The sequence below is a fragment of the Rhinolophus hipposideros genome (assembly GCF_964194185.1).
Source record: "Rhinolophus hipposideros genome assembly, chromosome: 19".
In the NCBI taxonomy this organism is placed as follows: Eukaryota; Metazoa; Chordata; class Mammalia; order Chiroptera; family Rhinolophidae; genus Rhinolophus; species Rhinolophus hipposideros.
The window spans coordinates 12,721,104-12,865,282 of record NC_138065.1 but is presented as its reverse complement, the minus strand read 5'-3'; the positions used below and the strand labels follow the sequence as shown (position 1 = coordinate 12,865,282).

At 40.0% G+C, this 144,179-nt stretch overlaps 3 protein-coding genes across 20 annotated transcripts; 1 reads left to right on the top strand and 2 right to left on the bottom strand.

Moving 5' to 3' along the window:
* Positions 1 to 66,284: 66,284 nt before the first annotated feature.
* On the bottom strand, positions 66,285 to 86,211 carry DRAM2 (DNA damage regulated autophagy modulator 2). 9 transcript variants are annotated; one of them, XM_081080541.1, is made up of 10 exons: positions 86,081 to 86,168; positions 83,300 to 83,395; positions 82,120 to 82,264; positions 78,724 to 78,824; positions 78,350 to 78,417; positions 76,918 to 77,057; positions 71,251 to 71,428; positions 70,700 to 70,782; positions 69,409 to 69,501; positions 66,285 to 68,880 (listed from the first exon to the last, which is right to left on the bottom strand). In XM_081080541.1, exons 5-10 carry the CDS (start codon positions 78,372 to 78,374, stop codon positions 68,773 to 68,775), a joined length of 627 nt encoding a protein of 208 aa, XP_080936667.1. In that variant the 5' UTR covers positions 78,375 to 78,417; positions 78,724 to 78,824; positions 82,120 to 82,264; positions 83,300 to 83,395; positions 86,081 to 86,168; the 3' UTR covers positions 66,285 to 68,772. The 9 variants fall into 9 exon arrangements, with proteins under 9 accessions (XP_080936667.1, XP_080936660.1, XP_080936664.1 ...); XM_081080534.1 differs by lacking the exon at positions 78,724 to 78,824 and having other exon boundaries at positions 86,081 to 86,211; XM_081080538.1 differs by lacking the exon at positions 78,724 to 78,824 and having other exon boundaries at positions 66,285 to 68,540; positions 86,081 to 86,209.
* A 22-nt stretch (positions 86,212 to 86,233) lies between these two features.
* CEPT1 (choline/ethanolamine phosphotransferase 1) lies at positions 86,234 to 120,496 on the top strand. Of its 4 annotated transcripts, none has more exons than XM_081080531.1 (10): positions 86,234 to 86,331; positions 87,051 to 87,134; positions 92,396 to 92,805; positions 99,008 to 99,155; positions 100,291 to 100,432; positions 111,904 to 111,988; positions 117,724 to 117,855; positions 118,310 to 118,468; positions 118,991 to 119,116; positions 119,730 to 120,496. In XM_081080531.1, exons 3-10 carry the CDS (start codon positions 92,467 to 92,469, stop codon positions 119,847 to 119,849), a joined length of 1,251 nt encoding a protein of 416 aa, XP_080936657.1. In that variant the 5' UTR covers positions 86,234 to 86,331; positions 87,051 to 87,134; positions 92,396 to 92,466; the 3' UTR covers positions 119,850 to 120,496. The 4 variants fall into 4 exon arrangements, with proteins under 4 accessions (XP_080936657.1, XP_080936659.1, XP_080936656.1 ...); XM_081080533.1 differs by lacking the exon at positions 111,904 to 111,988 and adding an exon at positions 106,655 to 106,739; XM_081080530.1 differs by lacking the exon at positions 87,051 to 87,134.
* A 10-nt stretch (positions 120,497 to 120,506) lies between these two features.
* On the bottom strand, positions 120,507 to 140,793 carry DENND2D (DENN domain containing 2D). 7 transcript variants are annotated; one of them, XM_081080523.1, is made up of 12 exons: positions 140,623 to 140,793; positions 135,584 to 135,759; positions 134,634 to 134,746; positions 133,879 to 133,948; positions 133,100 to 133,177; positions 131,887 to 132,027; positions 130,548 to 130,696; positions 127,987 to 128,164; positions 124,921 to 124,962; positions 124,423 to 124,507; positions 123,842 to 124,081; positions 121,499 to 123,428 (listed from the first exon to the last, which is right to left on the bottom strand). In XM_081080523.1, exons 1-12 carry the CDS (start codon positions 140,738 to 140,740, stop codon positions 123,352 to 123,354), a joined length of 1,467 nt encoding a protein of 488 aa, XP_080936649.1. In that variant the 5' UTR covers positions 140,741 to 140,793; the 3' UTR covers positions 121,499 to 123,351. The 7 variants fall into 7 exon arrangements, with proteins under 7 accessions (XP_080936651.1, XP_080936652.1, XP_080936649.1 ...); XM_081080524.1 differs by lacking the exon at positions 140,623 to 140,793 and adding an exon at positions 140,219 to 140,542; XM_081080529.1 differs by lacking the exon at positions 140,623 to 140,793 and adding an exon at positions 136,358 to 136,461.
* Positions 140,794 to 144,179: the final 3,386 nt, after the last annotated feature.

Sequence of the window (144,179 nt, the reverse complement as noted above, 5' to 3'; positions counted from 1 at the left end):
CAGCTTTATTTACAGTGGCCAAGACATGGAAACAACAAGTGTCCTTCAGTAGATGAATGGATAAAGAAATTGTGGTATATATACACAATGGAATACTACTCTGCCATAAGAAAAGATGAAACGGTACCATTTGCGTCAACACGGATGGATCATGAGATTATTATGCTGAGTGAAATAAGTCAGACAGAAAAAGTTGAGAACCATATGATTTCACTGATATGTGGTATATCAAACTGAAAATAAGATTGCCACGACAATGCGAAAGACAGTTTGGAGAATATAATCAATAATGTTGTAAAGATTTTGTAGGGTATCCGATGGACACTTGTCTTATTAGGGAGACCACCTCAGGGACGATGTAGACACCTGATCACTGTGCTGTATACCTGAAGCTGAAGACGAATATTAATGAATGTCAACTATAATTATACATATATATAACTATATATATATGGTCACTAGAAGTGGAGTACAGCATGAGCAATAGAGACAGTAGAACTATAACTGCTATGTGCAATGACAGAGGGGTAGTAGATTGCGGAAGGGGGGTTATCACTTTGTGAAGGGTGTAAATGTCTAAATATTACATTGTTTTGTACACCTGAAACTAATAATAAAAAAACTGAAAACAACAAAAGAACAAGACAAACAAATGAAGAAACAAAAACTCATAGACACAGACAATAGTTTAGTGGTTACCAGGGGATAAGCGGGGAGAAGTGTGGTAGATGAGGGTAAGGGGGATCAAATATATGGTGATGGAAGGAGAACTGACTCTGGGTGGTGAACACACAATGGGATTTATAGATGATGTCATACAGAATTGTACACCTGAAATCTATGTAACTTTACTAACAATTCCGACCCCAATAAACTTTAATTACAATAAAATAAAATAATTATAAAAAAAGGATGAATAAAGTGGACAGCGAAGGAGTTGAAACAAAGGTGCTGATGCAGCACTACCAGAAACTGGATGAACCAATGGGATCCCCTATTTGTCCCCCAACATTAAAGGCCCCAAGCAAGTCTGCTCTACTTACCCCAGTTTGGAGGAATTTAAAGAGCTGTAAGGCAAAGATTACAATGAGGAATATACGAAGTCTGACAATTAAATTCACAAACTTGTTGCAACAATGTTGCTAACCTTTTTTGATATCAGAGGGATTATTCATTGTGAATTTGTACCAACTGAACAAACATTTAACCAAGTTTACTATTTGGAATGCTGAAAAGGCTGCGTGAAAAAGTTAGATGACCTGAACTTTTCACCAACAATTCATGGCTCTTGCATCACGACAATGCACCAGCTCACATGACACTGTCTGTGAGGGAGTTTTTTGTTTTTGTTTTTTTTTAGTTTTTTTTTTTTTATTAGTTTCAGGTGTACAAGACAAGGTAATACTTAGACGTTCATCATTTATATCCCTCACACTGTGAACCCCCCTCCTCTGTGAGGGAGTTTTTAACCAGTAACAACTAAGTGTACTGAAACAGCCTCCCTACTCACCTGATCTGGCCCCCAGTGACTTCTTTCTTTACCCAAAGACAAAGGAAATATTGAAAGGAAGATATTTTGATGACATTCAGGACTCCAAGGGTAATACGACGACAGCTCTGATGGCCATTCCAGAAAAAGAGTTCCAAAACTGCTTTAAAGGGGGGACTAGATGCTGGCATCAGTACACAGCTTCCCAAAGGGAATACTTCGAAGATGACCATAGTGATATTCAGCAATGAGGTATGCAGTTCTTTTTCTAGGATGAGTTCGCGAACTTCATTGTCTGACTTCGTAAGTAGGAATCCTCTGGGCTGATGGTTAGAAAGATTAATCAAGGTAAACATTGACATGGAGGCCAGGGTCTTGTGGCTCCAGCCCCTGGCTGAGGACTCAAGGCCATATGCACTAGCTGGGTGAAATATCCAGGGGGAGAAGAAACTTTTCTGGGACTCCTTGATACAGGATCCCAATGCACTGTGTTTTGAAAACCTTTTGGTGAAGTCTTAAGAGGGCCTAAGGTTAGATTTGGAGGACATGCAGATGCAAAAGTTGATGGGATTAAGGTGAAATTTTGGATGATTGGAGTTTTTAAACAGATTCTGTGTGAAGTGGTCACATCTCCTTTACCAGAATGTATTACTAGGATGGATACTATGGGGATTGCGTCCCCTAACTAATATTGTGAAACAGAAGGCATGTAAGCCTGCCCTCTGGCCAGTTTTAACTAAGCATGCTAAACTGGAACCACTAGAACTGCCTGAGCCCACATAGGTGGTTAACGTAAAGCAATATAGAATACCTGGTGGACAAAAAGAGATTACCTCTTTAATTAAAGACGGGCTAGAAGCTGGAATGCTGGTACCAACAAATTTGCTGTACAATAGCCCATTGTGGCCTGTGAGAAAGGCAGGTGGCTCATGGAGACTAACAGTAGACTATCAAGGCTTAAATAAAGTTGTGGTGCTCATAGCCTCAGCAGTTCCAAACATGGTCTCAACCACATAGAAATTACAGCAGGTAAAGAAGGCTGGTACTCAATTACTGAACTTACACATGCTTTCCTCTCTATCTGTATTTCAGAAAAGAGCCAACTGCAGTGTGTCTTCATGTGAGAAGGATCCCAATTTACTTTTACTGTCCTGCCACAGGGTTATCTGTACTCACCAGCTTATTGTCATAATTTGTTCAGAAGGGATTTGGACTTGATGCAGGTCTGAAGTGTAATAACACACTATACTAATGCCATTATGAGAATATCAGAAACCGAAGTGTGAGCTAGGACTGATTTGAATGCAGTGGTGACGCACATGACCAACCGGGGCTGGTTAATAAATCCAGCAAAGAACCAATGTGTGGTTCAGACCATGTTTGGAACTGCTGAAGCTTTGAGCACCACAACTTCATACTGTTAGACTCCCTGAGCCATCTGCTTTTTTCACAGGCCACACTGGCTATTGTACAGCAAATTTGTTGGTACCAGCATTCCAAACAGTAAAATTCTTGGGAATACCTGGGTAGGAACCACCCAAGATATTTCACAAGCAACTAAAAATAAACAACTGTCACTACCCATCCCTAGGAACAAACAAGAGGCCTAGTGTTTGGTTGGATTTTGGAATATGCATATTCCACATTTGGGAATACTGCTAGCTCCCATCTTTAAGACTACCTGAAAGGAAGCTGTATTTGAGTGGGGACCTGAACAAAAGCAGGCCCTATCTGAATTACAAAAGGCAGTAGCTCTTTCTTTTTTCTTTCTTTTTTTTAAGATTTTTAATTGGGGAAGGGGAAAAGGACTTTATTGGGAAACAGTGTGTACTTCCAGGACTTTTTTCCAACTCAAGTTGTTGTCCTTTCATTCTTAGTTGTGGAGTGCACAGCTCAGCTCCGCTGACCAGTTGCCATTGCTAGTTGCAAGGGGCACAGCCCACCATCCCTTGTGGGAGTCGAGGAATCGAACTAGCAACTTTGTGGTTGAGAGCCCAAGCTCCAGCCAGCTGAGCCATCCGGGAGATCAGTTGCAGCTCAGCTCAAGGTGCCGTGTTCAATCTTAGTTGCAGGAGGCGGAGGCCACCATCTCTTGCGGGACATGACAAGTTGAACTGGCAACCTTGTGGTTAAGAGCCCACTGGCCCATGTGGGAATCGAACCAGCAGCCTTCGGAGTTAGGAGCACGGAGCTCCAATGCCTGAGCCACTGGGCCGGCCCTTGTTTTTTTTTTAATTAAAGTCTATTGGGGTGACAATTGTTAGTAAAGTTACATAGATTTCACATGTACAATTCTGTATTACATCATCTATATATCACATTGTGTGTTCACCACCCAGAGTCAGTTCTTCTTCCATCACCATATATTTGATCCCCTTTACCATCATCTACCACCTCCTTCCCCCTTACCCTCTGGTAACCACTAAACTATTGTCTGTGTCTATGAGTTTTTGTTTCTCATTTGTTTGTCTTATTCTTTTGTTGTTTTGGTTTATGTACCACATATCAGTGAAATCATATGGTTCTCTGCTTTTTCTGTTTGACTTATTTCGCTTAGCATTATATTCTCAAGATCCATCCATGTTGTCACAAATGGTCCTATTTCATCTTTTCTTACCGCTGAATAGTATTCTATTGTGTATATATACCACAAATTTTTTTTTATTAGTTTCAGGTACACAAGACAAAGTAATACTTAGACGTTTATCATTTATATCCTTCACACTGTGTGAACACCCTTCCCCCATCCACTATCCCTCTGACATCGCACACAGCCATTACATTTCCACTGTCTCCATTCCTAATGCTGTACTCCGCTTCTTGTAAGTATATATATATATATATATATATATATATATATATATATATATATATACACATATATATATATACAATTATAGTTGGCATTCATTATTGTTCAGCTTCAGGTGTGCAGTACAGTGATCAGGCATCTACATCATCCCTGAGGTGGTCTCTCTAATGGGACAAGTGTCCATCGGATACCCTACAAAATATTTACAACATTATTGATTACATTCCCCAAATTAATTTTTAAATCCCCGTGGCCATCTTGTGGTTACCGACTGTTTTCTAATCCCCTCACTTTCCTCCTTATTCCCAACCCCCCGCTAATCTAGCAACCCTCAGTTTTTCCTCTATGTCTTCAAAACTGTTTCTGATTAGTTCATTCACTTATTCTTTTCTTTAGATTCCGCATATAAGTGAGATCATATGGTATTTGGCTTTCTCTTTCTGACTTATTTCACTTAACATAATGTTCTCTAGGTCCATCCATGTTGTTGCAAATGGTAAGATTTCTTCTTTATGGCTGTGTAATGCTCCATTGTATAAATGTACCACAGCTTCTTAATCCAGTCATCTACTGATGGGCATTTCGGTTGTTTCCATGTCTTGGCTATTGTGTGTAGTGCAATAAACATAGGAGTGCATAAAGATTTTTGAATTGGAGTTTTGGATTTCTCTGGATAGATACCTAGGAGTGGAATTACTGGATCATAAGGTAGTTCCATTTTCAGTTTTTTGAGATACCTCCATACTGTTTTCCATAGAGGCTGCACCAATCTGCAATCCCACCAACAGTGCACAAGCGTTCCCTTTTCTCCACATCCGTGGCAGCACTTGTTTGTTGAATTATTGATGATAGCCATTTTGACTGGGGTGAGGTGGTATCTCATTGTGGTTTTTATTTGCATTTCTCTGATGGCTAGTGAGGTTGAGCATTTCTTCATATGTCTTCTTGCCTTCTGTATGTCCTTTTTAGAAAAATATCTCTTCATGTCCTCTGCCCACTTTTTAATTGGGTTGTTTGTTTTTTTGGAGTTGAGTTGACTGAGTGTTTTATAAATTTGTGATATTAACCCCTTATCAGATATATCATTGGCAAATATCTTTTCCCATTCAGTAGGATCCCTTTTTGTTTTATTGATGGTTTCCTTCTCTGTGAAAAACCTTTTTAATTTCATGTAATCCCACACGTTTATTTTTTCTCTTATGTCCCTCATGCGAGGAGATATATCAGTGAAAATCTTACTCTGGGTAATGTCTGTGAAGTTTCTTCCTATATTTTCTTCTAGGTATTTTATGCTTTCAGATCTTACATTTAAGACTTTAAGCCATTTTGAATTTATTTTTGTATATGGTGTAAGGTAGTGGTCCAGCTTCATTTTTTTGCATGTGTCTGTCCAGGTTTCCCAGCACCATATATTGAATAGACTGTCTTTACCCCACCGTATATTCTTGCTTCCATTGTCATAGATTAAATAGCCATATAGGCATGGATTTATTTCTGGACTCTCTATTCTTTTCCATTGATCTATGTGTCTGTTTTTACGCCAGTACCATGGTGTTTTGATTACTGTAGCCTTCTAGTATAATTTGATGTCATGTATTGTTATACCTCCCACATTCTTCTTATTTCTCAGGATTGCTGAGGCTATCCAAAGTCTTTTATGGTCCCATACAAATTTTAGGATTATATGTTCTATTTCTGTGAAAATTGTCGTTGGTAGTTTGATAGGAATTGCGTTGAATATGTATATTGCCTTAGGCAGTATGGACATTTTAACTATATTAATTCTTCCTATCCGTGAACATGGTATGTGTTTCCATCTATTTGTATCTTCTTTCATTTCTTTCTTCAGTATCTTATAATTTTCTGAGTACAGATTTTTTACTTCTTTGGTTAAATTTATTCCCAGGTATTTTATAGTCTTTGGAGCAATTGTAAATGGAATTGCTTTTTAAATTTCTCCTTCTGATGTTTTCTTATTGGTATATACAAATGCAACTGATTTCTGAATATTAATTTTGTATCCTGCTACTTTACTAAATTCATCTATCAGCTTTAATAGTATCGTGGTGGAGTCTTTAGGGTTCTCTATATATAGTATCATCATCTGCATATAATGACAATTTTACTTCCTCCTTAATGATTTGGATGCCTTTTATTTATTTTTCTTGTCTGATTGCTGTGGCTAAAACTTCCAGCACTATGTTGAATAGAAGTGGAGAAAGTGGGCAACCTTGCCTTTTTCCTGATCTTAGGGGGAGTGGTTTTAGCTTTTCTCCATTGAGTCTGATGTTAGCTGTGGGTTTATCATATATGGCCTTTATTATGTTAAGATATGATCCTTCTATTTCCACTTTCTTAAGGATTTTTATCATAAATGGCTGCTGGATTTTATCAAATGCTTTTTCTGCATCTATTGATATGATCATGTGATTTTTATTTTTCATTTTGTTAATGTGGTGTATCACATTAATTGATTTGCGGATGTTGAACCACCCTTGCATACCAGGGATGAATCCCACTTGATCATGGTGTATGATCTTTTTAATGTATAGCTGAATTCTGTTCGCTAATGTGTTGTTGAGAATTTTTGCATCTATGTTCATTAGAGATATCGGCCTGTAGTTTTCTTTTTTTGTGGTGTCTTTGTCTGCTTTTGGGATCAGGGTGATAGTGGCTTCATAAAAAGTGTTTGGAAGTCTTCCCTCCTTCTGGATTTTTTAGGGGAGCTTGAGGAGAATAGGTGATAATTCTTTTTTGAACATTTTGTAAAATTCACCTGTAAAGCCATCTGGTCCAGGGCTTTTCTTTGTTGGGAGATTGTTGATTACTGACTCAATTTCCCTGGTGGTAATCAGTCTATTCAGGTTTTCCGTTTCTTCTTGAGTTAGCCTTGGAAGGTTGTGCGCCTCTAGAAAATTGTCCATTTCTTCCAGATTGTCAAATTTGTTGGCATATAGTTGCTCATAGTAATTTCTTAAAATTTTTTGTATTTCTGTGGTGTGTGTTGTCACTTCTCCTCTTTCATTTCTGATTTTATTAATTTGGGTCCTCTCTCTCCTTTTTTTAATGAGTCTGGCTAAAGGTTTGTCAATTTTGTTTATCTTCTCTAAGAACCAACTCTTGGATTCATTGATCTTTTGTATTGTTTTTCTGGTTTCTATTTCATTTATTTCTGCTCTGATCTTTATTATCTCCTTCCTTGAATCCCTTTGGGCTTATTTTGCTGTTCTTTTTCCAGATCCCTTAAGTGTGAAGATAAATTGTTGATTAGTGATGTTTCTTCAGATAGGCCCGCAATGCTATGAATTTTCTCTTAGGACTGCTTTCACAGCATCCCATAGATTTTGTGTCGTCATGTTTTCATTTTCATTTCTCTGGAGATATCTTTTGGTTTCTTCCTTGATCTCCTGCTTGACCCATTCATTATTTAGTAACATGTTATTCAGCCTTCATGAATTGGTGTGTCTTCCAGTTTTTTTCCTGCAGTTCATTTCTAATTTCATAACCCTGTGGTCAGAGAAGACAATTGGTAAGATTTCAATTTTCTTAAATTTATCAAGACTTGTTTTGTGGCCTAATATATGGTCTATCTTGGAAAATGTTACATGTGTGCTTCAGAAGAATTGTATTCTGCAGCATTGGGGTGAAATGCTCTGAAAATATTGATTAAGTCCAAGTGGTCCAATGTGTCATTTAAGGCCGTTGTTTCCATATTGATTTTCTGTCTGGAAGACCTGTCCCTTGTTGTCAGAGGTGTGTTGAAGTCCCCTACTATGATAGTGTTGCTGTTGATCTCTGTCTTTATGTCCATCAGTACCTGTTTTATATATTTAGGTGCTCCTATGTTAGGTGCATAGATGTTTACTAGGGTTATGTCCTCTTGTCGGATCTATCCCTTTATTATTATATAGTGCCCATCTTTGTCTTTTAATATGTTCTTCATTTTAAAGTCTATTTTGTCAGATATAAGTATTGCAACTCCAGGTTTTTTCTCATTTCCATTTGCATGAAATGTCTTACTCCAACCCTTCACTTTCAGCCTGTGTGTGTCTTTTGATCTGAGGTCTCTTGTACACAGTATATACAAGGGTCTTGCTTTCTTATCCACTCAGCCACCCTATGTCTCTTGATTGGAGCATTTAATCCGTTTACATTTAAAGTGATTATTGAGGCTTTGGGGTGCGCTAGTTGGTCAAGCGGGGAAGGAGAGAGGGGCGCGAAGTGGAAACGCGCCCCCCCCACGGCGGAGCCCAGGCCGGACTGCGACCGCTGCGCGGCTCACAGGACTGAGCGGAGACTCGTGGAAGGTTTGCTTTGTGGTGCGCTAGTTGGGCGAGCAGGGGAGGAGCGAGGAGAACAAGAGGAAATGCGCCGTGCTCTCCCCACCCCCCACGGTAGAGCTTCGGCCCTGCAGCATGCCCACAGCAGCAGCGGCAGGCAGCACCCGGGGCTCTAGAGTCCCACGGGACCCCAGGGTGCAGGGGAGAGCGCAGGGTCCAGGAGGTGGGCTCTTTCCCTGCGTCCCACAGCTGATCACTCCCGCCGGGGCAGGCAGCTCGTGGGCCCTAGGGCAGACAAAGAACTCAGACGCCACACCTGGGCCCCTCACCCCATTTTTCGAATCCTCCCCCCGCCCTTCCAGAGACTTAAACTGACCCCTGAACTGAGGAGTAGTGTCAGGTTACAGAGGGGCGTCTGTGCTCAGACTCTGGGAAGATTGGCAGCCAGTTCTGACCTTTGGAAGAGGCTGGGAGGAGGGGATTTTCGCTGGACGAGGAGAGAGGAGACTCCCATACCCCCAGCCACCACCTGTTCGGGCCTGCAGGAAAAGTGTGACGTGGCTGGCCTGGGAGAGAGAAGACCCCTCCATCCCCAGCCCCCACCCTTTCTGGCTGGCCTGGGGCGAGGCAAGGGCAACCGCAGAAGCACTCCCTGAATTCAGCAGTAAGCGGCAGAGGCAGTTCCCGGCTTTCAGCAGCTTAGAAATCTCCCGCCCGCCCCCTCCCACACACCCATGGAAGGAGGGCCCTAAGATTCAGGAGTACTGGGCACAGGGCTGGTGGAGCTACTCTCAGCGTGCATTTGTGCAGGAAAGCACAGAAACTGCACGGTCTCTCTAAAACCTGTCATCCAGACCCCTCAGCCCCTTGCATTTAAATCTACACTTCCAAATTCACTCTGGGCACCAGGTGACCAGCGCTGCCTGCGCAATAGGCAGGGAACTCTTTGGCACAGCGGAGGACAACCTGGAGATTACTTGGTGGGCTTAAGCCAAGACTGGTGCTGCTTCCTGTTTTGCTTTGCTTGGTGTTTTTTTTTTTTCTGCTTGTTGTGATTTGCTTTGTTCTGTCTTTATTTCTTTGATATCTTTGCCTGTGTTGAGTGGGGATTGTCGGTTGTATTTTACATGTGAATGTACTTGATTTGTTTTCTTTGTTGTTGTTGTTGTTGTTGTTGTACTTAGTAACTTGATTTGTGCTGAAACTGCCCTAACAGGGCCCGGCTTAAGAGGCGCAAGATTCAACATATCCAGAGGCCAACTCTAGACCAAACCAGAGTACTACCAGGTTTGACCTACAAGTCACACACCCAGAGGGAATTCTCTGAAGGCACAAGAGCCCATAGAGGCAAAACCTCATTTAAGTGGCCAACCCTCACCCAGCAGAACACCCTGCGACGGGCAGAGCCAAGTTTCACAACTAGACTGCCTAGGAGTTAAACCCACCTACTCACAAGCAAAAAGCAATTAAAGTTCTTCTTGAACAGGACAATATACTAAACACACGAGCCACCTGTGGAGCACATGCAGAGGAGAAGAACGAAGTAGTCCAAGTCAAATATAAAGGACACACACTACATAAGATAACCCAGCAAGAACTAAGAGCTCTAGGGGATCTTCCTAATACATCAAAGCAAACACAGAGAGTCAGTCAGAATGGGGAGACAAAGAAAGATGTCCCAAATAAAAGAACAGAAGACACCTCCACAACTGGAACCAAATGAAGCAGAGGTAACCAACCTGTCAGAGACAGAGTTCAGAACACTGGTGATAAGAATGTTTAAGGAGCTTAGAGAAGACATAAAGAAGGATATAGAAATCATAAAGAACAACCAGTTAGAACTAAAAAAGGATGTAGAAATCTTAACGAACAACCAGCTAGAACTAAAGAACACAATTACCAAAATTAAGAACTCACTTGAAGGAATGACCAGCAGGTTAGATGAAGCAGAGGATCGAATCAGCGACTTAGAACACGAGTTAACAGAGATCACTCAAACTGAACAACAGAAAGAAAAAAGAATAAAAAACAATGAAGATGGGTTAAGAGACCTCTGGGATAACATCAAGAGCAACAACATGCACATCATAGGAATACCAGAAGGTGAAGAGAGGATGCAAGGGATTGAGAACATATTTGAGGTAATAATGTCCGAAAACTTCCCTAACCTGATGAAGGAAACCAACATACAAGCCCAGGAAGTGCAGAGAGTTCCAAGCAGGATAAACCCAAACAGGCCCACACCAAGACACATGATAGTTAAAATGGCAAAGCTTAAAGACAAAGAGAGAATCTTAAAAGCAGCAAGAGAAAGGCAGAAGGTTACGTACAAGGGAACTCCCATAAAGCTATCAAATGACTTTTCTACAGAAACATTGAAGGCCAGGAGGGAGTGGCAGGAGATACTCAAAGTGATGGAACACAAAGGCCTACAACCTAGATTGCTTTATCCAGCAAGGCTATCATTTAAAGTTGATGGAGAGATAAAGAGCTTCCCAGAAAAGAACAAACTGAAAGAATTTATTACAACCAAGCCAGCATTGCAAGAAATACTAAAAGGACTTCTGTAAATAGAAGAAAGATGAAAACAATTTACTACAAATTTAAAAATGGCAATAACTATGTACCTATCAATAATCACTTTAAGTGTAAATGGATTAAATGCTCCAATCAAGAGACATATGGTGGCTGAGCGGATAAGGAAGCAACACCCTTGTATATGCTGGATACAAGAGACTCATCTCAGATCAAAAGACACACACAGGCTGAAAGTGAAGGGTTGGAGTAACATACTTCATGCAAATGGAAGCGAAAAAAAAGCTGGAGTTGCAATACTTATATCTGACAAAATAGACTTTAAAATGAAGAACATATTAAAAGACAAAGATGGGCACTATATAATAATAAAGAGATCAATCCGACAAGAGGACATAACCTTAGTAAACATCTATGCACCTAACATAGGAGCACCTAAATATATAAAACAGGTACTGATGGAGATAAAGACAGAGATCAACAGCAACACTATCATAGTAGGGGACTTCAACACACCTCTGACAACAAGGGACAGGTCCTCCAGACAGAAAATCAATATGGAAACAACAGCCTTAAATGATACTTTGGACCACTTGGACTTAATCAATATTTTCAGAGCATTTCACCCCAATGCTGCAGAATACACGTTCTTCTCAAGTGCACATGGAACATTTTCCAAGATAGATCATATGTTATGACACAAAACAAGCCTTGATAAATTTAAGAAAATTGAAATCATACCAATTGTCTTCTCTGACCACAGTGCTATGAAATTAGAAATGAACTACAGGAAAAAAAAACCAGGAAGACACACCAATTCATGGAGGCTGATTAACATGTTACTACATAATGAGTGGGTCAAGCAGGAGATCAAAGAAGAAATCAAAAGATATCTTGAGACAAATGAGAATGAGAACACGATGACACAAAATCTATGGGATGCTGCGAAGGCAGTCCTAAGAGGGAAGTTCATAGCACTGCAGGCCTACCTAAAGAAACAAGAAACATCACTAATTGACAGTTTATCTTCACACTTAAGGGATCTGGAAAAAGAACAGCAAAATAAGCCCAAAGGGAGCACAAGAAAGGAGATAATAAGGATCAGAGCAGAAATAAATGAAATAGAAACCAGAAAAACAATACAAAAGATCAATGAATCCAAGAGTTGGTTCTTAGAGAAGATAAACAAAATTGACAAACCTTCAGCCAGACTCATTAAAAAAAGGAGAGAGAGGACCCAAATTAATAAAATCAGAAATGAAAGAGGAGAAGTGACAACACACACCACAGAAATACAAAAAATTTTAAGAAATTACTATGAGCAACTATATGCCAACAAATTTGACAATCTGGAAGAAATGGACAATTTTCTAGAGGCGCACAACCTTCCAAGGCTAACTCAAGAAGAAACGGAAAGCCTGAACAGTCTGATTACTACCAGGGAAATTGAGTCAGTAATCAACAATCTCCCAACAAACAAAAGCCCTGGACCAGATGGCTTTACAGGTGAATTTTTCAAAATGTTCAAAAAAGAATTATCACCTATTCTCCTCAAGCTCTTCCAAAAAATCCAGAAGGAAGGAAGAGTCCCAAACACTTTTTATGAAGCCACTATCACCCTGATCCCAAAAGCAGACAAAGACACCACAAAAAAAGAAAATTACAGGCCGATATCTCTAATGAACATAGATGCAAAAATTCTCAACAACATATTAGCGAACAGAATTCAGCAATACATTAAAAAGATCATACACCATGATCAAGTGGGATTCATCCCTGGTGTGCAGGTGTGGTTCAACATCCGCAAATCAATTAATGTGATACACCACATTAACAAAATGAAAAATAAAAATCACATGATCATATCAATAGATGCAGAAAAAGCATTTGATAAAATACAGCAAACTTTTATGATAAAAACCCTTAAGAAAGTGGGAATAGAGGGATCATATCTTAACATAATAAAGGCCATATATGACAAACCCACAGCTAACATCATACTCAATGGGGAAAAGTTAAAACCATTTCCCCTAAGATCAGGAACAAGGCAAGGTTGCCACTTTCTCCACTTCTATTCAACATAGTGCTGGAAGTTCTAGCCACAGCAATCAGACAAGAGAAAGAAATAAAAGGCATCCAAATTGGTAAGGAGGAAGTAAAATTATCATTATATGCAGATGATATGATACTATATATAGAGAACCCTAAAGACTCCACCAAGAAACTATTAGAACTGATACATGAATTTAGTAAAGTAGCAGGATATAAAATTAATATTTGGAAATCAGTTGCATTTGTATATACCAATGATAAAATATCAGAAGGAGAAATTAAAAAAATAATTCCATTTACAATTGCTCCATAGACTATAAAATATCTGGGAATAAATCTAACCAAAGATGTAAAAGATCTGTACTCAGAAAATTATACGACACTGAAGAAAGAAATGAAAGAAGATACAAATAGATGGAAACACATACCATGTTCATGGATAGGAAGAATTAATATAGTTAAAATGTCCATACTGCCTAAGGCAATGTACATATTCAATGTAATTCCTATCAAACTACCAACGACGTTTTTCACAGAAATAGAACATATAATCCTAAAATTTATATGGGACCATAAAAGACCCCGGATAGCCTCAGCAATCTTGAGAAATAAGAACAAAGTGGGAGGTATAACGATACCTGACTTCAAACTATACTGCAAGGCTACAGTAATCAAAACAGCATGGTACTGGCATAAAAATAGACACATAGATCAATGGAACAGAATAGAGAGTCCAGAAGTAAATCCATGCCTATATGCCCATCTAATCTACGACAATGGAAGCAAGAATGTACAATGGGGTAAAGACAGTCTGTTCAATAAGTGGTGTTGGGAAACCTGGACAGACACATGCAAGAAAATGAAGCTGGACCACCACCTCACACCATATACAAAAATAAATTCAAAATGGCTTGAAGACTTAAATGTAAGATCTGAAAGCATAAAATATCTAGAAGAAAATATAGGAAGAAACTTCATAGACATTACCCAGAGTAAGATTTTCACTGATATATCTTCTCGCGCGAGGGAAGTAAGAGAAAAAATAAACATGTGGGATTACATCAAACTAAAAAGTTTTTTCACAGCAAAGGAAACCATCAATAAAACAAAAAGGGATCCTACTGAATGGGAAAAGATATTTGCCAATGATATATCTGATAAGGGATTAATATCACAAATCTATAAAAAACTTACTCAACTCAACTCCAAAAAAACAAACAACCCAATTAAAAAATGGGCAGACGACTTGAGGAGACATTTTTCTAAAAAGGACATACAGAAGGCAAGAAGACATATGAAGAAATGCTCAACCTCACTAGCCATCAGAGAAATGCAAGTAAAAACCACAATGAGATACCACCTCACTCCAGTCAAAATGGCTATCATCAATAAATCAACAAACAACAAGTGCTGGCGCGGATGTGGAGAAAAGGGAACGCTAGTGCACTGTTGGTGGGATTGCAGATTAGTGCAGCCACTATGGAAAACAGTGTGGAGGTATCTCAGGAATCTGAAAACGGAACTACCCTATGATCCAGTAATTCCACTCCTAGGCATCTACCCGGAGAAATCCAAAACTCCAATTCAAAAATCTGTATGCACTCCTATGTTTATTGCACTACACACAATAGCCAAGACATGGAAACAACCGAAATGCCCATCAGTAGATGACTGGATTAAGAAGCTGTGGTACATTTATACAATGGAGTATTACGCAGCCATAAAGAAGAAAGAAATCTTATCATTTGCAACAACATGGATGGATCTAGAGAACATTATGTTAAGTGAAATAAGTCAGAAAGAGAAAGACAAGTACCATATGATCTCACTTATATGCGGAATGTAAAGAAAAGAATATGTGAATGAACTAATCAGAAACAGTTTTGGAGACACAAGGAAAAAAACCGAGAGTTGTTAGATGGGCGGGGGGGGGGGGGATAAGGGGAAAGGTGAAGGGATTAGGAAGCAGCTGGTAACCACAAGATGGCCTCAGGGTTTTTTGAAAATTAATTTGGGGAACGTATTCAATAATGTTGTAAAGATTTTGTTGGGTATCCGATGGACATGCGTCCTACTTCGGAGTCCACCTCAGGGATACTGTGGATGCCTGATCATGGCATTGTACACCAGAAGCTAAACATTAATGAATGCCAACTATAATTTTATATATATAATGTGATGGCTCGGTGTGAGCTCGGAGGGATAGTGGATGGGGGCAGGGGGTTCACAGTGTGAGGGATATAAATGATGAACTTCTAAGTATTACCTTGTCTTGTACACCTGAAACTAATAAATTTTAAAAAAAAGAAAGAAAAGAAATATGGGTGTTAATCAAAGTTGTATGGTGAATTACATGTGTACAGTTGAAACATGATACAACATATGATAAATTTAGCTAGTTATACAGCCATGATTGATAGAGACAATTTACTATGATTTGAATTTATAAAATTGTTAAAAATTTTCATCAGCCTTTTTTTTTAATGTGTAATATTATTGACTACATTAGAAAAGTAAAGCTTGTATTATTCATTTTAACCTTATTTTCATGTAGTGGAACAAGCTTGAGTTTGTGAACACAGCAGCAGGAATAAACCAAATTATAACAATAGAAATGATGCAGAAGAAATGGAGATTAAATAAGTGTATACCAGTTTGACTTAAATGTATGGCCTCGCATATATTTAACATAATTGATGGCAAATTGCTAAAACAACAGTATATTATTTGCAGATATATAATAGCTAATGTGGTGATTAAACTTTCAAATCTTAAAAGGCATTAACAGAAAAAGCCAAAAGACTTAAGTTCAAATCCAAAGAACTATTTGAAAGAAATTATTCAAAAGTCTACAGAAGCAGATGTTCAATATTTTACATAAGCAAATTATGGGCTTCTTATAAAGTAGCACTTTGGGTTGGGAAGACTGAGAAAACATAAACCCTTGAAAAGACATTAATAAAATACTGCATCAAACATGAAAAAAAAATAAAAATAATAAAGTGATTATTGATAGGTACATAGTTATTGCCATTTTTAAATTTGTAGTTAGACTGTTTTCATCTTTCTTTTATTTACAGAAGTGCTTTTAGTATTTCTTGCAATGCTGGCTTGGTGGCAATAAATTCCTTTAGCTTATTCTTTTGTGGGAAGCTCTTTGTCTCTCCATCAACTTTAAATGATAGCCTTGCTGGATAAAGCAATCTAGGTTGTAGGCCTTTGTTTTCCATCACTTTGAGTATCTCCTGCCACTCCTTCCTGGCCTTCAATGTTTCTGTAGAAAAGTCATTTGATAGTCTTATCCTGGTTGGTACTCTCTGCACTTCCTGGGCTTGTATGTTGGTTTCCTTCATCAGGTTAGGGAAGTTTTCAGACATTATTACTTCAAATATGTTCTCAATCCCTTGTTTCCTCTCTTCACCTTCTGGTATTCCTATGATGCGCATGTTGTTGCGCTTGATGTTGTCCCAGAGGTCTCTTAACCCATCTTCATTGTTTTTTATTCTTTTTTCTTTCTGTTGTTCTGTTTGGGTGATCTCTGCTAAGTTGTCTTCTAAGTCGCTGATTCGATCCTCTGCTTCATCTAACCTGCTGGTCATTCCTTCAGTGAGTTCTTAATTTCGGTAATTGTGTTCTTTAGTTCTAACTGGTTGTTCGTTATGATTTCTCCATCCTTCTTTATATCGTCTCTAAGCTCCTTAAATATCCTTATCATCAGTGTTCTGAACTCTGTCTCTGATAGGTTGGTTACCTGTTTCATTTGGTTCCACTTCTGGAGGTTTCTTCTGTTCTTTTATTTGGGACATGTTTCTTTGTTTCCCCATTCTGGCTGACTCCCTGTGTTTGCTTTGATGTATTAGGTAGGTCCCCTAGAGTTCTTAGTTCTTGCTGGGTTATCTTATGTAGTGTGTGTCCTTTATATTTGACTTGTACTACTTCGTTCTTCTCCTCTGCGTGTGCTCCAAAGGTGACTGTTGTGTTGTGTATATTGTCCTGTTAAAGATCTTTAATTGCTTTTCGCTTGTGAGTAGGTGGGTTTAACTCCTAGGCTGACTAGTTGTGAGACTTGGCTCTGCCCACCGCAGGGTGTTCTGCTCTGTCAGGATTGACCACTTACATGTGGTTTGGCCTCTATGTGCTCTTGTGCCTGCAGAGAATTCCCTCTGGGTGTGTGACTTGTAGGTCAAACACGGTAGTACTCTGGTTTGGTCTGGAGTTGGCCTCTGGATATGTTGAATCTTGTGCCTCTTAAGCTGGACCCTGCAAGTAATCCTTGCGCGAGTCACTCAGCTGTTCTGCGTAATGAGCAGAGAGTCCTTTGATGGGTTATATGTCCCATTTGTGATAAGAACCAGAGGAGAACTCAAAAAGTGCACCCCGCTGCCGCCATTTTTATGACGTCACTACCCTATGTCTTTTGATTGGACCATTTACTCCATTTACATGTAAAGTACGGGGTCAGACAATTAAGTTTGCCAACTCATCTCAGAAAAAGTGCTGCACACCTCATTGCTGAATATCACTGTGGTCACCTTCGAAGTACTCCCTTTGAGAAGCTATGTACTGATGCCAGCATCTAGTCCCCCCTTTAAAGCAGTTTTGGAACTCTTTTTCTGGAATGGCCATCAGAGCTGTCATCGTATTACCCTTGGAATCTTGAATGTCATCAAAATGTCTTCCTCTCAATGTTTCCTTTATCTTTAGGTAAAGAAAGAAGTCATTGGGGGCCAGATCATGTGAGTAGGGAGGGTGTTTCAATAGTTATTTGTTTACTGGCTAAAAGCTCCCTCACAGACAGTGCTGTGTGAACTAGTGTATTGTCGTGATGCAAGAGCCATTAATTGTTGGCGAAAAGTTCAAGTCGTCTCTTTTTCATGCAGCCTTTTCAGCACTTCCAAATAGTAAGCTTGGTTAACTGTTTGTTCAGTTGGTACAAATTCATAATGAATAATCCCTCTGGTATGAAAAAAGGTTATCAAGAGCATTGCAACAAGTTCACAAAGTTAATTGTCAGAACTTTGTAATTATTGATAGGTATGTGCTTATTGTCATTTTGTTGGTTTTGGTTGATTTTGTGGTTCTCTGTTCTTTTCTTCTTCTCTTGATCTCTTTCCTTGTGATTTGCTGGTTTTCTTTAGTGTTTTGATTGGGTTCCTTTCTCTTTATTTTTTTGTATATTTTTTGTTTTGTCGTTACCATGAGGTTCAAACATATTCATCTATATTCTATAACTGTCTATTTTAAGCTGACAGGCATTTAAGTTCAAATCCATTCTAAAAGCACTACATTTTTACCACCCCCCTCCACTCTTTATGTTTTTGACATTGTGTTTTATATCTTTTTGTTTTGTGTATCCCCTGACTATTTATTATAGTTATAGTTAATTTTGCTAATTTTGTCTTTTAACCTTCATATTAGCTTTTTAAATTATTGATTTACTATATTTATTATATATTTGCCTTTACCAGTGAGATTTTTTTTTTCTTTCCTCTTTTTCTTATTTCTGGGTATGGCCTTTTCTTTTCTGCATAAAGAAGACCCTTTAACATTTCTCGTAAAGCTGGTTTGATGGTGGTAAACTCCTTTAGTTTTTGTTCATCTGAAAAACTTTTTATCTCTCCTTCAATTCTGAATGATAACCTCACTGGATATAGTATTCTAGTTTGTAGTTTTCATTCCTTCAGCACTTAAATATTTCTCGTCACTCCTTTCCGGTCTGTGAAGTTGCTGCTGAGGAATCAGCTGGTAGCCTTATAGGGTTTCCCTTGCATGTACCTTGTTTTCTGGCTGCCTCCAAGACTGTCTCTTTATCATTAACTTTTATCATTTTTGTTAGAATATGTCTTGGTGTGGGCCTCTCTGGATTCATCTTCTTTGGAGCTCTTTGCAATTCCTAGACCTGTATGTCCATTTCCTCCCCCAGATTAGGAAACTTTTAGCCATTATTTCTTCAAAATATTTTCTTCTCCTTTCTCTCCTCCTCTCCTTCTGGAATCCCTATAGTGTGAATGTTAGAGTGCTTGATGTCATCCCAGCGGTCCCTTATGCTATCTTTATTTTTAAAAAATTTGTTTAGGGCAGCCAGTTAGTTCAGTTGGTTAGAGCACAGTGCTCTTAACAACAAGGTTGCTGGTTTGATGCCCACATGGGCCACTGTGAGCTGCGCCCTCCACAGCTAGATTGAAACAACAACTTGACTTTGAGCTGATGGGTCCTGGAAAGACACTTAAATAAATAAAAGTTTTTTTAAAATCGTTTAAAATTTTGCTTTTCTCATTGGGTGATTTTCACTATTCTGTGTTCCAGATTGCCATTCTGTTCTTCTATATTAAGTAATCTGCTATTGATTCTAATTATTTTTCATTTCAGTTATTGTATTCTTCATTTCTGATTGGTTCTATATTACATTTCCTAATTTTTTCTTGAGGTTTTCTCTAAGTTCTTCTATTCTACTGTCAAATTTGTTGAAGATCCTTGAACCTGTTTTTTTGAAAAAAAAATTTAATAGGTAAATTACTTATCTCTGTTATTCTCTGGGATTTTTTTTTTTTGTCCTTTCATTTGGGTCATATTCTTCTTTCTCCCCATTTTGATTGACTTTCTGTTTGTTCCTGTGAGTTAGATGAAATAGCTATCTCTCCCAATCTTGCACTAGTGTGTACGCTGTGCGCCATATGGTTTTTGCAGGACAGTTGTAGTCTGGATAGGCATGTGCAGTGCCTGGTGTGCCACATGGACAGGAGTGGACTCCGGGCAGGGAAGACTGGTGTATGAGCATGTGTGGTAGCTCCCTGTTGTGTGGCCAAAACACAGCCAGTGCAGGGCAGCCTGGTATGTGTATACTTCCTAGCTCTTCTGATCCAGGTGGGGCTGCCCAGTGTGTGTGCATCACAATGCCTTACTAGTTCTGCACTTTCTCTAGCTGTGTCAATCCCTCATGTACATGCAGCAGTGCCCCATATCTCTGCACTTTCTCTGAATGCGGTGGCCCTGTGTGTGGGTATTGCAAGGCTTTGCTAGTTCTGCACTGTCTCCAGGCAGGGGAGCCCTGTGTTCATACAGCACAGTGAGGGACAACATACAGTGGCTCTGTAGGTCAGACAGAGAACCTGGATAGAGCTCCTGCCCACTATCCAAGTGCAGAGGAAATCCAAATAATGGTGCTCACTGGTTCCTCTAGTCCTGGAGAGTTCCCTCAGCTCCCGGAAAGCTCTTCTGGATCCCCAGCCTTCTCTATCACTCTCTCTCCCGTTTGTTGTGTAGATACTATTCAGTTGGCCCTCAGCTGTCTCTCAGGAGGAATAGCTCTAAATATAGGTGTATATTTAATGTGTTCTTGGGAGGGGCACAGTCAGCACGCCCCTGTGCTGCCATCTTGGGCCTGCCTCCTATCTGCTGTGGCTTTGCTTTTCATTTCCCTCATGACTAACGATGTTGAACATCTTTTCACGTAATGAGTGATCGTTTGTATACCTTCTTTGGAGAAATGTCTACTCAAGTTCTTTGTCCATTTTTGAATTGGGCTTTTAAAAATTGATGAGTTCTAGATCTTGATATATTCTGGATATCAATCCCTTATCAGATATATGACTTGCAAATATTTCCTCCCATTGAGTAGGTTGCCTTTTTGCTTTCTGTTCTGTGTTCTTTTAGGTGATGGTCAGTCAGGTGAAGCCACAAGAGGGGGCTCAGGAAAACAAAATTTGTTATACCTACAGGTCCTGGAGAGACAAAGTCACTACGTGCTGAGGTCACACAGGAGGAGTACTAAGGAAGCAGATTCAGCAAACAGGTGGGAGCTGAGAGCGAGACAAAGGGAGGACTTGTGGACAAGTACCTTTATTAGGGATCAGTGTGGAGTATAACAGGGGTTTTCATTGGTGCATTTAAGTGTCAATAGGTCACAGTCAGAAGGCAAGAAGAGGAGTTGGCAAGGGGCAACCTTATCACACTGGTGTATCTGGTTTTCTAGGCAGGGGGCTCACAGCATGTTTACTGGGATATTGAGGTAGTAGAAAAATGTGTTTTAAAATTTACAATACAATCAATTCTGTGATGCCTCAACATCATTAACAATACTAACTGGGGTGGATACTGTTTGCCACCAGGCTTGTGGAGTTGTAAAGGTAAATGGAACAGCTTGACTTAGCCACTGATGACAAATTTTGATAAAGGTGGCAACTAGGATGTTCCAATTGGTATATATTAAGAGGGTTTGGTACCCAGTTCACAACCAGGCATGCTACTGTGTGGCACAAATCCAGGTACCTCTGGATTAAGGGAATCTACTAGATGATTTTGGTTAGGTTATGAAAGACTTTTACCTCTTGGCCATTCCTCACAGCTTGGCCTGTATCTGTCTAGAGTTACTCATGCACATACAAAAACGGATGCTCTAAATGGTATAAACTCTTCCTTCTCTGGCTAGTAAATAGACAAGAACTAGTCTGTTATCCATTACCCTTTAGGCTAGAGACTCATGGACTAGTTGTATAAGGGACAATGTTTTAAGCAACCTTTAAATATGACCTGAAAGGTCCACTGAAATACGCTGGTTGGCAGTTATGATTTTGTTTTACAAAGCCTGCTGTTCTGATTCCAATTCTGGTGGCTCCTGTAGCTATGGAAAGTTCTATTAAGATAGGAATAAATATTGCCCATTTTGCCTGGTGTTCTTGGGTTGATGGAAATGGGGCAGTGCCTGTGGATAAAGAACCAGGGGAAGCCCCTATGTAAAACCACTGCATATTTGGGTGCCGTTTTATTGGGGAAAACCTGCAGAGGAATTGGCAAAGGAAAAACATATAAGGTGATGTACCTGTGAGCTTGGGTCACAATAGAACTCAAAGGTGCCATTGTTTAGAGCATAACGTACCTGAGAGGATGTTTTCATAAAAAGGGTGTAGCCCTCAGCATGTGGATTTCGCCAAGTGCAGCTGAGTCCTGGGCATAACTTGACTACAGTTTGCAGCCATCCTGGGTGAGTACAGTTAGGAATGCAGTCAGGTAATGTATTTACATGAATGGGGGGGCTTTCCTTGGAAGCCATTGTAGAGTTTGGTCTAGCATGGCATTGGCAGGGAGGATGCTGATGGGAACTAACACAGTTTCAAAGGACTAAGGTCAAGACCAGCATTTCCATGGCATATACCTATGAGTTGGAGGTTTGGTCTGTCACCAGGGTGGTGTGGTGGTGGTTGTGATATGAGAAGAGATGGGAAGTGGAGGTGTTCATGGGAGTAGTATGTGTGAGTGTAGGCTCCTGGGTGCCAGCCTTAGGACTGCTGGGGTGTGTGGAAGTCCTGCCATGGTCAGTGTTTTAGAGAAACAGAAATCATAGGAAACGTTTAGAAGGGCACATAGGAATAGCAAATCTGGGGGGTGAGGAGCTAGGCATGGCAGAGAGGTATATTAGGAGAAATTCCCTGCTGGGTAGCATTAAGATGCAATGCTTTGCATTCCCTAGAGCAGGGGTGTCAAAACTGCGGCCCACGAGCCAACTGCTGCCCGAAATCCATTGTTAATTAGCCCTCAGCAAATTCCAAACATATATTTAGTTTACTTAAATAAACCAGATGAGGCAATACGTACTTCACCTCGAGAGAGTGGCCCAGCTGTTCGTGAATTTCACCGCATATGGCGCTTGGTAAAAAACGTTGAAAAAAGTTTGGACACCCCTGCTCTAGAGGCTTAAGGCATTCTAGGGCTGTTCTACTAACATGAGGTTTTGAACTCGTGATTTCACAGGCAGATTTTAGCAGGATCCAGGGTTAAACAATTAGTAATCTCAGGGAAATGGTACTCCCAGGGTTCACGTCCCTAAGGGGCCAATAGTACTCCCAGGATTCCTGTTCTTAAGAGGCAGTACAATGAAACTGTTCATTGTCATCAGCTGTGGGTGGCAGCAGTATCAGCACTGAGTTCGGGAGTAGTTTAAAGGGGAAGTGTGCAAAATAGAGTTCAAATCCTGAGCAGAAGCAGTTGTCTAAGATGAAGTCACCTCCACTGGCAAGCTCTTGGGCTACTATTTTCACTTCCTGTAAGGAGCTGGTAGAGTGGGAGTTAAGCCACTGTCCTTCATATTCTGAGTACATTGACAAGGTCTCAGGCTTTGGTATTAGCTTATGGAGGTACTCCTGTGTCCAAATTAAATATCAAGGGGATCCCAACTGGCTTTCAATAATGAAAGGATATTCAATAAGCTGTCCCTGACTGGGCCTCCAAGCCAAAGGGGTTGGAGGGAAAATCAAAAGGTCATATTTATATGAGTCACTGACAGGAGTAATAAGGACATAATCATTCCAGACAGTGAAATGAGCCAGATTGCCTTTGATAACAAGCAGGGAAAGATTGCATGAAATTAATGTGAGGGGTAGGGAACCTCCTGGGTAAAGCGTTGTGGGAAATGGGGGTTTGTAGGAGCAAACAGACTCACTTAGAAGTTCATTTCCCAAAGAACAGTTTTAATAACAAATAAAAATCCCTTAAGATGATTTCTCGCCCTGTTCTAATGGCCAGGTCTGAACTGCAGGGGAAGTGAAGTGAGTCCCTTGGTCAGAATCAATGATATCCAAAACACCAAAGGGTCTAAAATTATCTTCATGAGGCTAGTGACAGTGGTCTCCTTTGTGGCACGCCAAATGGGGAAGGCTAGCATCAATCCCATAAAAAAGTTAATCATAGTAAGGGCATACTGATTGGCACCTGTGCTTGGGGGCAACAAACCAATATAATCAATGTGCCATTGGGAGAAGGGACAGTTACCCTGTGGAACAGATCCCCACTGAAAAACATGCCAAAGTTTATTTTTGGAGCATAAGTCACAGTTGTCACTCACTGTATTGGTCAGAGGGAGTCCCAGAAGAGTGTCCTGTTTATAGTACCATTTGACAAGAACATACATGCCCCAGTGCCCAGTACTATGTACCCAAACTACCGGCATGTATGAAAACAAGGAGGGGTCCAGCGAGGCAGCTGGGTGGCTAGAAAAAGTGTCTTAATCTTAGACATTTGGTTTGCTATATTGCTGAAATGTGTCTCTAGAGTGTCATATATGTGCAAAACATGGTTGACACAGTGGGAATGGGCAATGTTTCCAACTCTTTCCAAATGTGGGCTCCTCAGAGGGGCCGGCTTTGTACTAATTAAGAAATCATCTTTCTGCCATTGGCCTGACCAGACCATTGCAACTGCCCATGAATCACTTAAGATCCCAATATGAGGGACCTGCATAGCAAAATGCATCCTGGAGTGCCAAATGCACCACTTCCCACTTTGCAAGCTGGACAGACTCATGAACATTATTCTTAGTCAGAGAGGTATTCAAGACCAGATGACAAGCTGCTGCTCTCCAGCGGGCTGCATTGCATACAGTGGTGGTGCAGCTGTCAGGGAACTACACTCATTTCCATTCCATGTGAGTTGGTCCCAAGGGGCTACCCATTTCACCACGAAAGGAAGCAATGGGGGCATCATTGCCATCTCCAGGTTCATGTGCAAGAAGCTGAGCATAGGGAACCCACATCTTTCTGCAACTTAGAAAGACCCTGTTTGTCAGGTTTAACCAATCACTGGAGGTTCCATTTCCACTTCAGCAAAGAAGCTTTCATGGCCTGGCAAATTGTCTGTCTTGGAGAATGACCCAGGTGAGCTTTAGAAAAATTTGTATTCTGCTGTTCTTGGGTGGCGTGTCCTTGTATATGTTAGGTCTAGTCTATTTATTGTGTTCTTCAAGTCTTTTATTTCCTGACTTATCTTCTGTATGGTTGATCTATCCATTATTGAAAGTGGGATATTAAAGTCTCCAGCCATTATTGTAGAACTGCCTATTTTTTCCTTCAAGTCTGTCAATTTTTGCTTCAAATATTTTGGAGGTCTATCATTAGGTGCGTAAATGTTTATAATTGTTACATCTTCTTGCTGTATTACACCTTTTAGTAATATAAAGTGTTCTTCTTTTCCTCTTGTAATTTTTTTGAATTTAAAGTCTATTTTGTCTGATATTATAGACACCTCACACTCTTGGTTACTATTTGCATGAAATCAATTTTTCTATTCTTTCACCCATTTGTGTCTTGGATCTAAAGTGAGTCTCTCATAAACAGCAAATAGTTGCACAATGTTTTGTTAAAATTTATTATGCCAATCTCTATCTTTTTATTAGATAATTTACATATAAGGAGGACCTTAACTTCTGCCATTTTGCCATTTGTTTTTTATATGATTTACAGCTTTTCATTTCTCATTTTCTCCATCACTGCCTTCTTTTGTGTTTAGTTGGTTTTTTTATAGTGATATATTTTGATTTCATTTTCATTCCTTATATGTATATTCTATAGATGTTTTCTTTGTGGTGATAAGAATGATATATAACATCCTACTCTTATAACTATCCAACTCAAAAGTCTGCCAACTTAACTTCGAGAACATACAAAAACTCTGTTCCTACATACCTCTGTTCACCATTTTCTGTTATTGATGTCGCAAATAACATCTTTATACATTAAGTGCCAAATAACATAGATTATGAACTTGTCTTTTTTTAAGAATTTGTCAAATTTGAATGAATTTGTCTTTTAAATCTTGTAGAAAATAAAAAGTATTGTTACCAACCAAAACTACAATAATACTATATTTTATAATTTCCCATGTATTTATCTTTACCCAATTTTTTAAAATTCTTACAGCTTCAAGTTATTGTCTAATTTCATTTCAACCTTAAGCACTACTTTTAACAATTTTTGCAGGGCAGGTCTAGTGGTAACAAATTCACTCAGTTTTTGTTTATCTGGGAATGCCTTGATTTGTTCCCTCTTTTGTGAAGGACAGTTTTTTCAGTTATAGAATTCTCAGTTGATAGTGTTTGTTTTTCCAGCACTTTCAATATATCATCCCATTGCCTTCTGACCTCCAAGGGTTCTACTGTGAAATCAGCTTATAGTTTTATTGAGAATCCTTTGTATGTGATGAGTTGTTTCCCTCTTGCTCCTTTCAATAGTCTCTCTTTGTCTTTGTTTTTGAACAGTTTGATTATAATGTGCCTCAGTATGGATTTCTTTGGATTTATTGCTCAAGATTGCTGTGGTTATTCAGGGTTTTTAGTGGTTCCATACAAATTTCAGGATTAAATTTGCTATTTCTATTAAAAATGCTATTGCAATTTTGATAGGGATTTCATTGAATCTGTAAATTTCTTTTGATAGTATGGATATTGTAACAATACAAATACTTCTAATCACAGAGCACAACATATCTTTCCATTTATTAATGTCTTCTTCAATTTCTTTCATCAGTGCCTTATAGTTTTAAGTGTACAGATTTTTCACCTCCTTGATTGAATTTATTTCTAAATACTTTTTTATTTTTGAAGCAACTATAAATGTATTGCTTAATTTCTCTTTCAGATAGTTCATTGTTACTGTATAGAAATTCAACTGATTTTTATATGTCGATTGTGTATCCTATAACTCTACTGAATTTGTTGATTAGTTCTAACAGTTCCTTGGAAGAGTCTTTAGGGTTTGCCATATATAAAATCGTATCATTTACAAACAGACAGTTTTACTTCTGATTTGAATGCCTTTTTGTTTCTTAATTGTTCTGGCTAGGATTTCTAGTACTATGTTGAATATAAGTGTTGGGATTGAGTATCCTCATCTTATTCTTAATCTTAGAGGAAAATTTTTTAGCTTTTCACAGTTGGATTTATTATTAGCTGTCGACGACTTGTGGGAGCTGCAGATCTCTTGCCCTACCTCAGCATCTTACTCCATGGCAGTTTCCGAGACCTGCCCCAACCACACTATTTATATCAACAACTTCAATGAGAAGATCAAGAAGGATGAGCCGTCTTCTCCCAGTTTGGCCAGATCCTGGATATCCTAGTGTCATGAAGCCTGAAGATGAGGGGCCAGGCCTTTGTTATCTTGAATGAAGTCAGCAGTGCCACCAAAGCCTTGCGCTCCACGCAGGGTTTCCCCTACTATGACAGCCCATGCGCATCCAGTACGCCAAGACTGACTTGGACATCATTGCCAAGATGAAGGGCACCTTCATGGAGTGGGAGCACAAGTGAGAGAAGAGAAAGCCAAGAGCCAGGAAACCCCGGCTGCCAAGAATGCTGTGCAGGGTGGGGCAGCTGCCCCAGTGGTTGGGGACATCTGGGGCCTGTTCCAGTAAGCCAGGACATCTCATCACCGGTCTTCCTCTGCCACATGGCCTCACTGCGGGGCAGAGTGGGGAGGGGCCTCCACTTGGGGATTCAGACTCCCCCTTCCATTTCCTTGTGCGCCTGTCTCTGGATGATGGTATCTCCACTCAGAAATGCCGGTCCCTTCCTGCCAGACTCTTCCTTTAGGATCTTTCTCTGTATCTCAGTCACTTGGTGTCTTTCCTTGACCTTGATTTTGCTGTCTGTGTAGAAAATCCAGAGGAATCTACTCACTAATAGTTAGGAGTAATAAGTGAATTTAATTTTGCAAGGTTGCCAGATATAAGGTCAATATGAAAAAGTCAGTTCTATTTCTACATGCTAGCCATACACGAGCAGACTCCAAACTGAAAAATAGCTCTGAGAAGTCAATTCAGCAAAAGGTGTGCACCCCCCCACACACACACACACATACCCACTGAAACTACAGAACACTGCTGAGAGAAATTGGTGATGGCCTCAGCAAATCAGTGAGTGTCTCTCTACTGTTCAGATGCCAGTTCTTTCTAGATTGATCTAAGAGTCAACACAATTCCAATCAAAATTCCATCAGGAATTTTGGGGGACACAGCCTGTTTCTAAATTGGGAAAGGCTAAGCAAGACAGGTGAGATTAAAGCTGGGGGCCTGCTATAGTGGTCCAGATGGTGTGGTATTGGCATAAGGGTAGGAAGATGGACCGATGGGGCAGAATAGAGTCCAGAAACAGATCCACATGTGTGGTTACTCAGCGAATGATGAAGCTGCTGCTGTAGTCCACTGGCAAGAGGACTTCTTTGCCTACTCAATGATGCTGGACCAATTGGATATCCATAAGGGAAAAAATTAGCTCTACCTCAATTATATATGTTAATTTGAGGTGACTCATAACCCGAATGTGACAGCTAAAACAATACAGGTTCTAGAAGTAAACAGGAAAATGTCTTCATGACCTTGGTGAAGGCATAAAAAGTGGGAAGGAACATGCTGTTTTCTAAACAGGATACAGAAAGCACGAAGTATATAGGAAAAGATGGATAAGTTGCACCCACTCCTTAGGTCTCTGAATCTGTGTGTGGGCTTTTCTGGTGGATCACACTGTTTTGTCCTATGTCCACTGATGCTAACTCACACTTTGTCTGGCACCACTGATGGTTTACTGTCCAGCTTCCTCACTCTTGACCTAAACCTACTCTTCTGCACCCAGATTTCTGTCTACCTTTGATTCATCAGGTGAGATTCCAGTTCCATAAGCCCTGTCCTCTCAGTGTATGTGTTGTGTGCCATCGAGCTGTCTCCTTTCTTCTCCTTGATGCCACCCCTCCCGTTTCATTTTGCTCTTGTCCTGTTCATTCTGCCTTCCACTGTTTCTTTTTTCTCTGTAGGTCTCTGGGTCTGTTTCATTCTTTTGTTTTTCCTTAGTTTATTTTTATAAGCAAAAGTACAGTATGCTCATTATAGTGTTTATTTCCATCCCTTTTAGTTAACAATGGTTAACGTTTTGAATTTTTTTCCAGTATTTTTTCCTACTCAAATATCTATAAAGTTAGGTCACACTAATTTTTATATATTAAAAAATATATTAGCTGTCATAGATGGCCTTTATTATGTTGAGGTACATTCGTTCTATCCCTAATTTGTTGAGAGCTTCCATCGTGAAAGGATGTTGAATTTTGTCAAGTGCTTTTTCTGCATCTACGGAAATTATCACGTTTTTATCCTTCATTCTGTGAATGTGTGTAACACATTGATTGATTTGCATATATTGAACCATCTTGCATACCAAAAATAAATATTATTTCATCATGGTATGGGATCCTTTAATGGACTCTTGAAGTTGGTATGAGAGTACTGTGTTGAGGATTTGCATCAATGTTCATCAGGCATTTTGGCCCATAATTTTATTTTCTTGTAATGTCCTCATTTAGCTTTGGAATCAGGATAATGCTGGCCTTGTAAAATGAGTTTGGGCATGTTTCCTCCTCTTCAACTTTTTGGAAGAGTTTGAGAAGTATTGATATTGTTCTTTAAATGTTCGGTAGAATTTACCAGTGAAGTGATCTCATGATGGACTTTTCCTTATCGGAAGGTTTTTGATTATTGCTTCACTCTTCTTATTATTGGTGTGTACAGGTTTTCTATTTTTTCATGATTCAGTCTTGGTAAATCATATATTCCTAGGAATTTACCTATTTCTTCTAGGTTATCTAATTTGTTGGCATGTAATTATTCATAGTAATCTCTTACGATTCTTTGTATTTCTGTGGTATTAGTTGTAATGTCCATCTTTTGCTTATCATTTTATTTATTTGAATCATCTCTTTTTTTTTTCAGCTAGCCAGCTAAAGGTTTGTCAATTTTGTATATCTTAAAAAAAAACCTCAACTCGTTGTTTTGTTGATCTTTTCTATTTTTGTGGTCTATTTCATTTATTTCTGCTCTAACCTTCATTATCTCCTTCCTCCTGCTACTTTTGGCCTTCATTTTTCTAGTGTTGATGAACTCCCTCAGCTTTTGTTTGTCTAAGAAAGTCTTTGTCTCTCTTATTTCTGAAGGACACGTTTGCCAGGTAGACTATTCTGTTTTTTTTTTTTTTTAACCTATTCGGCATTTTTTAAATTTTAATGAATTACCAGCACTTACAATTGAATTTCCCCATAAAAGTCAGGATTTCTGGATTTTCCCGGAAAATGAGAAGATATTGGAAACTGGGTGCTCCCTCTCCCAGGGAAACTGGTTGGATGCATGCATTGCTCCTTGCAGATAGTTAGCGCTCCCTTATGCACGGTACTCGTACCTCCCAGCCTGCAAAAGATAACTTACATCCGACCACTGTGGGCACTTGGGTTCACGACCCCTCTGGAGACACACCCCTCACTCACTGCTGCGTGTGTTTTCAAGGCTTCGTGTCACCTTTATATCATGTCTAAGCACAGTGAAAGGCCTCTGCTTTCTCCAGGAGCTCTCCTCCTCCCCGTCTAAGTCACGTTTCCATTCCTGTCGCTAGCTTTCTGGAACCACCCCCGCCACGAGTGTCCGCAGCACCCTGTACACACCGCTGCGAAAATCCTCATCACCCTGTGTGTGCATGTCTCGCTCCTTCCGCAGGACTAGACTGGCTCCTGGAAGCCACGGTGCACGACTTCCGCGTCCCCAACTCCAAACCCGCGGCCTGGAGCCTCCACACCAGCGATCAGTGCGTGTCGTGCATGTTGGCGGAAGACAGTCTTCCGACTTTGCAACAAACCCAGGCTCAGCCGTGGAATCGGCCCGAGAGGTGGGGCCGAGGGGGATGAGTCCTCATAAGTGGCTCCCGGCTGCAGAGCAGGCGCGCCCGGCCACTCCGCGAGTGAACGCACTGTGCGAGGTCCCGCACTGCAACACCATCTCGGCTGCCGGGACCCCAGCTCTCCCGAGACCTGGTCTGAGCACCAGCCCTTCCGCCCAGCCTCGCGCCTGGGCTTTCGGGAGCGTCGCGTGGCCATGCCCCTCTCCAGAAGCCAGGCAGACTATTCTTGTTGGGCACTTTTTTCCTTTCAATGCTTTAATTATATCATCCCACTTTCTCCTGGCCTGCAAGGTTTCTGCTGAGAAATCTGATGATAGCCTCATGAGGGGTTCCCTTGTAAGTAACAACACATTTTTCTTTCTCTGCTTTCAAAATTCTCACTTTAGCTTTGATTGTCGAGAGTTGGTTATACTTGTCTTGGTGAAGATCTTTTTGAGTTAAGTCTGTTTGGGGACCTTCAAGATTCATATACCTGGATGGTAATATTTTCCTCAGATTTGGGAAGTATTCAGCCATTATTTCTTTTTGTTTGTTTTTTTCAGGTGTGCAAAACAACATAATGAGTAGACATTTACACCCCTCACAAAATGATGACCCCATGTCATGCAGGGTGTCGTGCGGAGTCTCAGCTCCCGCTCCCCACATAAGAACGCAGGACATGGTGAGGCCAAAAAGGAACACCCACGGGGCCATAGGTAGGGGAGTCATACCACTATACTCTCGCTGGCGGCTGGGTTGGAGAAATAGGAAACAGGAGCCACACAATTCTCAACCCTCGCTGCTCCGCTTGCAGGCTCAGCCACCATCTTCTTGCTAGCCCCCATTTTCTGCTAGCGAAGCCATGGCAGTTATATTAGTGGCCAATGGCTCACTGGTTACAGCTGACGGCCAACTAGCCACAGCTGATGGCCATCCAATCACAGTTGATTTACTACCTGAGCCAGCACCTTTCCACGTGAGGCTGAGAGCCTGGAACTGCACTCCTGGTTCTGTCCCCACACCCCACTAAATCTACTACACATCTGACTTCATACATAGCTATTATAATACCACTGACTATATTCTCTATGCTGTACTTTACATCTTGTGAGTATATATTTGACATTCAGTATTATTTCCTATTCGTTTCAGGTGTATATTGCAGTTAGGCATTTATATAATCTATGAAGTGATCACCCCGTAAAGCCCAGTACCCATCTGACACCCTACATAGTCTTTACAACATTATTGGTTATACTCCCCATACTGTACTTCACATCCCTGTGACTATTTTGTAGCTACCAATTTGTACTTCCTAATCCCTTCACCTTTCTCACCCATCCCCCAAAACCCCTCCCATCTAGCAACTATCAGTTTTTTCTCTTTATCTCTGAGTCTATTTCTGTTTTGTTTGCTCATTTATTCTGCTCTTTAGATTTCACATATAAGTGAGATCATATGGTATTTGTCTTTCTCAGTCTGACTTATTTCACTTAGCATAATATTCTACATCCATCCATGTTATTGTAAATGGTAAGATTTCGTTCTTTTTTTATAGCAGAGTAATACTCCATTGTATCAATGTACCACAATTTATTTATCCAACCATCTATTGATGGGCATTTCAGTTGTTTCCATATCTTGGCTATTGTGAATAGTGCTGTAGTAAACATAGAGGTGTATATATATATATATATATATATTTTTTTTTTAATTAAATTTATTGGGGTGACAATTGTTAGTAAATTTACATAGATTTCAGGTGTACAATTCTGTATTACATCGTCTATAAATCCCATTGTGTGTTCACCACCCAGAGTCAGTTCTCCTTCCATCACCATATATTTGAGGTGTATATATTTTTTCAAATGAATATTTTGCATTTCTTTGGATAAATACCCAAGAGTGTAACTGCTGAGTCATGAGGTAGTTCTACTTTTAATTTTTTGAGGAAACTCCATACTGTTTTTCATAGTGACTGTACCAAATTGCAGTCCCACCAAAAGTGCACAAGGGTTCACTTTTCTCCACATCGTCGCCAACACTTGTTTGTTGATTTCTTGATGATAACCATTGTAACAGGAGGTAGTATCTCATTGTGATTTTTATTTGCATCTCTTTGATGATTAGTGATGTTGAGCATTTTTTCATATGTCTATTGGTTATCTGTATGTCCTCTTTGGAGAAATGTCTATTCAGGTCCTCTGCCCATTTTATACAATAGATTTTGGGGGTGGGGGTGTTGAGCTGTATTTTTTTTACATATATGTAAATTTTGGATATTAACCTCTTATCAGATGTACCATTAGCAAATATCTTCTGTCATTCACTAGGATGTCTTTTTGTTTTACTGATGGTTTCCTTTGCTGTGAAAAAACTTTTTAGTTTGATGTAGTCCCATTTGCTTATTTTTTCTTTTGTTTCCCTTGCCTGAGGAGATATATCAGTGAAAACATCACTAAGGGTAATGTTTGAGTGTTTACTTCCTATATTTTCTTCTAGGAGTTTTATGATTTCTGGTCTTACATTTGTCTTTAATTCATTTTGAGTTTATTCTTGTATATGGTGTCAGAAGATGGTTCAATTTCATTTTTCTTTCATATATCTTTCCAGTATCCCAGCACCATTTATTAGATTGTCTTTACCAAAATGTAAATTCTTGCTTCCTTTGTCATAGATCAAATGACCACATAGGCATGGATTTATTTCTGGGCTCTCTATTCATTCCATTGATCTATGTATCTGTTTTTATGCCAATACCATGCTGTTTTGATTACTTGTGGTATTTGATATCAGGTAGCATCATACCTCCAGTTTTGTTCTTCTTTTTGAGGACTGCCATGGCTATTAGGGATCATTTATGTTTTCATGTAAATTTTGGGATTATTTCTTCTAGTTCTGTGAAAATGCCATTGGTATTTTGATAGCGATTGAATTGAATCCATATATTGCTTTGGATAGTATGAACATTTTAACTTTATTAATTCTTCCTATCCATGAGCATGGTGTATGTTTCCATTTATTTCCATCTTCTTTAATTTCTCTCTTCAATGTCTTATAATTGTATGAAGACAGGTCTTTTACTTCCTTGGTTAAATTTATTCCTAAATATTTTATTTTTTTGATGCAATTGTAAATGGGATTGTTTTCTTAATTTCTCTTTCTGATAGTATGTTATTGGTGTATAAAACTGCAACTGATTTCTGAATATTAATTTTGTATCCAGCTACTTTACTAAATTCATTTATGAGTTCTAATAGTTTTTTGGTGGCATTTTTGGGGTTCTCTCATGTGGTATGATGTCATCTGCAAATAATGACAATTTTACTTCTTCCTTTCCCATTTGGATGCCTTTTATTTCTTTTTCTTGCCTGATTGCTATGGCTAGAACTTCCAGTACTATGTTGAATGAAAGTGGTGAAAGTGGGCATCCTTGTCTTATTCCTGATATTAAGGGGAATGCTTTTAGCTTTTCCCCATTGAGTATGATGTTAGCTGTGGGTTTGTCATATATATGGCCTTTATTAGGTTGAGATATGTTTCCTCTATTCCCACTTTGCTGAGAACTTTTGTCATAAATGGATGCTGGATTCTGTCAAATGCTTTTCCTGCGTCTATTGATATGATCATATGATTTTTATTTTTCACTTTGTTTATGCAGTGCATCATGCTAATTGATGCGGATATTGAACCAAACTTGCATACCAGGAATAAATCCCATTTGATCATGGTGTATGATCTTTTTAATATATTGTTGAATTCAATTTGCTAATATTTTGTTGCAGATTTTTGCATCTATGTTCATTAGGGATATTTATAGTTTTCTTTGTGTGTGTGTGTGTGTGTGTGTGTGTGTGTGTGTGTGTGTGTAATGTCTTTGCCTGGTTTGGGGATCAGGGTAATTGTGGCCTCACAGAATGAGCTTGGTAGACTTCCCTCCTTCTGGATTTTTTGGAATACTTTGAGGAGAATAGGTGTTCTTTTTCGATGTGTGGTAAAATTCACCTGTGAAGCCATCTGTTCCAGGACTTTTGTTTGGAGCTCATTAATTATTGATTCAATTTTGGTGGTAGTAATCTGTTCAGATTTTCTGTTTCTTCTTGATTCAGCCTTGGAAGATTGTATGCTTCTTGGAATTTATCCACTTAGTAGCATGCTATTTAGTCTCCATGTGTTTGTGTGTTTTTCTAATTTGTTGGTGTATAGTTGCTCATAGTATTTTCTTATTTTTATTTTTTTCTGTTTCTGTGGTGTCTGTGGTCACTTCTGCTCCTCTTTCATTTCTGATTTTATTTATTTGGGTCCTCTCTCTTTTTTTCTTGATGAGTTTGGTTAAAGTTTTGTCAATTTCATTTATCTTTTTAAAAAACCAGCTCTTGGTTTCATTGATTGTTTGTATTTTTTTTCTAGTCTCTATTTTATTTATTTTTTTAAACTTTTTCTTTTTAATTTATTTTAAGTGTGTTTTTTCAGGACCTATCAGCTCCAAGTCAAATAGTTGTTTCAATCTAGTTGTGGAGGGTGCAGCTTACAGTGGCCCATGTGGAGATTGAACAGGCAACCCTGTTGTTAAGAGCACCACGCTTTAACCAATTGAGCTAACTCGCCACCTCTAGTTTATTTTTGCTCTGATCTTTATTATTTCCTTCCTTTTACTAACTTTTGGCTTTGTTTTCTGTTCTTTTTCCAGCTTCCTTAGGTGTAAAGACAGACTGTTGATTTGAGATTTTTCTTGTTTCTTTAGTAGGCTGGCATTGCTATGAAGTTCTCTCTTAGGACCGCTTTTGCTGTATCCCACAGATTTTCGGTCATTGTGTTTTCATTTTCATTTGTCTCAAGGTATCTTTTGACTTTCCTTGATCTCATTTGTTGACCCACTCATTATTTAGTAACATTTTATTTAGTCTCCAGGCATTTGTTTGTGTTTTCCGTTTTTTTCTTGTAATTAATTTCTAGTTTCATACAATTGTGGTTAGAGAAAACACTTGGTATGAGTTCAATCTTCTTAAATTTGTTGAGACTTTTTTTAGGTTTTGTGACCTAATATGTGGGCCATTGTGGAAAATGTTCTATGTGCACTTGAAAACAATGTATATTCTGCTGCTTTGGGGTAAAATGCTCTAAAAAAAAATTAGATCCGTCTGGTCTAGTGTCACTTAAGACTGCTGTTTCCGTGTTGATTTTCTGTCCAGAATATATGTCCATTGGTGTCAGTGGGGTGTTAAAGTCCCCTACTACGATTGTGTTACTGTTGATCTCTGCCTTTATGTTTGTCTTTATTTGCTTTATATATTTAGGTGCTCCTATGTTATATGCATAAATGTTTATTAGGGTAACACTCTCTGGTTGCACTGATCCCTTTATTATTATGTAATGTCCTTCTTTGTCTCTTATAGTTTTCGTTTTTAAGTCTATTTTGTTCGATATAAGTATTGTTACCCCAGCTTTTGTTTCATTTTCATTTGCATGAAATATCTTTTTCCATCCCTTTACTTTCAGTCTCTGCATGTCTTTCGATCTGAGGTGGGTCTCTTGTAGGCAGCATATGCATGGATATTGTTTTCTTATCCACTCAGCTAACCTGTGTCTTTTAATTGGAACATTTAATATATTTACATTTAAAGTGATTATTGATAGGTACATAGATATTGCCATTTCACTATTCATATTTTTTTAATCTTCATTTTTCTCCTTTCTTCTGCTTAAAGAAGTCCTTTTAACATTTCATGTAATATTAGTTTGGTGGTAATGAATTCCTTTAGCTTTTTCTTGTCTGGGAAGCTCTTTATCTCTCCTTCAATTTTAAATGATAGCCTTGCTGAGTAGTCTTGGTTGTAGGCCCTTGTTTTTCATCGATTTGAATATTTCCTCCCACTCCCTTCTGGCCTGCAAAATTTCTGTTGAGAAATCGGTTGACTGTCTTATGGGAGCTCCCTTGTAAGCAACTAGTTGTCTTTCTCTTGTTGCTTTTATGATTTCTTATGTCTTTAACCTTTGGTTTTTAATTATGATGTGTTTTGGTGTGAACCTCTTTCAGTTCATCTTGTTTGGGACTTTCTGTACTTCTTGGCATGTATGTCTATTTCCTTTGTCAGGTCAGGAAAGTTTTCAATCATTATTTCTTCAAATAGGTTCTTGATCTCTCGCTCCCTCTCTTCTCCTTCTGATACTCCTATGATGCAAATGTTGTTATGCTTGCTGTTGTCCCATGGGTCTCTTAAACTATCTTTATTGTTTTTGTGTTTTTTTTTTCTTTTTGCTGTTCCGATTGGTTTTCTGCTACCTTGTCTTCTAAATCACTGATTCAGTCCTCTGCTTCATCTAATCTCCTATGGATTCTTTCTAGTGCATTCTTCATTTCAGTCATTGTATTCTTTATTTCTGACTGGTTCTTTTTTATGGTTACTGTGACCTTCTTTATGCTTGCTATCTCTTTGTTGAAATTCTAAGTTCTTTAAGCATTTTTTTAAATCAGTATTTTAAACTTTGCCCCTGGTAGTTTGGTTGCCTCCATTTCAGTTAGTCCTATTTCTGAAAGTTTCTCCTATTCTTTTATTTGGGACATGTTTCTTTGTTTCCTCATTCTGGTTGCCTCTCTGTTTTGCTTCTATGTGTTACTGTGTTTCCCCCAAAATAAGGCCTAATTGGAAAAAAAGCCCTAGCATGATTTTTCATGATGACATCCCCTAAACATAAGCCCTAATGCGTCTTTTGGAGTAAAAATTAATATAAGACCCGGTCTTATTTTTGGGGAAACATGGTAGGTAGAACTCCTATGTGTTTGTCTTTGCTGGGTGGCCTCAAGTAGTACGGGTCCTATGTAGTCCAATGGCACAGTCTCGCTGATCTCCTATGTGTATGTTCCAGGAGTGTCCCTTAAGTGTGTTGTGTGTGCTCTCCTGTTGTAGTTGAACCTTGATTGATTTGGGCACATCAGTAGATGGAACTGACTTTCAGGCGGACTGTGAAGATTGGCTATGCTTACAATGAAGGAGAGGCTGTGTGGGGGCTGAACCCTCCAAAGAGGATTCACCCCTGTGGGCTCTTGTGCCTGTTGAGAACCCCTGTTTACGTGTGCCACTTGTGGGCTAACCAGGTAGTACTCTGGTGTGGTCTGAAGGTGGCCTCTGGAGTGTTATTTCTGGTATCTCCTTGGCAGGGCTCCTATGCAGGCCAATTTCAGCCTTGCCTGTTACTGGCCCATGGTTACATGGTAGGAGCCATAAATCTATAGGTGGTTGGCTGCTGCCTGTGCTGTACCTGGAGGCATGTGGGGGTGGCCTCGCTGTAAACATCTGGTGCTGGCTGCCACTAGTAATGGGCCTCAGGCAGCTTAGCAAAAGGCCCAGGGCCCCCTAGGCCTATTACCACATTCCAGCTGCCAGTCAGGCCCAGTTGTTGAAAGATCCTCCCTAGGTGCATGGGCTGGGCTGGATGACCTGGTGTTGACAGTGCCCTTGGCAATGCAGCACTAACTGGGCAGGGCAGAGTCCCAGGGAGTCATGAAATGTGGCTGGTGGTTTCTACAAAGTTAATGTAGATTCAGTTCTTATGCCAGTGCCCGGCCTGTGATCACTTCGCACAGCACCCCGCTCGCCTTGGAGTAGTGCCTGGCCTATGACCAATTTGTGAAATGCCCTTAGAATACCAGAGCCAGCCACCACTTGCGTCAGGCTTGCAAATCCCTGAGAGCTGCCCAAGAGTGGCTGCAGCACAGGTTTTGGGTGACTGTCTACCACCAAAATTTCACTGGGCCATTGTGTGCCATTAGCTGCTGCAAAAGGCTTCCACAGCTTATGGGGGTGAGGCCAGCCACCCAGATGCCCAGAGTGTCCCTGTCAATCCAGCTCTAGGTGGGCAAGATGGGGTTCCAAGGAGCTAAGGGGTGTGGTTGGTGGTTTCTACAAAGTCAATACAGTCTTGGCTCCTGCACTGGTGCTGGGCCCGCGACCATCCTGCAAAAATGTCCTGAGAACACCATGGGCTGCCACCCCCTGTCTCAGGCTCACAGGTTCTAAGAGCTGCCCAAGAGATGCTGCAGTGCAGGTCTTGGGTTACCACCCATCAGCAAATGTTTCCCAAGGCCTACTCACTGCTGCAAAAAGGCCTCCACAGTTTGTGAGGCAGGGCAAGCAGCCCAGCAGTCAGTAGTGTTCTGGGTGATGTAGCACCAGCTGTGCAGGGGGCAGAGACCGAGGGTATCACCAAGGTGGTACACATGCGCAGATTCCACCAGACCAATGTGGTCCCAGTCTTTGCCCTTTGGGGGGAGGACTTAACACTGAAAAGATGGTGCCCTCATGTAGGCCACATGTATGTCAGGCTCCACACAGGGACAGCAATGTCTCCTGCCCCTCCAGCTCCTGCCCTGAAACCACACAACTCAGTCCTTCCCCACATATCCCTGGGCTTCCCAAGGTGCCACCCTTCCACCAGAAACCAGGCAAGTGCCCACAAGTGAGCGAGTTTGTGCGCCAGCTCTATAAGAGGGTGTCTGGGTTTCCAGCTGCCCTCCACTAGGAAGGGCAGACAGAGTCCTCACTGATTTTTACTGCCAAATGCTATGGGAACTCCTCTTCCTGGCACAGAACCCTGGACTGGGGAGCCTGGCATGAGGCTGGAACCCCACCGTCTTCAGGGGGGACCTCTGCCACTGATGTGGCCCTCCCAGTATTCAACCACCATCCATGGGCTTAGGGTCAGACCACTTCATGTCTTCCCACTTCCTACCCATCTCAATGTGACCTCTTCTTCAGATCCTTAGTTATAGGGATTCTGTTCAGCTAGTCTTGAGATGATTCTTGAGGTTGATTGTTCTATAATTTATTTGTAATTTTGGGGTGATCCTAGAATGTAGTGGACATATAGTGTTTACCTAATCTGCCATCTTGGCTATAAATCCTATTATTGATTTAAATAATCTTTCTGCCCCTTTCTTCCATCTTCTTCTAGGATTCCCATAATGAGTAATTTGCTCTCATGATAGTGTCCCATAATTCTGTAGGCTTTCTTCACTATTTTTCATATTTTGTTTTTTCTTCTCCTGGATAAAGAGATTTGTCTGCAAGTTCACAGATTCTTTCTTCTGGTGATCAAGTCTGCTGTTGAAGATCTCTATTGGATTATTATTATTATTATTATTATTATTATTATTATTATTATTATTATTATTATTATTATTTGCATTTGTTATATTCTTCAGCTCCAGCATTTTTGTTTGGTTCTTTTTTATGACTTTTCTCTCTTTGAACTTCTCATTTTGTTTATGTACTATTTCCTGAGTTCCTGATCTCTTTATTTCTGTTCACTTGAAAATTCCTGTACTTCTTTAAAATCATCATTTTTAATTCTTTTACAGGTAATTGGTAGATCTTCTATTTCTTTTGTGTCAGTTTCTGGATAATTGTTTTGTTCCTTTTGTTGTGTCATAGTTCCTGACTCTTGTGGGTTTGTGTTGATGTCTGTACATATTAGGGAGCAATCACTTCTTCCAGACCTTTTGGATTGGCTTCAGTGAGGAAAAACTTTCACCTGTGGGTGTTTGTGAAGCTACTATTTGGGGGGTGCAGAGTTTTCATTTTTGTGGAGAGTATAGTGGCATACTCTCATAGTGGCATACAGCTCGATCACCTGTAGTCAATGTCAGTGAAAACTGCAGGAGTTCTCAGTGGCCAAGGCTGTAGGTGTCTTCAGTGGCAATGGCATCTAGGAATGTTGGGGCCTTTGGTGGCAAAGGCTGCTGGGGTCCTTCTGATCCTTTTTGTCTGTAGGAGGAGATTCTATCCAAGAAGGTACCTTCTGGTACCAGGTCTGGAGCAATGGCACTCTAAGCAGCAGCCAAGTTAGGGAGCATGCAGAACTACGGTGGTTCCTGGGACACGAGCACAATTGTGTTGGTGGCATGGGTGTCTGAGGCGCAGGCATTGCAGGTCATCCACAGAACTGAGGTCTGGGTATCTGGAACTTGCTGTGGTGACTTGGGCCCTCAGATGGGGGTGGGGGTGCAGAAGTGGCATGGGTCCAGGGATGACAGGATGCTGCGGTGGCCTGGGCCTAGAGAACAGGGTGCACTGGCAATGCTGCTATGGTGATGGCAGGTCACAATCATCACTCAGGCCTCAGGAAATGGAGTACAGAGCACCAACGGTGTGGTCATAGCCACAACTTACGCCCTAGGGGTCAGGGCACAGAGCAATGGCAGTGAAGCACTAGTGCTAGTGGGTCAAAGTGCTGACCCAGGACCCAGGGGGGGAAGGAATGGTGCAGCCACTCTGGTCCCATTGATGGTAAGGTGCTGTGGCAACCCAATCTTGGGCAGTGGGGTGCAGGAGTGACTTGGGGACCAGGGAACTTATCTCTGCACAGTCGAGAGCTCCAGCCCTGGGAAACAAATTTAGTGACAGGGACTCTGGGCAGCTACATCAGCTGTGGCCAGTGTCAGCAGAGTGTGTGGGTCCTTGGTAGCGAAGGCTGCAGATGTCCCTGGTGGTGATGAACATTGCTAGATTCCTCCTGTTCCCCTTTTCCCCATGGGGTGAAATCCTTGCAAGGGGATTCTCTTGGTGCCAAGCTGCTTTTGAACTGGTGGATGGAGTGACGCAGGTAAAATGCTTCCTATGCTTTTTTATGCAGCCATCTTCAGATTTTGTGCTCCACAGGGTTTCTGCTGCTTCTTCAGTGTAGTCCAAAGCTTTCACAGAGCTGTTTTTGTTGGTCTGTAGTGGTTTATGTGTTGTTTTTGCAGGGGAGTCAAGCACTGGGATCTCCATGTTCATCATCTTGCTCGTGTCACCTGCCAACTGGAGGTATTTCTTAGGGTGAACTCAGCATTCAGTCTGACAAAACTATCATAAACCACTCTTACATCTCAGAGGCTATGAGGCAGGCACCACAGCTTGCCATGTGTTCCTCTTCTGTGGAAGAAAACCCTGTGGTAGTTCACACAGCCGCCTAGGAGCTATTTACTCTGACCTTCCAAGTAAGAGCTCAGTTTCAAAGAAATGAGATTAAATTTATATGAAATGTTAAAGTTTTTCTGGTTTAAAAGCTTCATGTTCCCCAGAAGCTTAACACAACTCCATAAGTATAACTTCCAGGGTTCCCACAAGGAAGTTGCCCAGTTATAAGAGTCCCACACTAAGGAAACCATCAAAACATGGCTTCTCATGAGATACTTGTAAGTTTACAAGTTCAGATGTAGTTTACTGATCAGGGTTCGTTTTAACCATAGTAAAATTTGCATAATAACATGGTTGATACATACCATCTTTACTTACTTCCAGAGGTAGAAAGCTAACGGAAGGTAAAATTCTCATGCAGAAAAGGGAATAATTTAACCCTTTATCCACACTCTACCTCTCATGACCTTTCATTAACACCTTTAAAAGTCAAATTAATACATTTTATAATCACCAGACTTATCATTCAATGAGACTTCTTATTCAATGTTCCTTCTGTCCCTTAACAAACTGGACTTTTCTTTAGCCAATTAGTATCTAGAGTGCCCACAGATTTTGCATTCTAGATATCAAAGGTAAGTTTACATTAAATAACAACACATCAGAACACTTAATAAACCAAGCATAGTACAGTCATTTTTCATTCTTTTCAGTGAAAGTGTTTCTTTCATATACCATCAGTAAATTAGAGGTTTTATCCAATCTGAAAGCAGTCTTATCACTCAAAACTAAGGTTTTTGTCCGTAGGCTCTCAGCTTAAATTTTTTAAAATGGTGCTCACTTAAAGACATTTAAGAAAGCTTTGTGTTCCCTTCAGTTGTCACTAGATGACAGCATTGGACATTAATCAGACTCCAGCAGAGCATTATACTATATGAACATGCATCGATTGACTTTGTTGGAATGCTGTTTCCAGCCTAGTTGTGGTTTACCCACTCCCACACATACTGGGTATTTTTTTTCCCTGTGACCCTCAGCCGTATTAAGTTAGTGTGTGTTGGCAACACACAGCAGAGGCTACCCTTCCTTGCCAGGGACCTGGTCCAAAGGACACAGGACAGGAACCACAGCTGCTAGTGGGACAGCTGTAAGCAAACCTCTTCTGTGGGAGCAAAGCTTCCAGGAGTCCTTACTGCACTCCACACAGCCAGGTAACAGCTAGTTTCTCGAGCTCCCCAAGTATCAGCTCAGGTGTGAAAAAAGTAAGACTGACATTAGGTGTTTTTTTTGTTTGTTTATTTGTTTTTATTTTTCCCTCTTTCTTCTGCCTTCCCCACATTAGGTGATTTTGAGAGCCATTCTGACTTTACAAAATCATGATCCTCAAGAGCAAATAATTGCTGTTAGAGATGTCATCTTTTTAAATTCCAGATATTGAAAAATTAGTTTTTCTCGCTTTTGTTCCTTAATCATTCTTGCTAGGCAGTTAATATTTTTATTAAACTTTTCAACAAACTTTCACTACTTATTTTCTCTATTGTGTGTCTGTTCACTGATTTCTGCACTTGTCTTCATTTTCTTTCTTTTATTTTCTCTAGGTTTGTTTTCTATCTTCTTAAGGTAGAAACATAGATTTTAAAATTTCTCTTATAATAAATGTGTTTAAAACTTTACATTTCTCTTCACCATGTACCAAAATTAATTCAAAATGGATCAAAGACTTAAGCATAAGACCTGACACAATAAACTGCATAGAAGAAAACATAGGTACTAAACTTATGGACCTTGGGTTCAAAGAGCATTTTATAAATTTGACTCCAAAGGCAATGGAAGTAAAAGCTAAAATAAACAAATGGGACTATATGAAACTGAAAAGCTTCTGCACAGCAAAAGAAACCATCGACAAAATAAAGAGGCAACCAACTGAATGGGAGAAGATTTTTGCAAACAGTGCCTCCGATAAGGAGCTAATATCCAACATATACAAGGAACTCATGAAACTCAACAACAAAAAAACAAACAACCCAATTGAAAAATGGGCAGAGGACCTGAAGAGAAATTTCTCAGAGAGGACATACAAATGGCAAATAAACATATGAAAAAATGCTCAACATCACTAATCATCAGAGAAATGCAAATAAAAACCACAATGAAATATCACCTCACCCCAGTCAGAATGGCTATCATCAACAAGACAAATAGTAACAAGTGCTGGAGAGGCTGTGGAGAAAAAGGAACCCTCATACACTGTTGGTGGAAATGCCGACTTCTGCAGCCATTATGGAAGGCAGTGTGGAGATTCCTCAAAAAATTATGACTAGAATTACCATATGACCCAGCAATCCCTCTCCTGGGTGTCTACCAAAAAAATCTGAAAACATTTATCCATAAAGACACGTGTGCTCCAATGTTCATTACAGCTTTGTTTATGGTGGCCAAGACATGGAAACAACCAAAATGTCCTTCGATAGATGAATGGATAAAGAAGTTGTGGTACATATACACACTGGAATACTATTTGGCCGTAAGAAAAGGTGATATAGAAACATTTGTGACAACATGGATGGATCTTGAAAGTATACTGCTAAGTGAAACAATTCAGACAGAAAAAGCAGAGAACCCTATGATTTCACTGATATGTGGTATATAAACCAAAAACAACAAAAAAACAAGACAAACAAATGAGAAACAAAAACTCATAGACACAGACAATAGTTTAGTGGTTACCAGAGGGTAAAGGGGGTGGGGGAGGGAGATGAGGGTAAGGGGGATCAAATATATGGTGATGGAAGGAGAACTGACTCTGGGTGGTGAACACACAATGGGATTTATAGATGATGTAATACAGAATTGTACACCTGAAATCTATGTAATTTTTAACAAATGTCACCCCAATAAATTAAGAAAAAACTACATTTCTCTCTAAGCTCTGCTTTAGATGTATCTTTCAAGTTATAAAAGTTTTTTATCACTCAACTTAAAATATTTTCCGTTTTCCACTGTGAGTTCTTCTTTGAACAACTGGTCATTTGGAGTATGTTGCTTAATTTCTAAATATTTAGACTTTAAAATGTTGCCTTTTTGTCTTTCTTTTCTAGCTTAATTTCACTTTTGTCAAACTGAATACTCTGCATGATTTCAGCCCTTTGAAATGTAGTTAGACTTGCTTAAAGGCACAATAGATGGCCAGTTTCCTTGTGCACTTTATAAACGTTAATATTCTGAAGTCATTGGACATAGTCTTCCATAAATACTGATTAGGATGAGCTGGATAATAATGTAATTGAAATGTTCTACATCCTTACTACTTTTTTACGTGATTGTTCTATTAATTACCAAAGGTGTGCTAAATCTCAAATTATGATTGTGGATTTACCTTTTGGTCCTTATAATTCTGTCAACTTTTGCTTCATATGAGTATATTCAGAAAAAAAACAAATGACCAATTGTATGAGGGATCTTTACTTAGACTAACTGCTGACTGCTTACCAGATACTGTGAAGGCCAGAAGGTAATAAAATAACATATTCAAAGTGCTGAAAGAAAAAGACTATCAACCAAGAATTCTATGTCCATAAAAATTATCCTTTAAAAATGAAGGTAAAATTAAGATGTTTTCAGACAAAGAAAAACTGATCACTTGTCAATAGCAGGCCAGACCTGTAATAATACTAAAAGGAAAACCTTCACACCAAAATGAAAGGACACTAGGGAATAACTTGAATCCAACAAAGAAATAGAGGGCACTGCTAAAAGTAACTACATAAGTAAATATTCAGTATAAATATATTTCAGTTTGTAATTCTTTTCTTCTATTTGATTCAAAAGATAATTCTTTTCTTCTATTTGATTCAAAAGATAATTTTCTTCTATTTGATTCAAAAGATAAATTGCAAAAGATAAATATAAATTTTTTTGATAGGCTTAAAATCAATGGCCTTATAAAAATGTAATATATGTGAAAGTAGTAGCACAGATGCATGGAGATAATATAGCTATATTGGAGCAAAATATTTGTATGCAGAGTTCTGGTCAAGATGGCAGAGTAGGTAAAAACTGTGCTTACCTTCTCTCATGACCACATCAAAATTACAACTAAACTTCAAAACAACCATTATTGAGTGTGAGGACAGAGTCCTAGAGAGCAGTTTCCAGGCTCTTGGCCTCGTGTGGGGAAGTGCTGGCTCAGGTAGTGAATGACCATCAACTGTGATTGGTTGGCCATCAGCTGTAACCAGTCAACCAATTGGCTACTGATGTAACTGCAGGGTGCATTGGTTGGTTGGTTGGCAGGCAGAGAAGTGAATGGTGGACTGCGGATCGCGTGGCTACTAATGAGTGTGTCTCACTTGGCCGCCAGAGAGAATACAGTGGTATGACTCCCCTATCTATGGCTCCATGGGTGTTCCTTTTTGACCTAGCCATATCCTGCATTCTTATGTGGGGAGTGGGACCAGAGGCCCCACAGGCCGCCCCGCACAACATTGAGAATTGTCTGAAATGTTGCTAAACCGAAGCCCTACAACTAAGGACATACAGAAAAAGCCATCTCAAGACTGGTAGGAGGGTCAGAGATACAGAATGGACTGGTCCTGCACCCACATGTGACCACTAAAAATTGGGAGGGATATCAAGGCTGCAGAGGTCCCACCCAGAGGAACAAGAGGTCCCAGCCCCACCCTAGCCCGGGTTTCCAGTGCTGGGGAGAGAAATCCCCATAATTTTTGGCTGTGAAAACCAGCGGAGATTGTGGCTGAGACAAAGGGTAGCTGCACTCCCAGGTGCTCCTCTTAAAGGGACTGTGCCAGACTTACTCACTGATGGAATCACTGGCTCTGAGCTCCAGCACTGGGGCAGCAGCTGGAGAGGTGACAGGAACATATGGGGGGAGGCGGCAAAACTGAGTTGTTTGGCTTCAGGCCAAGGGCTGGAGGGGCAGCTTTCTATCAGACAGAGGAACTGCCAGAAGCCATTGTTTCTTTGTTGAGCCCTCCCCCTTCCCAGTATGTAGATGCAGGTGGTTGCTATAAATGAGATCCATCAAGCTGGCTAATGCTGTTCATTCAGCATGCCCTGGTGATTCTGAGACCCTGCCCTAACTTTGGGACACACCCAAGCCACTTCCAGTGGTTTTTTCATACAAACGACCTGCCTTGGCTCATGCTGCAGAGTTTCCTATGGTCTCTCAAAGGTTTGCAAAAGCCAGACAAGCAGCATCTGGCTTGAGCATGTCCCGTACATCTGGCTGAGAAGCCCTAAGCCAGGCACTAGCGGCAGCCGGCCTTGGTTCGTGGCTTGGCCTCTCGAGCCACTTCCAAGCCTGGCATAGGTGGCGGCCATCTGAGGATTGCTTTGTGGCTCCTGCCAGGTGGCCCCAAATGGGGGAGAGGCTGTGGCTGAACTTGTCCTGCAGTGGGTACCTTCCCAGGTGGCCCTCGGGCTAGCACACCCAGTGACCAGCTTTGATGCAAACTGGAGCATCACCCAGCTTGTTCCAAGGAGGATGCACCCAAGGGGCAACTGAGCAGGTACCAGCGCCCTGCTTAGGCAGACCGTGCTCTATAGGGTCAGCCTCTGCACTGACCCGACACATCTGCACAACTCTTCCACTGTAGTCATGGCCAATCCTCACAACCAATGAGCCCAAGGGTCAAACGTTCCTACTGATGTGCAAATAGCAACCAAGGCTCAACTACAACAGGAGGGCACACGCAACACACACAAGGGACATACCTGGAGCACCTGACTCAGGAGACCAAGGAGAGTGCACCACTGAGTCCCACAGCACACCTACTACATAAGGCCACTCTACAAAGACTGGGAGACATAGCCCCACCTAATACACTGAAACAAACACAGAGAGGCAGCCAAAATGGGGAGACAAAGAAACAGGTCCCAAATAAAAGAACAGAACAAAGCTCTAGAAAAAGACCTAAAGAAAATGGAGACAAGCAATCTACCAGACATAAGAGTTCCAAACCCTGGTTATAAGGATGCTCAATGATCTCAGGGAGAACTTAAACAAAGAAATAGGAAACATAAAAATGGAGATAAGAAACATTAAAAAGAACAGTCAGAAATAAAGAATATCATAATGGAAATGAAGGATACACTACAGGGAATCAACAGATTAGATGAAGCAGAGGATCAAATCAGTGATTTAGAAGATAGGTAGCAGAAAATACCCAATCAGAACAACAAAAAGAAAAATGAATCCAAAAAAATGAGGAGAATTTAAGGGGCCTCTGGGACAACCACAAGAATACCAAAATTTGTATTATAGGGGTACCAGAAAGAGAAAAGAGAGAACAAGAAATTGAAAACCTCTTTGAAGAAATAATGATGGAACACTTCCCTAACCAGGTGAAGGAAATAAATATAAAAGCCCAGGAAATGCAGAGAGTCCCAAACAAGATGAACCCAAAGAGGCCCATACCAAGACACATTATAATTAAATGCCAATTAAAGACAAAGAGAGAATCTTTAAAGCAATAAGAGAAAAACAGTCAGTTATGTACAAAGGAGCTCCCATAAGACTGTCAGCTGATTTCTCAACAGAAACTTTGCAGGCCAGAAGGGTTTGGCAGGAAATATTCAAAGTGATGAAAAGCAAGGACCTACAACCAAGATTATTCCACCTAGCAAAGTTATCATTTAGAATTGAAGGACCAAGAGCTTCTCAGTCAAGAAAAAGATCAAGGAGTTCATCACCACCAAATCAGTAGTACAAGGAATCTTACAGAGACTTCTTTAAGATGAATAAATAAATAAAATGAATATAACATAGCAATAACTACATACCTATGAACAATTACTTTCGATGTAAATGGATTAAATGCTCCAATTAAAAGATGGGGGGCTGAACAGATAAGAAAACAACCCTTCACACATGCTGCCTACAAGATACTCACTTCAGACCAAAGGATACACATAGACTGAAAGTAAAGGGATGGAAAAAGATATTTCATAAAAATGGAAACAAACAAAGAAACAAAAGGTGGAGAAGCAACACTTATACCAGATAAAAAAGACTTTAAAACAAAGACTATAACAAGAGACTAAGAAGGACCTAGTAATCCCACTTCTGGGTATTTATGTGAAGAAACCCAACACGCTACTTCGAGTGGACATGCTCATCCATATGTTCATTGCAGCCCATCATTCACAATGGCCAAGATATGAAGGCAACCTGGGTGTCCCTGAATACATGAATGGATAAAGAAGAGGTGGTACATATATACAATGGAATATTACTCAGACATAAAAAATAAACAAATCTTGCCACCTGTAACAACATGGACCTAGAGGGTATTGTTCTGAGTGTACTAAGTCAAACAGAGAAAGACAAATGTCATATGATTTCACTTATAAGTGGAATAAAGGAAAAAAGAAAACTAAAACAAAAAAAGTTTGAAACAGAAAAAAAATTGAAATTAAGTTGGTACTAACATGAACTAAAATGATTTAAGTCAAAATGTTAATTATAATCCTTAGTGTGATCACTGAAAAAATAACAGGAGAATGACTCAAAAATATATAAGAATTAAACAGGTAGACTAGAAAATGTCTATTTAACACAAAAGAAGTCAATAACAGAGAAATATAGACACAATAAAGATACAGAAATGTAGAACAAAGTCATATCATGGTAAATGGTGCAGTAAAAACCTCCAGGAATCCATCCCACCAGCCAAACAACTACTGAGGTGACAAGAACTGCCAAAATCAACTATTTTGGAACTCTGGAGTCTAATTGAAAACTTGCAGTGACCAGTGGAGTGCTTGATGAAGAAAGATGCTGGTAAATATTGGTAAATTTTTATGCCTGGCACAGTAGTTATCATCTTTTGGCCACAGTCCTTCAGCAGCGAGCCATGGGGATACTGGTATATATTCTGGTGTGGCTTGTTGGTTTGAGGGGGACAATAAAGACTTTGTCTTCCAAAAATCATGGTTGTATATTTTGACCTGACTGGCAGTTCACTGAAGGAACAGCACAGAGGGTAGTCATTTAAAACTTAAGCAGAAGTGATTTCCAGGTGGCATCTGTCTAAAAAATTTGTTTTCTTCTATTTTCCCTTTGGGTTCAGGCATTTAAGGAAATCTTTGTCAGGTCTCTGGCTGATCATATAGCTAGTGAACAAAGACAGTAGTCACCACACGTGACAAGGAATACCATCTTTGTAAAACTAGTTTGAAAAAGTCACTCAAGAAACAATGTTGGTCTTTACCAACCAACATTAGTTCTCTCTGGGCAGGGGAAGAGTCTCATTTCAAGAATTACCACATTACAATATTCAATATTTCCAGTTCTCAACAACAACAAAGTTACAAAGCATTCAAAGAAACAAGTAGTTTATTCAAAGGAAAAAGAGAAATTGACAGAAACCATTCGTGAGGAAACCTAGACATTGAGCTTAATGACACAAAGACTTTAACTTTCTTAAATATGCTTGAAGAGCTGAAGGAAACAATGGACAAAAAAAATAAGGAAATGTAAGAGATAAAATTATAAAATTCTTCACAGTTAGAAATAAGTCCCCATAACAGTGGGTTAGGCAATGGTTCCTTATAAATGACACCAAAAGCACAAGGGACAAAAGAAAAAATAGATAAAATGGGCTGCATAAAATTAAAGACTTTTGTGCATTGAAAGACACCATTAAGAAAATGAATCTTTTCTGACCACAATGACATGAAACTAGAAATCAACTACAGAAAGAAAACTGGAAAAAACACAAATATGTGGAGACTAAGCAACATGCTACTAAACAACCAATGGATCAAACAGGAAATCAAACAAGAAATCAAGACTATCTTGAGATAAATGAAAATGAAAACAAAATTTTTCAAACTTTAGGGAATGCAGCAAAAGCAGTTCTAAGAGGAAAGTTCAAAGCTGTACAGGCCTAGTTCAAGAAACAAACAAAAAATCCTAAATAAACAATCTAACTTTACACCTAAAGAACTAGTATAAATAAATAAATAAATAAATAAATAAATAAATAAATAAATAAATAAAACCCAAAGTAAACAGAAGGAAGTTAATAAAATGAGAGAGAAATAAAATAGAAATTTCAAAAAACCAACAGAAAAGGTAAATAATACTAAGAACTGGTCATTTGAAATAATAAACAAAATTGACAAACCTTTAGCCAAACTTATCAAGAAAAAGAGAGGCCAAATAAATAAAATCATAAATGAAAGAGAAGTTACAACCAACACCATGGAAATACAAAGAATCATTAAAGATTACTATGAACAAGTATATGGCAAAAAAATTTGGCAATCTAGGAGAAATGGATAAATTTCTAGAAGCATATAAACTTCCAAGACTGAACCAGAAAGAAATAGAAAATCCAAACAGATTGATTACTAGCAATGAAATTGAAGCAGTGATCAAAAAACTCCCAACAAATAAAAGTCTAAGACCAGATGACTTCACAGGTGAATTTACCAAACATATAAAGAATTAATACCCATCCTTCTTTAATTATTTCATTTTTTATCAAGGATAATCATTTCTGTAGTTTACAATAACATTCCTCATTCCCATAGGAGGCCCCCTGAGAAGCATCTTTAACATCCATTACCAACAGTCCCTTCAAAGCAATCCAGGCTTTTTCTAACATGCATCTCAAAACTCTTCCAGTCTCTATTCATTAATCAATTCCAAAGCCACTTTTTGTTTGGATATTTGTTATAGCAACACCCCACTTCTTGGTAAATGATTAATTTGTTAGGGCTGTCATAACATAATATCACAGACAGATCATGCAAAGTATCTTTTTTGACCACAATGGGATGACACTAGAAATTAACAACCAAAGGAAAACTGAAAAATTCACAAACTCGTGGAAATTAAACATCATAATCTTAACAAACATGGGTCAAAAATAAATCACAAGGAAATTAGAAAACACTTAGAGATGAATGAAAACAAAGAAAACATCAAAACTTATGGAACACAGAAAAAGAATTGTTAAGGTGAAATTTATCAGTAAAATGCTTACATAAAAATGTAATAAAGTATATTACAATAAATCAACAACATAACTTTAAATTTTAAAGAACCAGAAAAAAATTAAACCCCAAAATAGCAAATATAAGGAACTAATAAAGATTAGAGCAGAGATAAACAAAAGAGAATAGAAAACCAATAGAGAAAAGCAATGTAACAAAAATTTGGTTCTTTGAAAACATCAACAAAAATGACAACCCTTTAGCTAGATGAACTATGAAAAAAAGGAAGATTCAAATTACTAAAATCAGAAATGCAAGTGGGGACATTACTACTGATTCTACAGAAATAAAAAGGATTATGAAAGTATTATGAACAATTGTATGCCAAAAAACTGGATAACCTATTGAAATGGACAAATTTTTAGAAACAAAAAACTTACCAAGACTAAATCATGAATAAATAAAAAAACCTGAGTAGAATTAAAAATTATAAGATTGATTATAAGAAGATTAAATCAGTAATCAAAACGCCCCAACAAAGAAAACCCTTGAACTTGGCTTCACTAGTGCATTCTACCAGATATTTAAAGAACTAATACCAACCCTTGTCAGACTTTTCCAAAAATTAGAGAGGAGGATACACTTTCTAACTTATTCTATGAAGCCAGCATTATCTATATACTGAAGAAAGACAAAAACACTGTGAGAAAACTATAGACCAATATCCCTTATGAACATGGATGTATAAACCTCACAAAATACTAGCAAACAAGAATTTGGCAGCATATTTAAAGAATTAGACACAATGAGCAAGTGGAATTTATTCCTGGAATGCAAGGATGGTTCCAACATGTAAAAAATGATGAATGTAATACACCACATCAACAAAATGAAAGAGAATAAGCCCATAAGATCATCCCAATTGATGTAGAAAAAGAAGTTGACAAAATTCAACACTTTTATGACAAAACACTCAACAAACTAGGAACAGAAGGAAACTACCTTAATGTAATAAGCCATACGTGAAAAACCTACCATAAACATCATACTGAATGGGGAAAGTCTAATTATATATATATATATAATTTCCATTTGCATAAATTATATCTAAGGCCTCTTCCAGCTCTCTGAATCGATTTCTTCCTAACCAAAGTAGCATCCACTATATTTACACCAAGAAAAAGATTTCCATTCATTAGTGCATTTTAGTGTGTGTATTATGAGCTGAATTTTATTCCCCCAAAACTTGTTTCAACTTCAGTTGAAGTCCAAACCCCAGTATTTCAGATTGTGACTGTATTTGGAGATAGGATCTTTAATGAGATAATTAAGGTAAAATGGGGTATTTATTACATTTTTCTAAACTTACTTCTTCACAATCTTACTACCCCTGGCCCAAACACCTCCCTTCTTAAAAATTTCACCATCCCCCAGCACACTCCCTTTTGGCAACCATCAACTAGTTTTCCATATCTATTGGTCTGTTTCTGTGAGGTATTTTATATATATATATATATATATATATATATATATATATATATATATATATAATATATATATATATATACACACATATATATGTATATATATGTATATATATACATATATGTGTTAGATTATATATATATATCATATATATGTTAGAGTCCACATATAAATAAAATCATATGACATTTGTCTTTGTCTGACTTATTTCATTAAGCGTAATACCCTCTAGGTCCATCCATGTTGTGACAAATGGCAAGATTGCATTTTTTTATGGCTGAGTAATAGTTTATTGTATATATGTGTAATAGACACACACACACACACACACACACACACAGGGTGCCAAAAAATGTATACACACTTTAAGAAAGGAAAACTGTATTAAGATAGTAATATTCAATATATACAATCACAAAAAATGAATACAAGTCACGTTTGACTTCTGCAATTACAAGAGGTGCTCAAAATGGTTACCATCAGTGTCCAGACACTTCTGATTACAGTGAACACTGTTTGGTAGACTTCTGTGGCGAGTGTGCAAACTGTTCCAACGCCACAGCAGAAGCAGGACGTGTTGCCGTGCGAAGTGTCCCAGATCTTCCCTTGTGCACATCACACACAGTACCGTGCGTCTCAAACTTATCACGGATGCATGCAATTGTTAGGCGTGTTGGAGGTTCTGTTTCATACTCATGTCTTCATGGTCATTGTACTTCCACAATGTTCTTGAATTTCAAAATGGTCTTGCGCTCCTTGAACGACAACCGTGCTTCCTTTTTCTTTGACTGTCCTGCTTGTCACATGATGTCGCTAGCATTCATTTGATTAACGCCATCTTTTGAGCGAAGGTCATACTACACATTGCTACTGTAATTCAATTCAACTTCAAAAATACATAGATAGCATCTCTTAAAATGTGTATACATTTTTTGGCACCCTTAGTATATTACATATTATTTTACATATTGGATTTTTCTGGCGCCCTCTGTGTATTATATATATTAATACACATTTTAAGAAAGGAAGAAACTGTATTAAAATTATGCTGATGAGCACTTTAAGCACCTCTTGTAATTGCAGAAGTCAAATGTGACTTGTATTCATCTTTTGTTATCAATATATATTTATTACAATTTTAAGTTTTTTCCTTTCTTAAAATGTGTATACATTTTTTGGCATCCTGTGTGTGTGTGCGTGTGTGTGTGTGTGTGTGTGTGTTGCACATCTTCTTTATGCAGTCATCTATCAATGGACACCTAAGTTGTTCCCATATCTTGGCTATTATAAATAATGCTGAAATAACCGTGGTGCATATATCTTTTTGAATTAGTGTCCTTTGATTTTGTCTGATAAATAAATACACAAGAAGTGGAATTGCTGGGTCATATGGCAGCTCTATTTTTAATTTTTTTGCAGAACCGCCATACTGTTGTCCATAGTTGCTGCACAAATTTATAATCCCACCAACAGTATACAGGATTCCCCTTTCTCCACATCCTCACCAACACTTGTCATTTGTTGATTTACTGATGACAGCCATCTTCAGTTGTGAGGTGATATCTCATTGTGATTTAAATTTGCATTTCCCTGATGATTACTGACATTGAGCATCTTTTCACGTCTATTGGCCATCTGCCATGTCCTCTTTGGAGAAATGTCTATTTTGATCCTCTGCCCATGTTTAATTGGATTGTTTGTCTTTTTGGTGTTAAGCTAAATGAGTTCCTTATGTATTTTTGATATCATCCTCTTATTGGACATACTGTTTGCAATATATCTTCTCCCATTTAGTGGGTTGTCTTGGTTTTGTTGATGGTTTCTTTCACTGTAAAAAAGCTTTTTAGTTTGATGTAATTCCATTCATTTCTTTTTCCTTTTGTTTCCTTTGCCTAAGGAGATATATAAAAAGCATTACGTAGGCTGATATAAAAAAGGTTTATTGTCTATATAAACTTCTAGGAGTTTTATGATTCATTTTGTCTTTATTTTTGTATATGGTGTAAAAAAGTGGTCCAATTTCTATTTTTTTGCATGTATCTGTCTTGTTTTCCCAACACCACTCATTGAAGAGATTGTCTTTACTGGATTATATATCCTTGCCTTCTTTGTCATACACTAATGAACCATGAAAGTGGGTTTATTTCTGGGCTCCCTATTCTGTTCCATTGATGTATTTTTTATGCACCATATTGTTTTGGTTATTGTAGCTTTGTAGTATAGTTTGACATTAGGGAGCATACTACTACCCACTTTGTTCTTTCTCAAGGTATCATTAGCTATTCGGGGTCTTTTGTGGTTCCATACAAATTTTAGGACTAGTGAACTGCTTCAGTTCTAAGAATGCCATTGGTATTTACATAGGAATTACACTGAATCTGTTGATTGCTTTGGGTAGTGAGAACATTTTAACAATATTAATTCTTTCGTTCATGAGCACATTATATCCTTCCATATATATGTGTTATATTGAATCTCTTTTATCAATGTGTTATAGTTTTCAGAATACATATATTTCACCTCTGTAGATAAATTTATTCATAGGTATTTTATGCTTTTTGATGCAGCTGAAAATGGAATTGTTTTCTTAATTTCTCCCTTTGAGCGTTATTAGTGTATGGAAACACAATAAATTTCTGTACATTGTTTTTGTGTCCTGCAATCTTACTGAATTCATTTATTAACACCAGCAGCTTTTTGATGGATTTTCTATATATAGTAACATGTCTTCTGCAAATAGTGAGTGTTTTATTTCCTTCTCTCTGATTTGGATGTCTTTCATTTCTTTTCCTTGTCTGATTTCTGTGGCTAGAACTGCAGATAGTATGTTGAATAGAAGTGGTATAAGTGGGCATCCTTGTTTTGTTCCCGATCTTAGAGAAAAAGCTCAGTTTTTCACCATTGGGGTTTGCCATGTATTACCTTTATGTTGTTATGTTACTTCTACACCCACTTTATTGAGTTTCTATCATTAAGTGTTTTTTCTGCATCTATTGAGATGATGAATTTTATCCTTTGATTTGTTGATGTGGTGTATCGTGTTGATTAACTTGTGAATACTGAACCATCCTTGCACCCTGCAATAAATCCCATTGCATCAAGGTGTATGATCCTTTAAATGAATTGTTGAATTTAGTTTGCTTCTACGTTCATCAGGGATACTGGCCCACGATTTTCTTTTTTTGCAGTGGCTTTGTCTCGTTTTAGTTATCAGGGTAATGATGGCATTATATAATGAATTTGGAAGGGTTGCTTCCTCTTTGATTTTTTGGAATAATTTGAGAAAGATAGGTATTAATTCTTTAAATATTTGGTAGAATTTGTGAAACCATCTGTTCCAGAACTTTTGTTTGTTGGGAGTCTTTTGATTACTGATTGAATTTGTTACTGGTCATTTGTCTGTTTAAATTTTCTGTTTCTCTCTGATTAAGCCTTGAAAGATCGTATGCTTCTAGGAATTATCTATTTCTTCTAGGTTGTCCAAATTGTTGCCATATAATTGTTTTAGTATTCTTTTATGATCCTTTGTATTTCTGTGGTGTTGTTTGTAACTTCTCTTTCACTTTCTATTTTATTTAGGCCCTCTTTTTTTTTTTTTTTGATGAGTCTGACTAAAAATTTATCAATTTTATTTTTCATTTCAAAGAACCAGCTCTTAGTTTCATTGATGTTTTCTATTGTTTTTAGTCTCTATTTCATTGATTTCTGCTCTGACCTTTATTATTCCCCTCTTCTACTAAATTTGGGCTTTGTTCTTTTTCTAGTAGTCCCTTTAGATGTAAAATAGAGATTTTTCTTGTTTCTTGAGGTAGGCCTGTATCACTATAAACTTCCCATTGAAAACTGCTTTTGCTGCAGATTTTGAAACATTTTTTTCATTTATTTTGAGGTACTTTTTATTTCCTCTTTAATTTCTTCATCGACCCATTTATTCTTTAATAGCATGTTATTTGGCCTACACGTGTTTGCGTTATTTCCATTTTTCTTATTATAGTTGATGTCTAGCTTCATATTGTTGTGGTCAGAAATGATGTTTGACATGATTTCATTCTTCTTAAATTTATTGAGACTTGTTTTGTGGCCTAACTTGTGCTCTGTCTTGAAGACTGTTTGTTGCACTTGAAAAGAATGCATATCCCGGCATTTTTGGATGAAATGTTACATGTATGCATAGTGCCAAAAAATGTATACACATTTTAAGAAAGGAAAAACTATTAAAATTGTCATACTCAATATATACTGATAATAAAAGATGAATACAAATCCGTTTGACTTCTGCAATTACAAGAGGTGCTCAAAGTATCCAGACACTTCTGATTACGGCCAACTACTGCTTGAGAAACATTGACCAATGTCCACTTGTATACATTTATTTGGTACCCCCAGTATGTGTGTGTTGTGTGTGTATACAAATATAAAACAGTGTATTTTAAGTTGATAATCACACAAATTCGAATGCATTCTAAAAGGACTGCATATTTGCCTCCCCCGTTTTGTTTTTGATGTCACATTTTACATATTTTTGTGTGTATATTTCCTAAAAATTGTTGGTACATAATTTTACTACTTTTGTCTTTCAACCTTCATACTAGCTTTATACGTGGTTGATCCTTTATCTTTACATTTGCCATTAATAGTGACATTTTTTCCTTTTTATTTTCTTATTTCTAGTTTTTGCCTTTTCTTTTCTATTTCTATAAGTCCTTTTAACATTTGTTGTAATGCCAATTTAGTGGTGATGAACTCTTTTACTTTTGGCTTGTCTGGGAAACTCTTTATCTCTACTTCAATTCCAAATGATATCCTTGCCAGGTAATTTTGGTTGTAGGTTTATCTCTTCATCACTTAGAATATATTGTACCACTTCCTTCTGGCTTGCCAGTTTCTGCTGAAAAATTAGCTTAAAGTCTTATGGGTGTTCCCCTTTAGTTAACTAGTTTTTTGGTTTTTTTCCTTGCTGCTTTTAAGATTCTCCGTCTTTAATTTTTGACATTTTAATTATGATGTGTCTTGATATGGGTCTCTTTGGGTTCATCTATTTTGGGATTCTGTGTTTCCTGGACTTGGATGTTTGTTTCATTCACCAGGTTAGGGACATTTTCAGTCATTATTTTTTTGAATAGGTTTTCTGTCTTCTACTGTTGGGACCCCTATAATGTGAATGTTAATATGCTTGATGTTGTCCCAGAGGTCCCTGATACTCACCTCATTTCTCAAAACTCCTTTTTCTTTTTGCTGTTCTGATTGAGTCATTTCCACTACCTTGTCTTCCATATCGCTGATCCATTCTTCTGCATCATCTAATATGCTATTGAATCCTTCTATTGTATTCTTCATTTCAGTTCTATTTTTCAGTTCTGTTTGGTACTTTATGTTTTCTATCTCTGTTTAAGTTCTGTGTTCATCCATGCTTTTCCTGAGTTTGGTGACCATTCTTGAGAGCATTACTTTGAACCCTTTATCTGGTTGATTGCTTATCTCTGTCTTGTTTAATTCTTTTTCTGGTGTTTGTCTTGTTCTTTCTTTTGAAACATATTTCTGTCTCCTCATTTTCCCTAAGTTTGTGTATTTCTTCCTATGTATTAGATAGATCAGCTACATCTCATATTAGAAGAGTAGCTTTATGTGGAAGATGTGCTGGGGTCCAGTCCTACAATCCCCCATGGTCACCAGAGCCAGGTGTTCCAGGGATGTCTCCTGTGTGCCCTGCTGTTGTAGTTGTGCCACAACTGTTGTGGGCAGAACTGTCCCTTGGCCTAGTTGTCTCTGAGTCCTGCCTGCAACTACCATTGGCATACTGATGTGCAGGCTTGCCCCCAGCATGGCTGGTATGAGGTCCAGCTGTGACTGCTGTGTGCACGATGAGGAGATGGCCTAGCCCTGGCCTGACTGGGCTGCAAAGCTTGGCTTTAACTGGTGTGGACGCTCTAGTGTCCAGTACAGGTCTCTAGTGTAGGTGGCTGTGAGGCCTAGACTCTATTCTGGTAGGCATGTTGGTAGGTGGGGGCTGGCCCCCAAGTGCAACACCCCTTTAGAGTAGCTCCAGGGTTGCCTAGGGCCTCCTGTGAGGTGATGGGGGGCAGGGTGCTGTCCTAGAGTGGCTTTGATGTGCACTGGCCAAGACAAGGTTGGGCTGCGCAGGTCCTCAGAGGAGCACTGGGGTGGGGCAAACTGCTAGTAGGTTAATGGAGAATACCAGAACTGGTGCTTGCCAGTGTAGGACAAGCTATATGGGAGAGGAAAACAAAGCAAAACAATAGAAAATAGTATCCACCAGTGACTCCATCCACGGAGAAAGTTCCAAGAGATCTCTGCCCTCTGGCACATGCTGTCAAATCATTCAGTATATGTGCTTTGCATATGACCCAGATGCTTTTCAAACTGCTGCCTCTAAGCTGGGACTGAGAGTGAGGTTTCCCAAGACACTCTTCTCCCCTGGAGGCAAGCCTCTCTGGTCCTCAAAACCAGATGATATAGGGGCCAAAGCTGGTGCTGGTCCCCTAGGCGGGAAAACCAACATAAGTTTCAAAGCCTTCACTTCTCAAGGGGTCCTGCACAGCTGTGATATCCCTTGCACCTGTGGAATGCCACACTAAGGGTGTGAGGCCTGACTAGACTTTGTGTCTACCCCGCTACTTGTCTCAATGTGGCTTTTTCTTTACATCCCCAGTTGTAGACTCTTTCCTACTAGTCTGCAGCGATAGTTTGCTCTCAGCGATAGTTGCTCTACATGTAGTTGTGTTGGTGTGCTTCTGAGAGGTGAGACCAGCATCTAACTACTCCGCCATGTTGACCGGAAGTTCAAGTATAGATTTTAATTGTTCAGTATGATCAGTTGACAATAGGATATACCTGTCACACACATCCATTTCAAGATGGAGAATGTTTGCAGTAAAATCTCTGTATTAGTTTGCTAGGGCTACCATAACAAAGTACCACAGACTAGGTGGCTTAAACAAATTTATATTTTCACAACCTCAGACACTAGAAGTCTGACATCAAGGTGTTTACAGGGTTGGTTTCTTCTGAGGCCTTTCTCTTTGGCGTGTAGATGGCCATCTTCCCCTGTGCCTTCAGATTTTCTTCCCACCATATATGTCTGTATCCTAATTTCCTCTTCTTATCAGACCACCAGTCATATTGGTTAGGGTGAAACCTAATGACTATTTTAACTAACTACCTCTTTAAAGACACTATCTTCAGGTAGAGTCTCATTCTGAGGTACTGGGAATTAGGACTTCAACATGAGTTTGGGGGTGGAGGAGACAACTCAGCCCACAACAATCCCTCATGCCCCTTTACTGTCAGTCTTTCCCATAAAGCAAATACTTTCTGACTTCTTTCACCATAGTTTTGCCTGCTCTTGTGCTTCAAATAAAGAACCATATATTATGTATTTGCATCTGTGTGTGCCTTTTCCTGCTCAATACAATGCTGTTGTGATCCATCCAGGTTGTTGTACATATCTTATTTCTTTTTACTGCCAAGCAGTAAGCTGTTACATAAATATACAGTGGTACCTCAGTTTTCTACCATAATCCATTCAGAAAGACTTCGAGTTCTGAAACATTTGAAAACCGAGGCACGGTTCCCCCATAGAAAGTAATGCAAAATGGATTAATCCATTCCAGACCTTTAAAATCAACCCCTGAAACTGCAAATTTAGCATGAATTTTACTATCTAATGATACCATAGGTCCGTAAAATTGACGGCATTCGTAAACCGAAATGTTCAACAGAGACGTTCAAAAACTGAGTTACCACTGTACCTCAACTTGTTTATCCATTCTCTTAATGGTGGTCATTGGAGTTGTTGCCACACTTAGACTATTATGAATACAACTGCTGAGAAGATGCTTGTTACAGATTTTTTGTGATCATGTTTTTATTTCTCTTGGGTAAATTCCTATGAATGGATTTTTACAGGAACACTGGGTAGATATATGTTTAACTTTAGAAGAAACTACTGAATCGTTCTCCAAATTGGTTTACCAGCAACACAAGAGGTCCAGTTTCTCATATACTTATCTATATTTGGTGTTGTCAGTCTTTTTTATTATAGACATACTAGTGGGTATGCAGTGGTATCTCATTGTGGCATTTACATTTTGATGATGTGCATCTTTTCACGTGTAATTTGTCCATTCATATATGTATTATTTTGTGAAGTATCTGTTCAAGTCCTTTGAACATTTAAAAAACGATGGTTTTTATTTTTGATTTGTTGCTGTCCTTTATATATTCTGCATGAGTTCCTTGTAAAATACACATATTGTAAATTTGTTCACTTAGTTTGTGATTTGCCTATTCATATTCTTAAGTGTATATTTTGATTTTTAAAAAATCTTAACTTTTCAAAAAGTCCTCTGTATTCTTTTATGTTCCAAAGAAAATTTTGCCTTCCTCAATGTCACAAATATATACTCCTAGGTTTTCATCTAGAAGTTGTATAGTTTGGGCTCTTTCCTGCAGGTCTATGATGCACCTTGAAATGTCTCCATAGGACTGAGGCAGAGATTGAGATTCAGGTTTCCATTAGGATGTTCTGATGTAAAAGCACCAGTTGAAGATTTTCCTTTTCTCATTGCATTTTCTTGACTCTGATTATGTTTGGATGTCTATTTTAGGACTTAATTAATGTTCCATTGGTGCTTTTGTCCATCTTCATGTCTTGTTTATTGTAACGCTATGATGTATCTTGAAAGCAGTGTTTGTGTCCTCCAATGTTAAGATTCCTTTGGCTACGTTAGGTGCTGTGAATTCTACAATTAACTTATCAATTTCTTCAAAATATCCAGCAAGGAATTTTATTAGGGATTACACTAAATCCACACAGCGTCAAATAGAGATTGGGCATCTTAATATATCGAGTTTTCCAATACATGAACAGGACATTTCTTTCCATTTAGTTACGTGCTGCTGAACGAGGATACATTCTGAGAAATGTGTCATTAGGCAATTTAATCATCGTGCAAACATCATAGAGTGCACTTACACAAACCTATATGGTATAGCCTACTAAACACCTAGGCTGTATGATACAGCCTGTTGCTCTGGAGGGGAGGAATAGTCTTCCGGATTCTTGGCTGAGGCATCCCTGTAATAAAAGACAGACTAGCAGGAGGAAAACAAACAAGTTTAATAACACGTATGCCTTCTGCATACATAGGAGAGACCCAAAACAATTGAATCACTTGCCAAAATGGCTGAAGCTACCACCTTAATTATCCTCAGCTGAAGACAAAAGGAAGTGCTGGAGTTAGGAATCAGTTATGTAAACAAAGGTATGGTTGTTATGCAGATTTAAATTACTGTTTTTGCATTTTTAACAGTTTCTAGACATAACAGTCAATCCCCTCTTCTGGGCATGGCAAGAGAGACACCTTATAAATGGAAATTTTCCTTAAAAATGTAAATGTCTTTTACAAAGGTTAGCTTCTTGTTTTTCAAAGCTTCTCTCACATCTGCCATTTCTTGAAATTAAGCAGCCTAAAATAATCCTTATGTCAAATTTGATGTGACAAATTGTTACCCCACAGCTCCTAAGCTACAAACCATACATGTTACTGTACTGAATACTGTAGGCAATTATAATGGTAAATATTTGTGTAATGCATTGTTCCTCAACATTACAATGGCTACATCACTAGGTGATAGGAAACTTTCAGCTTCATTATAATCCTATGGGACCATTGTATATGCAGTTCATTGTTGATCAAAACATTGTTAAGCAGCACAATTGTATTTAGGTATTTTATATTTTAAAGAGTAACTTTTGTAGCTTTCAGTGTAAAGGTCTTATCCATGTCATTAGATTTGTTCCTAGATGTATGACTGCTTTATGCTATGGTAGGTAGTATATTTCAATTTTTGTGTTCATTAATATAGAATTGCAGTTTATCACTATTATTGAACTTCTATCCTACTATGATCTTTCTAAATTCACTTAGTACAAAATTAGTTTTAAATATTTCATAGGATTTTTGTAAATACACTACCCCTTTTCTCTTAATCTTTAGTTTTAATTTTTGTTGTTGTTGCCTTATTATACTGACTAGGACTTCTATTGTAATGTTGAATAGAAGGCAAGGATATTTTTGCCTTCTTTCTAATCCTAAGGGGAAGGAATTTAATATTAAACCATTCATATATTAGCTGTTAAGATTTTTATAAATGCCCATTGTCAAGTGGTGGAATTCTGCTTCTGTTTTACTGGGAGTTTTTATTGTACATAAGTGTCCAATTTTGTCAGCTTTTTGTTTCTGATTTTTCTTCCTTATGTTACAATGGTGAATTGTATTGCTGGGATAAACTCCACTTGGTCATGCTATATCATTTTTGTTTTTTTATTGCTAAGCTCTATCTCCTACTATTTTGTTAAGTATTTTTGCATCTGTATTCATGAGGGATATGAATCTTTTCCTCTTCTCATTTGTCAAGTTTTGTTACTGGGGTCATGCTGGTCTCATAAAACAAGTTGAAACGTGCTCTATTTCTTGAAAGAGCTTATGTAGAACTTAAGTATTATTTCTAACTTAAATAGTTGATAGATTTCACTTGTGAAGTAATTAGGGCTTGACGTTTTCTTTTTGGAAAGATCTGTGATTACAAATTCAATATTTTAATAAATATGGAGCTATTTTTAGATTTTTACCCCCTTCTTATATCACTTTTTAGAAATTGTGTTTCAAAAGGCATTTGTTCATTTCATCTAAATTGTTGAATTTATTGGCATCAAGTTGTCCATAACATGCTCTTATCTTTAATATCAACAGGCCATGTAGTGATATCCCTTTTTTATTCCTGGTAGCAGTAATTTATTTTCTCTTTTCTACTTCATCAGTTTTTGTTATTGTTGTTGTTAGGCTGTCTTAACAAATTACCATAAACTGGGTGGCTTCAAAGAACAGGAAGTTATTCTCACATTTCTAGAGGATAGAAATCCAAAATCAAGTCTCCCTTTATAGGGTGTGGAAGAGAATCCATCCTTGCCTCTTCCTCGTTTCTGGTTGCTGGCACTCTGGCTTGAGGCTGCATTACTTCAACCTCTGCCTCTATCTTTAGTTGGCCATCTCCGTTTCTGTGTCTCTATGTGGCCTTCTTAGAAGGGCACCGGTCATTGGATTTAGGGCTCATCCTAATCTAGTATAATCTCATAATAACTAATTACATCTGTAAACATTCTATTTCTAAATAAGGTCATACTCTGAAGTTCTGGATGGACATGACTTTTGAGGGGAATACTATTCAACCCCGTATGTTAGTCTTGCTAGGTATTTATCAATTTCAATCATTTCCAAAAACTCTTTTGGTTTTGCCAAATTTCTGTGTTAAATTTCCATTATTCTGGAAAAGTTCTCAGTCGATATCTCTTCAAACATTTCTTCTGTACCATTCTCTTTATCCCCTCCTTCTGAAACTCAACTACAAGATGTAAGGCCATTTGACTTTGCTTTCAAATCTCATGTACTCTGTTCTTTTTATTTTCACTCCCTTTTTCTCAATTTTGGTTTTATACTTTCAAATGCCATCTTTTAGTTTATTGATCCTTTCTTGTATATGTAGTCGTATCACATTCAATCTTAGAATGTTTGTGTTTTTCAAAGTTTACATATCTCTGCTGAAAGTCCCCATCTCCTCATGCCTATTTTATCACTCTTTCACTAGGTCCTTTGGCATTTTTATCATAGGTATGTATTATAATTTGATAACTGCAACATTTGGGAAATCTCTGAGTTTGCTTCTATTGAGTGTTTCTATCTGGATCAAATTTTTCTGCTCCTTTGAATGTCTTATACTTTCTTATTTCATCTTGGATATTTTGTATAAAAGATATTTTGGATAAAAGAATAGGTATGAAAATAAATAAGTTACCTGCAGAAATGGGCATAATTGTTTCATTGTCAGACTCCTAGAATGGGAAGCTGGGTTTATCAGATATGTAGCTGAGGTGGAGATGAACTTGTTGCTGCTTTAGTTTGATTCTCTTCACCAGTTGCTTCAAATATTTTAAGTGAACAAAATTTTCTTTCAGCAGGTATTGGAATCTGAGCATTGGTGCAATTTTAGTGAAATCTTTGTGCTTTTCAGCTGAGCTGCCAGCTTCCCAAATATGGGGAATTTCTTCCTGAACATTCCAATTGCACAGTTTAAAATTTTTGAGGCATTCTTTGCATTCTACTCAAGCTTTCTAAGTAGGTGAATTCTCAGGTGAACTCTTTCTTTCAAATTACCATGCCTTTTGGAGGATAGAGTTACTCACACTGTTAAGACTCATATGCCTGAGAGAGATTATTTCTTTGCTTTAGGTCTGTTCTACATTTTAATCATTCCCCCCTCCAATATTTCACATACTTTTTATTATACAGTATTTTTAAAAATCACATTATCATCAGAAAAGTCTACATATTGAGAAGGTGCCAAAAATGTGGTGGCATATATACATTTTCTAAAAGTCTATCTTTCATTTCAAAACTTGAGGGTTATCAGTGGTAACAAATGCTTTCAATTTTCCTTGACATGACAGGCTCACTTTGTTCATTCTCAATAAAATGTCTGCCATATATACTAAAGTCTGCATAAGCATAGTTTGTTATTCTTTTGTGGTTGTTGCTGTTTTCTTTTTTTAAATTTATTGGGGTGATATTTGTTAGTAAAATCACATAGATCTCAGGTGTACATCATCTATAAATCCCATCTATAAATCTGTATCATCTATAAATCTGTATTACATCATCTATAAATCCCATTGTATGTTCACCACCCAGAATCAGTTCTCCTTCCATCACCATATATTTGATCCCCGTTACCCTCATCTTCCACCCCACACTTACCCTCTGGTAACCACTAAACTATTGTCTGTGTCTATGAGTTTTTCTTTCTCATGTTTGTCTTGTTTTTTTGTTGTTTTTGGTGTATATACCACATATCAGTGAAATCATATGGTTCTCTGCTTTTTCTGTCTGACTTATTTTGCTTAGCATTATACTCTCAAGATCCATCCATGTTGTCACAAATGTTCCTATATCATCTTTTCTTACCGCTGAATAGTATTCCATTGTGTATATATACGCTGCTGTTGTTTTTAAAGAAAACTATGGAGTGGGTACAAACTTACAGAGGTTGCTTAAAAAGGGATTTTTTTTCTTCTTTATTTTAATCTTCTTAATGAATGAGTACATCTTTCTAAAACTAGCATCCTAGCTGGTTAAAAAGAGGTAAGATGTACATCATAGATTTACAAGGACACTAATAAGCCAATATTTACTGAATTTAAATTTCAGTGAGTCTGTACAGGACACTGCAGAAGAGATAATAAAAGTTATAGTTCTCTTTAATAAATCCATCGAGCATTTACAAATTATGATACTATCCTAGAAATACAAAATATAATCTTAGTAACTGGGATGAACAAAAAAACCACAGCTCCTAAATTATATTAGATCTCATTTAATTTTCGAAAATCTGGTTAAAAGTGGCTAGTGGCGGCTCCTTCTATACAATGAGATTCTGCCATGTCTTAAAATCTTGTTTTTATCCAATCAATATCCAATATGTAAGGAGGAAAAATTAAGAAAGAGCATTCCTGTTTTTCAAAACCTTAATATGAAAATAAACACATGCATTACATTTGTATTTTACTGGCTAAAATTCAATCTCATGTGTACACTTAATTGAAAGAGAGGCTGGGAAATATAGTCTTGCTGTGTTCCCAGGACATAAAGGAAATAAATGTTCACTAACAGGTCACAGTATCTGCTAATTTTATCAGCTTAAAACCTCTTCTTAAAGCTAAACATCCAACACAAAAATGTTAATTGAATTAAAGAGAAATGCCATTGTATGTTCTTCCAATCTGACAATGAAGACAAAGCATATTTTGAGGATATGGTTGTCTGCTATTACTTCACCCTTAAGGTGAGGGTTTAACACACATTCATAATTTGTATTTATAATTCTTTTTTGAACTTACTAATATTTTCAGCCTATGTTATTTCTAAGGGTAAAAGTTAAATAATGGAATTAAGATACTATTTTTGTCTTAAAATAATTTCTTTAATGTGTTAGTGCACATCTCTAAGCCTAATATTCTAGTATGGATATAGAAGTCCATCTTCTGTCATCTTCCCCCTCGACACAATTTTTGTAATTTTATGAACTTTGATTCTCTCAATTTTCCCCTCACCATACTATGGTCCTCATACCTTTTTTTACAATTTCCTTGATAATATAGCAATCAGGACTGGATGCTGTTTCACAGGAGTGGTTGCACCATGATTTTCAGAGGCATAATAAAAAATTTGTTATAGTTTGTATAAGAGTACATTTTTTGTAGTGATGCCAGGTTTCAATAAATCAATGTTTATTGAAATGTCTCTCATGTTCACTGCTGCTTGATATAGGTAAACAGTATTTCATTCCATTTTCTGTCTTCCTGGTCCAGAAGTCTTCAGAAATTAAAGTCCTATTCTAGCAACATATTCATAATTCACCTCTCTGGCTCCACCATATAACCATTTGTCCTTAAATTGCTCCCCCTTTATACTTGTTCTCACAATGTTTTATTCTGGATATTGAACCATTTCTTCAAAAAAGATAAACCTTGTTAATCTTCTTCAAGGATTCTTTTGCAAACCAGTTTGTCACTGGGCACCATCTAGCTGAGCATTTTCTTCTTTTGAATTTCATCTGGGATCTGTAAACCACTCTTGAGCTGCACAGATAGAGATCCAAGTAGAAGCTATCCAATCACTTGTAGGATCAAAGAGATCGATAGAAAATCGTTCTGGTGGACATACGTATTACAGTTATTTTGTACCTAGGGTTTTTGGATTGTTGATTTTTGTCCTTTAGAATTTGGGTTCTATAAAGAATATCCCAGTAAAAAGGCTCAAAATTTGCCTGTTCAAGACTACTTTCACAAATAAATATAATTTGTTATAAAGAAAAACCTAAAAGCTCTTGACTGCAGTTTGGAGTGACTTTTATATTAATTGTATCTGCTGTTATTCACAAACTTCTCAGCCTTGTGTATGCACATTAAACTTTGTTTTATGTAAAAAAACGATTGGAGTATATTTAACTATAGCTACTTGCCTCATTTGTGATTAAAATTTCATACCAGAGACCAAGCTTCATGAAATTATTGCAAGCATGTGATAGACCAGTTAGCATAATATCTGACCTGATCGCAGCAATCAAATTAATACCTACAGAATCTCTTGTGCGAAGCTTAAGCAATGACAGTGCTCACATGAGCACTGCTTCCCAGGTCTGCTTCCCTTGAAAGGTGGATTCCAGAAGAAAAAATTTTTATAAAGACTATAAGTAATGTATTAATATGGTAAAACTATTACTTCAAAACCCAATTCTAAAGGAGCTGCTGAGCAATGATGATCATTTGATGTCCTGAAAAATGTCTCTGATAAAGGTGCTCCAAGTAAAACATGCTTTACAATGATTTCTAAAATGAAAAAGGTTGGGTTTTGCAGACTGCTTAGTGCACTTCTGGTGTTTCTCTTAAATAAAGCAGAAAAATATCTACAGTGTTGTAGTCCTTTGGTTTTATTTTCTGGAATAAAAAAAAAGTATAGGCATAAATGTTTCTGTATGGTCTTCTTGAAGAGACCCTTTAAAATAACGTTATCAAATGGCTTAATTCATGTCTCTTGATTATCAGTCTCCATCAATGTCACTGTCAGCCTTGATTAACTGGTAGAAAATTTCAGGGCAGAATAAGTAACTTTTATGATATTTTCCCAATCCCTGAGAATCAATCATCACAGAAATATTTTATCCTTTCATCATAAGTCTCTGGAAAGTAGCCGTGTCCGTTCATTGTTAACAGGGCAAGGAGCAGTGTCATAGAGGGTTAATCCATGTAAATTGGCTTCCACCCTTAAAGAAATTTTCTGGAACAGAAAAGAAAATTATATACAGAACTTTGCTTCTTAAAGACAAATCACATCTTCAATTCTTCAATATGTTCTGAGGAATATCGTTTTGGATTAGGAATGTAACTCAATTCTAACGAGTAACAAGAGTGAGACAGCTGCTGTACGGCCAAAGGTATCATGTGTAATACCAACAAAGCGGGAAAACCCAAACTTCTGTACTCAGAAGTTCCTTGTTTTGCTTTTGTTTCTATGAAGAATAAGTAAAATTAAATGTTGCGGCTGGCCTACATACATGTAGGCAGAGTTGATGAAAATTCTGTGAAAGAATTTCTGCATATTTGATTGTTTTACACCCATTTTTAAGGCTGAATCTTGCTGCAAGACACAACTTCTGCAAACATGGAAACAATTCATCTGAGAAGTTTCTCTTCTGACATTACTGCTTATGAAGTTAAATTTTGAAAAGCCTGGAGACTTGCCTATAGAAAGTTCTCGTATTCTACCTGAAGGAAGTTTGACAGCATAAAATCTGTGTTTCCTTACCTGAAAATCACGGATATAAGTCAGGAAAAAACCAAAGAAGGAAAATGACATAGACCATTCTGCTGCAGTAGTGATCATGTGAAGCATATAACCCTTGTGTGACAATGGAAAGAAAGAATAGTTCTGTGACATTTCATTCAAATGAGCTGTAATTTTTCTCTAATAAAAAACCCATAATATTTATAAACCAATCAGCCTCCTGAAAATAAACCTTGATATATTGCACCCATCTCCAGAACTACAGGCAGACATTAGGAAAGTCATCCTAAATGATCTAGCTATCCTGGTTTTATCCAGAGCAAATCAAAGTTCCATTTGGATAGCTAAGACAGGAGATCTTCTAGTCTACAATCAAGAAGTCACTGTCTTTCCGAAAGCCATAAGAGTCATTAAATGCCACTAAAAAGAGTTTAAGTAAACAATGCTCATGATAAACTTAGTGCTATTTTTAGAACATTAAATAATACATGGATTATATTTTAGAGAATCTTATAAATTATTTCATTCATTCTCACAAACACGTCCTACCTAGGGCTGATTTCTTTAAAAACAGTTTAAAATAAAATACCACTGAGCAGTTGGTGAAAACAGATGAAATCATTTAATTTCGATTTAGTACCGTGTTTCCCCAAAAATAAGACCTAGCTGGACCATCAGCTCGAATGTGTATTTTGGAGCAAAAATTAATATAAGACACGGTGTTATATTATATTATATCGTATTAAGATCTGGCCTTATTTTACCACAATATAAGACTGGATCTTACATTAATTTTTGCTCCAAAAAACGCATTAGAGCTGATGGTCCGGTTAGGTCTTATTTTGGGGGAAACATGGTATATGTCCTTTCTCTTTTTCCCTTAGGATCAAAGATGCCATTTCTATTCAGATATGCACTATATTAGAACTCAAAAACAGAGTCCATAATAATAAACTTCCAGATAACAAAAAGTGGGGGACTTTTTTTCAATTCAGTAAACAAGTATTCTAATAAAAGTTCTCAGTTGGGTATGTTGTATACTATATCCATATTTAAAGGAGTCAATTTTCTGAGAAAACTCTTTGCCATCACAATTCTCTTCATGTCTTAAAAATGGCTGCAGACCACAGCTGACAGGAGAATATGGATGGTTCCACATAAACTCTATCACATATAGAAAATAATCCCAATTCATAACTGATTATTCTATTTCTGAAAAAAGTTTCATTGTTATTGATGAAAAATACATCGAAATCAACCAAAACCGTCATCTTCACTATAAAACTAAGTTTTCTAGATTCCAAGTTCTTACTTTGTCCTCGGGTTTCCAGTGGAGTTTCTGTACTACGTCAGGGCCGAAATTGCCACTGTACAAAAGTGATGAGCAAGTCAGCACTATAAAAAGAAATAGTCAAGGAAAAATCTCAGAGAAGACCTGTAAGTTTAAAGTAGATTCGAAAATCACTTTAACGGTCCAAAAGGATTACTCATACATTTGTTTTCAAGCTCCAACCCCATTTTCTTAGAGACGTCATGTTACATGGCAGTAGGAACACTTTAAATGTGCTTCTATCAGAAGCTTCATTCAGCTACATAATTGTTCTCAGGAAGGGAGAGCACTGATTCATCCCTCACATCTCTGAAGTGAGTATGATGAGGCTAAATATGATCTTTGTTCCTAGCCCAGTGACTGAGGTCCTTTGTAAAATTTGAATTTCATGTTTCAAATCCTTTAATTTGGGGTTACTAACCCAAAACCTCACTGTCCACGAGAGACCTGCTTACAATGTGCCAAGAGTGTTCACTTAAATGTTATTATTTAATTCCCTTCCAAGTGTAGCCACATTTTACAGCAAAGGATACTGCTAAATGCACTTACTCCACACCAGACGACTGCCAGTAGTCTAATCCAGAAGACTTGTTTGCCATGAATTTTGGGCTGCATTTGATAGGAGAGGATGGTCTGAACAAACATGTATAATGAGCCCATTCCAAAGGTGAGCACAGCTCCACACACATGTACAATAAAAAAGGTGGTTTTCTGAGCGGTAGAAAGAAGAAATGAAAATAAAAGAAACTCAAAACACACTGCCAAAACAATATTTAAAAGCACAAGTGATTTCAAACGGACATTCATTGAATTTGAAAGCTCTGCAGATTCTACAGATTACTTCCGGAAGGAATTTTCTATCCGAGCGCTCAGCATAAACCTGAGGATTACAGTAATAGAAATTATTTCATATGCCACTACCGAAAATATGATAGTAATTATTTATTTACTCATTTAATGTTTGTTTACTTGGGTGCCTTTTATATGTTAAGCACTGTTCTAAGTACTCAGACATATTAGAGAACAAAACAGACAAAAATCTGGCCCTTAGAGTTTACGTTCAACTCTAGGAGCATAAACAATAATAAACTTTAGAAATAAATTCCATGGTATGCTAGATGGTGGGTGGTAACGGTTACAGAAAAAGAACAGTGCAAACTATGAGGATTAGGACGGTGGGGAATGCCAGGAGTAGGGAATTTCAATTTAAATCTAATTTAACTCTAAATGCAATTAAAAGGCTCTAGAAATTAAAACATCCCCCCTTGGCTTTAGTTTTATTGGTTTTGAAAAATTACACAAGGGATTATCATAAACTGTAATTTTTTTCTCCTTTACCTTACTTTCTTATCAGTATCCACTTACATTTCACTTTTTACTATTTATACCATTTGCTTAAAAAGCGATGACAGAAGCTCTCGAAAAATTCTACAACAGTTTTCGGTTGAACAGCTCAATTTTTCTAAACTGATGCTGTCTGTATTTTACTGGGTTGAGACGGACAGTACAGCAGTTGGCACAGAGGGTCTGACCAAAGTAAGAAGAGAGCTTAGGGCTTGGTTCCCTCATTTTACAATCAACTGTGCTAATTCACAAATACAGAGCCAATTTTCTTAGGAGAAGGTGTAGGAAGTTTCTAGTATAAAGAAGTAAAATATAACAATTTATTTGCCAGAGGCATTGATGTCCTTTTGGAGAAAGGGCTACTTTGATATGATTTCGGGTGTGAAAATTGACAATAAGTTAGGAGCACTGGGAAGACAAAAAAAAAAAAAAAAATCATTGCTATTACTCCTCTGTGTAACAAAGGGGGGAAAACCATTCAACACTGATAAAACATTAATATAAAATGGTATTATTTTTTTGGTTTATAATTATGTGAATTTATCTATACATATGGATAAAGGATGGAAAATACAGGCAAAAATGAAATCAATTATTTTACGGTTAAGAGCAGGAATATGGGTAAATTTTCTCCCTTAAAAATATTGTCACATATATTGATGAAGCTAAACACAGATACATCCTGATCAATGTCCTTTGTGAACAGTACACAGTTCTATTAACAGAATCCTATGGATTGAAAAGTAAAAATAAAGAATGGAGAGCATTTACTACTATGTTTTTCTAATTAAAATAGAGGTATTAGAAAACTGGTTTTAATTGGCCATATCTCTGCTTAATACAAGGTTTGACCAAACAATATGGTGAATGTTTAAACAAAAAAAATTTATTACAGTAAGACACATTACCATTAATCCCCCTCAAAATACTCACCCTTGGAACACACTTATCCCATAATTATTTTCACTTTCTAAAGCAGTTCTGGAAGTCCTCTTTTGTGAGTGCCTTTAGTTGCACTGTCGTGGCTGCCTCGATGTCCTAAATCATTTTGACTTTGGGGAGGAGCCAGAAGTCACACGGTTCCAGATCCGGTGAATAAGGTGGATGAGGACACACCGTAATGTTTTTATTTCACAGAAATTGCCATATGAGAAATGATGTGTGACACGGAGCATTGTCATGAGGGAGGATGATTTACGGCACACTTTAAAATACACCTCTCAACTGTAGCTCATGCCTGACAGACTGCACCGAATACACTGAAACTTGTCACACACTGTTACTAAGGTTTGACACGCCGCTTCCCATATTGAAGGTCCCTGCCTTTCCGTTGGATGGCACTCGGCAGCAGCACTCACGATAGTTTTTGATCATAACAGAAAGGCTTGGTGTCCCACATCGCTTCTGGTATGGAAATTTCTGTCAAATAAAAACATGACGGTGTGCCTTTATCCACCTTATTCACCAGATCTAGCACCGTGCAACTTCTAGCTCTTCCCCAAAGTCAAAATGATCATGATAGGTAAACGTTTTGAATCAATTCAGGATATCAAGGCAGCCATGACAGTGCAACTAAAGACACTCATGAAAGAGGACTTCCAGAACTGCTTCAGAAAGTGGCAAGAATGACGGGATAAGTGTGTTCAAAGCGAGGGGGAATATTTTGAGGGGGATTAATGGCAATGTGTCTTTTACTGTAATAATTTTTTTTATTTAAACATTCACCATATTATTTGATCACATCTCGTACATTTAATTTTGTTATTTTAGAGACTAGGGAAACAGCAAACAATCTTGAAATGGGCAAGAGGTTATCTTTTCAATGGAATGCTAGAACCTCTGGGACTGGTTCTACAGGAATGTGAGTTTTATTTGGCTTTGATTAGGCTATTTTGCAAACAAAACTTGTGTAATGATAGAAGTTATGAGTAGAGATATAACTTACAGAAAACTGATAGTAATGCAAATAATTCACATACATAGTAATGCAAACTGTGTCCTGCTGAATGCAATTATCACTTGTAAATAAGGATCAGTTTTGCATCTATTTGTAAATTCATTTTAGCATTCCTTATCCAACTGTAAATATGTGATACTTGGACTTCTCTTTTGAACTGGTTTGTAATATGTAGTATTTCTCTCATTAATTAGTAAGTTAAATAAAATATTGGACATGTACAAAAGTCATGATTTTGTCCTCTAAAAATATATTCTTTACTAAAACAAAGATAAAAACTTATCCTTGACTAAGACAAACAAGAGAAATTAGAAATATGTGATCAGGGGCAAATGTTTTATATAGAACTTATAAATTACACATTGAGTTGTCTATAATATTTACATAAAAGCAGTTAATAAAATTTAGGAACTAATCTTCTGCTTACTTATCCTTATCCCTTCCAAAGTCTTCTTGAGGATAAATTTTCTAGTAAGGGAGAATGCCATGTGATAGTAAAGGCATAAATTACAGAGTTACGCTGCCACAAGCTAAGGAACGCCGAGGATTACTCGCTACCTCCAGAATCTACGAGAGACGTATGAACCGATTCTCCCTCTGAACCCCCCAAAAGAACCATCGCTACCCACACTTTGATTTCAGAATTCTGGCCTCCTGAACTTTGACAGAATACATTTCTGTTATTTTAAAGCCATCCACGTTGTGGTGTTTTGTCATGGTAGCCCTAGGAAATTAATACAGATTTCAGCCTACTTATCCCTTCCAAGTTTCCTTGAGGATAAATTTCCTAGGAAGAGAAAAATTCCTCTAAGTAGGCACTGAGTACACTTGCTATGTATTTTTTTTCCTGAATATTAATTATGACACACTTATTTTTTCAAAAAAATTTTGTACTTTTTAAGTCAGATTTTTTTCAAATGCCGTATTATAATTATTAGGTGTCTTTAAATGCAGACAACCACTGTAATAGCAAGAGAATTTTTTATCTATCCTGCTTAGTTCCTTTGGCCTCTCTCAATAGGTTACTAAATATTTAACGAGAACATGTGTGTGCTAAATACCATGTTAGTTGTTGTTCACAATGGTGAACAAAAGTGTTGTGCTTAATATTAATGAAGATAGGTATCAACTAACATATTTTTAAATAAAATTTTAAAAGCACAGATATAAAATTAGACTATAATAGGCTTTATAAGGAATTTGTTCCCAGAGGCTTGGAGAACACAAAGAGAGAGAACTTGAAATACACAGGAGCAAGGCTATCCACACCAAAGATTTCCCTGAGAAATTACAGTCTGCGCGGAGATCTGAAAGATGCCTAGGCCTAGGGGTGTGGAAGGTCCTACGGAAGAAACAACAAGTGGAGTTAAGTAAACTTGTCTTAGTCAAGGAACAAAAAAAGACCACTGTTGTGGACAATGGAGACATCAGGAAGGGGAACGATGAAGAGTGAGGCTGGAGAAGGAGACGGCAGCCAGATCACAGAAGACCTTTGAGTTAACTAAGCAATTTGGCAGTTACCAAATTTCTCTTTCTCTGTTGATTATAGCTCTTCTCATGCAAGTTTGAAGCTGCAGATCTTTCCACAGGGGGACAGGGAAACAGAGGGAGATGTATATATATTTCCAAAAGATTACTTTGGCTGTTATATTAAATTAAAGGAATGTAAGAGTGAATGCTGAGAAACTATTAAGGAGACTATGGCAGGAGTCCAGAGATGAAATCTAAACTGGTTGAGAAGAGGATGGTAGGGATAAAAGTGGAGATAGAAGTGGAGAGAAGCAGTGCTTACGAGAGATGTTTGAGAGGTGCACCAACAAGTCCTTACTTTGAAACACAGTGCTAGCCTCTCTTCTAAGTCAAGCGCTATAACTGTAAACCTGCTTAACTCCCTCAAAGGTCTTGTATGATCAGGCTGCTGTCTCCCCCTCCAGCGTCATTCTGCATCATTCCCCTTCCTCATGTCTTCATTGTCCATAACACTGGATATATGTATGAAAGAAAGGAATTTCTATTGTGTTAAGACACTGAAAATTTGGGCTTTGTTACAGCAACAAGCACTACCCTAATATCCTCTTGGATTATAACACTAGAGATTACTAGTGTTAACCACGCTTAAAAAATGAAAAGGAGAGAGTAATCAGAAGCATTATAGGAATGGAGAACTTTGAACACAAGAGAGACAGAATATGCCTCTATGTGTGTATTTGTACGAGTTCATGTCTGAATAGTTATTAGATCTCTCAATAGGTGTCTAATGGAAACTTTAAAGATTGCAGAGAGATTAATCAAAAAGCACCACGGGCCTAGGATGTAACCGGTAGAGCCAAAGATTTATCTGAAAAAACAGCAATGGAAAGGAACGTGGACAGTTTGCAAATACCTGGTGAAGGCTGACTGCTATTTTAACATTAAGAATTCCCTGCGAAAAAGCTAGAAGAGCCTCAGATCCTCCCATTACTTCCTAATATAAGAGCTGGGTAACTAGGAATGCAGGCAATCAATGGGAACATCTAAACAAGACCATAAAATAGGTAAATGAGTATAAATTGTCAGGCATATTTTTTTATAAAGTTCAAATCTGTAATTGTGTCACATAATTTATAGCAATTCTTACTGGTCTTGGAGTAAACTCCAACTAAGTAGTAATAAAGAGTCTAACAAATAGAATCCTGTGGATCCTTAAAAAGTCAGAATAATTTATATTTATACGAGAGATTATTGAGAATGAAATTTTCTAGTTTGTGAATGTAGCTATTTCTAAAAGGGTCAAATAATATCAAAGCAATGGAATTCTATTTTGCTAAGGCAAAGAAACAATAAAGCAAGTAACTGAATGTTTCAGGTTTCCTTTGTAACATGCAGTACTTCAGGAAAACATCTGGATTAAAACACAAACCTGGAAGTTGGCCACAAGAGAAAGTCCTAAACAACTCAGCAATCCAAGTACAAGGCCAGCCTTGTTTAATCTGATGATACAATTGCCTTCAGGACTCAGAGCATGAACTTGCTTATAACGAACATAAATGGTAGCAACGCCTGGGAAGAGACATTCCAAGAAAAAAGCAATAAATAACCAAGGAATAAACTTGCCAATAAAGAGTTCGCAAAGGTCACGTCTATTGAGAAACACAGATTTTTCTTTTGAAAGTTAATCTGAGAGAAGAAAAAAAACTAAAAATCAAAAAAAGTTATAGATTTCAAAGGAATTTTAAAGTTGGACTATGTAACTACTGCTATCTGTAGTGTGACTGAGCAACTCATTTGCCTCCCATGGGCCTCAATTTACCAATATTTAGGATAAAATTTAAGAGATAAGCTTAATGCTTCTAAACATCAATCTTTCTGAAATCTCTAATGGTGTTACATAAAACACAAAATATTCTATATGATTGGCATTCAAGTCTAAATTAATTAGTTGTAGAATACAGATAAAATGTGCTTACGCATAAAATACCAAGATTTCTTGCCTCAAAAAAAAAACAACAAAAACAGTTATTCACCTCACTCTCTCATTTCACTTTATTTCAAATTATTACAACATGGCTCAATCAGACACAGCACTTACACAGAAAATAAAAAAATTTTACCACCCTTATTAGTGAAGAAAGGGCCAAATCGAACATTGTATTGTAAAAACATTGTCAAAGAACTCAGAAGTGCAGAAAACATAGCAGAGACACGATTATGTAGACATGTTTTTGAAAACTTTAGTTGTAAAATCAACTTCTATACATTGAGTCATTTACTTGACTTTACTTTCTGACTTCATATGGAAGAATGCAAATATTTAAAACAATCGTAAGTGGTGGAAAAATAGTATTTTGGTAAACCATTAATAAAAATTTGGTTCAAAAAATAATTAACAGGAACGTAAAATACTATAGTAGAACTCCATTCCTTTGTTATTAGAATATCGCTCAAAAATCAAAACATGGTTCCATCGCTATTCTCAAACTTCTCAATTATTTATCCTAACGGAATATAGTTGGGGTTAGTTGTGGTCAGTGTGTTTACAGCTCTTTGTCCTCTGATTGCTGCTTACGAAATCTACTTAAGGCCTCAAGGGATATTTGGTTATACTTTACAACTGGTATTTGAACGAGTAGTCAAATAACCCGATAGATTTTTTTCAAGATTTATTTCCATAATTTAGTATTTCTAGAAATTGTCTTTTAAAATGAATATATATGTGAGCAATAATTTAGTGATAATATTCCCTCAAGTATAGTAACTGCAAAGTAAAACAAGTAACACAGTAGCATCTAAGAAAAGGAAAGGGCCATTCAGCTATTAAGTTTGATTGTTAAAACGTCACTCTCATTACTTACATAAAACTGCGGCGAAATTTAACATTGCCCCAAACAAGCATTTTTCTGGAGCTACTGTACCAGTGTCACTGAAAGAAAAAAGAAAAAAAAAGAAGGTATGTGGATTTCTGATATTAGATATACTCGTACACATGTGTTTCTTCCAAGGGATAAGAAATAACAGGGATTACTTCAAATCCTTTATCTTTTTTATATAACTATAAGTTCAGCTCATAATTTTATAATGGGACATGACAACTTGAGCTCACAATTATTTGCCCAGTTCACTTTTTTCTCATACCATTTAAGACGATTTCTTTTTGACAACATAGAAATCAGTATAAATTGATTTAAAAAAAAAGCTATGCTTGGCATGTGAAGGATGCGTTACTGACCTAAATCAGTCAGCAGATGTGTTCATCTGTCTCTCCTGAACATCCCCTAAACATCACAGGTCCTTTCACAACTGTCTTTTGTCATCTGTTGTTGACTCTGCCTATAATTCAATTAACACAGAATCATTTCCTGGTCAATTAAAAAAATATTTATCAAGCACCTACCATGTCACAGACAGCATTTTAGAGACAGAACATGGTGGTAAATAAATGAGACAAAGTCTTGCCCTCCTGGAGTTGCCATTTAAGACCAGTTTTGAGGCCCCTCCTCTCAATAGCCTCGACCAATCCTCTAGCAGAATGCTGACTCCCACGGCATTCTGTCCAGACTTCCATTAGAACCACTTAGCACACTGCACTGCCAGGTATCTGGGTACGTGCTGGTCTTTCAGGACAGTGTGGAGTACACAGATCCAGGTCAACAGCCCTCCACTGACTAACTGAAACCTTGGGTGCGTTCTCATATCTCCTTAAAACTATTCCCTATCTGCAAAATGGGGCCATTCATTCCTTCCCAGCCTCTTCAGATCAACATGGCTTTTTGTTGCTGTTGTTCCTTCTACCTTTCAAGATTGCAACAATAATGTGTAAGTATTATTCTCATAATCAGGAAAACCCCCATAATTTTAACAGTTGTAGTCCAAATGATGCTTCTGTTTTGGATTACCCCCAAAGTAAACAAAAGCATGCATTTCCAAGATGGCTGGCTAAGCGGGGCTCCTTCCTGGCTCTGGGACACAATGATACAACCTGGCCTCCAAGTGAGAAGAGCCATTCCCATTCCCTCATCAGCATAGCCCTTCAACCCAGTGGGCATCACACTATTTTGATCACACATCAGAAAAAAAAGTCTGATCATGTAACTTCAAAATGTATGTATTTATTAAATTATACATATGTATTAAATATAAGTTTAAATATTTTTAGATTAATAAAATATACATAGAAGTTCTAATAATTTCTTCTCATCCCCCAGTAGTTAGTCTCATGCACCCTATTTGGGCACCAACTAAGAGAACACGTGAAGCCCACTTGCGTAGAATTGTCTTTGAAATGAAACTTACTTTCAGTTATGTCCTTAGGGGCTGTAACAATTAAATCTTTTACCGTGTTTCCCCGAAAATAAGACCTAGCCAGATAATCAGCTCTAATGCACCTTTTGGAGCAAAAATTGATATAAGAGCCAGTCTCATTTCACTATAAGACCGGGTCTAATACAATACTATACATAATAAATATAATATATAATGTAATGTAATGTAATGTAATGTAATATAATATAATACCAGGTCTTACATTAATTTTTGCTCCAAAAGACGCATTAGAACTAGGGTTTCCAGGTGGGAATTCCTGCCTGTTTTCAGGAATTTTTTTTCTTTCCCATTCCCGAATCCCGAGATACAAACTGTTTTCTGTTCTCCACAATGAATCGTTTCCACAAAGTGACGGGCCAATACTACCAACCACCTGGGTTCAAGGAACAGATTTTCCTGATTTCCCAACCAACTTTTCTTGGGATTCAGGAACACAAAAGTGGAAAAAATTCCCGAGATCAGGCAGGAATTCCGGCCCAGAAACCCTAGCAATAAATAGGGAAAATGTCTAAGAGATACATTGTGAGTAGTACGTTTATTTCCCATTGTGGGTATTACTGGGTTCACGGAACCAATTTTCCTGATTTCTCAACCAACTTTTCTCAGGATTTGGGAACGGAAAAGCGAAAAAAATTCCTGAGAATGGGTGGGAATTCCTGCCTGGAAACCCTAATTAGAGCTGATTGTCCAGCTAGGTCTTTTTTTCAGGGAAACACAACAGAGTCTATGAACTGAAAGAAACTATGCAGAGTATCTAGTTTAACTTAATCATGTTACAGATGAAGGAAATGAGCGTAAGAAGTCAAAATAAGTACCATTGAGTTTAAATATATTAGAATGCTAGAGAAAGATACTCAGATAACAACACTCAGTTCATTAGAAGAAAAATAAAAAGATAGAAAGGGACATAAAAGGAAGTGTCTAGTGTACTATCGGTCAAAAAATCACATGCAATACCATTAGAGAACTGAAACTTTGAAAGAGAACTCAAATGGCCTCTTAAATTATTTAGGGCTCTTTAAAATGAAAGCAGACAAGTTCTCGAAGAGGAAATAAAAATGCCGAAGGACCCACGTGAATCTTATGTATGTTATCTTCTCTTGGCATTACTAAAGAATGAACTGACTCCTTCAGCTACAGGTTCCTCTAGCAAAGTGGGAAGTAGTGGTGATTCTTTACCAAATTAGTCCGAGAATTGGAACCTTAAATTCTAACATATCTTTGGGTTTTGGAAATCTTCCCCCAGTGCACCCAATATGTTGATATCCTTTGTGTCACACCATGCCACTGTGGAAGTAACAAATGTAGATGAGAATGCCCTGATCTGACACTTAAAAACAAATAAATGTAGCCTTTTGAATGATCATCCTTTGAAAGTGTACTATTTTCTGGTTAGAAAGGTTATTTCTCAGAAGGTAAACAAATAAACAAAACAACTACAACCACAAGAAAACAAACCAAACTCTGGAAATGCACCAAGTCATTAATGACTGGGGAGTGGGCAGGAACTGGAGGGGGTTTGGGAAGAGATGTCCACTTTTTATTTTTATAATCACTCTAGTACTCTTTAAAATTTGGTATAATAAGCACATGCTGCCTTTATCGTTGGAAAAAAGAGGGTTACACACAGCACATGCAAATGAGCATCCATCATTAGTAATTTTGAAATTTCAAAAATATTGCCTATAAATTTTGATACTTAATGTGTCAGAAAGATCTAGGCAACATGCCATAAAAAGTAGGAGCCCAGCCTCTAAAGTCAAACTGCCCAATCAAATCACACGACTCAAAAACTGAGCCGTGGCCTTTGGACAAATAAGTTAACCTCCCTGGATCCCATTTTCTCCTCAAATGGAGTAGTAATTCCAACCTCAACAGGTGCTTGTAAGAATTCAATTATTTAAGACCTGAAGAATGCTTAGAACATCACCTGTACACAGTTAAGCAGATCAATAAATGTTTGTCATTACCATTATCTTTTAGTGTTATTGTTGTTTGCAGTGTTTTTTCAATTTTAAGGAGAGAAAAATTCCAATTCTAACTTCTGAGACAACTTCAAATACTTATTCGGAAGACAAGGCACTAAAGTGTCACAATTCACTAAGCAATTCCCCAAAGGAATCTCAGCCCTCTGTCTCCACATTTCTCTATCTCATAGAAAGAGCCAAATACAACTTCCCTGTTTATCAGTGTAATGCCAAACATGAAATTTGAATTTTAAAATGTTAATATTAAATCTCGGCTTCAATATGAACATATGAATGAGACATAAACATTCTCCTATAAAATACATTTCACTGACCTGATATAAGGCAAAGCAGGGTCAACATGGTGGAGGCTTATGGCAGTAATGTATGAAAATATGAAAGCAGCGGCGGTCCAAATTACAAGGGCTGAAGGAAGGAAACTGAGGCCTTGCTGAAACCACCACATCTCAAACAGGTCTTCTGAAGTAGAAAAAAACAAATTACACGAAGTTATTTGCAAGAATTTCATCTAGTCTACTGTAGCCATCTATTCCCCCAACCTTGGACTTATCACTCCGAGCTATTCTACTTCTGAAGTCATCCCTACACCATCTACTAACACCTGTCCTCCTTTGATTTCTCAGTAAATGAAACCAAGATCCACCCACTTGCCGTATCGCGAAGCCTTCTTTCTCCCCCATCTTTCCATACATAATTAAATACCAACTTCTGTTTATTCCACCTCCTAATTTCCTTTAAATCTACCTCTTCTCTCCATCTTCACTGCCACTACCCTGCCTAAACCACTATCATTTCTTGACCAGATTATTATTATAACCTACTAAATGGTCTTCCTCTAGTCTGGAGCACAACCAATCTAGATTCCACCCTAAAACCTTCTAATTCTAACATACCAATTTGACCACCTTATTCTCCCACAAAGAATTCTTCAGTGCCTCCCCTACGCCCTTATAAACAGTCTTTCCTCCTTAACATGCTTTAGAAGGTCCTTGCATTGTCGGAGCTCTACTCCCTTTCTACATTCATCTCTAGCCACTCTGTGGCCTCCGAATTCCTTGCTCTAGTCATTATGCCCATCGTCATTACAAAAGCAAACACAGTGTTTACTGTGTCAGCAATGTTACTAAGCGCTTCAAATACACAACCAGATGTATTCTTCACAACAGAATTATAGAGGTTAAGAGAATTGCTCAAGGTCATACATAGGGAGGTAGACAGGATTCAGACTCAGGCGGTTCCATTCTAACACCAATCGCTACACTGCCACAGCAAACTGCTTTCAGATCTTCAAATGTGTCGCCCTCTCGCATACCTTCAGACCTTATGTACACGGCTCTGTCGGGATGACTAGACGACAACGCTATTAGTCCCTCCTCCCCACTACCACCCGTTAACTCCCACACAAGTCCCATCTCTTCTAGCTTTGGCTGACTGTTCCTGCTTTGTTTCCAATAGCACCCTTTACTTCCCTGCCAGGACACTCATCACACTTACCTGTTGCTTGTTTGGTTTTATCTTCTTCGCTAAACTTTAAATTCTGTGAGAGCAGGAACCAACTGTTTTGTTCACCATTGTATTTCCAGCTCCTACCTAAGAACAAAAAGAGAAGGCTTAAATATATACATACCACGCATCACCACTTCCTAGCTTACATTCCAGACTGAGGATATCGGTAAGAAATAATGAGTCAGTAATGTGAATTAGAAAACATGAATGTGTTTTCATGCATTTAATTTTTTTCAATATAGAAATACTTTCAAATTACTCCTATGCATGTGAAAATAATTTCATGTTTGGAAGAGTATCTTCTCAGTGTGTTAGACTGAAATTTAGCATTTCCCATGAACTCTGTAAAAACTATTTTCTCCAATGTGCTCAGTTTCCTCATCTCAGACTGACCTTCCAAATAATAAAATCTCACCCATTTTTGACTTGTACTTGTCATTTACTCCGATCATCTGACTTGTTGCTAAATATGTACATTCAAATCTTGTCAAGTAAGTTTCTTTTTCCTTTGTCCCTAAAGCCACCATTACAGACTTGATTTGAGTAATTTCCTGTCTGAATTACCATAATCTCCTCCTTCATGTTCTTTTTTCCCTCAGCCTGTCTTTAACATTCCAAAAGTTTTCTTCATCTATTTAATCATGACAATTGCTTGCGAAATTCCTATAATGGTTCCCCCAGCATTTATCTCTGGGACAATAATTCTCAATTCCTATAAATTTTAAATTACAGTACTTCTAAAATCTTTAATTTTTCTCCTTTCATCTCTTTAAATGTTCATTTGTTTCTGATCATTCTAATCTAAAATCCTTGAAAGTCTGGCTCCATACATGCTGGTTCCACTGATCTTTGCATATGTCTTTTATGGTTTTTGACTAGGAGCTCATATTTAGCTTATCTTAATTAGGAGCATCTTAAACGGCTGAGGTTAAAGATGAACCGTTTCAGGGAGGGTCCGTGTTCATTTTTGCCAGGTACTCTGACACATTACTAACTTGGGGCCAACTTTAGTTTCTTGGCTTCCAGGTTTTTCAGACCAGGTATGCCAATTTGAACCTTGAATCTGAGTAATGGCAGACCCGGCAGTTTTAGTTATCAGGTGGTATTTTTATTCCCCCACCTGGAGCTCTTGTGAAAATGAACAAATTTTTTTGTGTTCTCTCTTTGCCAGGAAGGAGTTTTCCTAGGCCATCTTTCACTGCTTTTGTATCGATTTTTGAGGGTTCTGGCTGAATTTGGGAGGAGGTGGTTTCCAAGGCTATATAATTTCAAGTAAAAATATTTATTTATTTATTTTATTTTTTTTAATGAAAAAAGTCATGCCCTGAAATACAGGTACCATTTACACAAACTACCTACCATGTGAATGGTACCTCTTGGAGGTACACCTAGGAGGTCAAAGGGGTATGATTTTATCTACTTTGGGTGGGGTCCAGGAAGAGCCTATCACCTGTCCCTAACTGCTTCTGCCAAGGAAGCAAAATTAGTATTTTAATGGTTAATAATTTAATAAACAACTCAAAATACTTGAAAATATGCAGGAATAACCTCTACACAGCAGTAAGAGTGTTTAACGAAATGTTTTTGCATTGCTCACCCACCTATCTTCTCTACTTTCTTTGGTGAACCATGAATCAGAACTGCAGTTACACTTTTTAAGTTTCACAAATACTTAAATGCCAGTGGTAATAAAATGAATTCCTTATGCTGTCTCCTATAAGTGGTGACTGCTAAAAAACGATAAGAAAGAAAATTCTGGATATTCCAAGTGTGAAGCAAGCCCTAAGCTTCTTTCCGAGGTCCACATAACCATCAGGCCTAAAGCAAAGCAGAAGAGAAAAAGGGTTGTTTTTCTAAACTCTAACTTAACCTTCTGACACACGTAGTATTCTTGTAATGGTTAAATTCTAAAGAACCTAGAAGTTTAACATTTTTTATAAGTTGGATCGAGTATCCCCGACACTTTGGGGAGACTCTGACGATGCGCTGCAAATTACAGAGCTGCATTTGCGTGCTGATTTGCAAATTAAACTTGGGGACAACTGTTAAAATCATTTCTGGGGTGTGTTTTTCAAACACATCCTGATGCAAAACGGTAGTGGGTACAAAGCACTTGCCGCGTACCTTTCAGCACGAGGCTCCCCCCCGCGATAGAATTGCGCGTCGTAGACTTGAGTTTCGCAGAGACACAAGGTCACCACAGATCTCCATCTCCAACCTCCTCGCCCCCACCTCCCCACGACGGACGCTGAGCCCGGGAGTGACACCTGCAACACGTACTCCACCGCAGTGTTTGTGGGACTGGGGCAAGGGTTCTCGGCACCGGCTTGAACCCCGGGGAACCGCGTATTTCGATCGCCGCCTCCTTCCGCAGGCGCACAGCTTTGGGACGCAGACGGGCGCCCGCTACGCCCGGGGCCCGGGGGAGAGGCGGGAGGCGGAGCTTAGCCGGGCTCGGGGCGGGGGGAACCGGGAGGGGGCGCGGAGGAGCGAGCGGGGACCGGGACGGGGACGGGGAGGTGAGGCGCGGAGACCCGAGCCCGGCCTGCACCAGCCCGGCCCCCGGGAGCCCCGGAGCCCGCCCGCCGCCGCCCCGCGGTCGCTCGCCGCGCCTCCCACAGTACTGTCCCTGGAGGCGCAGCGGGCTGGCACGCGACTCGCACGCCCGCCACGCGGCGTGGGGGCCCCGGGCTGTGTCCACTTCCCCGAGCCGCTGACATGCAGCCCTAGAGCGGGCGGCGGCCGCCCTTCATCCCCTCCCCGGCCTACCTTCCTCGGGGGAGCCCGCCAGCGCCGGCCGCCAGGTCCGGAGCCCCGCGGATGGACAGGCGTGGGGCGGGGCCCCAGGGCGCGCTCCCGAGCAGCGCGGCCCGGCCCGGGGCGCGCCCGCCGCCAGCTCCGACCGCGTCTCCCTTTACGGCCGTCGCGAAAGTGTCGCGAACGCGCAGCCTCCCATCAGAGTCACCCAGTCGGCTGGAGGCGGAGGGCTTGTTTCTCCGGGTGTGCTCGTCGGGGTCCGGGTAAGGCTGCGGGGCTCGGTCTTGGGAGAGCCTCGGGGGAGTGACGGACGTGCTGGGGGACACGACTCTTACGAGGGGTGGACGGGGGGGGGGTCCCTGCTCAGGGCTGGGGCGTGGGAACGTCCTGTGTGTGGACTCGCGCGAGGCGGACGCCGTCCCTCCTCGCGCTGGGTGGCCTGGCGCGCGGCGTTGTGGGGAGGGCGAGGGGCGAGTCCCCTGCGGCCCCGGTGGGGAAGACGGCGGTGGCGAGGTGCCAGCGCGGGACAGGGGCCGCGGCGCGCGGGGAACCTCGGCGGCCCGGGGCTGGGCGGCCCGACGGCGGGCGGCGCTGCCAGCGCGGAACCGACCTTGCCCGGCCTGTCCGCACCCTCCTGCGCGGCGGCTGCGAAGTCCCCCGCCGGGTGCACCGCGTGCCGGGGTGGCCTTCCCCGTGGCGTGCGGGGCTCGTGGTGAGTGGGGGGGGCAGCAACTTGTCTAGAAATTTCAGCGTCTCGCCCGCGACGGTGGACGTGAGCGGTGTTGTTGGAAGGAGGAGAAGCGCCGGGGCTCTGGTCGTGTGCGCCCGCGTTCCCACAGACACGGGCGGAGGGGGTCCGACACTCAGCCGTGTTCGGCTTGTTTCCTCCCACCCGGGGTCACCCAGCTCATTAATGACTCCATGTTACCGTGGTAGGCACACTCGCAGGTCTTTAAACAAATGTTCGTGTCTTATCTTGTAGGTGGACAAAGAATAAAGATTCGGTGTCTGCTCTGCAACTAGTAGGAGTCCTGTGTGCGCTGTGTGGGGCGAATTGAGTAATCCCGTAAGTTAGACTGTGGTCCGGGCCAAGCGGAGCGGTACTGTTGTAGGTAGAATCGTTGGCGTAAAAGTCCAGACACTGAGGTTCTGCAAGCATCTGGCTGCATCCTCGTTCTACGCTGAGAAAAACGCGTCACAGCGCGCGTGTCTTTGCAACCCTCCCACTTAAATAGGTTAGATAAATCGGCCTCGGGCATTAACCTGTTTTCACAGAGGCGTCATTGTTGTCCAGTCGATAGATTGTTGCTGAATATTTGCAACTATGGTTTCATAAACGTGTTCTCTTTCCTCTCCCACATCCACTCTCGCTTGAAAATGTACATTATAAACTCTATTAAGTGTGTGGATATTTGACTGTAAACTTTTTTTTGTAACTCCAATTACCTTCTGGTGCATAGTCAGTTTCTTTTCTAGGCAGCAGTAGACATGTTCTTTGAGCTAGCTGGACGTGCTCACGGTGATGTTTTGGAGGGTCACGCCCTGCTGTCTTTTTTAAGGGAATAGGAAAATAATTTATAGAATGCCAGGTTTTTGCTTTTTCCTTCCTTGAGGAAGTTGTTCCCTATTTTTAAGGAATGCGAGATTTCACTTGGGCAAAACAGGAGATCTACATTGTGTTACCCAGTACTGTTTTTGCTTCCAAGCCTACTGAAAAGGCTTTTGTTTTCGCGAACTTGTTCTGTGTATCACTTGTTAAATAATGCTGAATGCGATCCTGTGATCCTGTTGGTTTTCTTTCTGTTTTTTAAACTTGCTTTTTATAGTTTGCTCTGCCTCCCAAATAGTGTTGGCCATTAGTAGTGTTCCTCCAGTGCCATGAAGGTTGGAAAGAGCTGTGTAATCACCAATTTCTGTGGAAAGACTGTAAACATGCTGCTGAATCAGAGCAGTTCAAAACTTGGCACCTGTAGGCATGGGGGGCTGGGAATTTTGGAATCTCGAACTGCAGGTTGGATATTGTGTAAGCTTATCTAGTGCTCTGCTGAGTGGTGGAGATTCCTTTTTTAGTGTGATACTTGTCAGATGTTCCCCAGTGCTGATCACAGGAGTCATGTAGGTTGCATGCCATTATCCTCAGCTGCTGTAAGCACAGATGTTGCACGTCGTAGATTTAAGGTCCACAAATTGTGTGTGATTTTAGTAAAAGTACTCACTAAATGTCTGATTATATTTTTGTACCTTTGTTGGACTTTTCACATAAATGTTCATGCCTGCACACAGAAAACATTTTTTGTTTGTTTGTTTAACCATATGTGCCCCCTCCTCTGGACTCCTGCAAGTCTGTTCACAGCGTGTTATTATAACTTAGCTGTTTCCCAGACTCCCCTCCCCCCCGCCCTTGGGCTTCTTGTGGGCATGGATAGCATATTTCAATCTTTCTGTTTCCTCAGGGTCTAGAACAACTAAGTGATCATTAAATACTAGATGAATCATATTTGTTCATTGTTCCACGAAAAAGTACTAATTACCTACTTAGGTATGGTTTGAGATTCTGGGAAAATAATGTTGAAAGGCGTGGCGCCTGTGTTCATAGAGCTTTGACTAGTGTGGGGGAAAAAACCAAAGCCACCACCACCAATAATAAGAACCAAAAAAAAGTTCAAAATGTGATAAGTGCTATGAAAGGACTATTGAACTAGAAACAGGTTATAACAGAGGAGGGAAATTTGCTGATTACAAGTAGAAAAGTTAAAGTAGCTATACGAATGCGATCGATATCGTAAACTGAATTCCAGATGATGGGAATTTTTTACAGTTTAAAATTTATGAAAATATATCCTCCGTTAACAAAAAGGCTGTGCTATAAAATTATAGGCTGCTTTATAAGCTCGTTGGTGGCTTTCCATAACATCAGAATAAAAATTCCTTGCCATGGTCTATTAACCTCTACATTGTCTGGCTTTGCAAACTTCATTTTATTCTGCTCTTTCATCTGGTTTACTACAGTCCAGACAGGTAATTTCAAAGGCACCTGAACAAGATAAGCTGTTTCTTGCCTCAGGGCCTGTTCCCTTTTCTTGGACTCTTCCTCCTGCTCTTGAAATGTCTAGTTCTTTTGTATAGATGCTTCCTCTTAATAGACTTCAACCACTTTATCTAAAATGTGCACCCTCAACTATTTTCTGGCTCCACACTTTTTTCCTCATAGGACTCATCACAATGTGTAATGTTACGTGCTTGTTTACTAGTTTTTAGTTATTTTCCCACTCGACCCGGGAGCTGGAACCATTTCTATCTTGTTTACTGCACTCCGATATTGACTGAATGCATTTGGAACTTGTAATCCATTTTCTCATAAAAACTTAACGACTGGTGGCAAGACTGCTAGGTTAGCCAGCAATAATTTTCATTTCTTACATTATTATTATTTTTTTTAGTTTCTTGTAGTGTGGCAAGAAAAGGACATTTTTTTCCTCACCCTTTCCGCATAGGCCTGGCTCAGATAAAAATCGCAAGTGACTAAAAATGATTTTTGTAATATTGATACCTCCTTTTCATATTTCCATCCCACATCCTTTTCCCCTTTCTCTATTTATAGTCTAATCTTCCTATTGTAGTCACCTACCCAGTCCTGCTTCTTTGAGATATGCATGCTTTTCATTTGCTCAAATTCGGAAGCTCCTGTTTTTTCATGAGATGGTTTTCATATCAATGGCCTCTGAGTCTCAGGTGTGACTGGGGAAAGGAAGAGTGGAGATGGACCTGTGGCAGTGACTTCTGTGTCTCTCCGTATTTGTTGAAAACAAAGTAGCTATCTATATGTCAGAGGCTACATGTATCTGAATTTATATTTGCAATCTTGTTGCTAATAGCTTCACAGAGACAATCTTGCCAAATTGAAATGGTCACAAACTCATTGCCTTTTTTGCATATATGAATTATATAGTGGCTAGATCTAGAAAGGTTTGCCAAAATGTAGATTTATCTAAAAGAGAAATAAAAGGTAAAAAAAAACACACACACACAAAAAACAACAATTAGGTCATCGGGAGAAAACACTCAGAAGGAAAGTATCACTTTATCATACAGGCCTGCCAAATGCTCAAACTTAAAACCATTAGATCAGTTGCTTGTAGCTGTTGAGTGCCAAAAGCAGGTCGGCACCATCAATATGTCACTTTATTTTTTTTAACAATAGAGCAATGGAACACTACAATAATTAAATATAAATTACGTTGGCTCAACTTTTTATTCACACTTTAAGTGGAATTTCATATGAACTGATCAATTATAGATTATAGCTCACCAAATGTGAAAATGCATCATTCAGTTTGACCATATAAAATTTGACTACCACAATGCTAAGTATTTTGGTGATTATTCATCTATCACTTGATCTAAAACGATCTTGTAATCAGTTGATTGACATTGTATAACTATGGCTTAAAAACAGTTTTAATCCATCGCTTTATGACATAGTTAGATGAGTGGAAGAATTCTTTGAAATAAGCTTTGATTTGCCTTGGTTTGAAAATTATCTCAATATTTTTATTTCGGAGTACTTTAGTTACATTGTTGCACTGGTGATCTGGTGATACTTTTGAGATTTTTGAAATTTTATTGAAGGCAGCTAATGACTTAAGTTTTTCTGAGCCAATTGTGGAGATACATGATTGAGATTTTAGATGTTGCTTTAGATCATTAGTGACATTGAAATTTTGGAATTTGTTATTTATGGGAATAGAGGAAAGAATTCCTGGGCATATTTTGATACTAAGTCCATTGTTGAAATGTCCTAGACCCTGTATCACATTCTGTATTTCATAGTGCAGCATTTCTGGGAATTTCGTTTTGCTTTCTGGATAGCTCTCTATGAGAAGAGCAAAGTACACCTCACGTGGTTCAATGCCACTACCCTTTTAGCTCTATTAAGATAATTCCTTTTTTTTCTTCTTAATTTTCTAAATCCTCTTATGGCTTCTCTTCCTCCTAGTCACTAACCGTGAATTTCCCACAAGGTTCTGTTTCCTTTTTCTTTCCATACTGAATCCCTTCAAGAACTTTTCTACTTTTTAGTCTTTAACTAGACTTTAGTTTCTAAGTTGATAACTTAAAATTTTCATCTCTTATAGAAATTTTAGTCATTTGATTTTGTCTAAAACATCTCTACCTGAAAGTTGCATGTATGTGTCTCACCCCCACCCTCATTCCTCCCCACCGCCACCACCAAAGACAAAATAACAAACTGATTTTCTTTTCTAACCCTCCTTACCGACACTACTACCTACCCCTCATCTCTGTTAATTCCTTTTTCCTCTGCTCTTCACCATCATATCTGATCCCTAAATGGTTGCTCTTGACTCTTCCTTCTAAATAGAAATTACTTACAGATTTGACTGTTTCATGTTTCCATTTTTATTACCCTACTCTAGGTCTTCCGCACTTCAAAACTTTAAGATCACCATAATAAGTTTTAAATGTTCCCATTGCTTTCTCCATTCTGATGAGTATATATAACTATCCTATCACTCTTGAAAATATATTTGTCGTTATCTTCTTAACATTGCTTAATAATTTATAACAATCATATTATCTCTAATCTCTTCAGAGTCTCATGCAAGTACGTCAGGGATTAAACTCAAGATCCTTTATACACTTAGACTTTTCTTCGTATTACCTCAGTTCATCTAGTCACTGCTAATCCATGTATACGGTCCTCTAAAAGTTCATTTCTTTCTTCTTGCTCTTTATCCCCACCTGGTATATCCCTTTCCACCAGTAAGAAGTTTTATCTTTTAGTTTCACTTAAACAGAAACCCTGTGTTTAAACTTCATTTACCAGTTGTATGAGCTTGGGCAAGTTAATTAGCCTCTCTGCTTAGTTTCATTTTCCGTAAAAATAGGGATAATTAATAGTCTTTACCTTCTAGGGTTGTTGTGAGGATTAAATGACTTACTACAGAAGACGGGCTTAAATTTTTAGTACATAGTAAGTGCTCAATAAATGTTAGCTGTTTATTGAGCTGTTTATTAAATGAAATCTAATTGAAGACCCAGGCTATTCAAGTCATTCCTCTGATACTAATACTGATTTGCTGCTGCTTCGGTATGCCTCTGGATCCCAGTTTTTAAATATGTGAAATGATTCGATCATTTCTAAGATTTCTTCCATTACACTACTGAAGGCAGTGTGAGACAGAAAAAAAGATCCCTGATTTTCTGATCCCTGTTTGATATTTGTTTCTCTGTTACCAGTTTGATTTTCTTTTTTAATTTACTAACATTGATGTAAATAATGGCTGATAATTTTTTGTTTGTTTTCAGGTAAAGACTAGCTACCAAAAGCTATAAAAGAAGATAAACTATTCTCTCCAAATAACAGAAAGCCAAAGCCCATGAGTGGGCATCGGTCAACAAGGAAACGATGTGGAGACTCTCACCCGGAGTCCCCGCTGGGCTTCGGGCACATGAGTACTCCCGGGTGTGTATTAAATAAATTGTTTCAGTTACCTACACCGCCGTTATCAAGACACCAGCTAAAGCGGCTAGAGGAACACAGATACCAGAGTGCGGGGAGGTCCCTGCTTGAGCCTTTAATGCAAGGATATTGGGAATGGCTAGTTGGAAGGGTCCCCTCCTGGATTGCCCCAAATCTCATCACCATCATTGGATTGTCAATAAACATCTGCACGACGGTTTTATTGATCTTCTACTGCCCTACAGCTACAGAGCAGGTAAGAGAAATTTCTTAACAGCAGCTACGAACGTTTGTTATATATCAGAAATACCGTCTTTGGCATTTCTAGGTCATTTTAGATAAAGATCAGATAATCGGACAGCTGTTTTGTCAACTGTTTTGAAATATCCTATTACACATACTGTGAGTAAAACTCATAACAATCTCCTACTTTATACACTATGCTTATGAGAAACCAGAAGTAAAGCGTGGACTCGGATCCTAGTAGATAATGTTAGCAGGGATTAACATGTCAAATGTTCCTTTTAAAATCAGTACATCTCAATTCTTTACAAAAGAGTTTTATTTCTTTTCTTTTCTTTTTTTTGGAATGTTGGATAAAGTCTTAGCAAATTTAAAATGGTCACAGAGAAAAGTCTGATAGTTAAAAGTCTGTGGCATGGCTGTAAATTAGTCTTATCAAAAGTGTTTCCTCTCCATTCCACGGACAATTGTTGAATATCTCTTTTTCTATAAACATATGTGACTGATAGACCTCAGGTACTTATTATTCTAACATGACAACAGAAGTTTAAAAATAGTCAATATAATGTATTTTCTGTATATCCTGCAATGGCTGCTATTAAGAAAGGAAGGAAGCATGGAATTGCTTACAAAGACTCTCCCTGGGCCTTGTAAATACAAGTCTCTCTACTGCTGTTCCCTTTTTTACCCTCTGTGCTCGTTACTTAAAACCAAAACTGAAACTAGAACCTTTCATCACAATGGGTAAATTGATGTTTATGTCTTCGGTGTTAAAATTTCCTTGTCAAAAATGAACTAAGATAGGTAGATGAAGAGAATCAGAAACACTTGTTGTGCCCATATTAATCAGAATGATCAATCACAGGGAACCCAAGAAAATAGAAGCTGATCCTCAACTAAAGGCATCATGAGTGATTCTGGACCATATGTCACAATGGCCACAATTCCTTGTCTTGTTTTAAGATTGAAGTAACAATTTTTTTAAAGTAGTCTTTTCAGATGATTTGTTAAAATTGTCACCATTTAATCCTCTGTCTTGTGTTGTTATCAATTCATAGTTATTTAGTTGGGTTTTCTTTGTTTCAGATGCTCATTTCCCCCTCATTCTTGAATAACTTTAATTCTTTACCTTACAAATCTAGTCCGTACAGATTATATGGACATATTTCTGGTTTTTCTTCATTTTCTTAACTATCTTCCTTTACGTCAAACGGGAAACTTAAAAAACAAAAACCAGTATGATTGCTTAACCATTGTTGGGTTAGTTTCCCAGGGTAGTCACTAAAGAGTAATATAAGACACGGATGGATAAGGATGGATAAGGGTACTGGGACGTGACCTACTTGCTGGGGGCAGGGCCCCGCCCTGTTCTAGGAACCTGTACACCTGGGGCACAGGGGAGGCCCAGGCAGGTGAATCAGATGGTTTCCAACGGGATATTCAGGAAGCAATCTCTATTTTGGTCCAGATCTAGCTGATGGGTCCTGCAGCCATTAGGTAGCAGTCATGTCTGGAATAGTCTCTCCTCCACAAATACCGGGGGTGCCAAACAAATGTATACAAGTGGAACTTTTGGTCAACGTTGCTCAAGCAGTAGTTCGCTGTAATCAGAAGTGTCTGGACGCTGATGGGAACCACTTTGAGCACCTCTTGTCATTGCAGAAGTCCGACATGACTTGTATTCATCTTTTGTTACCAGTAGATATTGAGCATTACAATTTTAATACAGTGTTCCTTTCTGAAAATGTGGATACATTTTTTTGACACCTTCTATATGACCTTGAATTTTTGTTGTTGTTGTTGGGGGAAGTCGGCTGATGCTTTATGCTTTGGACAGTGGGGTTTGGGGAGGTTCCCGGGAGCTCTTGGCTGGGCGAGCCCTCCTCTTCAGCGTCACGGGCTTCTGGCTGCGCAGAAAGGCTCTAGCGCTGTGAATGGCGGCCACGCGCAGGTCCGGGAGCTAATTGTTCTTGCGGGTCATGTGCCTGGGCGTTGTTGTTGACGTTGTCCGCATGTAGGAGCTGGCCGGCTTTTGCTGGCCAGATCTCCGCTCATGACGACCACCACACCTTTGCCAACGGCCGCTGGCTCTACGTCCACTGTCTTGCAGTGAATCAGCCCGTTGTAGCTGAGGGAGTTGCGGGGCTTCACATCATTGGGCTCCGTGCTGTACCTCTGCTTGTTCCTTTTGATCAGGAAGCTGGAGCACTTGCACGTGACCAGCCACTGCAGATGCGTGGACATGGCAACAGCTCTCATGGCGGCAGCTGGAGACAGAAAGAGCTGTCCTTGGAGTATTTATTACACGTCCTTTGAGCTGTGGCTTACTTGAGGATCAGAGGAATTTGGTCCAGATCTCACACATCCTTAGAGACAGAACAACAGGGAAGTGGATTGATTGATTCTCATAAAAGCCTTCCAATCTTCCTAAGCTAGCTAGTTCCAGGATGGAAATCAGGGAATGAGAGTGGGTTTAAAGGTAGCTTAGCCACTAATAGTCATTTACTAGACACCCAGAGTGTACTAGGCACCATGTTCCCTATAATACTTTTTTTCAGCTTCTGTTCTTAAGTGCTCTGGAATTATTGAGTCACCCTAGAGTTAGTTAAATCTTTGGGGAAATTTCCAGAATAGGAACTACTCTGATCACAGAGAATTTTTCAGAATTGCTGCTGGGAGGAAACAAGGTGGAATATGACTGAGCCATGGTTGGGTGCTCTGCAAGGGAACGTTCAACACAGGCTGTGCCTGGGTGCATTTATAGCTGCATGGCAGAAATCCTTTTTGGCTTAGATCAGAATGCGTTAAAAGAGGCCATGGCTGGTTTTCATGACCTGCCTTATTATCTCAGTGATTATTAGTAAATTATGTGTAAATTCTCCAAGTTGCATTTTATTTATCCTTTTATACCTTATTTTGGAGTATTATGAGGATTAAGAAAGATCATGCATTCAAAGTGCCTAGCATATAATACTCAGTAAATGGTAGATGGTTATTATTTCATTGGTTAGAAAGATAAAGTATATAACCTATTCTTCCACAACCCGCTCCCATTCCTGATTGCTTCTAATAATGCCTTATATATGGAATCATAAATTCATCTAATCCTTATTGAATTTCTTTTTTTTTTTCTTTATCAGTGTGTTGAAGTCAAAGAATTACATAAATGTATTACTCAGTGAAATTCTCATTCATTGTAGCTCTAATTCTTTTGGGGCCTTGTACCAGTGGGTGAGCATTAAATTTCATACCTACAGGTATTATGAAGTTTCCATACATTTTTTTTAAGTTACTAGTTTTTAAAAATACATTACCGTTTCAGATATCAATCTTTCTGGAAGAAAAGAATGTCCCTATTATAATGCCTTAATCTGGGTTTATCTTTTTTTATTAGAAAAAAGCAAACTTTCCAGTAGCTAAGAAAGGAAAATGGGTCCTTTTTTTCAAGTGCCTAAGGTAGAAATGTAGACATCTCCCTTTTTATATGGAATAGCAAAATGTCCTCATGATCCATTTCCGTTGCTAAGTATTTAAACCTTATCAACTGGTAGCTTTGGTTTTAGTATCATAAGTTAATTTAGAATTTATCTGGCAGCTTGATATATGTTACATATGCTTGAGTTACCCTTGCCATGTAAGAGAGATAAAACCATGTACTGGTTTACCCGTGTTTCTATTTTATACACAGGAAAACCAGTACTGAGCTATATGCTATTACCAATAAGAGCTCTATCAGGTTTAAATATAACTTTTTAGAATGTGATTAAGAGTGTTTTAATGATCATTTGGTTTTGTTTGCATATTGCTAAATTTAATGTTTTTTATTTAGCTCACTAAAAAACTCGTTAGATTTCTTTCAAGTACAGAAAAATGGGAAGATAATTAAAATGGCACATTGCATAATCTCATTACCCAGTTAACTCCTGTTAACATTAATGAGGAAGGGGAAAATTACATAGCAATAAACAAAAAGGTGTAAAACAAAAGTAAAATCTTTCCTTTTTTACCTGATTTTCCTTCCCACCCCTACTTCCAATTCCCCTCCTCATACATAACGTTTAACAATTTTTTATTGGAATCTCCCAGGGGGAAAAAAAAATCACTCTTGTACCAGCATATTTGAGTGTGGATGTAAATCCCTCAGTTCTGTTTCAAAAGCTCAGTAACATGTTAACGGTTGTTGGAATTTTTCTTAGAATTTTTCGCCTGAGTTGACTTACATAACAATATCTGTGCAAGATTTTGCAAGTTAGTCACTTGCCAGATTGTGATAAGATTATTTGCTTATGCCAGTTCTTCCCCACCCACCTGTCAGGGTATAATAATGGTTTCCTGATTGATACATGAGTTCCTTCATTCATTTAGTGTATCTCCAGGCTCAACCCAGCTGAGGCCACATTCATTCCTGAATGAGAAGGCAGCTTCTTAAAACACCCGGGAGAGTTGTGAAATAATGGGAACAAGGAAGAAATATATAAATATTAGTGGTTTACTGATTGACAAGAAGAAAATTCAAAGACAAGGCTTTGTGCTCCCTTTTCTTATGTATGTAATCGCTATCTTGCAGCTTTATAGGCTTATCCGTATACTAATCATTGAAGTTGTCTTTGTTCCAGAGTGACACTTTGCCCCATTAAATCCTAAGTTGAGACCCCAAGAAGACCCTACCCTTCTAGTCCCCTCAAGACGTACTACTCAGTAGGAATGTCTGTGGTGATGGGAGTGTCTGTCTGTTTGTCCCATCCAGTAGCCATGGCCACATGTGGCTTTTGAGTCCTAGAAATGTGTGTAGTGCAACTGAGGAACTGAACTTTTAGTTTTACTTAATTTTAATGACTTTAAACTAAAATAGCCCCATATGACTAATGGCTATTACATAGCACAGTGCTGCTGTCGAGTTCCTGGATTCCTTTAGGAGCAAGAAGCATTTGACCCCGAGTCTAAGATGGTGTTCTTAGACAAACAAGGTTAATCACTCAGTCCAGTGTGCTTGCGTGTGAACTGTGGTTACATAACCACAGGTACTGCTTTCTGGGTTTGGAACCCTGGTTTGGGGGAGGTATATAGTAGTCCTTTTAATAGCCTCGGTGTTCTAAAGTATGTGATTCAAAGAAAACGTTTAAGAGAAGAGCCTTACCTTTAATAACTGAGGGCTAAATAGATCTCTATTGGAGAGAAACCTCTTTGCGGTACAAAATATGTATTGAATATTAATTGTAGCTCTCAATAGTTTTAATTTGCAGCTCTGAGCATTTAATACAAGTTTAACTTGATAACTAGTACCTGAGAAAATATCTTGTGATTATAATAATTTTTCATGGCCTGGGCATGGGGAAATAGTGAAAAGTGATACAAAACACTCTTCTCCATTCTAAAAGAGAACAAACCAAATGGAAGCTCTCCTTTTTTAATGCACAACATTTAAATTCAATATTAGTGACTTAATGTGCTCACTTCGGCAGCACATATAATATTAGTGACTCAAGTTCTGTCTGGAAAAAATAATCTATTCCCTGAAAATGTGGCCATAAATATTGGAAAAATATCGTTCTAAGCACTCTGTGTACAAGATAGTTATTTCCTAGTGTTGCTCCAGTGTGTTTAAAAGTCAGTTACATGCTCAAAGAAATGTGAAAGATGGCAACATGTTGTACCCCCTTTCTTGGATATTCACAATATACATTAGCAATGTTAAGGACTAGAAGAAGTCCTGTAGAGAAATCTGTTTCACGTTGTTTAACCCAGTGTTTCCCACATGAGTTTAGCATGGAAATTTTTTTTCCACGTAATACCTGTAAACGTCTTGAAAGATAAAATTTGGGGAAAACTGTACTAGATGATGCATTAATTGACTCCTAGAATCTTAATGTTAGAAAGAATTTTATGGGAGTAGTCTAATCTCTCATGGGATTTCTGTACTGTCCCCGTGAAGTGGTTGTCCAGCATCTGCTTGAGCACACCTACTAAAGATTTTAATTCTTTTATGGTTTGGATTGTTTAAAAACGTTTTTTATTGTGTAGCACGTGGATCTTCTCTCCTATAGCTTCCAACCAGTAGTACTTCTCCGGAGAATGAAGATAAAATACCTGCAAGTAAAAATTTATTAACCAAACATAGTAATTAGTATGTCTTAATACTCTTAGTAATTAATTAATACTCTTAATACTTACAGTAATTAGTATGTCTTAATGCTCTGGCTTATTTTATTTCACAGGCACCTCTGTGGGCATATATTGCTTGTGCGTTTGGCCTTTTCATTTACCAGTCTTTGGACGCTATAGATGGGAAACAGGCCAGAAGAACGAATAGTAGTTCTCCTTTGGGAGAACTTTTTGATCATGGTTGTGATTCATTATCAACAGGTATTATTGATTTTTTTTCATGTTAGTAATAATGTGATAAACAATGTTAGAATAAATAAGAGCTTTATGGTGTAATAGCTATCAGAATAAGTGATTTTGTATTAAGTTTTAGTATTTTTCAAAAAACTATAAATCTGGTTAATGTTTGTTCATTATTGGCTCTTTTGGGAAATTTAGAGTTTATGTTAATTTCTCCTTGTTACGTTTTTTTTAACCCAAATATAATTGTTTTGGGCACCTTTTATTTTTAAAATCTTAGGGCATAATTGTCTTCATCAAAAATCTCATAAATTAGAGATGAGAGTACAATAGTGGGAGACTAGGAAATTCCTAGTCTTCAGTTGGTTTCTTGTCATTTGGCATAGCATTTAAAATATTTTAAAAGAAATAAACAAAACTTTTGATGGCTACAGCTCGTGAACTCAGATTTGCAGATGTAGGTGCCTGTTAAAGTTATTGTTTCAGTGTATCCTGACATCAGCTTGCTTAGTGGAGAAGGAACAGCTAAGCTGTTATAAAAATTTTCAAGACTCAAGGAAAACTCAAAACTTCCACTGACTAAAGGCTAGTTGGGCATCTCAAAAGGCTATTTTAATTTAATTAGGCAACAGCGGGATGGTAGGTATCCTATTTTTTATTTTAAGTGATAGTCATTTTTGCACTGTAGTTTGAGTTCCAAACATTTATAGGAAGTCTTTTTTCTATGTGTGTCACCCATAATGACATCTGCTAAATAAGAAAAGACAGCTATCAATCTGAAGCAAGTAGGTACCTTTGAATTATCTAAGCCTTTAGTTTTTCTTTTTGACTCTCTCCCTTATAATTTTTTACTGCTTATTAGTACACTGTCACTAAATTGGGAGATTACTCAAAAAAAATGCTGAAGTATTTTAGTTGCTTTCAAGAACTTTGGTTCCGTTAAGTGGTATAGTGAAAGAAGAGATTGAAATTATAGGGTAAAATACAATATAAAAGATTATATTCTGCTTTCCTGTTACCATAGAGAAGACTGTACATTTACCATAGAGAAGATTGTACATTTGCAACATACCTTCTTTTTGTCTCATTTAAAATCACTTCCATCTTAATGCTTGTTGCTCAGATTGTTCAGTTTTCACTGTGATCTGTCTTGCAGTTTTTGTGGTTCTTGGAACTTGTATTGCGGTGCAACTGGGGACAAACCCGGATTGGATGTTTTTTTGTTGTTTTGCTGGGACCTTCATGTTCTATTGTGCACACTGGCAAACATATGTTTCTGGAACATTGCGATTTGGAATGTAAGTAACACTTGGTCGTGATTTTGTTTTCTCTTTCAGATACGGAGAATGTTGCCTTTAGGTATTTGAGTATTAGGAATTGATCAAACCACAAAATTAGTTTGGTAAATAAAGGAAGTTGAAAACCCTCATTATAGCCATTCCCTAATGGTCTCTATCACATGTTCTTCTATCACACTTTTTAAAAGGAAATATTAGAACCTCCCAACCAGTATTTTTAAAGTAATATGAAAAGCAGTAGCCCCTCCACACTCATACACACTTGTCTTTCCATCAGACAAATTTTCTTTTTCTCATTGTTTTTCAATTTAACTCTGTGTTTTATTTTGACATAGTAAAATTCATTTTCAGGAAAGAAAAGATAGTTTATGAGAGCAAAGAGCAAGTCTCATCTCTAAATACCATAGCTTAATTAGATTGCATTCTTTTCACATTGTTTATTTATGAATCTATAAAAATCTAAGCTCTTGGTAATTCAGTGACATGAGCACATCACATAGATTGTTACTGCCAATGAAATAACTAAGAATTAAAGAATAAAATAAATCATCCTTTCAGACTGCAAAATGAATAGTTCCAATCTGGTGATCAGTACTTTTCCATAAATATTAATGAGTAAACCAGTCTTGGAATGAGGTTAAGGATGGAATTCACCAACTGGTGATTAATTAAGTGTCACAGATCCTATTTACACTGTTCAAGTTAGTCTTTTATTTTTTTTCATGGTATAGGATTAAAAGAGAAAAAAATTGAAAAAAAAGACTCTGAATACTTCATGAAATGTCAAAGTAAAAATCTCTGATGGCAAATGATAGAAAACACCTTAACCTAGTCTCTAATTAAGGTGAATTGTTAAAGGACTGAAAATTTTTAGAGCCCTAATAAACTTAGTTTTCTTGGCCTTGAAAAAGCCAGAATGCGTAGAAATTCAGCTGTTCCTTACAAGTTCAGTTCAGATGATTTTTCCTAAACCTATTTAAGTTAAGTAGGATTTAAGATGTTCTTAACTTATGACATAACTGAATAGTTATAAATACTTTGGATGTTAACTAAGGGACTTAGAGTAATTTGAAAATAAAGAGGCTTAGAGAACATATTTACAGTCCATCTTAAGGTATTATGCTGATTATGTGATAATAAGGACAGGAGCATCCAATTGAAAACTATATATCTGTGCATTCATCAGCAGTTTATAAAATGATCAATGCTCAGAAAATATTGAAGATATCTAACATTTTTTAAAAAGCAGGAATTGAAAATACTATATACAGATGTTCTTTCTCAGTATTGTTTTTGTAACCTTTACTTCATCTCAGTGATATTTTCATCGTCTTTCTCTGCATTAGGTAAAACCACAAACTATAATAGACTTCTAAGATCACTTGGTTTTCCCTAATCCGTTTTAATTTTCAGTAGTGTTACTGTTTTCAAAGATAGAATTCATAATACCTGGATTACACCTTGTTTTTGTTTCTTTGGTTATTATCTCAGAGGTTATTATCTCAGAGATGGCTTTCAGGGTCTTATTTTGAAGGCTTATTAATCATCTAGCCCTAATCTATTCTTTTTTCCCTTTCAACTAAATCAGCACCAGCCATATGGTGTGGGAACTGAAGGAAGGAAAGAGAAAAGCATGGAAGCAGGGGAAGAGTCAATAGATGATGTTGGTAGGAGTGATTTGCTATCACAGCTTCCTATTTGCCAGGCTTAGAATTTCCCTGGTGGTGTATTCCTGTGGGGAAATATGCTCTTGCAGAACTACAAGCAGTTCCATATTGTTAGATCCTAAGATGCCATTGTGGGAGTGGCAGGAGATAGGCTGGAGAAGATCCAGAAAATTGAGGGCGTCCTATGTCCTGCTGAAAAATGTGGGCTTTTATCCTGAATCCGTGGGGAACCTTTGCAGAACCTAAAAACAGGGAAATGACAGAAGTACCTTTTAGAAAGATTCGTCTGACAACATTGTGGAGAGTAAATTGGAGTGGGCTGTGACTGAAGTAAGGGGGCCCCTTAGGAGGCGTCAGCATAATTAATGTGAGGAATGATGAAGTCTGAACGAGCACAATAACAGTGCTATTAAAGAGAAAGGGTTAGGGTTGGAGAGGTATTTAAGAGGTTGAAACTATGGTACGTGGTCTCTAGATATGGAGAATGAATGAGCCAGCAGAGACTGGAATGACTCCCAGGTCCTTTCCTTAGGTGGTTGGGTGGAAGATGAGAAAGGCACTACAGGAAGAGGAGCTTATTTGAAGGGAGAATCCTATGTACAACACGTACGCGAATGTCATGTACGCGAATGTGAGGGCTGTTAGACATTCAGGCAGAATGAGAAAAGCAGAAAACATAGAGAGCAAGCCTAGAAAGAAGCCCATGAAAATTATTGAACTGCCAGCGTAGGAGGCATAATGGAATGAAAAGCCAGACGAGGGATGAATTTGAAAAGATAACACTAAATGCTGCCAAGACTCAAAATGAGGACAGATAATTGTACATTAAACTTGGCAGTATGAGGCCATCAGAGTGGTTTCTCTACAGTGATGGGGTAGCAGCCAGATTATATGGGATGAGAAGTGGATGGAATAAATAAGCACACAGTTAGCACGGGTTACTTATAAAATATATGGCTGTGATGGGAAGGAACGAGGCATCGGTTAGAGGAGAGAACATGGACTTGAGTGAGGATTTTGTATTTTGAGCATACAAAGGAAATTGACTCGAGAAGAGATTAGAGACATCTGAGGAAAAAATAGTGGCAGAGAGAGGGGATGCTTTATGGAGCTAGGTTGCTGAAAATGCAAGAACAAAGGCGTTTCGGGTAATAGACAGGAGGCACTTGATAGGCTGACGCTCTCCCGTGGAGACCAGTGCTGCCTTACAGTGGTGTGAAAAAATAGAGAAATATTGAGGCCAGTTTAAATTTAACATCTCAATGTAAATTATTAGTATTATAAGGGATTGGTTTTGATTTGGAAAATTGTATGCAATTGTCTGAAATCCTACATTCACATTAAAACAACACTGAATTTATTTAAATTAAAAGCAAGCTATCACCGTCATAGAAATATACTGCAAGAGCTTTACATTCAAGGAGGTATTTCTCAAAATACCTATTTAGTGGAGGCATATGGAATAATATCGATATTCCTAAAGAAGTGTTAAAAATGGCATTTTGGATTTTACGTATTTGTCAAGAGCAGATAGAATAGGCACCTGTATAATAGGTTAAATAGTGAGGTAAAGTTTGTATGAGTGGAGGGGAGGAGAAAACCCCAATTTTATTTTGTTTAATTAGGAAAGAACAAGATCAACTCTCAAATCTCATTTGAGTAACGAAATTTTTTAAAATCACTTTTTCTTACTGAGAAGAGAGTAAAAGCAGCCTTAGACACCTTAGGAATTTTATTTTAAAACATTTTATTTTAATTGTTTTATTTTGATGTTTTACACATGAGTGAAAAAAATGATGAGGATTTCTTTTTTATATAAAATAAATTCAGGTTGTTATATGTTTCATGACCTTATAAAATAGTTTGCCAAATAAAAAATTTTAATTTTTTTTTTAGTCTCCTAATGTCAGTATTTTTAATTGCTATTAAGTTTGCTCTTAGTATCTTGAACAAAAATAGGCGTAGTAATTTAATTAACCCATAACTAAATGATTTCCATTCTAAGTCGGGTATTAGGAGAAAGCCAGTGTGATTTGGATACAAGCTTCCTGAAATGATGAGCTATGTCTTCCCTCACTTTGCTCCGATCACAACTAAAAGCTGCCTTCCGCAGAGAATATTAGGACCTGTCACATCAGGACATGTGTCCTGACAGTGCTGCTGTCCTGAGCAAGTAGAGAGCTGGTGGAAATGAGTACTGCTCATTGGGACCCTTCCAGACCCAGCTTAGCCCTTTAGGATTTTTGTTAGCCTGGATATGAAAGACTGGGGAGGGAAATGGGCTTTAGAGGCTAGAATGTCACAGAAGGATTGGGTCAGTGGAAGAAGATAAGAATTATGAGTTGAAACTCATTTGTAAGCACTTGTAAAATAGTCTTTTAAATGTTTATGGATTATATTAAATGGAAGCACTCACATTTCCTTTTTTAAGGCCTAACCCTTCCATATCTAGGTATTTTTAGGTATATAACTTCTAGATGTCTGTGTAGAAATTCATTTTAATACATGCTTAGAAACCCTAAACAACCTCTAATAAATTATATTTATACAAAACATGGGCCTTAGAAAAATCTTGCCCACTATGAAAAGTAGAGCTCTTACTTAAATTATTATTCCAGCAAAACAGTACTCTGAAGTTACCTTTTCAGGAGGGAAAAAAAGAAAGAAATTAGCATAGTAAATTGAACTCAGGCCGGCATATTTGCTGCAAGTGTTATCTCCAGATTATCTTTCTGTGTATCAGCTTGGTCAAGCCCCATAACTTTCATGGCCTCATTTCCTAATGTGTAAAATAGAGTTTTGGATTAGAGGATTCTAAGGTTCCTTCTGTGAGTTGATTAATTTTACAGATGTTACTTCTGTGTACTTATTATTTATAATTACGGCAGGCAGAGTGTTTGTCTTCACTTTTACATTTTTTCAAGTCATGCTAAGGTTTCACATTTGCATTCGCTAAAAACCCTGCCACCAACCATTTAGTTTTATGTAAATAATTAATTTCCTGACTTTTTTTTTCTCTAGTTGAATGAAAGACGTTAATAGGCTATGTATTCTACTGGTTGGTAGTCTGAGAAATCCAGTTCAGCTTGTTATCCAAGTAATCTCTAAAGAATAAGTATTCAAAGATCTCATAGTAATTAAAAACTGTTGTCTGTTAATGTATAATCCACTTTCTGTGGATTAAGAATTAGGAAACTTCCTGTTGAATGCCAATATAGGATCTGCATAACTGTAAATGTTTAAGACTTACCACATGAATTATTAAACGCCAGAGATTTTCCTTTTAGTTTCTATTTTCCTGTGTATTTTTTTCTCAGCAATGATCCATTCATTTGGACTCTGCCCATTTCAATTTTATCAAATTATTATAGGTACTATCTTAAAAGAACTATTTGTATTAATGTAAAACCTAGAGTGCAGTTTGGACTCTGAGATCATCAGGTAAAATTGTGGACCTCTTTCTATCATGAGCATTCCTCAGTACTTAATTTTGATTATGTCAATTTTATTTGAAGCCTGTTCTAAACCTCTAATCTTTATTTTTGTCACCATCTGTGTTCCAAAACTTTTGTAATGATTGAATTGGATGTTTTACTTATTTTTACCACTAATAAACTAATCCAGTATAGTAGAGAGTTATAATGCTGGTGTGGAATTAAGGGAAAAGAAAGAAGGAAAAAGGGTAAGATTCTGGATTAGAGATTATCAGGAAACAGGACAACGAAATGGCCAATTAGATTTTTGCTCTAGCCATATCCAGAAAAGTCACTTTCCCATTTGTGCTTTCCACATACATGTGCTAATTTTACTGAGATAGCAGAGGTAGGAGCATGATGAGATGTGAGGCAATGAATGAAAAGGTTCAAGATTTTAATGGTTTTTCAAACACATAGATAACTGTACATTGGGGCTTCTGGGAAGCATTCCTATCTGCAGGGAAGTCTGGGTAGATTCTGGCCATGAAGGGACCCGTATTATATACACAGTGTGATTATTTGGCAAGTACTATTTACCATTCCTGGGTAATTGAGAATTGACTGTATTTTTAGTTCTAGTGTTTCCACTGCCGATTTACAAGTCATTTAGTGTGTCACAGTTTTAATTTTTAAGCTTTTGTACTATTTTGACTTGGGTAAGAAATATATATGTATGCATAAGATAGTGATTATATTGTGTAAATTGTATCGTTGAATCTTTAGCTGTCTCTATAAGAAGAATGCTACCTTTTAAATCTACCGGCGGTGCCAAAAAAATGTATACAAGTCACCACTTTGGTCAGCTGTTGCTCAAGTAGTAGTTTGCTGTAATCAGAAGTGTCTGGACACTGATGGTAACCACTTTGAGCACCTCTTGTAATTGCAGAAGTCAAATGTGACTTGTATTCATCTTTCATTATTGGTAGATATTGCATATTACAATTTTAATACAGTTTTCCTTTCTTAAAATGTGTATACATTTTTGGCATCCTCTGTATTTCTAGTACCTATTTTAGTAGTGCTCTTTAGCAAAAGCTCTGAGTAAAGTTATTTTGAAATGTTTGTTTCCTTATGCATAGATTCGATGTTACAGAGTCCCAGATCCTAATTATAATAAGCCAGCTTCTCACAGGAACCCTGGGACCTTGGTTCTGGAACTTCACGGTAACTGCTAGAATATTCATGCTGTCCAGTGAACAATGGTGTGAACTCAATAAAGACATACCTTTGTCATGCACAGAGTAATTAAAAATCAAAAAATCAAAGTCTTCCTGGTGGCATTTCACAGACAAATAGGTTATTAGAAAAATAATTTTAATATATAATAGGGCAATAAAAATCCACCCTATTAAATAAACAAAAATTTTTGAAAAATCGTATTTCTGGTGATTTGATGCTAAAAACAGTTCTCATTTACCTACCGTACCTAATAATCATTTTTATTCTTTGTAATATTTTTAAAACAAATACCTTTCCACCATTAAATAGAATTTTTTTTGGCATTTATGTTTTGCAAACTAAAGCAAGCAGAGTTTTCCTCAGATAGGTCAGTTGAGAGGACTTTTTATAGCAATGTGGGAAAGATTCTGTTTACTCTCTTGACTTCTTATATCCTTTAAGCAATGTAGTACTAGTTCTTTTGCTTCTGTTTTCCATGATCTTTGTTTTTAAAAAAATTAATGCTAGAAGCAATTCTCACTTCTGTTTGTTGTGTTTACTGTTTTCCTCTCTTCGCTGTACTTTTAAAACTAAGTTTCCTTTGCTTTCATGTTACTGTAGTCATCCTTTGAATACCTTCCTTTTTCAGGTTTGTTTGTTTTTAGTAAATACATATTTCCTTAATAAATGCTGAGTAATATTTCTTTTCTTACTCATATTAGAAGTATAATTTTGACCTTATGACTTCAAAAATTTCAAGATTCATTAGGGAATGTTTTCCCAATAGAATCCTTTGCACTTTTCTTGTATTAATAAATAAACCTTTCTAGTATGAAAAGGTTTATTTACAAGAAAAATACAGCTTAAATTCCGTTTATTTTGCAGTTCCGGGAGTGTTGGGGAACTGTTCATGGGAACACCTGACAGATCATTCTAGCCCTCCGAGGCTACATTAGGTTTCCTACATTGAGTCCCCATGCCCCTAAATGCTACAATAACATGACAGTAATAGTGACTCTCTGGTAGCAGAGCTCTTTCTGAACAGCAGTATCGTAAATCCAGTTATCCAATGGCAGTGATAATGAGGTTGGGGACAACTTAATAGTGAGGGATATTCTACATCTTTTTTTTCCAAATAAACTTGGAATGTGGAGAATACTGAAAATACTAGAGGCATGTTCTAGGAGCAAAACTAAAGCCATTTTCGATTGCATTTACAATGTATTCACATAATTATTTGTGGAATTCCTTCTTAAGGTAGAAAAATATGCATGGTTCAGGATGTGTCCTTTAGCACCCCTTTACTGTTAACCTTTATTCTGGTACTTTCTCCAAAATCCTGAAGCTTTATGCTCACTGCAGTTGTCTAGATTTATAATTTTTGACAACTCATTTATTATTATTAACCAATATTCTTAATGAAAGTAATAGGAGATTGGCTGTATTATTTACTCTCACTTGTTTGTCGATGATAACAAAGTACTGTATATTTATAGAGCCCCTTCCTATTAAAATGTTTCTAAAAACTAATGTATTTTAATTTTAACCTAAAAAATGTTTTTTCTCCAGATACAGTGTCTTCACTTTTACCAGTTGCTGCTAACTTGCAGGATTTTTCTTTTGCTTTTAATTATCACTTTAACTGATTTGGTCATTGAAATGAAATTAAATTGCCAGATGTGCTTTTTTTTTTTTTTTTTTTTTTTTTACAAAGTGCGAGGGGAAATAACACACTCCAGAAAGAGTGGCTATTACTAATTTGTTTCCAGATTAATTTATTAGCATCTAAACTTCCTATGTCAGCTATTGCCTATTGGATTCTAAAAACGTGTGACAAATATTTGTCCCTGTTGATTGATTAGTGGACTACAAGTGAGGAGTTTGGTTAGCACTGTGTAGGAACGACACTCCCAGTTTCTTTCAAGGCTCTGCCACTTATTATTTCCGTAATGGGCCCTTGGAAAAGTTACTTAACCTACCTGACTAAATTTCCTCATTTATAAAATAGTGGTAAAAGTCCTACCTCCTGAGATGGTTGGGAAGATTAAGAGTCAAAAATGTAATATGCTAACTACAGTACCTGGCATATAACAAGTATTCGTTATCATCATCATTATATTAATGTTTAAGACCTATGTTAGAAACTCCCAATAGTTTCCAGATTTCTTCCAGAATTGGTTGTGCTAGTTTGAGAGGAAGAATATGTCTGTGATCCCTTTATTAATTCCAGCATTATTACTAAATAAGGTGAGAGGACTCGCTCCTAATTCTTCTGTTTCCAAAGATGGTAAGGATAGGCTGCCCCTTAAATTTGAGACCTAAACTTAGGTCCTCTTAGGGACTTGTTCTGTTGTGGCCTTAGGCTCTTTTTTCTCTTTTCTTAAGTCACTAGATGGGTTGGGTTTTTTTGTTTAAGTCTTCTCCAACAATCTAAAGATCCATATGGTCTTGCATGTGGTAGATAATACTGTTTTAAATAATTCAGCTTATCTCAAAAATACACTTTTCTCTGTATACAATACTTGAATTTAAAGTATTCATAATTATCACTCAGCTGTACAGGTAATGTTATTTAGCATTAAACTCGCATGCCCTATTTGCCCCTTATCATGATAGGGTAGAAAGTAAAATATTGAAAGGCAGTATATTAAATTTCTAGGCTAATATTTATTCCAGCCTACCAGTCTTCACCCCACCCATGGTATTTCTGGTAAAGCGAATAATGAATTTGGTATTCTGATTATGCATAAGTTCCCTAGTACTTAAGCTCCATTTACAAATAATTGCAAATCTGTAGTTAATTGCAATCTAATCCTTGAATAGGATTCCAGACATCTTCAATGACTTTTTAAACAAACTGCTTCTTTTTAAACAATAACTCACAAGACAAATTGTGCAAATCAGGGTTTCTCTGACATTTTTAATTCAGCCCTAGTGTATATTCTGTGTTAACCAAGTGAGAAGCCAACCCATATTACAGCACAATCATATTCACTGTGTATAGTTTAACAAAACATGTATGTTTACAAACATGTATGTTATTAACTGCAAAGTATATCTTTGAAATGCATGTATCACATCAAGAAAAATAGATTAAATTGTCTTATTTCTGTTATTAGAGGGGAAAGACATAAAAAATTCTGGGAAAAGTTGAGTAACATGCTTGCCAACTCTACAGAATGTCAGTTAAATCCTTTGACATCCCTCAGTTAAATACTGAATCTTGTTGGAATTCAAACCCAATGCATTTGTTAGGTATTCCAACTTGGGGCTTTGAAAAGATCTTTCATGTTTCCTGTTCTCTTTTACATTTAGCCAAAGTACAAAGATGAATTGCATGAGGTTCCCTCCATTTTTATTTTGTAATTCTGTACTTCTGGCCCTTCCCCTCCCAAAAGGCTACTTCATATATCCAGCAAAATGTTGTAAGATGTCTGCCCTCCATCCAAGACAGTCGATCATCTCTGACACCTGCTTAGTCTCCTGAGTCTGCTACTGAGTGTAATTTCCCTTATTGGCAACACCACTCACCAGGTCAGCTCTACAGATTATTTATAGCCTAATTCAGTCCATTTTTTCCCCCAATAAATGTATATATCAAGATAACTACATCACTGTACGTTTGCAGCTTAATAAGCTTCTATTTAAAAAACGTTTTTGAGCAAACAGATCAGTTTTTTCAGTTGTGAGAGACTGGTTACAACCTACTTATGGGCGTGAGAGCTTATGTAGCTTAAGCTCACATGATAGATTGTCTGTTTTCAGTATCAATTTTAGACATGGGGGCTCTATTCTACTCTGAGAATTGAACCCCCTTGCTATTGTCAATATCTACTTTTCTTGGTCTGATTTTTTTAATGTACTTTTCTTACTAGATAAATTATTCACTTTGTTTAAAAACTAACGTTATAAAAAAGGTATGCAGTTAACAATCTCCTTCCCATCCTCCTCTCCCAGCTGTCCATTCCCCACACAGTCCTCTCCCATAGGTAACCACTGTTGTTAGTTTGAAATGTAGCCATCCAGAAATTTGTTATGTAATTAATGGCAACAATAAAAATAGAATATTTTTCATTTTTATACAAAAGTAGCATATACACATTCTGGAATTTTTTTTAACCTAATGTATCTTTGATATTTTTCCATATCACTATGTAGGGAGCCACCCCATTTTTTTTAAAAGCTACCAAATATTCCATTGTGTGGAACTACCATAATTTCTATAACCACTCCCTCATTGAGGGATAATTTAAAATTTTGGTCTTATAAATAATAATGTTTATTCATAAATAGTAATGAATAAACATTTTGTGCAAGCATATCTGTAGGATAAATTCTTAAAATTAGAAGGCATTTGGATCCAGTAATCTGAGAAAAAGAATCTCAAGATTTTATAAAGTGCCAGTCTATAGAAGGAAACAAACACCAGTTTATGCTTTGCTCCTCAATCGTTTTGCCCACATTCTTTTTTCCAGACTTTCAGACTTCTAATTTCGACTACCCTGTTTTTGGGCCAGCTTTGTCTCTTCTTGACTGTAAGATCATTTTCACCAACTTCAAAGCTAATTCTTGACTGCTTTCAGTATCTTCTTCCCAAAAGTCTTAGGGTAGTTGACTTAATAAGCATAAGAATTTGATTGATAATTGGGTGAAACTTTTTTCACACCCACACCACAGAAGGCATTAAATGAATATATCTAACGGACAGTTAAGTGTTGCAGGGTCTCAGTGACTTGTGTTACTTTAGTGAAAGCTCACTGTTTCTTTCATTTGATACTGCAGAGCACTTGTTTCAAGATCTGTTGTATAGCAGTGCAATGAAATCCTCTGCTTGACACTTAATTCACACACACCTTTTTGTTTTTGTTTTTCTTTTTTGGTGGGAAAGGTTAAACTATAGTTTCAGCCCAACTTCAATGTGTCAGAAATTTCCTTTGGAAAGGAGGGGTTTTTATTGCTCTGTGAAATTCATCAAATTAAATTAAAAGGCTCTGGATGTTATTTGGTTTTGCTCGTAACAAATTTTTGACACCTCCTTTTCTCCTTTCCTCAATATTTGAGATTTTTTTTTTCTATTGTGCATGATAGAGGAATGCTGCTAAGCTTGCAAGTAATTAACTTGAAATTGTTTTGAGTAATTCTGCTTTTTTGGCTTTTTGTACCTAATCAGAATTGATGTGACTGAAGTGCAAATCTTCATAATAATCATGCATTTGCTGGCAGTGATTGGAGGACCACCTTTTTGGCAATCTATGGTAACTGTTCACATTGTGTATCCCATGTAATGCATGTTGTCTTGTGCTTGTTTCTAATATAGGATAATCCAGTTAAAGAGTGATGTGTAACATTATTTTATTCTTTTTGAAAATAAAAGTCACAGCCACGGTAGGCCACAAACTTCTCTTTAGGGTATGGTGAATTTTACTACTTGAATTATGTGGTATGTTAGGTGCATTCCAGGGCTATGTTTGAAGGCTGACGGAATTATTATTTGTCATCTCATTTTACAGCTGAGGAAACAGGAGGTGGTGTATCAATGACAAGATTCAATCAAACCTTTTATTCTCTTTCTGAACTCTGAGTCTCCTTCCTAGTTTTTCTGTCATATGCTTAAAGCTGAATAACACATTTGAGGTAGTAAATGAACTCTGGCCTCAAAACAGAACAAATGCTTACTGAAACCAGTGCCATAAGATTGTTTCAACAAGACAAGACCCTATTTTCAACCTTACCTGAAAAATAGTCACTCCTGCAATCACAGAGTGTTTCCCACAAACTTCTGAAAGAGGGAATGTAATATATATAACATGGAGACCAAGCACGCAGGCTCACAAGCCAGGCTGCGCGAGTTTGCTCCAGCCTCTATTACCTGCGAACTTCATCTGTTTATTCAACTCTCTATGGCTTAGTTTCCTCCTCTGTAAAATGAGGACAATAATAGTACCTATCTCATCAGGTTATTTTGTGGATTAAATGAGTAAAAATGTGTAAAGCACTTAGAACAGTGCCTATCAAATAATAAGCCCTCAATAAAAGTTGCTCTTCTTACAGTTGGAATGTATCCTTCCAGATCGGAGTCAAAATAGTTTGCACTCTCTGGTCCCTTTAATTCCTGACAGTTATTACCACCCATTCAGAATATAGTATTTGTAATCTGTTTGGTGTGATCTTACCAAAAAGACTTACTACTCCTAACCAAACATAACTCTTAAAAATCAAATTAATTTTAAGGCATAAGGGAAATTTACTGAGCAAGAATTTTCCCTAAGTCACTTTGTGATGGTAAATTAGTGGCCCGAAGAAGTATAATTAACACACTTCCCTAAGTATTTCTTACCAGAAATTGTTTAATGCCTTTTGTTGGAAGAATAGGGTTGTGAGGAGGAAGAGGAAGGAATAGAAATAATTCATAGTCAACCAGGCAAATTTTGAAACGATTCAATCATGTATATAATTTTCAGATCCACATCTTTCCTGCAGATTAGTCTCAAAAGCCAATGGGGTCTCTAAGGAAATTTGAGATATATTCTAGAGAAATCTGAGATCTATAGCTTTCAGTAGAGAATTCTATGACTTTTGCTCTCCATGAGGTTAAATAGTTATATAACTACATTTTTAAAACAGTTTAGCTGTAGAGGAAGTTTTTCTTTTCCTAAAACTAGATCATAAAGCCTAAAGCTTTAAAAATTTACCCCCACTTAAATTTTTATATCTCTTGACTATATTGATTATTATAATAGGCTTTATGTTTTATACTAAAATCTACCCTCTTTCAAGATTATTTTGAATATCTTAAACATATGTAAGTTACCATAGTTTTACCATACCGATAACAAAAAGAAAATGGGACTTCTGCCTTGATCCTCCAAAAACTAGTCCATACCAGGTATACATTCCTAATTATCCTTATCAGTATGGAAATACTGATAAAAGCATTGTTGTAAATGAAGTTATGTACACGCATTACATACATATTCTTATTTTTTAGGTGTTGTCTGGTAGTAAATTTGCTTCAGGTATACTTGTTGCCTTTTCTTTATTAGGATTTATACACACAATCTGTATATGTACATAACGGGAAACTTTTTTTTTTCCTTTTAAAAGGATCAAATGTTTTGTCCTGTCTTTTGATAATTAAGATAACATAATTATCCTTTTTAATTGCATGTTTTAAAAAGTAATCTGAGGAATTCTCAGGTCCAGTTCCCAGATCCAGCAGTGCAAATCCGGGTTTAGTGAGGTGAGGCTGCAGCAGGGAAACAGATTCCTGGGCCCCTGTCTTCTTCTTAGCATCACTGGTCCTATTGTTATCATCCTTAAAAGGGAAGGACTTGTCATCCTTGGTGCTATTTGGAGGCTTAGAGAAATATTCTGTGTTCTTTGAGCAATCCCTAATAGATTCCCAAAACTGACCTTGACCTCAGAACACTGTATTTCTTTTCTTTTTTCTTTTGGACCTATGGGTTTATTGCTGAATATGCTGTTTTGAATTGTAATATGTTAATTCAAGAGAGATTACTACATGTAGTGCTGCCACTTATTTGTGTGCCAAAATGGAGAGAAGATATTTATTTAGGGCCCAGAAATTTTCATCTCTTTTGCAGTTGAAGGCATAAAGTGGAAATTGCTTTCCAAATTCTCATTTAAAAAGCTTTTACTGATACTTAGGAAGCAAATTTATGATAAAAACAAACAAAAACATTCCAAATGTCTTCATAAAGCTGATTCCAGAAGATCAGCTATCTTGCAAAGGTAAGTGATTTATCTACTGATACTATACTACTATATGGATTACCTATTTCCTGCTGGTTCACCCCCCCACCCCCCAAAGAAATGGATTTTTACCAAAGGTTATAGTTAGTGTTTGTTGGTTTGGCTGGATATTTTTTGTTTTGTTATTTGTTTACATTTTTTAAACAAAAGAAATTATTTTCATGCACAAAAGTCAGTGGCATGGTTTACATATTGCAGGAAACAAAACCATACATTTTTGTGTATGCTTCTCCAAAAGAATATATCCTTTTGGAATGTCTTGGAACTATCTTCTATCATATCGATAAATGTGTATTAAACCATGAGACACCTTATTCGTTAGATAGAACTGAGGCTTACTAGGTACTGTAATTTATTTGTATTTCATTCTTAAACTAAGACTTAAGAAGTGCTCTTAAATATGATATGGTGATTTTTCTTAAACATTTGGTAAACACTGTAATTATTGTTACATTGTATTTTAACAATTCACTTACGTCAAAAACAAATAGGCATATTCCCACATTCTTTGGAATGAAGTGTCTGACCTCAAAATGATGCTTTCTGTTTCTGTTGAAAAGTCTATGAAAACATTTTACTATGCCCAGAAGAAAACTAGTCTAACAGTTTAATAACTGATATTCTGCATTAACTCAAACTATTAAACTAAAACATGGGTCATTTAAAATCTGATAAATCGGAGGAGTAAGAGTCTTTTTTCCATTTCTCACCTTTAAAAAACCTTTAAAAAATTATATCGATATTATTAGGATGCATAATTTCCTGGCATGAATCCAGAGGGTTTTCCCCTGTCTGCAGGGCAGGAACCATAACCCAAGGGGACTCTTAGTCCTCCCAAAGACTTCTGCGTAGGCCTGAGATGAAGGTGTTTTCATACAGCTTTCTGGCTGTTTCTATAGAGTGGATGGATGTACTCTGGCCACCTGGGATGAGTTCCAGGAGGACAGAAAGAGAAAGATTGAGAAAGACACATGTGCTCATCCTCGTCTTGGGGGTGAGGTGAACATGGCAACACTTTTAAGTGCTTTTAATAAGTGGGCAGTTGGTGCCAATTTTTAAGGGAGCACGTGGTAAGGCTTGGGATTCCTCTGACCCCAGATTTCCCTTTACCTCAGGTCTTCTAGTAGCTAACTACCTTTTTCCTTCTTAATGTGGGGAGCAAGATGTGTCTTTACACTCTCGCAAAACAATAATTCTACAGAGAATAAGAGAAAGGGGGATCTTTATTCAATAAGTATATATTGAGCACCTACAATCTGCAGAGCTCTAGAGAGAATATAAAAATCAAACAAAATTCTGCACTCAGGAGCTTATGTTTTGGTATATGTCGCTATCATATGACAAGTTAAGAGGGTCCTAAGAAGGTGGTGCTTTGCTTCCGAGTCTGTACTTGCTTGCTTACTTTGTGGTCCAAGCCATTTACTGATTTGCCTGGCTTTTTTCTGTTTCTGTTTATTCTCTCTTCTTTCAGAGAGCAACAATTTCCATGATCCTAAAGCATTTTCCAGATTTTAAATACACTTGTGATGCTATTCAGTTTAGTTATGACACAGATTACTGCACCAGAGTTGGCACTCCTTCAGGTCATACCCTGGCCTGAATACAGGCATGCCCCTGTAATGGATTAATGCTTTGCTTCTTTTGTGATCTAAGGGAGTGTAGTATTTCCCTCTTTGTCAGACAGGTCTTTTGTCTCTGGAAGGAAAAGCAAACCAACTAGCATATTGAATTTCAGCCAGGTGCATCAGATTTAGATTGTAATATTTCTAGTTTTCTGAGCTACAGCAGAAAAATCTCTTGGAGTTCAAAGCAACCATGGTATTGATTTTCTCTTTTATGGAAAAGTTTCGATTGGGGCTGTAGGGCTTGAAGATCAATTAGGGAAGGAAGACAACAATTTAGGATGCTCTATAACGTTCTGCGCTTGATTTTTAAGTTGACCTATTTCATTTTAGAAAATTAAACACTGCCACAGTACAACTTGAAATTTGACCAGTTGATTTCAATTTTTTTTCACAGCTATAGTTTTGCAAGAGATCATAGAGTTGTGTAGAGTTGTTGTGAATTTTGAGGAAATAAGAGTATCTGAACATTAACATTTATTTCTCTACCAATTTTACTGGGGTTTTATACATACAAAAAGTGGGAAATTGCATATTTCCTATTTGATTTTAAAGTGTAGGCAGATGGCAGCCCTATAAAGTATAAAGAGTCCTAATTAAAATGTTTTCATTGTAAGAGTTTATTGCCTATTAAACCTTTGTGAGCTTTTAGAATCCTGTTACTATAGTCATTTGTTTCTTTATAGTCATTATTAAACTCTTACCATTTTACTGTTGCTTTCTTTTCAGTCCGTATGGGGCAAAATTTGAGACTTCAGAAAAGTTAAAAGAGAGATATAAAAAGGGAGAGAATCTTAATGATTTTAAAATTTAAGTCAAGTGTATTTCGTTTTAAATGATGGATTTGTGCTTGAAAGATGATTTCAGTCCCATTATTTTAGGTAAATCACTCATTTTCAGTATACTATAAACATATTATTTACTTCTTCTGGAAAGTAAATGTCTATATTAAAAATTTGGATACACAATCGTAGAGTTGTCTGTTCCTGCTAGGATGTGTGTAAGTTGTTTTTGCCCCTGCCTGTGAATACCTTCTTAGTTGCCCATTGCCTTTATTAGCTGCCTGTATCTTAACAATTTGATGTTGGGAACTCTTCTGAGTAGAACTTTTTCTTCCATTCATTACAGATTTCTTTCAATCTAGATGCAAATATTTTTAGTCTTTTATTTATGCTCCACACTTTCTCATAACAGTTAGTAATGAATTACACATGTAGAGGTAGAGTTAAAAAAATGCACCAAGAAAAAAGGCAAAATACACTTTTAGAAAAATGCCAGACATTATAGCCTGGTTCACTGTTGCCACTTCTGGGATGTGTTAGGTGAACCTCACTTAGTTTATGACACAAATTAATAAAGTTGGATCAGTTATTTTTTTAAGGATTGATGTCAGAGTGAGATTAATTCTATATAGGCTTATTTTTTGAGACTTGTTATATTGCTTATAATGGAAAGGAGAAAAGCTTCCATTAATTTCTGTATTAAACTGAAGGGAATGGAGACCATACCAGAATATGAATCAAATATTTGACTGTTCTGGTTTCTTATTTCAATTTGTGTATATTTTAATTGTTCTTTCTCTCTACCTATTAAAGATTCCAGTGCTGAATATTCAAGTGAAAATTTTTCCTGCACTTTGTACGGTAGCAGGGACCATATTTTCCTGTACGAATTACTTCCGTGTAATCTTCACAGGTGGTGTTGGAAAAAATGGATCAACGATAGCAGTAAGTATCCAATGATTGTTTATGCTAGGACTTGGTTTTGTGGTCGCTTTGTTTTTCATTTGAATTGTTTAAAATCATTTAACTTGGAGTTTCCCCTTAGTCTTAAAAAAATAATATCCAAAACTTCAGTTTTATTTATACATGCATACATTTATATGCTTATGTATGCATGTTTATTTTTGTGATGCACACACACTTTTTTTACACATATTTTTTTTAAAAAGTATGACCTGCTTTATAAAAGAAGCCTGGCCTTTTAAAAGTGAAATCCTCGGTCTGTGCCTAACCCATCCAAGCCACAGCTTTTCCATAGCTGTTCTGGTGTCCCGTTAGAAACTGCTGGCTGTGCAGCACCATGAGGTTCTTCAGTTTGAATTTGATCTGTGTTACAGCAGACCCACGTAGTATTTGTTCAGTGTTGAGTATCATTAATTCCTCTCTTCTCTTTGTACAGGGAACAAGTGTCCTTTCTCCTTTTCTCCATATTGGATCAGTGATTGCATTAGCTGTAATGATCTACAAGAAATCAGCAGTCCAGCTTTTTGAAAAGCATCCCTGTCTTTATATACTGACATTTGGTTTTGTATCTGCTAAAATCACCAATAAGCTTGTGGTAAGCATGAAAGTTGGGCTTTTTTCTTTTTTTTTTTTTTTTTTTTTTGACTTATTTTGGTTTTGTGGCCATAGTTTTCATTCCATACCTCCCTACACAGTTGTCAAGTTTACTGTCCTCCAATCAAAATGTCTTGACATCAACCTGGGAGCTGTTTTTACTCTTCTGTGAAGCTACAATATGAGATTATCAGAAGCCCCAGGAACCTCTATAACTCTCTCTATCCACAGTTTAATTTGGTTATTTTGTTTGTCTTCATTCTTCAGTTTCATTCTATACACTCAAATTAGGCACCTTGTGAAAAGCATCTTTTGGGGCACTTTGTTGACGTGGTATATCCCTTGGTGTAATAGCTCTCTCACACACTTCGTGTTGTCGGGGTTTTAGTTTGGGAAATTCAACAGATACCTGCTAAAAACAATTCTTGAAATTTGCTGTTTGAGCACAATACTTATTTACTACGTAGCTCTCAATTGCTCTAATAATGAAATGCATACATCATTGATTCTCTTTCATTCATAGGTGGCACACATGACTAAAAGCGAAATGCATTTGCATGACACAGCTTTCATAGGCCCAGCACTTTTGTTTCTGGACCAATATTTTAACAGCTTTGTTGATGAGTATATTGTACTTTGGATTGCGCTGGTAAGTATTGTCCTGCGTCCTGTTTTATGATGTGGAGGCTGCTTATTTTGTTGTTTCAGGGGCCAGTCCTGAGAGATAGATCATATAATGGTAATAATTTGGAACGTCAGAAAACCACATTTATGGGACTTTGTGACAGTTCCATGTGGCTTTGTCTTTGAGACTGTGTGTGTGTGTGTGTGTGATTATTATTAGTTCTGCCTGCATCAGGGCTTATAAATTCCATGTTTCTGACTGTAAAGTAAAGGAAGAGTTGGTGAACTGCACTCTGTAATCCGGTGGCCTGTTTTTGTAAATAAAGTTTTATTGGAAGGTAGCCATGGCCATTCATTTACGTTTGGCTGTGGCTGCTTTCTTGCTACACTGGCAGAGTCAAGCAGTTGTGACAAAGAGTGGCCCACAAAGCCTAAAATATTTACTGTCTCTCTAAGAAAGACTTTGTTGATCCTTGATATAAAAGAAAATTTAATGAGGATATTGAGTTATTAAACTATGGGCTTGGGGGTGGTGAATCTGAAGAGGAGAAAGTCAGAAGTGACTCCCCTTCCCTTGCAGGAAGCTTAGAGATGACCTTAGCAGGTCCTGAGAATCTAATGGTCTCTTTTCCTTCCAGGTCTTCTCTTTCTTTGATTTGATTCGCTACTGTGTTAGTGTCTGCAATCAGATTGCGTCTCACCTGCACATACATGTCTTCAGAATCAAGGTCTCTGCAGCTCATTCTAATCATCATTAATGACATAATTGGGGTAATGGAGGAAACTCATGTTTTCTGCAGGAAAGAATCGGAACATATTAAGGAGAATGGGGCGGACAAGAACAAATATAATTTATCATAATCAATGTTGTATAACTTTTATTCTTTGTTGTTGGTAACACTGTCCTCTGTGAGAATGGGAATTTCCTATAAATTGTACATGTTGTCATACAGGGTTTGGCCCAAGAAAGCATGCAGGAAAAAAAATGCCATGTGTTGTAATTATCCTGGATTAATCCAGAATAAAATTGTCATGGGGAGCAGATCCCCAGTGGTGGAGATTTCTAATGTTGAATATTTACAGGCCAAAAGATGGTTGCTTTATAATTTTAACAAATCATCTTTTAGTGACATCCTTGTTTAGTGTCTTCTCAAGCTTTCTTTACTAAGGAGCTCAGCTTGTGGCACAGATATATCCCACTAGCTTATGAGGTGGAACTAGTGATAAACACCTTGAATTTGAATTAAAAGGCTTCCTATCTTTACATTGTTGAGGAAGTCATTTTTTTATTGCTCAAGAAATGGTATCTCTCACGGGCTGGGGAAATCCTGTTAGCATGCAGAATAATGTGATAATTTTGTCGATTCATTTTATTTTTTTAAATAAATATATGATCTGAAAGCCAGCCTTTTTCTCAGTTTTATTCAGTGGAACGATAAACTAAGTTTTAATGTCATTTTTAAAACTTTAAGCAACATTTATTTGTTCTTTAATAAATAAGAAAATTCGGTCAGCTGTTATGTGTCCTTTGACCTTTCTATTTTATATCAACTGTTTAACTTAAAACAGGAAAGCCACTTAACTTAAAGTTAGTACTTAAAGCTTACTTTAACTTAAACAGGAAAGCTACGTTCATTTTCCGTCTTAATTACTTTTTTTGTTGTAGTTGTCACCCTTGAGATGAGTCTTTTAGGAATTTCCAACCCTTCCCCCAGTTTTCAGTAAGAGAAGCCTGGGCCTCTCTGGGAAATTATTGAAAGTCTGTACCCTCCTTTTCTGGCTACTCAATGTCTATACAGTAGGTCCTTGGATAATGTTTCATTCAAGTTATTTCATTATAACGTTGACAAGATGCCGTAGGAACTTAACTCTTGTTTCTATCAATTAGCCTGGGTAAAATTGGTTTCCTTCTACATTATGTTGCTTAAAGCTGCAGAACCTATTGATGGTGCTCAATGAAGACTTGCTGTACTACAGTTTGAAATGAGAACCAAGTATCTTCAGTAACTATAAACCAGATCTGTTTTCATTGTATATAGATAGTTCAGTTGTTCCCCAGAAGAGGGAGACGGCAAAAAATGCTTGAACTGTTGGCTAAATGAGGTATCTTGTTACTAGTTTTTATTTATGCCCGGTTTCCAGAATCCTGGATAAACAGTAGCTGTATTGCCCTGCCTGGCAGCCAGAACTCTTTCTTACACTTGGGGTTCCATCAGTCCCATGTAATCTGGTTTAGCATTGACAGTGAAACCTTTCATTCTTTACTAGACTATAGCAAGAGGGGAAATCTCTCATTACCTTTGCTTGCTAGCAACTTCTCCAGGATCTGGGGTAGGTGGAGAAGTGTGTACAGGAAAATACTAGGGCAGATCAAGTTTGAAAGCTAGGACAAAGTAGGAAAAAGAACGAAGGAGAAGGCTGTTTATTTGACACAATTGCATGTACTGTTTTATGTGATTATTACAATAGACACAGCAGATGGTTACTACTAACGGTGGAAATTGAGGTCTAGCGAGGCTGGGTGGCATGTAATGTCACATAGTTGCTACTTTTCTGAATGGGGACTAGAATCCAGATCTTTTGAGTCCTGGTCCAGTGTACTCTCCTACCCCACGCTAGGTATTAGTGGGCAAAAGCTATAAACCAAGATGCTAGAATCTTCTTCAGCACAAATGGAATCTGGCAAATGCTCAGCTGTTTGGTGTGTCCATCCTTCGCTCTAGATACTATCAGCACCATATTAAAGGTACATTTACAGTAAATCCCAGCTAGCCGTGATTCTTCTTGTGATCATATACCTGGTTAGGTATCAAAATCACCTTAAGAAGCTTTAAAAATACAGGTTCCCAGGCTCTATCTCTAGATATGATGTGGTAGGTTTGGGGTGGGGCCTCAAACTATTTTCATAAGCTTCCCAGTATTCCGGTCCTCGTTCTAAAACCTTTTGAGGTACAACTAGCTTTAGGAAACACTGCTATGAACTATCTAGAAAGATGCAGAGACTCTCAGAAGCTGTGAAGAGTTGCAGTGTAATTATGGGTAGCATGTCGACTGTGGGACACCTGCCACATGCAGTAGGTCTCCACCCCCAAAATGAAATCGCATTGGCTTTAATTCAGTTGGGTAACCTTGACCCCCTTGCTCCCCCTCCTAAAACATCTGTGTTCTTTGTACAGAACTCAGGGGCCTCTGAGGGCCACACTCACACGTTAAAAAGATGGAATTTTTGAAAGACAAGATATTCCTCCAAGTTTCCCGTCCCTTACAGTGTGTAAACAGAAGCTGTCTGTAGAGGGAAGCGGGACTCGTGACCACTAAGCAAATTCCTTTGGACTCGTAAAATGATGATTCTCTTTCCTCAAAGGGAAAAATGTCAATGCAGGGATCGCTCCACCTTGAGCTAAAGACTTGGACTGGGCTTCCCAAAATAACAGTGGGAAGTAGGATGTCTAAAACCGAAGGTTCCAAACTGGAAGTGACAGACAGACCTATTTACGGAAGCAAGGTAGTGTTCCCTGGCTTCCATTCAGTGAAACGCCTACCCTCCAGTTACCCCAGACTGCAAATGTTTCCTTCTGGCTAGCAGCCTTTTCCTCCGAGGATTCTGGAAAGCACACCTGGCTAGAGCCAGCAAGCACTGCCCTGTCCCCAGTGTCGCTGCTTGTACAGTACCTTTATCCTTCCTGTTAGACGTGGCGTGCTCACCCCTAGAGTGCTGCCACTCCACACAGCCCGAGTTCTGGGCCACTAGGACCAGGCCCTTTATTCCAGTTTATTCTACCCATTGCCTTGTTCTCCGCCCAGGGTGGAAGCCAAAGACACATAAACAAGAGTTTCATTTTTATTCTTATCCTCACATGTCCACAGACCCGTGTTATGTGGAGAGCCTGCGCCTTTGGGCCACACCTGCTCTCTCCGTGGAGGCCTTTTATATAATCATGGTTCCCGGGACAGGGCAGGTACGGCAACTTGTAAGTCTCTACAACACCTGTGCTACTATTCCGTGCTCTTTGTCACCTCTGCAGGAAATGCAGCTTTGAGCCCAGCTCTGAGCACAGAGGACGGAGCCTTCTAAAGTCTCGGGAAAGCTGATTCCAGGGACCCCAAACTCAAAACACCAGCTTGAAGCAAGACCTGGTTACCAAGACTTGGAGGGCAGCTGTGGGTTCCGGGGGCTGAGAGCTTCGCTGATCCTACCGTCCTGGCAGGGGACAAAGTCCAAAACTGGCCTGTAGGTCTAGTCACTCCATTCACCTCAGCTTATTTCACAGTCTTTTCCCTTGATTTCTTCTGTTTCTTCTGTTCCTCATATTCAAGTATTTTCCGTTGGAAATAGCCTGTGCGTTCAGATACAGGTATTAGAGGCACCTCATTTGGCCATGCCGACTGTGATGAACTCCGAGAAGGATCAGAAATATCCTCTGCTCCCCGTGCTCCCCTGCTACACCCCCACATTCCTTCCCCAGGATTCCCTGGCCCTCAGAGACCCCTGGAGATCTAAGTCTTCAGTTTGACCCCAAAGGAGGCCTGCTGGCTCCTAAATGGAGCAACTTCTATAAAGCCCAGGGGGCGTTTTCTTAGGCTTCAGGTTATTTCTTTCCAATTCCCTGATTCGATCACAGCTATCGTGTGGGCCTCTGCAGGGCAATGCTCTTTCCTTCCCACTCATCTGAGGGGTGAGGGCTGGCCACACCTGACTTGGGGGCAGTAGCCCCCCCTGGGCTTGATGATAGGGGCTTCGACTGCTTACCTGCAGGAGGGTTCTTGCTCTTCTCAGCTTCTTGGATGAAAAGGGAGAAGAGCTGTGTCTTCACAAACTTCTTCACGAACCTGCGGTTGGTCTTGGAGGTCAGAGCCTTACAGAAGGCCCGTTCTTGGAAGCGGCCTTGCCCACTGGCTTCCCGCTTGATATAGGAAGCATAGTGACCCACAGTCTTGACAAAGAACTGCACAAAAGGGCCTGAAACATGCTCGTTGATTTGTTCGGAAGCTGCAGGGGACATATAGAGGTCATCTCAGAGGGTAGTAGAAGATGACACTACCCACTCTTACCTCCTAGTGGCTGCCACTGCAGACTGAAAGCTCCAGGAAAGGGGGTGGGTTAGGGTTCAAAATTACTGATGGACTCATTAAAATGGGAGACTGGCTGTGCGTTCTCCACCACTGCTTAGGAAGAATAAATCTCACACTCAGACTTGCCCTAGAATCTAGGCATCTGGGACTGGCCCAGGACTGCTCAGTCGGGTTCATGTCAGTTCCGGAAGGGAATGGTTGGGAATGATGCCCTCAAGTTCTTTGGAGAACCCCAAATCAGAGTGACCTAGGACTTACTCTGTAACTCATTGATCCCCTGACCAAGAGAGCCTAAGATGTCATCCTGAAGCTTGGGTGGTAGGATGTCTTTTTCGTCGCCAACCTAGGAGAGGACAGTCAGCTCAGAGGTCAAGTAGTCAGGGCGGAGGTGTGAAGGGCAGTGTTAGCAGAAAGGAGGAGGACATACGTTCTGCACCCCTACTCCACCCCCAATTTAATAGGAGAGGAACAGGAGCGGTTTCTTGGTCTTCAGTTTGCCTCTAAGCATTAGCCAGTCTCTCTCCCCCTGTGGTGCCTGGTTTATACCCCTGCTCGAAAGGCACCAACACTGATTGCCTTGTTGTGAGGTCATCTGTGTCTTGGTCTTTAGTGGCTCCTTGAGAGAGGGGAGGTCTTATTAGCATGGGTTCTCACTCAACAAAAGCACTTAAGTTTGTTGAAATAAGTGGACAATGGATGAAACTAGAGTGATTGAGTTGGTGGTGGCCTGCAGGGGATTTGAACCCAGATACTCACTGACATTAAGAAGGTCCCTTCACAAAGATTCACCAACAGGACCTGAAATAAACACACAGAATGGCTTTGTCTCAGGAGGATTGACCATCTCCATTTATGCCAGTGGCTATACCTTTCAGCCCAAGTAGCAACAAAATCAGCATCTTTAATTCTCATTTCCTATCTGACACTCCTTTCTCACCATTCCGCTCTTTGGAAATCTCAGTTCTCTTTCTGGGGAAAGGGTCTGAGGGTGTAGGAAGGAGGTTAACGGAGAGAGAGAGAGAGAACTGGAATACGTATGGGGAAATCATAGCTGGTCACTCCCTTAATTAAACATTGAGTATAGTAATTGCTTCTATGTAGGGAACTAGTACATGGCACACACGATGTGTCTTTTGTACACTATTTAATCCTCCCAACAGTCCCATAGAGGCGGGTATTATCCCTATTTTGCAGGTGAGGAAACAGGTGTAAAGAAGTTGCTTGAGGTCATACTGCTAATAAACAGTGGAGCCAGCTCCCAAGCCTAGTGTGTGTCAGGCCTCAGAATTGTATCCCTCTGCTGATACTCACCTTTAACTCCCTCCCTCTCTGGCCAACTTTAGGACAGGGATGGACATCTCTTCATGCTTGCAACAGCTTTATGTGCAACTGCCTGGAAGTCTGTTCTAAAAACTCTCTCAGAGCTTTGGGCCTTCCCGCCGGAAACAGAGAGAGAAGGAAATGAGTCCAGGGTCAACAGGAAGAAGGAAGGAAAGACGGTGAGGAGACCCTGTGTCTACAGGTTGCAGGGGAGACAAGCAAGCACAGGGCTGGACTTTGGGGGCCTTGAGTTCTAGTACCAGCTCCCTCCCTGGCTGGGGGGGCCTTCAGTCTAAACCGAAGGTTACAAATGGGCAATCCTGCTGGTGGCACTCCAACCTGCAGCTCTGTTTCTTTGATCCTCAGAGCATTTTTCAATAATTGAATTAGTTTCTGGTATTTAAATTCAAAAATTTCACATAAAATTTGGATTTGTGGCTTCTCCTGATAACTTGGGGACTCTAACGCTGGTCCTCATTTTCAAGGACAACACTCAAGAGGGAACTGGGTGCAGCTGCCCCGCTGGGGCGGGGGATGGGGCATGTGCTCAACAGTTTGCCATAATCCCCCCAAAACCTGTGTTGGTCACTGAAATGCCTCCTGGGCTCCTCCTTTCAGTTTGGACCCTTGGTCTTGACAATAGCATGAATGATCCCTCCATGCTCCCTTCTTCCAAATAAAAGGAAAGAGAGGGACTGGAAAGTGTGCCAAAAGCAGGCACTGTAATTATCCATCATCAGGGGAGAAAAGCTGAACTAGTCCAGGCCTGAAACCACTTGTATACATCGGCTCAGATGCCTTCACTCAGGGAAGGCTGTTTGTTCGGGGTGGGGGTTGGGAGGTAAGTGAGCGTGAAGAATTTTTTTGCAAAGTCATTTCTAAAAATCTTTCTAATATTTGGATATATTACTGTCTGTCTAGTAATCGCTTCCAGAGAGTTTATGTGGGGAGTCAGGGAGCACCCCCGACTACCACGCTGGCCCTCCCTATACCATTTTTACAGAGCAGCTGCTGAGGAAGTAAGCAGGCCAAGCCTCTTGGACGGTAGGAGCTGCAGTATTGCTGGCCTTGGGGTGTCTTCCCGCCTGGCCATCAGAGGGAGGAGTTGGAGCTGCAGTGTCAGGAAGTTTCATAACTTCTGGAGTTGGGACATTTTAAGTCTTATTGCTAAACACGGGGCTGATACTCTGTCCCAGTTAGTCACAGGGCGAAGGCTCGTTCAAAGGGCATGTGTACTCAGCAGTTCTGAGGTCTGGGAAGGCCAGGACGCAAGGACGGGAAACACTTCTTTCCTTCCCAGCAACACTGTGTAAGAAGGGCTTTGGTTCTCCCTGTGTGCTGGGTTCCATCATGGCCTGTGTGGCCTTGGAAATGTCAATTGAGTTCTCTGGACCTCAGGTATTTCTTAGGTAAATGGAGGAAATCCTGCCACTAGGGCTGGTTCCATGCCTCTTTAGTAGTTTTTTTCTAGCCTCTCCCCTTGGTTGGCCCTTTGTCTGCACAGAGGGAGTCAATGGTTAATCAGGGCAGACATACATACCTAACTACTGTGTTTCCCCGAAAATAAGACCTAACTGGACAATCAGCTCTAATGCGTCTTTTGGAGCAAAAATTAATGTAAGACCTGGTCTTATTTTACTATAATATAAGACCAGGTATAATATAACATAACATATATATAATTAATATAATTAATATAATATAATACCTGGTCTTATATTAATTTTTGCTCCAAAAGACGCATTAGAGCTGATTGTATGGCTAGGTCTTATTTTCGGAGAAACAGGGTAGCTCTTCTCACTTGAGATTACAGTAACATGCTATCTCTTGAAAGTTCCTACTAAAGTGCTAAGCAGAGCACATGTTCTGAGTTGTTATTCCAAGACTGAAGATAGATTTATGCTATGAATGCCCATTTTCACCACTGAGCCCTTTGGTGTGTCTGGGGCACTGCCAAGAAATAGGAAGCTGACAAAATCAAAGCGCTATATCCCCAACAGCCAACTGAGCTCTGAGCTAATCAGAAAGATGACTTTTGCTACAAAAATCTGTACTTTCAAGACTCATCGTTTTTGGGAGGGCTACATTAGTTAGCTCACATCCAAGGAATGTGAATGAATTCCAATAGGGTGTGTGTTGTATAGACCAGTTGTGCTCATCCATTCAGATGCAACACGGGACACCCCGAAGCCTACTCATTGGGACCAACAGGATTAGCACAGCAGATGATCCCTAAATAAGCAAAGTGCTGCCCCTGAAGCCCAGAGGGAACTCCTTCAGGAGTAGGGAGCTGTGTCAGGCACCAGGGTGGGCGCTTTCGACAGGTGAGTTCCCCTCGAACCCCGAGGAACTGGACACTGTCATCCCCCTCTTACAGACGAAGCAGCTCAGGCCTAGAGCAGTGAAAGCCCCGAATCATACAGCTGTTGTTAGTAGCAGAGCTGGGCTCCCAATCCAGCTCTGTCTGGCTCCAAATTCTGCCCCCTTGCTGCTGCGCCATACCTCTTCCATGGGGCTGTCCATAACTTCCTGCCGAAAACGCATTTGTACTCCAACCATGAAGGGAGTGGGGCAGCAGACAGTGGCCAGCAGGCTCTCGGGGACAACAGGGATGTAGGTGTGTGCCCAGCTGAAGGGGTAGAGCAGCGCGGCGGCAGCGTGGATGCACTGAGACAGGGTGCTGGGGACAGGGCACAGAGAACGAGAGTCAGAGAGGCCTCCCGTGCCTGCACCCTGGCACCCACAGCAGCTGCTGCTACGACTGCTGCCTGTGCAGACACACATACACACACACACACACACACACACACACACACACACACACACACGCCAAGTCTGGGGCCACGCTGCTCACAGAGCTGTCTCCTCCTCGCAGCTGGGAGAGGAGGGGCAGAAACCAGCAGAGGCTGAGGCTCCTCCTATCATCCAGGATGGGGCCTCTCTTTGATCCTCCTGACCCAGTTAGTCTTCTCAACTCACTACTGGCTAAAAATACAAGTGGCTCTACGGAGAGGAGGGAAGAAGAAATGCCTTGACTCAAACACATCACTGACTGAGCTCCTCTGGGCTAAGGATACCAGGAAGTGTGAGACACTGACCCTGCGTTTAAGGAACTCACAGCGTAGCCAGGGAGACAAACACATAAACATTGGGGTGCAGCAGAGAGGGGAAGCCTTTTTTTTCATTCTTATGTCTATCCACACTCCAGCCCAGTCTTTACTGCTCATGGCTCCTTCTGGCCATGGAAGGTTATTGAAAGTTACCAGGTTGGTGCCTGAGTTAGCCTGGGAAATTCCTACATTCCAGGAACCTCTGGCCGGCAATTCCTACCCGGAAAGTCCCACAGAGGTGGCCCGGCTACCCTTTCCAGTGAAGCACCCCTGTGTAATTATTGCCTAAGTCGCAACTCAGGCCCCACTCCTCACCCATCCCTCCACACACACACAACCCCGCCTTCTGTCTTCTTTATTCTCTACTTGATTTCATGGCTCTTCATGTCTCCATGTTGCCCCAAAACCACGGCCAATAAAAACACAGATGTGGAAATCTTGTTCCAATTCTTGGTATCAAGCTATCACTTCCTGAGAAAGATTGAGAGTCAAGCCAAGGCTGACTGGAAGTCCCCTCCTTGCCAGTGCTTCAGGGATCTGATAAACTCGGGGTGGGAAGGAAGTGGGGAGTGGTGGGATCTCCCTGGAGAACTTGAATGCCTGAGAGGTAAGTCCTGCCAGCCTTTGCCCGTGTCCAGACCATCTGACTCCTGGAATCACCTTCACTTTCTAAGCTCTGATCTTCGGGGGAAAGGCCAGAATCCCAGCTCCAACTACCCGGAAACTTCTCATTTCCCAACAGGGCTGAGAGTGGAAGAGCTATTTCCATAGCCAAAGATTACACCACTTCCCTCAAGGGTTATCCCACAACTAGTGCCTTTTTGTTGCCACTGGTTTTTATAAGACTTTCAGTGCACAGACCCCACTCCCGGCCCAAGCTTCCTCTCCTCTAAAACCCATGACATTCACCTGACCCTCTGGCCTAACATTTGGATCCCTAGCCTCTTTTTCTTCTTCTTCTACTTCCCTAAAATGTAGAACCAGGGTTGTCAGCCCAATATCATCAGCTTCCTCCTGCCCCACATGTGAATAGAAGGCCAACCTCCCACTGTTTTACAATAGTTTTTTTCCTTCTCCATTCTGTCACGTTTCCCCATGTCTTTCTCAGACTCAACGCCCCCAAGAGGTACAGCCCAAGACATGACGGTACCCTGCTTCTACTCAACACAGAGATATACTCAACTGTCAGCTTATTGTAAAGAAGAACCTCCAGCATTTACCAACATGTGCTTGGCAGGGTGCTACGGGCCTAATGTGAACTATTTCACTGAGTCCTCCCCACAGCCTTATGAGGTAGGTACAATCATTTTCTTCATTTTACAGATGAGGAGATCATAACTTCAAGAAGAAACTAACCGAAGGGGAACCACAGAGCTAAAGATGGAAGAACAGGCCTTGAAGCTCATTCTGCCGATTTCAACACCCCTGGTTTCGACCAGTACAGAGTTCTGCATCTCCTCAGGTCAAAGACCATGTCTTGTTTGTACCTTCCTGATGCTTGCCATCTGGCAAACAGGTGATACACCATAAATGTTTGTTGAACGAGGGAATAAATGGATAGATGAGATGTGTTTGCCATTGAGGATGATGGGCCTGACCTCCATACCACTGTAGACCTTCCTGCCCTGTTGCCGCCCTCCTCTCCTCCCTCAGCCTTTCAAGAGCAGAATCATATCTGCACCTCCCCTAACTGGTCTGTCCCAGGAACACGTCATGCCCTTCTTCGAGCTGAATCAGAAACCTTCTTCAGGCTTAGGCAGAAATCAAGTTTGGAGGCAGAAGCGGGGGAATTCTATCAGCTGTTTCTCGAGGCTTAGTGCAGTTCAAGAGCTGGAGGCAGAAGGGTGAGCGCACGGGTCCTACAGCCTGATTTCCGGGGAGGCCCCACCGGCTGTTCCCTTGAACCCAGAGATGCCAGTTGGGTCAGGTAAGCGGCTCAGTGGCTGGACCCACCTGAGACCTTCTGCCAGGAAGATGATTCTTCTCTCCAGCACTGCAGAGGCAAAGATCTGGAGAATCTGTTCGAAACTGAGACAGTGCAACAGAGAAGTAAAATCCACGTGTTCTAGGTGGGAGTCCAGGGGCCGCGTCAGTGAGATGAACTGTGGGGAAAGCAGAGGGGGAGGGTGTCACCACACGGACACGTCCTGCAGACCCCAGAACGCCCAGCACCTGCCAGCATCCACTCCCTTCTGCCCCGAGGAGTGAATCTGATCCTGTGTCTCCCCATCGGTGCTTTCCCTCTGCTTGGGGATAACACTGGTGTTGCCATCTCTAGCAAGGTGCTGTCTGCCTCGCTGCCCTCACTGAGCACACCCACCTCCCACGGCACGCTTCACCACAGCACCTCCTTCCTGTTCCCTGAGCATGTCACACGCCTTCCTGCCTGAGGTCCTTCACAGGTTAGCCCCTCCCCCAGACTGCTCTGCTCCCTTCGGTCTCATCCTCCTTCCAGTCTCAGAGGCCTTCCTTGGCCACCTAATACGATAGGTGTTTTCTGTCATTTCTCAGGTAGCTTCCCGGTTTTATTCCCTTTCATCACAATCATACGATTTTTAATTATACATTTATTTGTCTGTCTCCTTATTGAACAGCTGTCTCCCCCACTAGACTTTTAGCTCCATGAGGTCAGGGACCCCATTCATTTTATTCACCACTTTATAGCCAGAAAATAGTAAAGCTTGGTGCCCAGCAAGCATTCCATGCTTATTTTTTGAGTAAGTGAAAAAGCCTAGCCCCTCCCCTTGTTTTTATATGGGGCAGCCAAGGTTCAAAGGGACACACAGATTGCCCAGAGAACCAGGGGTCACACTGGAACTCTTAAAACAATGTACTAACTGCTACTTTGTTTAAAACCACGGCATCTCGTGGGGCATGGGAGGGGACTTCGGGTGGGTTTGGGTGATAAGAAATAGATGGATGGAGGCCATAGGTACAGATATGGACCGACACAGGAGGATGAGGTGGGGTGTGGGGGAAAGTGGCAGTTTGGGGGCTGGGGATAAAGTCCAGTCTAGCACCAGGAACCTCAGCTTATGTGGTTTACTGATGAGAAATAAAAGTCTTGGTGGCTTGAACAGTGAGTGACTAGGTCCTTGTAAGCATAAGTTTGGGAGGATCAGAAAATTTGGGTTTGATTTTCAACTCTGTCACTAATTCAAGCCAAGACCCGGTCTGTGCCTGGCTCAGTTTCTGGGTATGTTAACCCAGTGACTAGAAGGGCGGTGAGGAGGGTACCACAGGGGCCTGCACCCTCCGGCCAGGGAGGCTCTTCCCCATCCTGCTAACCCACCTCAGTGCCCGAGTCGGGGATGAAGCTCTTGAGGGTGACAGTCTTCCCAGGAGCAGGGAAGGCCGCCTCTCGGAGGCCCTGCATGAACGGGTAAATGACCGCCATGGAAATCTGATGCCTCTTCTCCACTTCATCCAGGATCTGCATGGAAAAGGACCACGGGGAGCATGCTTAAAGGGAGGGTGGCAGAGACCCCTGTGTGAGGCTCCCGCACTGGTCCAGCCAACCTCATGGTATCTTCTAGGCCCCTCCACCAGCTGGTTCTCTCTCCTCCCTAGCAGACCCATCTGCTGCCTGTCTCTGGCTTTCTCCTAGCCTTCTTTTCATCTTCTCTCTACCCATCCATATTCCTCCCTTCTCCTAACACCAACATAAACTAAATACCTTCCCCAGGAAGTCATCCCAGAGTACACCCCTCATCCATGATGGTCCATGTTCACTGGTTGGAATGGGAGCCTAGAAGGCTGGGCCGCTTGGGTGCCACTCTGCCGTCCAACTTCCACTGATGACTCCCCAGGACCAGAGCCTGCCTCCGACCCTTGGAACCCTGCCCAGATAACACATCACCCAAGCAAAGGCTGATGGAGTTGCCTGACTTTGCCCTCCAAGGGGCCTGCTGGGGGCAGAGCACACTGAAGCCCTTTCATGGCCACCGGTTCTTAGGGACTCCTCTCTGATCCCAACCCAGATGGACTGGCTCTCAGGTGAGCTCCAGCACAAGTCCTAGAGGCCTGAGCATCCCTTCCACCCTGGAAGGAGTCGGAGGAAGTCCAACATTGTATAACAATTGTGTTTCTTCTCTGTTCTGTCTTTCTCACAGATCACCTCACTTGAGCCTCACACCAACCTGTGAGATAGGAAGGTGCGGGATCATTATATACATTTGACAGACGGGGACCCGGAAACGTGTGATGCCTAACGTGGGGCCCCTCCTACGGTCCTGTTCCAGCTGCTTCCTCACCTGACTGGAGGGGGAGCAGTGGACTCTCAGCAGGGGAGACGGTCCCCAAGGTTCAGTTCCCATTTTTCTCTAAAATCAAGTCGAGCTCAAGCCCTGTCTGCCTCAGTGCTCCCACATGTGCCTCTGCTGACCCCGGCTGTGAGGGAGGAGCTCCACCAAGGGCTCAGGGAACACAGGCAGGGCTGGCAGCCAGGCAAACCTGGGAGCCAAACAGGCCTGACAGGCCCCTGCGGAATCCGGTCCCACCCCTACCTTGGAGAACAGGCCGAAGCAGCCGGTGCAGCTGATGATGCAGTATACCTTGGGAAGGCGAGGCCCAGGGCCGGCGGGCTGCGGGACAGAGAGCTTCCTTCAGTGCTGCCGCCTCCCAGAGCCGTTACCCAGCTGGGGCTGATGGGGACCGAGGCTGCTGTCTGGGGCTGGGGGCTCTTGGTGACAGGTGGGCTGCATGGAGAAAGGCCTGCTGCTCAGAGGACAAGCAGCAGGGAGGACAGACTGGCCACCGATGTGACAAGAAGATGGCCTTAAGGGAGCTGGTGGGCTCACTGGCAGCACCAATACCATCTGCCGTCAGCAAAGAGAGGGGAAGGGGCAAGTATATTGCAGCGATGAGGAAATGGCTTTGGAGGAGAGCACTGTGAAAGTGACTCAGGCGGTGCTGAGAGCCAAGAACAGTTGTTCACATCTCAATCCATGCTCGGGGAGGCTCCCGGGGCCATGGCACCGAGGCCTGGATAGAGAAGGTGGAGAAGATCAGGTTGGCGCCTCCCACAGAGCGGAGCTGTTGAAAGCTGGGCTGACAAAGGCCAAAGCGTGGCCAGCAGAGGTCCCCTGGGTGGGCGAGGAGAGGCGTGTGCCCGGTTCTTGTGGGGTTGCACAGGGCATTAACATGGCTGCTGCTGCTGGGCTGTGCTTTCTCTACAACCACCCCTGCCAGGGAGCCTGGACTTTTGCAGCTGAGGCTTGAGCAAGCCCAGATGTGGAGCCGATCGGGCTGCAGAGAGGAGGGGGCAGTTCTGAGCGGCACAGACCAAGAGACGCCTGCAGTATCCAATCTTCCTGCTCCCATCCACATTGGTCAGGACGAAGGAGAAGGTCTCCCTGAGGAAGAGCAGACGTGATTTGCATTTGCTCACTAGACTCTAAACCAGGAAGGTTGTCAACATCAGGGGTGTGCAGAGGGGGGTGAAGAGGACAAAGGGAGCTGCTGCTCAGTCAGTCACGAGAGTAATAATGTCATTTATTGAGTGCACATTGGTGTCAAGCCCCACATGCATCATCTCAGTTAATTCTCAGAACAACCCTTTGAAGTAGGTTCCAGTATTATCCCTACTTCAAAGAGGTAAGAACTGAGGCTGAGAGCACGTGTCTCTCTCTATCCAAGGTCATTCAACTCCTAAGTAGTAAAGCCAACATTCAAACTCAGGCAGTCAAACTCCAGGGCTCATGCTGTAAGGGTCTTCTCCATGTCACCTTCTTAGAGGCCAGGGGCCAGCTTCTAAGGCCAGCTTCTGCCAGGGGCAGAGTCAAAACACAGGAACGGTCACTTCTAGCACCGGGGAGAGAGTCTCGCCCTTCTCTGCACAGAGACAACTGGTCAACTCAGTAAGCTAAGATCCTTGGCCTTGTGGGCCCCCAGGCAACATGTTTATAATAAATCCATTGCATCCCTCCCCATCAGGAGGAAAGCTGGCAAGAAATCAGCGTGCACACCAAGTGGGGTGTGCTCGGGAACCCCATGGCTCCCACGGTCCCTTCTCCCCCGGTCCCAGGGTCCAGAGGTTACCTGGGATACTCAGTGAGTGGTGCCCACTCATTCCCATCTGGGAAGCAAAACAAGGGGATGGCATTGAGCAGCCGCTCCTCCTCCTCCTGTTGGCCCCGAAGCAGGTTCTCCCGCTATAAGAAACAGGAAAAGAGGCGAGTGGATGGTGCAGGTAAGGGCCAGAGGGCTGGCACACTTCCACTGGGGCCCCAAAGCCATCTGAGAATCAGCTTTTCCACTGGCCTGGGCTCAAAGCTGCCTCTGCCTGTCACTCTGTACACGGACTGCACCCTGCGTCTGGCGGGAACGACCCCCCAAAGCTGAAACAGTCCTTCCTGGGCCAAGTCTACATGAATCTGGATTAAGCTTGAGTGCCCTGAGGATCTACATAGTCAGGAAGGGGGCCAGGGCCCCACTGAATACAGAAAGAACCAGAGACGGCGCGGCTGCCAGCGAGGACCACGTCAGTCAGGTACCACATCAGAGAAGAGAAGCGGCAGCTCAGCAGCTGCACCTTCAGGGTTAACGAGAAGGATGTCCTATCTCCACCCGGTCACCCAATACAGGAGCAGACCAGGAACCTGACACACGGCTGTGGCCACAGGCTGAGCCTAGCCACCAGCTGTGTGCCTGCCCACCCTCTCCTTCCCACCTGTCCCTGAGATGGGGTTCCAGAAAGGTAAGCTTTCTACAGAGAAGGGTGACTGGCAGTGTAATCTGGAAGCATGAGGAGGTGCCTAAAGGGGCAGAAGAACTAGCCTCGTTTCCCAGCTAGGGAGCCTAGGTCAGCTCCTCACAAAGAAGCCAGACCTAGATTCTGGGGGTGATATCAGAACCCAGGGCTGGGCCTGCAGGGAACAGAGCGGTGAGCTCAGGGCAGCTCCAGACTCAAGCCCTGGCAAGGTGGGGAGCGGGAGAGGGCACCCCGCCCGCCTCTCAAACATCCTCCTGCCTCCTCCTTCAGTCCTTACCTTGGGAAACTGGTAGGTGATCGTGGGTTCATAATCCTCCCCAGACCGCTTTTTCTTTAAGGAAACCACGAGGAGATATTCAAAGAAATGCTGTCCTCCGGCAAAGCTGGAGAGGCAGTGCTCCCGGGCCCTTTCTGGTTCCTTTACAGCTTCCCCTGGATTGTCCTGGGCAGACCCTGAAACCATGACACAGGGCCCACTCAGTGTCCCTTTGATCTGTGCCCTGCGTGGACTCTGCGAGGCCCCAGGCAACTTCCACACCTCAAGGCCACGCTGCCAACGTGGAGGTCCCTGGAGCTTACCCAGGATCTCAGGTCCTGGAACAGGACTGGAGCCAACTGGGCAGTTTCCATGCCTGCCCTGGGGAACGTGAAACCATGGGGAGCCAAGAGAACAAAAGAAACCACTTATCTGGAAGCCAAGGAAATGTACTGGGGAGGCCACATGGCAGGTCACACGGCCGGGGGTACCACAGAGACTCTGCCTACCCACAGGGTGCCCAGGGCAGTACCTGAAACAGTATGCCCTGGCTAGACCTGTACTCACTAAGTCAGAATAGGCGCAAGGGCCATGTGGCTGTGACCACACCAACCTCCACAGAGGGCATGACCGGATCTAAGAACCGGCAGGGGAAATCTCCCAGGCCTGTCACATGGGGGACGAAGTGGAGGTCAAGATATAAAAGGAAGAAGAGAAAGAAGCATTTCAAGGAAGAGACATCCGCATCAAAGAGAGTCACCCTGGAAAAAAGGCAATGGGTAATCCAGTGCAGACCTGCTCGGAGCCGAGGCAGCCGTTTCCGGAACAATCTGCGCATCCCGCCTACCACTTGTCCTTCCATCTTTTGGGGCCTGCGGGGCATGGAGCACTGCCCTTTCCTCCAACACAGACTGGCTACAGAAAGCCTGAGAAAGGGGCTGCTGCTTCCGTGTCCAACCACAACTCTATGAAGCCAAGCCCGACGCTGTCTTCCAAGTAGGGGAGAGCAGTTTCCATCCTGTGTACCCAATGGTTGAGCAAGAAGGATGTGACAGGACCCAGGAAGGTGGCAGAATGCCCGCAGAGGCAGCATCCTGGCACTGCAGCTTAGACCTCAGCTCCTCCCAAGAGCCCCAGGGCGTGGTGAGACAAAAGGTCGTGAACAAACACCTTCAAGGCCCAGCTGCTTCTGGGCTAAGGGCTTTGAATTCTGAGCTGCAGATCATACAACGGGTTGATTACAAACCTCAGGAAAGTGAAGAACTCATCAAACTGTGGGTACCGGAACCTCCCTGGTCCCAAGACAGGAATCTTATATCCCCATAACTTTGATTCTCGACCTTTCACGTCTCAACCTGGTCAACAGCAGCAAAAACCCCCTGCACGGCCACTTGCCGCACACTGGAACTTGCACAGGACCAGCACACCCCACAGCCACGATGCCTCTGCCTTCCCGGATGAAGATCAATAGACTTGGCCCATTCACGATCGAATAGGAGAAATTATTCTAGCAAGAGGGAATCTTAGAAATCAAGACGAACCTAAAGCCTCCTGGCCCGCTGGTGAAATAGTGAGCACAGTTTGTCTCTGAGCTGGAGAGGTCCTGATAGTTCAGCAGAACTACCAGGGTGTATCTCTCACCCCTGCGATATGTCCTAACACAGACTTCTCTCACTGGGACCTGTTCCAGGGCTCCAGCGAAGAATCCCTTTTGCAAATAGGAAGCACTGACTCAAGACATTCTCTTCTCCCTGGCCTGCAGTAAGGGGCTGGTTGCAGCAGCCTGAGAGTCACTCAATGGCAGCGGAAAGCATCTGGGTGATCTCCACCCCACCCCCACTCCTGTGAGTCTTTTTCAGCCACATCAGCAGATCTGCCCAAGCTAAAAGCAGAGCAGCTGGCTCCTGGGGCTCTAGTGGTGTCTAGAGGCTGTTTCTGGAGGCTGGGGAAGAGAGAAAGAATAGCAATACATTAACTAGGTAGGATTCTCACTCGAGTGAATAAATCCACAGGGTAAGAGAGAAGGCTATGAAACTGTGCCTGAGGAGCCAGGAGGCAAAAGAGTTTGGTGCCAGCATTTGCACTCCTGCAAAGAATTGGTAGCCCTCTGGAAGAAAGTGGGGTGCTGGAGTAGAGGAAATGGCTGCCTTGCTCTTAAGAACTTCAGATCCTACTTTCGTGAGACTAGTAAAAGCCAGCACTCCGTGGCCCAGCCAGGACTCCTGGGGAGAAGCCCCATCACAGTAACTAAGGATGTTATGAATGCTATAATGATGAGAACACTAGGGGCTGTCACCACGCTCATTTGCAACCTGCAGAGGTTTGTTACACGATCCTTACCACCTGTCTGAGGAACAAGCATCTTCCTAATACAGATGGGGAAATTGAGGCACAAAGTAATTCAGGGTTATTAACAGAATCTGTTGAGGGTGGGAATTATGAGATTTCTCAGCCATGCTCCTGCCTTCTGGATGCAGTACACACCAAACAGCCCACAAATGTGGGAAGTCTCCTGTGTGCAAAGGGCTTTGAGAACCAAAATCCTTTCACTGGCCATTCCAGAACCTCAGGAAATTATTCCTTTTCCCCAAATCCTTTGAGTTGCAATTCACAGCCCATTTCCTCCTGCTTTTGAATCAGAAGAGCCAAGAGAACAGCAAAACTCACAAACTCAAACAAAATTAAGTTACTAGACATTTGAGCTGAGGCCCAAGAAATCCAGAAAAAAATTGCTTTCTCCTGCCTTTCAAAGGGGATTCTCAGCAGAAGAGAAAACATCCATCACACACACATATTTCATATAGGTCACCTCATTTAATCCCCAGTGCCCTAGAAAGGAATTATTATCCTGAGTGTTTAGTTGAGGAGGGAGCCACCCTTTCTAAGGAAGCCAGCAGTCTGGTTACACTCGTTCCTCCACCAGGAAGCTCCTCCCACAGCCACCTGAGGAAAGTCCCAGACGGGGCTAGAATATAGGTGAGGGGAGTTTCTGGAACCTGGATCTGCAAGCTGGCCCTTCCTCTTCTAGCTCAGCTGCTGTCAACCTGGGACCACCACCACTGCCACTCCTCCCCACTAGGATGATTTATGTGTGTGTGTGTGGGGGGGGGTGTGGGTGTGTGTGTACACACACCCCCTCCTACGCCACATTTGCCCTATGGTCAAAAGGGCAAAAGAAGGAGTAGGAATGCTCCAGGAAGGTGGAGGACAGATGGAAGGTATGGAATATGAGGAGGGCACACTCTCCTGACCTGACAGGTGCCAGACCTCAGGACAGGTAGTACTAGCTGCTCATCTTCCAGTTCCTCAGGGACCAGGAAGCTCCTCCAGGCACAGTTATCAGCCTGGTTTGGGGCCAGAGTGGGTGGGAACAACTGGAATGTCCCTTTCGAGTTGCAGGAACAAACCCCTGCCATTCACAAGGATTTCTCAGGGTTGGGGGAGACCAGGAAAGACCAGGTCAGTGCTCTCCAGAGAAGAGAGGACACCAGCTCCACCCTGCATTCTGCTCCAGCCACTGCACAGGCCCAGGCCTCTGAACCCACCAGAGGTCTCTGACCTCTTTGCTTTGGTGGGATGGAATGACCAAATACTGGAACCCCATGTTTAAGGAGAACAGCAATGGCTGGGGGTGGAGGACAGGGGTGATGGCAGAAGAAGCACTGATCTCATCCTCAGGTCTCCCCAACTCTGGGGCCAGTAGTGGGTGGGGGTGGGGGGTCTCACTCAATCTATTAACTTGCCAGTGTTAGAAGGGGTGGACTGTCTGTGAATGACCCCTGCTTACTTTTTCCATTGGCTCCTTTCTCATCAGAAGGTGGGACCAATGAGCAAAGTAACTGAGGGTTATGCTCAGAGGCCACAGGACTGGCTAGTGATAAGTAGCAATAAATGTTTGTTGAATGAATTAAAAAACGAACAAATTCCTAATTGTCTTCCTTCCAAAGCCCAGTGCCCCTACTAAGAGAGGAAACAAATATTAACTTCTAATATAATCCCCATAACCCTGGACAGGGAGGAATTCGAATTCTCACTTCAGTGAGGGGGGCGTTAAGAGAGGCGTGACTTGGGTGGTTCACACACTAAGGAAGCAGCTGACCAGGCGCCACCCCAGCTCTTCTGGTGACCACACTCTCCAGGGCCACTTAATGTCCTTGGGGGGGGTTGGTAAGTCGTCAGGAAGACCAGCTTTTCTGGCTTGTGGCTAGTTGCACCACAGGGTCGAGTGCTGGGGGCTGATCCCCGCGGGGTGGGAGGGAGTAGGGCGGGGCGACGGGCACCCCGGGCCGAGGCAGGGTCTCCCGGAGGACGGTCCAGGCACCCTGCGGTTGCACCACAAGCTTCCTGGCTGGAAGTACACGTGGCCCCGGGGCCCCACAAACGTTTCCTGTGCCCGGCTGCCTCACCCCCACCCTCGCTGACCTGGCCACTCATCTGACCTTGGACACCGTCCCCACCTCGTCCTGTCCACCCCTACCTGCGCCGGTCTCCCCTCACCTGAGCCCTGCCCCGCCCTCCCCAATGCCCCGCGGACTTCTCGGGATCCCGACCCTCCGCGCCGCCCTCCCCGGCCCCCGCGACGGTCAGCCTCCTGTCCTGGCCCCGCTCTCCGCGCTGTGGCCGCACTCTTGCCCCACGCCCGGGCCCGACACTAACCCCCACGGCCACGCTTCAGTCTCAGGCTGGCTCGGAGGCGGCGGCCGAGTCCATCCATGGCCCCTCCAGAACCCGGCGCGGCTCCCACGTCCGTGCCGGCCCCGCCCCCCGATGCCCGACCTCCGCGGGCCCGACACTTTCACTTTCACGCGGGGGGTGGCAGAGGGAACCCGCCCGGGGCGGGGCGGCACACCTTCCGGACTCGGCCCAACCCCCGGCGCACCTGGGCGGGTCCGCTCTTTGCTCAGCCCCGGCGGGCGCCTGGAGGTGACAGAGGGCGCTCCAGGCGCGTCCGGGAGGAGCGGCGCCACCTCCCCCACCCTCCGGGAGGCGCCCCAGGAAGCTTGCCTTTCCGAACCCCACGGTCTCCGAACGCACGGGATCCTCTCGAAGTCACCCCCTACCTCCGTGGCACTGGCTGGGAGTGTCCTGTGGGTCCCGGCGCACCTTCCAGGTGGCTGCGGACTTAGCGCAGAAGGGGACGGAGTTTTCAGAGTGGTCACACCTTTCCAACCCCTCCATCTCTGCTCCCGCAACCGCCTTAGCTTCTGACCATTTCCAGGTCTTTTGCCAAGAGTCCTTCCCCCCGCGGGGCACGTGTGCCTGCCTTACTCTATTCCCTGTTCCACTTCCTCCAGCGAACCAAGGGGAACTGAGCCATATGGGCTCCTGAGCAGGGACTGGACATACGGCCTAGGGTCCCGACCCTGCGTTCAGTCCAGCGTGTTGTTTTCCTTTTTAATTTGTTGGGTACTATTGATTAACGACATAAATTTCAGGTGCACAACTGTGTAAGTCTACATTTGTATGTACTCTCTAGTGCGCTCACCCCTGGAGGAAGTCTAGTGTCTCCTTCCTTCACCATGTATTGGACCCCTTTACCCTCTTTTTCCTCCCCCATACCCCTTTTCCCCTCCGGTAACCACCCTTCTGTTGTCTGTGTCTATGAATTTGGTGTTTTTGTTTGTTTTATCCTTCAACAGATGATTGCATAAAGATGTGGCACATATATACTGTCGAATACCACACAGCCGTGATAAAGATGAAATCATGCCATTTAGGACAACATGGATGGATCTTGAGAGTATTATGCTAAGTGAAATAAGTCAGATGGAAAAGGGCAAGAACTGTATGATTGCACTGATATGTGGGATAGAAACAAAAAGCAACATATTGTCCAGCGTGTTCTTGGGCAGATGAGCATAATGGGGATAAACTCTGCCCTGACCCCAACAGAGATGTGAAAATTAAGGAACAGAAAGTTCTTTCTAAACTCTTATGTGATTCAAATTCAAGGGGTGATGATGATGACGATGATGATGATGACAGTTGCAGCTATCCACACTTCCTGTTTCTTAATCCCAAAGCTCAGTACAGCCTTTCTGCTCCCTCTCCACCCTTCTCTCTTTCACTGGCTTCCAAACATGCCCAGACTTCAAGCTTCAGTTGCCAGGCATGAATATTTGCATCTGATAAGCCTCACGTGCTCCCTAGGGATCTGCCCTGGTTCCCCTCCCCCGCTCAGGCATCGGTAGAATAGGAAGGGTGGAGGCAGTGCAGAGTCCTTCTGGAGTTTCTCCTTTCACAGAGGTTTCAGCCTGACTTTGAGGCACGGGAGACAGAGGGCAGAAGACGCTCTGGCAGGAAGATGTCTGGGATTTATAGACATGACACCACCACCCTCCACCTACAGCTTCCTTCCCTTCCCCATGCCTGTTCCTTTTCCCTGTCCTGTTACAGGCTCTGGGTGAGCAGGAGTGAGGACTCCAGCCCTGGTATTAAACTGTCTGGTTTTAGCCCAGAGTTTCCAAAAGTCACCTCTACTCTGGGCCTCTGCAATTTGGTACATAATTACACAGTCTGTTTCTGTTCCCTATTCTCAGTGTATTCCCTCACGCAAAGGCACATCTCTTCCCCAAGTACTTTCTCTTGGATGCACCTGTGTGATATGCATCTCTGTGTAAGTTTAGAAGTAATTCATGATAAGCTTGGTTGAATATTATTGTGCCTTAAATTTCCCAACCTATTTTATGGTGGTTCCCAACCAAACTACTTCCTTCCTCTAAAAACGGATGAAGAAAACAAAAAAACAAAAAACAAAACACAACAACAAAAAGCAGATGAAGAAATATGTGCACATGTACACCAAAACGACATGTACAAGAATGATCATGGAAATCTTATTTGAAATAGCCTCAAACTGGAAATAACTTGAAATATCCATAAACAGTGAAATGGATGAATTGCGGCATCTTCTTACAATGGAGTACTATACAGCAGTAACAATGAATAAACCACTGCGACAATGACATGGTTATTTCACACAAACATAATGCTGGGCAAAAAAGCCAGACACAAAAGAATATGTAATGTGAAGCTCCATTTACATAAAGTTAAAAACAGGCAAAACAAATATATGGAATGTGAAGTCAAGATATGAAATTTAGGAAGGAAGGAGAATGTAATTGGGATAATACCATAGGGCTTTTGGGTGCTGGTAATGTCCTATTTCTTAACCTGGTGGCATATACATCGGCATACCCACTACGTGATCTTTCTTTGCACTGCAAACTTCTATGCATTTTTCTATATGTATAGGAGACTTAGGTTGGTGCAAAAGTCATTGTGGTTTGAAAGGTTAAAAACAATTGCAAAAACCGCAGTTACTTTTGCACAAAACTAATAGTTGAGTTGAGAATAAATTGAAAAATTATTGGGATGTAAAGGAGTAGAGTTAAATAGAAATCTACATGTTTGAGAAGTGTGTGCGCATGTAACAATAAGAAAAACTTCATTGGTTCATAGTTAGAGGGAGATTTGGGTTTCAAGTGATGGGTTAACATGGGAGAGATTAGAATGTAGTTATGGGCATTAGAAGAAGGAACAAGCAGAGGCGAGATGCAAGAAAAAGTGGCAGGTGGAACAAGATCTGAGAAGAGGGGGAGAAGGTGGAAGTCAGGATCTCAGGTAGAAGCTTAGCTTTAAACTGGAAAAGTGTACTTTATTTGAGGGGGAAAAAGAAATGAGAGTGGGTGTCGCGTCCAGCACAACACGGGCAGTGAGGGTACGAGAAGGGGCGACTTTGGGTTAAGTTTTAAGAAAGAAACATACAGAGACTTAATGCAGTTTAAATCTCAGAAGGCCAGGGGTCTCACAGTTCTGAAAGACTGGAGCCCAGAACAAAGCCAACTGGAGGTTTTTATTGATAAGTATACCAGGGAGGAGCAGTGTTTTTGGCACGGTTTGTGGGACTCATTTATCACGTTATAGAAACAACCCAAACCAATTATGTTGATCTTCAAACAGCCGAAGTAGAAAGTCCTTGAGGTGAGGTATGCAACTCTTTTAAGGGACATATATTACATGTTGAAATTGTTTCACAGAGCTGAGCAGAGAGAGTTTAATCTTATCACTGTCAAGACTTTTTTCCCAATTAGGTGAGAGGGAAAAGTCAGAGCCAGCAGCCGCTTTTCCCAGGCAGGGGAAAGGGGAGACAAGGCCCCTTCCCAAATCTTTTTAAGGCAGCTCATGGGGAGGTCTCCATGGGGAATCTTACTCGTCATTGGCCGCAAACCCTCTTTTGGAGACTACATAGAGAGAAATATACAGTCCGAGAGACGCACAGTCTCACAGACTATTCTTTCCTTAAGGAAAGACATGGGGGCGGGGGCAGTCTGCTAGGCTGTTGTGTGACAACAAGTGGGTATAGATGTTGATTAATTTGTAGAGGAGGAAGTGGGAAGTTAAAGGTCAGAAAAAGAGGCCCCGATTTCTGCTAAGAGAAAAGAGTTTTATCTTGTAGCTACCACCTCCCACTCTATCCCTCAGGTTATTCTCCCAGAGTCTGGCTAAGAGGGGAAGAAAATGACACCAGCCTCCTTTCTTGAAGGACTCGAAAGGGAGTCCACAGGCAAGTTTTATTCAGGGAGGCAGCATGGCACAATAGGATGACCTTGGACAA

Excerpts from the sequence above, each read along its gene's own strand:
- DENND2D (XM_081080523.1), bottom strand. The coding sequence starts at position 140,740 with ATGGAGGGGTTGGAAAGGTGTGACCACTCTGAAAACTCCGTCCCCTTC. Across the intron at positions 134,747-135,583 it reads TCACCTACCAGTTTCCCAAG|CGGGAGAACCTGCTTCGGGG; the intron begins GTAAGGACTGAA and ends TGTTTCTTATAG. Across the intron at positions 124,963-127,986 it reads TGGACAGCCCCATGGAAGAG|GTCCTGTTGGTGAATCTTTG; the intron begins GTATGGCGCAGC and ends TGTTTATTTCAG.
- DRAM2 (XM_081080534.1), bottom strand. The coding sequence starts at position 82,250 with ATGTGGTGGTTTCAGCAAGGCCTCAGTTTCCTTCCTTCAGCCCTTGTA. Across the intron at positions 71,429-76,917 it reads CTCTTGTGGCCAACTTCCAG|AAAACCACCTTTTTTATTGT; the intron begins GTTTGTGTTTTA and ends TCTACCGCTCAG. Across the intron at positions 69,502-70,699 it reads ACTGGAAACCCGAGGACAAA|GGTTATATGCTTCACATGAT; the intron begins GTAAGAACTTGG and ends TTGTCACACAAG.
- CEPT1 (XM_081080530.1), top strand. The coding sequence starts at position 92,467 with ATGAGTGGGCATCGGTCAACAAGGAAACGATGTGGAGACTCTCACCCG. Across the intron at positions 92,806-99,007 it reads GCCCTACAGCTACAGAGCAG|GCACCTCTGTGGGCATATAT; the intron begins GTAAGAGAAATT and ends TTTATTTCACAG. Across the intron at positions 99,156-100,290 it reads TTGTGATTCATTATCAACAG|TTTTTGTGGTTCTTGGAACT; the intron begins GTATTATTGATT and ends TCTGTCTTGCAG.